This window comes from Ursus maritimus, unplaced genomic scaffold, assembly GCF_017311325.1.
Source record: "Ursus maritimus isolate PB19 unplaced genomic scaffold, ASM1731132v1 scaffold_24, whole genome shotgun sequence".
NCBI lineage: Eukaryota > Metazoa > Chordata > Mammalia > Carnivora > Ursidae > Ursus > Ursus maritimus.
The window spans coordinates 30,428,328-30,569,800 of record NW_024424897.1 but is presented as its reverse complement, the minus strand read 5'-3'; the positions used below and the strand labels follow the sequence as shown (position 1 = coordinate 30,569,800).

Here is a 141,473-nt window from a genome sequence, read left to right as displayed (position 1 = left end):
TCAGAAGACTAACAATTATTGTATTAATAGGGGCGCCTGGGTGGCATAGCGGTTAAGCGTCTGCCTTCGGCTCAGGGTGTGATCCCATGTTATGGGATTGAGCCCCACGTCAGGCTCCTCCGCTATGAGCCCGCTTCTTCCTCTCCCACTTCCCCTGCTTGTGTTCCCTCTCTTGCTGGCTGTCTCTATCTCTGTCGAATAAATAAATAAAATCTTTAAAAAAAACAAACAATTATTGTATTAATAAAAATTAGAGTTAATATTTGGATAGTACTTGCTTGGAGCCTGGCACTGCTCTAAACATAGATGATAGCTCATCTGAGTATTACAATAATTGTCACTGTCCCCATTTTTGCAAATGAGAAAGGTGAGGTAATATTTAAAAATTTTACTTAAAGTGGCAGAGGAAGGATTTGAATCCACTCACTTTGGCCTTGGCAGGCAGTGGGTTTGGGGTCTCAGGCTGTGCAGCTGGGTGTGGCTGTATTTCTGTATGATAGAATCCTAGAAGTGAAGTTGCACATTTAAAGGGAGTGCCTTGCATTTTGGGGCACCTGGGTGACTCAGTTGGTTGAGCATCGGACTCTTGGTTTCTGCTTAGGTCGTTATTTCATGGTCCTGAGACTGAGCGCGCAGTTGGGCTCGGTGCTCAGTGGGGAGTCTGCTTGACGTCTCTCTCCCTCTGCCCCTCCCCCCAGTTGCTCAGGCACGTGCTCTCTGTCTCTCAAATAAATAAATCTTAAAATAAATTAATTAATTAATAAAGGGAGTGCCTCGTAATTTGATACCACCCAGCCTGGCCTACAAAGAGTTTGCATGAACAGTGAAGGTCTGTTCTAAAAATTTCTTGGAATTAAATCTCTTTTATTGCTAATTTCATAGGTAATTCACTTCTCTTCGTACAAGGACAGCTACATTTGTTTCTGTGATCCAAGTAGAGAAATGAAGGACATTCCCAGGGCAAGCGTACATTCTTAAAGGAATGGTAGCTCAACAGACCCTGATGAACCATTTCATACTCTCTGATGGCAGCTTTTACTGTGTTCCAAACGGAAGTGACTCTCCTCTGGAATATAGCAGATAGTGAGCGAGGCTGTAGCCATCACGGGTCGCACCTTTTTGCCCATATCCACAGATCCGATGCCTTCAGAATAGGTGAGGGGATGCCAAGGGCTGCTCTTGAACGTGTGGTGGTCGCACAGGCTCCTCTGAAAGGCAGCGGGTGCTGTGTTCCGGTGGGTTAGTAAACCACGATGACTGAACTGAGAGTCTTGCAACCACTTCCAAAGTTTGATGGGAAATTTGGTCCTCACTGGTTGCCTCAGGATTGAAGCATGAATCGTAACATTGCTACAGGTAAAACAAATTGATCAAGAATGTCAAGGGACAGTCCCAACACTCTGTAAGCTCCTCAGTAGTTCTTAGATTCACAGGATGCCAGCCTAGGTTTTGCCCATTTGAGAATTGCTTCTTTGCTGCTGGATGCTGAGGTCCATCCTGGCAGTAGAGGCTTTTATAAATTAAATCCCTGATGTTTCACACTTTTATTTCTCTCTTTATCCTGGTATCAGTAGCTTTGATTTTACTTTGATTTGTATGTGTTTGTGTTTTTGTGTATTCTGAAGAGTATCTGTGGGTGTTTTTTTCAGCTACCACATTGTGCTAAATCACAGGATTACTGTCCCATAAAAAAATTGTTTTAAATGCTTGTGTCTTCTTATTCCCCAATTATACTCTATTTTCAAATATGATTATCTAATCTTTCTGTGGTCACTAAAAAACTTGATGAACTGTATAGCTTGATACAAACTGTATAGCTTGATACAAATACTTGATATTAAAAGTATAATGTCTGTTTTTAGCAGGCAATTTGAAGCACCCACTATGTACGTGACATTGGGGACACTCTTAGCTTTCCATCATTGGACCATACATCCTAGAATTAGCTGTTGCCAGTTCATGGAACAACAGAGTTTCTTTACTATAAAAGTAATTTTGGATGGAGTGTGTGTTAGGGTTCTCCAGAGAAACAGAAACAGTAGGAGATGATAGGTAGGTAGGTAGGTAGGTAGTTAGAAATAGAAACAATAGGAGATAATAGATAGATAGATGATAGATAGATAGATAGATAGATAGATATGAACTTCTTATAAGGAATTGGTTCATGAGATTATGAAGGCTGAGAGGTCCCAAGATCCACAGCTGGCAAGCTGGAGACCTAGGAGAACTGATGATCCAAGTCCGAAGGCTTGAGATCCAGGGGAGTTGATAGTGTAAGTTCCAGTCCTAGTCTGAGTCTGAAGGCGGGAGAAGGCTAAAGTCTCAGGTCAGACAGTTGGGCAGAGAGAAGGAATTCCGTTCAGGCCTTCAGTGGATTGGGTGAGGCCCACTCACAATGGGGCAGGCAATCTGTTTGACCTAGTCTACCAATTCCAATGTTAATCTCATCTAGAAACACCCTCACAGACAAACCCAGAACAGTGTTTAACCAAATCTCTGGGCACCCATGGCCCAGTCAAGTTGACACATAAAACTGAGGATCACGGAATATCATGGAATTTTATGATGGCTTGTCACTATCCCAGAGAAAAGAATTGTTAGAAAAATTTTTCCTACATTTCAACAGAATAAAAGTAAAATCTGATTTTAAGAAAAAGCAGCCCACATTTAAAAACAAAAATGGATGCTCTGCATTATCACCGTTTGGGACAGGCAACGTAATAGAGTGGAAAGATCGTGAACTTTGAAGTTAGACAAACTGTCGTTTGAATCCCATTTCTGCTGCTTATTAGCTGTGGATCTTGGGTTGGTTACGTGTGTGAACTGTCATTTTGTGATCTGTTTTAAAATGAAGGCTACCTCCTTCATGGTGCCATTTAGATTAGAGGAAAGGTCTAGAAAATATTTGGGATGCAGTAGATACTCAATAAATAAAACCAGTCATTTGAAAGTTGACCATAAGTGATACCGTATAGGCCATTTTGTCAAAAAGAGTCTTTTATCCTTAAGTGATTTGACATTTTTTCATTGCCTGGCATTAGGGACAGTGTGCAGTCATCTCAGTATATAACTGTGTCCTGGAGACGCGCTTACGAGTTCCTCACGGCGGCTTTCTCTCGTTGTTTTGATAGAGTTAAGCTAGAAGAGAGAGCAGCTGCGGAGAATACCGTGACAGCCAAGAATGGTGAGGATAGCCATTTATTACCTAGAAAAGCAAAGAAGAGGGCATTTAGGTTGGAAGAGGATGAAGAAACTGAACTAGATTACAAAAACTCAAAGAAGCATTGGAAGAGGCAAGAGAACAATAATGATGAGAAGACCTTGGATCTAGAACCAGAAGTTGTCACGGTTCTGAGTGTGAGGAAAAAAAGCAAGAGGAAAAACAAAGCCACGTGTAGTGTAGTGGATGGTGATGACGAAGAAACCAAAAGAAAATCACCAAAGAGAAAGGAGAAATGTGAATATAAAAAACAGACAAAGAACTCCAGGTCTTCCAAAGCCCAGACATTGAAGGACTGGGCCACCCCGAACTGTGGTCCTCCGAAAGGCTCGGCTGCTAGGAACAGCCTTGTCAAAGCCAAAAGGAAAGGGGGCGTGGGCATTCGTACAAAAGATAGTCCCATTTCCTCCTCCGAGTCCGAGTCTTATCATGAATCGACCAGCGACGGCCTCAGCCACGTCGTCTTGGAGGTCAGAAATTCCTCAGAGAAAGTATCAATGGAGTCGTCAAAGGAAGGCCCTCCTACCAAAAACACAGCCGCCACCAAAGTGGCCGCCAAAACTGGCTTTCACTCCGCCGCTGTCAAGGGCAAGACAAGCAGAGCATCGTCTTCGAGTTCGGACTCTAGCTCAGAGTCCGATGACCAGTGCACGGTGTCCAAGAGCGCCCCGGAGCGCACCGCAGGCTTCCTAAAGCCAGTAGGCCTCTTTGCAGGCCGGGGCTGTCCGGGCCCGGGGCCCTGCTCTCAGGCTCCCGGTGCTGCCGCCTGGAAGCCTTCCGATGCCGACGGTGCCAGGCCCGCCCCTCCTGCTGCTCCTCCCAACGTGACTCTCCTCGCCAGTTTGGGAAGAGGCTGGGGGAGAGGAGAGGACCTTCTTTCTTGGAAGGGGGCGAGGGGTCGGGGGATGCGGGGAAGAGGCCGAGGCCGAGGGCAGGCCGTTTCCTTTGTGTTAAATAGAAACGCTGAGTATCAGAAGCACCAGCAATTAAATGAAATGGTCACAAATTCATCTACTATCATCCAGGCAAGTATTCTTTCTCCTGAGCCTACCTCTTCCCCTTCTCCCATGGGCTGTGTCCGGAGTGGATGTCACGGGTGCGCTCTTTCCCGCCAGTAAGAGCCCCATGACCGATGCTGTTTTTCAGAACCCAGTAGAGACACAGAAGAAGGACTACAGCTTGTTACCGCTGTTAGCGGCTGCTCCGCAGGTTGGAGAAAAGATTGCGTTCAAGGTATATTTTACAAGCACAGCAATTACCACAGGAAAGATTATCCTCCTTCCAAATAAACTTACCCATTAGCAGCTCAGGATTATATATGTTTATGTCCATAGACCCTTTCCAGATCGTGTCTGTCCTGTTCTTGGGCCTAGCATGTAGGAGGTGCCTACTTATTGTTTAGTGAGTGAATAAACATGGCTTAGCCTGGTGTCTGGAACATAGTAAGTGCTCAATAAAAAAGGCTCTACGGATCACCAACCCTCCCAACATCCTCCCCCAAACCAAAGAAACCTTTCCCGCTGGACCCCCTGTTTTGCCGCAGGTTCGCAGTAGGGCCCCCAGGGTGGCGGGGTGGGTTCCCCCACCCGGCACATTTTCTCGGGCGGCAGAGGGGAGAAACCGAAGAGTTTGTTTATTTGTGGGCTCTTTCTTCTTTTGTAGCTTTTGGAACTAACGTCCGATTATTCTCCTGATGTCTCTGACTACAAGGTAAGGCTTTTTATTTAAAAATAACTGTTGGTATATTAAAGAAGCCAAAGTCATATTTCGTACTGCTGATACGGATAATTTTGATTTTTTGGAGTAAATAATGTTGTAAACTAGAAAACGGGAGCATTATCAAAATGTAAACTTTTTAATAGTATCACTGTGCAGCGCCCAGTGTTGTTTTTCTTGCGCTTGGGGATGAATGTTGTAGGACAATGATGAGTTTTAACTTTTTTAAGTCATTTTTTTTCTAACCAGCTTAGACATTCACAAACTTATTTGAATGCCACTCCCCCAGGATCCTAAAGGAAATAATAAATAGCTCTCAGCCAGAAAATTTGATTATTTTCATCATAGGAATCTCTTCTATATAATTGTGAATCACTGCAGATTCTTATGGTCTAACATGGCCCCTTTTGCATTATCCGTTAACCACAGGTAATTCACAAATATTATCCTTGGAACTTATTCACGACACATCTGTGTGGGACTTCACATTGGCGTGAGCTTTATCATAGTTCAGTAAGAGCTTAACTCCAGTGAGATTACAGAATTACGTATTTCCTTCCCTTTTTCACCCATTCAAAATTTTGTTAAAATGCGTAAATTTCTTATTTTGATGTAATATATGGAATAGAAGTCCATTTAAAAAATAATAAGTGGTAATGTTAACATAGTAATACAGAGAAAGTACAAGGAGATTCGATTTAATCTGAGTTGATACCTTGGGAGACTTTTTTTTTTTTTAAACCTTGGAAGACTTTTAAAATCCTGGTAAGAACCTTTCTTCAAAAGCAGACTAGAAGAATCAGTTCATGAAGGGGTTTGGTAGGTCAGTTCTGGGTAATTGGTGTTTTATCATGTTTTTCATCTTAGCCCCTTAATATAGGTGACACATAAGTTATCATCTAAAGCAGGATATGGAGTGCCCGGGTGGCTCAGTCGTTAAGTGTCTGCCTTTGGCTCAGGGCGTGATCCCAGGGTCCTGGGATCGAGCCCCACATCAGGCTTCTCTGCGGGAGCCTGCTTCTTCCTCTCCCACTCCCCCTGCTTGTGTTCCCTCTCTTGCTGGCTGTCTCTCTGTCAAATAAATAAATAAAATCTTAAAAAAAAAAAACAACAGGATACTTGTGAGTGAAAAGGATTAATATTATATTAACTATCCTGGAAGGAAATGTAAATGGACCTGTCTTGGGCAAACCGGGATGTTTTGTCACCTTACGGTAGGTAAGGACTTTACTTCTGTGATATATGGGGAGATAGCTAAATATGGAATTAATACATACTACTGCCTCTACGAAGTATGAGTCTAGATGATACTGATTTTTAAAAATGCATATTAAATCGATGTTGGTCACCATAGTTATTACCTTGGAAAGCTACTTGCTTACTTTCCCGGTATTTTTAGAACTTTCTGGATATTATTTTCAAAACCATTTGCAGAGTGAAAATCAGTCCCAATTTCTGCTTTGACCTCAAGTGCTGTTATCTAGCTTGATCACTGGCTTTATTCCCGAAGCTTGTCTTCAGAAGTCAAATCTGTCTTCAAAGAATGTAGTCTCCTCCGCCCTTGACCCTGTGTCACGTGTACATACCTACCTGCAGGATTATAATCGCTGCAGGTGACTGGGTGACACTACAGAAGTCAGTGCAATGAAAGAAGAATTTATTGCTTACATTTCCCGAGAGAGCGGGGAATGCCATGTCATGCAGGCCGCCGGGGGAAAGCGCCTAGACGTCATTTGGTGGCGGAAACAGGAGTGAGGAGAAAGCCTGTGCCAGGGCCTTTATTGGGCTTTCCTTGGGATAGGCAAGCCAGGATGGGGGAAACAGTTTAGGATTGGCTAGTTTGAATATTTAGTAGGCTTTGGGCTATAGGGGCTGGCCCTAGTTGTGTGGTGCTTGCCTCTGGGATGATTTAAACCAGGGAAAATACTGCCTTGGGAGTTTTATTTCTCCTACAGGTTGATTTATTTAAAATTTTTTCTTTTAAGATTTTATTTATTTATTTGAGAGAGATAGAGCATAAGTGGGGAGTGAGGAGGGGCAGAGGGAGAAGGAGAAGCAGACTCCCTGCTGAAGAGGCAGCCCAGTGTGGGGCGCCACCCCAGGACCCTGGGATCGTGACCTGAGCCGAAGGCAGACGCTTAACTGACTGAGCCACCCAGGCATCCCCTAAAGAAAAAGTTTTAATATTGAGATAAAATTTATATAACGTAAAATTCACCATTTTAACCATTTCGAAGTGTATAATTTGGTGGTTTTAGTATATTCTCAATGTTTCACATATTGGTTTTTGACTTGGACTTTTATTTTTGAAAGGAAGGAAAAATACTAAGCCACAATCCAGAGACCCAGCAAGTAGATATAGAAATTCTTTCATCCTTACCAGGTGAGTCTTCTAGAAAAGAATTTGAAAATTTAGGCTCTTCATATCAACGTTGGTTTCTAAATAGCTTTTATACCCAGGAGCTGCTCTCTGCCTTCGCCTCAGTGACTAACTCTCCACTACCCCTTGTCCGCACAGAGCAGCCCTGGGGACCAGTGCTCCCCCTAGTGGAGGTGTGTGTCTGCTAAGGGTTTTTGGATTTGTTTCCAAAACTGTTAGGCAAGCTGTTCTTACTCCTATAATTATGTAATTTCATAAAAATTATGTAAACTGATGAGCACTGATTGCAAAAATAATTATTTCTATGAAACCCAAATTGAATGCTGACCCAAGAGCGTAACTAAGAAATTTATTGAATTACGTGTGGGGTGGATGTGCCAAAAGAGATTGGGGGAATCTGGTAAAAATCTAGGAAGGTTCTGAGCTCAGACTGCCTTGCTAGTATTTGCATTCTTGCATCCCTTTAAAAAAACTCAGAACTGGAAATTGTAGAAATTGCAGACAAATATTAAGTATAGGGTTTATAAAAGAAAGATAACTCTAGTCAGCAGGCTCCTAAGACCTACTGTATTTCAAAAGAATTGGTAAATGAGCATACTTTTGTGTGTTAAGTCAAAATAAAATGTCTGAAGTTTATGTGCATGCACACTCGCACACGTCGTTTCAGATGCTTCCCTGCTTTATCCCTGATTCACCTCACCCATCATCGGTTCTAAAGTCTGAGACTAAGAGAGCTTTTGCTGTATATGTGGCTTCACTTGGGTTGCGTTGTAGGGGTTCCTGGCCAGAGAGCAGACCCTAAGGCAATTAAAATCTTAATAAATGATTAGCTATAACTTAAATTGGTTTTCCAGCTTTCTTCTGATTAGGTTTTATTTGAAGAAGTCCCCCTTCCTAGGAATGGCGGTCAGAGGCGTTTGTCCATGGTCAGACTCCATGGACGCAGCCTGAGCACTGCTTGTCCGGTGATTGGCAGTGAGAACATCCAATTAGAACTGGTCTTCTCTGGAGCTTCTAGAAGTGGCTTTATGTGTTCACTAATAGAAATACAGGTAGTCCTCGCTTTGCATGGTTCTGATATATATATAGGAACTTTAGTTACCATGGTTTGGTTAAGTAACACCAGTTCCCAGCGATATTCGGTCTGCTGTTAGCTGTGAGTACTGCATCAAGTTCTGCTAGCTTTTCGGTCCACAGACCACTGCGTCAATAACAGGTGGCCATCATGAGCAGTGACCAGTCACGTCACTTCGTGTCTTCTGGCTCCTGGTGATTGGTCCCCGTGCATCTGTTACCCTGTCCCCAGACACACTGCAGTACGTATGGTTGTGCTGCCTCCTTGTCTCCCTGGGATAAACCCACATGGCACTGGCATTTTACAGCAATGGATGTTGAGGTAGGGAATTGGTCAACAAAGCTGAAAGTACAACAAAGAAACAAAGTGATGATTCTGGAGGTGACATCCAGGTGGGGTTCAAGTGAAGTGGGGTCAGAAGAAACAGCTGGCTGTAGGCACGTTGGCACTACAGTCCCTGTGAACTTCTTGACATAAATGAGGAAGGGTGGTGGTGACAAAAGGGATGAAGAGGTCCCCAAAGTGACATCAGCAAAGACATCAGAGAGTTGCAGAAAAGAAGCGAAGAAGCTCTAAGAGCTATTTCATGATGATAAGAGCTCAAAGGATGAACTACTGAGAGCTGATGCACACTTAGAAGGGGTCTGCTGCTTCTGCCAAGTGTAGAAAGGGTTCTCACTCTGTGTCGTTATGCGACAGGAAGGCAAGCACTGTTCAGACCACCTTGATAATAGCATGTTCTTTTCTTTTTTTTTTTAAGACTTTTATTTTTAAGTCATCTCTACACCCAAAGCAGGGCTCAAACTCATGACCCCAAGATCTAGAGTCGCATGCTGTACTGACTGGTGCCTGGATAAGTTTCTTAACAAAGAAATAGAACACTAATTCTGTCTTTCTGGTGGTTTAGATTACAGTGTACTACATAAATATTAGTTTTGCTCTTTTTCATCTCCCAATACAGTAGAGGTTTAATGTTTTGACAATTTTTAAAAATGTCATGAGACCATCATAATTTTCCCCACTGATTATTCAGATTGTTGTACATAATTTCAGCCTGCGTGGTCATTTTTATGACCCCGCACTACCGTACAAAGCGAGGACTGCTGTATTACCAAGTAGTAAGTATGTTTAATTTCTGACGACAGAGCAAGATAGACAAATTTTGCAGAATTCAGTTTACCTTTCCCACCTGGAACATATCAGTTATCTTTTGGATTATCTAATGGTTACACATATTCTTTTCTGAGAGTACTAATAACAGTGTATCAAGCTCATTTCTTTTTTTGATGAAGGAAAGATTGCTTCTGATAAATGGCCACGAAGCTCCTGTCTGCTGTTACAGGGTTTTCTAAGGGTCTCCTGTCACTGAGCACTCCATACTTTCATGTGCGTCCCAGCCTCCACATCAGCGGACAATTTGTTTGTGGTTGTTTTTCTAATGATATAAATTCCCTGTAGAGGAACATTTTCACTACTGGGAAATGACTTATTGTCTCTCCTTCCTACCGTCTGGTTTCAGCCATGAAAGAACCTGGGAAATTTGATTTGGTTTATCACAACGAAAATGGAACTGAGGTAGTGGAGTACGCTGTGACGCAGGAGAAGAGGGTAGGCGTGCTTCTCTTCTTGGGATTGCTTGGTCGTCCGTTCTCTCGACTGGCTACTGGTGGTCTGGAAGGTGACATCGCAGCTTCCTGAACTGCCTATATTAAAGTCATAAAAGATCTAGGCCCTAGGATCCCTGGCCTGCCTACAGGGTGGCAGTTTCGGTGCCCAGTGCCAAGTTAGGGTGCCATCTTGGATCTCAAAGAGCCTACATGACAAGTGCACAAAGAACAAAGTCTTATTGAAGACTAGAGAGCTGCATAAAAGCATAGTTATGTAAGCGTTTCAGTAGAGAACGGTAGCGTATTTAAAAAACTTTTGAGAAAAGTATATATAGTATATAGCTTGAAGGATTGTTGTAAATGAATATACCCATGTCACCAGCACCTAGGTCAAGAAGCAGAACATTAACAGCCCCCCCGGAAATCATCATCATGTCTCCTTGCAGTCATTACTATCTCCCAAATACTACCATGATTCTGACTTAGAACAGCATAGATGGTTTTGAAGAATGACATAAAATGATGATTCTGTCTTTTGACTTCTGTTTAAATCCTTAAATTGCCATTTTAGGAAATATCTGGTTTAGGGCTTTTAGGCAGCCAGACTTCCAGAGTTGCTGGCAATGCCTGGCTCATTAGGCTATGCTAGCATTAAACTAAATAGAATTTATATTTAAATGCTGCCTCTTACGGTGCTTATATTTGAAATGTTATGGATATTATTCTGTAACTTTTAGCATTGCAAGCTCACATTTTAGAAATGTAAACTTGTAGAAACCCTAACCAGACTATGTTTTGCTTTGTCTTTAGGATAGATGACACTCTTAGAGATTTATTCCAAAACACATTTTTAGGGTCTGTGGTAGGATCAGCAGATTTGGCCAAGTCTCCTGTACTTCTTTATTTGCAATGTATGCCTCTTCACTTTTTTGTTGAAATGTATTCTTGGAAACTACATTGGAAAATTAAACCTTGGAAGCTTTCCTCTCTATGCCTTACTAAATAGGGGCTTGAAGCAGAGCTTGTCATTACCATTCTCTGGCCCTAGATGGCCCTCTTGATTCGTCCACGTGGCTGAGTTCGCATTTGTTCGCTCTTGGTAAACCGTGAACCACCTAGTTTTACGCAGCGCAGGATAGAGCTGTGCAATGGAGCGTAAGGAGTCCACTGATAACCCTTAAGGGCCACAGCTGCCTGTGAAGAGTCTGTGGGCCGCTGAGCCACAGTGTCCTGTTGGGCAAGTCCTCTTGACCCTGGGTAACCGGCTGCCTCACACCCCGGCCCGTCCCACCCGTAGCCCCACTTGAAATGAAGGAAAGGTGAAATGTGTTTAGTGTAAAGTGTAGCTGCATTCTAGGTAAACAGTTCTTCTACCCTAATTGAACTCAGCTTACTGGGACTCAGATCATTCCAGGTCTTCAGCCATTCTGCACAAATGGAAATTTACTTGACTGAAGTTTTTAAACCGATTGAAACGTGTATGATCTCAAAATGAAGCCTCTAAACCAAATATTTTGTGTTTTTCCTCAGATCACTGTTTTTTGGAGAGAGTTAATTGATCCAAGATTGATTGTTGAATCTCCGAGTACCATACCAAGTACAGAGCCTGCTTGAGGATGACCTCTCCACCTCATAGTTTATAAATGTCTTGTTTGTGAGAGTGGCTATAACCTGAACTTTAAAAAAAAAAAAAAAGATTCGAAAGTTGTATGCATTTTTTGTTCACTTTACTGCATAGGAAAAAAAATCTACCTCATCATTTAAAATAACATGGGTGTTGCTTTTTGTAGATCTTTTTTTTTTCTTCTTCCAAGGCTTAAATTCAGTAACAAAATTTAAAACATGACATTCCCTGCAGGCATTGTTATATATCAGTATATATGGTTTCTTCTCTTTTTTAATTTATTTTTTGACCATCAAGTAGCCATCGTCAGTAGGAGTTTATAACACCAAGTACAAGAAAATGCTGCATATCTTGTCTCAGTAGGTTTTATTAAGTAACGTTTTAAAACATGAAAGCATGTTACTTGACCTAATTTTTTAACATTCAAGTTGTTCCATTAAATATGGAACATCTTATAAAATGCAAGTATTTTATACTTGTAACTGTCAAGAATTAAAAAGTAGCTGGGTTTGTTGCAGGCGATGAGTTAAGGAATCCTTTCACATTTTTCTCAACTTTAAAATTGAGGATTTTCAGAGCCCTGTGTAGAGCAGTGAAAATAAGACCTCGTGTGTTTGCCTGGGACGAACTGGTGTTCCACCTAGGTGAGAGGGTTTGCTGTGAGTTCAGACCAGGGAATGTGTTATCTTGCTACAAGATCCCAAGCACCTGGCTGAGTGCGCTGGAGTGAGGACCAAACAGAAACTTCGGTTTCTGTTATTATTCAACACAAAGCTAAAGTGGCTAAATCTATACTGTGAAAATTGCTTCCTTTTAACAAAAGACCAGGTTCCTCCTTCAGCTTTGCAGATTTTTAAATAAAGTCATATTGAACTAAACTTCCATGCTGAGTCATCATGTTTAGTGGACTATTGCAAATCGCTGTCTTGTTTCACAATAACGTGAGAGATACAGAGGTTCTGGAACAGGAGGCCGTGCTTTGACTGAAGAGTCTGGTGTTGCAAAGTTCAGTCCAGTGAGACTCAGATCTAGGAGCTGTTGGGCCGGTGATGCAGTCTACTTTTAACCTGCACAACATTGATGTGTATCAAGTGTCGATTTATTGATTTGTAATGAGAAGTAATCCTCCAGAAAGTGTGAGATCAGTGTGAATGATGGGAGGTTGGCACTGGGGTTCTTGCATAGCGTGCTTTCTTTCCAGGGCCTGAAAAACAAATGAAGGTGACCTAGTAAGCGCCAATAGGCATATGAACAAATGCTCAACGTCATTCATCATCCGGGAAATGCAAATCAAAACCACAACGAGATATCACCTCACACCTGTTAGAATGGATATTATCAAAAAGACAGGAAATCAGGAGTGTTGGTGAGCATGTGGCAGAAAGGGAATCCACTGTGCAGCCACTTGGGAAAACAGTATGCAGCCCTATGTTCGTTGCAGGGTTATTTACGATAGGCAAGCTACGGAAACAAGTGTCCATTGATGGACGAACGGATACAGAAAATGTGGTATATTTATATGTCTGTACTTTTTATTCAACCATAAGAAGGAATGAAATCTTGCCATTTGCGACAACAAGGATGGACCTCGAGGGTAGTATGTTCAGTGAAATAAGTCAGACAGGGAAAGACAGATACTGTATGATCTCACTTATATATGCAATCTAACCCCCCCCCCCAAAAGGAACTCAGATACAGAGAACAGATTGGTAGTTGCCAGTGGTAGGGGGTGAGGCCAAATGGGCAATGGGGGTAAAAGGTACTAGCTTCCAGTTATAAAATAAGTCACAGGCACATAACGTACAGCGTGGTGACTCTAGTTAATAATGCTGTATTCCATATTTGAAAGTTGCTAGGAGAGTAGATCTTAACAGGTCTCATCACAAAAAGTTTTCTGTAACTGTGTATGGTGGTAGATGTTAACCTAGGTTTATCGTGGGTTTTGTTTTGCAACGGGTGTATACAAATACCGAGTCATACTGTGCACCTGAAACTAATGTTGTATGTCGATTATACTTCAGTTGAAAAAGATAATTAGTAAACATTGACTAGATCAAAGAGAAGTGTTGACCTCAGGGTGTTTTCCTCAGATTATAATCAATTTCTCGGTTTCCTTTTCCCTCCGTAGTGGTGTTTTTCAAACGACAGATAGCAGCCTCCTAGAAGGGTCATGATGTCAAGTGAGGGGTCGTGACCTCTTTGAAAGATGCATTACGATAGGAAAACACTATCCAGTAAATTTCAGTTTTCTTTATAAAACAATTTACAGGGGCGTCTGGGTGGCTCAGTCAGTTTAGGCATGGCCTTCGGCTCAGGTCATGATCCCAGGGGCCTGGGATCAAGCCGCTTGGGGCTCCCTGCTCAGTGGGGAGTCTGCTTCTCCCTCCCCCTCTACCCCTCCCCCCCGCTTGTGTGTGCAAGCTCGCTCTCTCTCTCAAATAAATAAAATCTTAAACCCCAGAATTTATATATAGTTGTGTGTGTACTGGATCATTATGTAAAATGTAGCTGTATTTATTCATTTATTTTTTTTTTAAGATTATTTCTTAGTGAGAGCGAGAACACAAGCAGGGGGAGCAGAGAGGCCAAGGGAGAAGTAGACTCCCCACGAGCAGGGAGCCCGATGTGGGGCTCGATCCCAGGACCCTGAGATCATGACCTGAGCCGAAGGCAGACGCTTAACCCACTGAGTCACCCAGGTGCCCCTGTAGCTGTATTTATTCTTGCTTGAAATCAGATCATTGTCCCACATGGAAACACTATAAACTATACAGTTTATTCCAGGAGTGAGACAGAAGAGGGGAGATGAGGGAAGGTGCTGGGCTAAAAGTACATGCCAGAGACGAAGTCTTTGCCTCACTTGCCCTGGGTTGGTGGTCCTGTTCTAGATGCGGAAACAGCAAGTACTCAGACGCCAGCTCTGAATATTACAGGACTCAAGTGGTGACGCATCTAACTTCTCTCAACGTCATATTGAGTCACTCGCCAAAGACCACACAGCTAGAGGAGAGCGTCTAGTGTAATTTCAGAGTAGTGTTTTTCCCCAAGGTGTTTCAGTGGCTGTCCCTAAAGCTGCCGTGTCCTGGCCTGACCATAAGCAGTAGGGCGCTCTCCACACCCTCCCCCCACTGCCGCCTGTGTTGTTGGGAGCAGGAAACTTCCAGCTCATGACCTTTCTGCCCCCGAGACTTGCTTCGGTCTATCTTCAGGTTGTCTGTGCACCATTACATTCTTTTTTGTTTTTTAATTGAGTGTCTGTTTTTATGATTTTTGTTTAGATTTTTAAAATTATTTTAAAAGAAAAACTGCACATATTACGTGTGTTCCATTTGATGAGTTTGAACATACGGATACATTCACGAAACTGTCACCACGATCAAACTAATAAAGCATCACCTCCAAAAGTTTCCTTGCACCTTGTTTTGTTCCTGTGCTTGTTTTTTGCGTGTATATGCATGTTAACAAGGCTTAACACGAGACCTACCCTCCTAAGTTTTGATAAAAGTGGAATCATGTAGTATTTGTCCCTTATGCCTGGCTTATTCACTTAGCATCGGGCCCTTTGGTTGATCCGTGTGGTTGCAGATGACAGGATTGCCTTTTTTCAGGCTGATAATACCCTGCTGTTTGTGGGTACCACACTCTTTATCCATTCATGCGTGGGTGGACATTTAGGTTTCTACATCTTGGCTGTTGTAAATGACGCTGCCATGACCATGGTCACCGTTAAATTCTAAACCGCTTTAGCTCTTAAGACATTCAACTCTGTATACAAAGACTGTGACCCTTACTCAATCAGTGCAATATCCCACTGGATCTTTTTTCCCTTCTTGTGAAAACTGCAGGCTCTCCAACTCCATTCACGTCCCTGATACGATTGATCTCTTCTTTGCTGTCCTCATCAGGGGCGCGGTGGTGGTAACTTCTTACCTGCTAAGTTTTTTTTTTTTTTTTTTTTAGCTACGTCCAAACCTGGATTCGTTGGAACATTCATTCCCAACCCTTTTTCACTTTTCTGAAGGGATGACATCACAAAAACCCTTCCCAGGTGAGAGAACTATGTACTCTCAAAATGTAGGTACTTTTTGGTTTTAACTTCTTTTTTAAAGATTTTATTTATTTATTTGACAGAGAGACAGCCAGCGAGAGAGGGAACACAAGCAGGGGGAGTGGGAGAGGAAGAAGCAGGCTCCCAGCGGAGAAGCCCGATGTGGGGCTCGATCCCATAATGCCGGGATCATGCCCTGAGCCGAAGGCAGACGCTTAACCACTGTGCCACCCAGGTGCTCCAGGTTCTAACTTTTAACTTCCTTATTTATACCTAGAAGAGCTGTTCCAGACTTTCTCCTTCCACCCAGACCCTCCTTCCCCCATGAGCTCTTGCCGCTCGCAAAGAGGGGGAGGACCGGCAGGAATCCCCTTCCCTTCACAGTAATGACTGTACTGGTTGGTTTTTTCTTCCGGGGCCTCTGTTCTCAGCACTGGCTTGCAAAGCCTCCTGGGTCAGCCTACATCCGATTAGGAGAGAGAAACCACCCAGATATTCAAACAGGAAAAGTTTAGTATCAGGAATTACTAACTCCAACAGGGACTGGAGTAATGAGGGACCGGCCAGTAGGAAACGAAGAGGGCGCTAAGGGAATAGCAGACAGGAGAAGCGGCCACTCCTGGGGCTGAGATAGAGCCCCCAGGGAAGAGTCCCCAGGACTCCCCGCCCGCCGGCCCCACCCCCCAGCCTCTCATGATGAGGCGCTGGTGAGGGTCATGGCCATCCAAGTCTCTGTGATGCTGTCCCGGCAGAACTTGCTGGAAATCTGCCCTCTCCCACACATTTCATTATGTGGTATTTTAAAGTTACATTTATTCATATTGCCAAATATCCGATCTCGTCACACCAGTCTCTAAGTATTAGGAAACTCACTATAGCAGGTACATGTCCAAAATTCTAATTTTTGCTGGAAAGCTCACATCTTTTCATTGGCAACCAGCACAGTCAGCGGCTCCTGGAGTGAGGGGCTCGCTTCGCGCGCTGCAGGAACCTGCCTGCCAGGCCCGTGTCTGAGCCACCAGGGGCTCCGTGCGCCGGTGTCTCGCGTCACCGTGGCGCTCGCGCAAAGCGCGGCTGTGGGGCTCCGCACGCAACGCGCCTCTCCGTGAGGAAACCGCCGTTCTCCGGCTTGCGGCAGCAGACGTGCCTTCGAAGGTCGCGACCGCGTAACAGGCGCTGTCCCCGCTCTCTCAGGGGCCTCGTTTTCCGTCCCAGCGGACGTGTGAGGCCACGCGGTTCCACGGCTCCGCTGGCTCTGGGGTGCGGCGGTGCCCTGCTTTCGCACATCGCTGCAGGCGTCACGCAGAGAACAGACGACACCTTCGTGGTGTTGACCTCGTGCGCCCCCTGAAAGCGTCTGGAGGACGCGCAGGAGGCCACAGACGACGCTTAGAGACCTGCTGGCCTCGAGGAAGGAGACAGGTTTTGAAGTCAGGGTTGGGGGCCCCATCTGAGCCCCGAGACAAAGCGAGTGTCTTCATGACTACAATGGGCCTGCCCCGCCCTCGGCTGACAATGAAAAGTCAAAATAATGTTTGCAAAATGTGACGCTATTCAGGGAGGGTTGGTCTACTCTTAAGCCCCTCATCAGACTCAAGAGAGGCTAACTGATAAACTCCAACTCATTTACATTCAGAAAGAAAAGTCACAACTGAGTGGGGGGGGAGATCCTGGGGGGGGAGATCGGGGGAGGGGGGTGATCCATGCGATCACCTTGACGGCGGACTCACTTCACCGCAAAGTGACGTCAATTCAGTCAGAAGGATCTGCTAAACATGCCCCCAAATCCTGCATCCCGCTGGAAAATGTTCTTGCAGAAACAAGAGTGTAGTTACAGTGAGCGCCCAGTTGCTCGAACAATCCATGGGAGTGTGACAGCTATGACCAAGGACTCAAGGGGAACTAAAGCTCTGGTCAAAGCCATGAGTCAAAGCCGTGGGTGCTTACTTGGGGCACTGGAGGTCATGCGATGTTCAAGGCAGAAGCCACCCTCAGAATAATGAAGCCCAATCCTCCCCCTACACCCGCCCCCCCCTTTTTTTTTAGAGATCGATTGATTGATTGATTGATTGATTTTAGGGGGCTGGGCAACAGGAGACGGAGAATCTCAGGCAGGCTGTGCGCCGGGCTGGGCATGGAGCCTGACACGGGGCTCGATCTCACACCCTGAGATCATGGCCTGAGCCACAGCCAAGAGTCGGTTGGGTCACTTAACTGACTGAACCAGCCAGGCGTCCTCTGAATCCCCTTTTCACACTGACAACAGAGCCAGAGAAGTGACACGGCAGAGGCAGGATGGGGTTAGCGTGTGCGCTCTACCATGGGATGGGCCGGTACAACTTCTGTCTCTCTCTCTCTCTGTGTGGTCACTGCCTTCGACCAGCCCGGCAGCCTCCGGCAGCCTCAGCTTCCTCAGCCCGGTGCCCACCCGCAGGAGTGGCCAGGACTGCGGGAGAGAAGAGCGCACGAGAAGGATTTAGAGCAGGGCCTGGCACACAGTAGGTGCTTGTTGAGACATGAGTTGTCATTTATTCATGTTCCTGTTATGTGGCTTGCCCAAGGTCCGGCTCTGAATTTTGGGCAGAATTTGAATTCCCTTCTTTTGAATTTATCTTAAATTTTTTTTGAATTTATCTTAATTTTTATTTTATTTTATTTTTCTTTTTTTAAGATTTTATTTATTTATTTGACAGAGATAGAGACAGCCACTGAGAGAGAGAACACAAGCAGGGGGAGTGGGAGAGGAAGAAGCAGGCTCATAGCAGAAGAGCCTGATGTGGGGCTCGATCCCAGATCGCCGGGATCATGCCCTGAGCTGAAGGCAGACGCTTAACCGCTGTGCCACCCAGGTGCCCCTGAATTTATCTTAATTTTTAAATTGTATTTTCATCTGTCAGAAACACCTCACGCCATAGTTCATGTTACAGTGGCTATGTTTACATGTTCCTTAATTACATCTTTGTTTTATTTTATGTTTGAAGGATTTTATTTATTTTTGAGAGAGAGAGAGAGCACGCACGCGAGCAGGGGGTGGGGCAGAGGGGGAGGGAGAGGGACAAGCAGACTCCCAGCTGAGCGCGGAGCCCCTGTCTCAGGGGGGAGCTCGATCCCATGACCCTGGGATCATGACCTGAGCTGAAGCCAAGAGTCTGAAGCTCAACCGACTGAGCCACCCTGGCACCCCCTTAATTACATCTTTAGGTAGGAGCAAGTCACCTAATACTGATCAGTGATGCGTTTATTCCAGAAGGCTTGGGAGATTTCTGCTCTGACTCCATCCGTCCATTATCTCCAAACCGTTGTGCTTATCCTCATTCCTGAATGGTGTAGTTTGCCCCTGTGGCTTTAGCTTCTTAAACACATGATCCCCACTTTCAAAGACGGTATACTAAGAACACAACTCAGGGTTTTTTTATTTGTTTGTGTCTGTTTCTTTTCCTCCCCCAGCGAACAGGAGAGAAACGTCATTTGGAGATGAATAGTGGGGGCTTACAGGAAAACACGGACAATGAAACCCCAGAAAAATGCTCTGGGGGCTCTGATGGGATTGGTGATTAGCTCCTATCCCCGGTCATCTTGTTAACCTTGCAGCAATGCAACCCCTTGTGTTGAACAACTGGATTTGGGCGACACCATGATAGGGTTTTACTATAAACAAATGTGGCTACAAGGTAATGTATGTGGTTTTTTGTTTTTGTTTTAACCAACCAACCATGTGCGAGTCCAGAGGCTGGACCACAGGCTGTACGGGTTACCTATCTCGGCCAGCGCGTGTCTGCTGAAACCGGTCAGCCTCACGGAGCTCCACCGTCAGGGCCAATGGCACGTGCCAGCGCCTTTGCTCCTGGGCGGAGTCTGCCGAAGAAGCCTGGTTGAGCCGTAAGGGGAGGCGCCGCGTGGGCTAAGCCAGGACCGTGCTGCATCCGTGGGTCTGCCGATCAGCAGCCTCCACTTCCTGGGAGCTGATTAGCAAAACAGGGTCTCAGCCCCACCAGACGGGTTGGATCGGAGGATGTATTAGCAGAACCCCATGTGCCACGTGCGTGTGAAGCTCTGGGACGCTCTGAGTCAGGGGAGGACACAGTTGGGACTTCGGCGCTGTTTCCCGCTCATCAGACTAATAAAAGTTACTCCTGCTTGACTAAACCTGGTGTCGGTGAGGTGTTTCTTAGGGGCTAACCTGGCAAACCTGAGATTCTCTTTCTCTGTAGAGGGAAAAGGAAGTGACACAGGCTGCCCCAACAAAGAGCTGGCTCAGGGCTCTCAGAAGGATCAAGGTTTTATCTTTTTATTATTTAAAAATTTTGTTTAAATTTATTTATTTATTTGAGAGAGAGAGAGAGCAGGGGGAGGAGCAGAGGGAAGGAGACAAGTGGACCCCCACTGAGCACAGAGCCTGATGTGGGGCTCGATCTCACCACCCTGAGAGCATGACCTGAGTCGAAACCAAGAGTCAGATGCTTAATCAACTGAGCCACCCAGGTGCCCCTAAAGGTTTTATTTTGATCAGGACTGACATTCAGTTAAGTGCTGTAAGTAGTGCTTCCCGACACTTTTCACATCAGAGCACGCGTGGAAAATATTTGCACATTGGGATAAGCAAATAATGCTGTTCGCTGCCCGAGGCAGCCAACCACCCAGCTTCTGGCTGCATCAGAGCCGTAGGGATCAAAGTCTTGGAACATAAGTAACGCGAGCCGCACACCAGCATTTCTGGGCACAGCAGCTAGTCCAGGGTAGGAGCAGGGAACGGATCCAGCAAGCCCTGAGCAGTCCTGAGCGGCCCCAGTACCATGTTGGACTGGTCACCATCCTAACGTGGAGAAGCACAGCCCCAGACTGAGACCCACCCGTGGAGCTGAGGTGATCATCACAAGGAAGCTTTGGAGAATAGAAATGGTAACAATAGCTACATGCCAGCTGCTTTACTAAGCAGTATACGTGTATTAGCTCATTTACATAATAAGCGGATGAGTTAGGTACTGTTTTTAGTTCCCTTTTACAGAAGAGGAAACTGAGGCACAGAGGTGCGGCTCTTGCCCACGGTCGCATGGCTAGGGAACGAAGGAGGTCTAAGTCCAGGTTGTCTGCTCCAGAGTCTGTCCTCTCGCTGGACCACCTGTCTAGCAGTAGAAGATTCCAGGGAAGAAAGAGATGGAGTACGAAGTGAAAAGGACACCCAGACCTGTTGGCATCCCGCCAGCCGGCTGAGGCTTCATCTGCAACCCGGGCTGCTGGGTCCCCATCACCCAGTGAGGAACGAACAAGAAGAAACAAATAGCAAATTCCACATTAGGAACTGAGCAAAATGTTTGGAGCTGAATCTGAACATGTTCTTGCAAACACTGTTAAAGGGAAAAAGTGAAATACAAATGAGTGCAAGAGTGTGCTTTCAAGCCCCTGACAGATAATTAGAACCAGCTACTCTGTCTGCACATGATGAATAAGGGGCTCGGTGGGTTTGTTTTTTTAACTTCTTTGTAATAGTGACCAATGCAATATTTTAAGTTTCATTTTCCTTCAATATAAGTTCAAATGCATGTTGTTTCATGTCTGACCATATTAAGATTTTTAACAACGACATATACAATAATCTCCCCCTCATCCCATTTTTATAAAACAAGTGCTGTCTTGAGGCGCCTGACTGGCTCAGTCGGGTTAAGCATCTGCCTTCGGCTCAGGTCATGATCCCAGGGTCCTGGGATCGAGCCCCACATTGGGCTCCCTGCTCGGCGGGAAGCCTGCTTCTCCCTCTCCCTCTGCTGCTCCCCCTGCTTGTGCTCTCTCTCTGTCAAATAAATAAATAAAACCTTAAAAAAAAAAAAAAGAAACAGGAGAGGAAATTATCAAAGAACTAATACAGGAAAATTTCTCCAAGGTGATGGACACAAGATCAGAACAGAGTGACAAAACATGAAGAAAAAAATAAATAGGAGACAGGGTGGTGCTAGGTTATCCAAATAGTGGACTAAAGCCCAAGTTCAGGGCACCAGGAAAAGGATCAGCAAAAACATGAGAAACAAACTATTTTGAACGAATTTGGTGTTAGATAACATCCATTTAGCTATAACAGAGTCATTAGTACAAGAACTGCCCTCCCACCAAACAACTACAAAACTGAACAAAATATGTTATGCAACTTTTTTCAAGCATTGGGCAAAAAAGTAGGGTAGGCCTTTGATCCTTCAGAGAAGGGGAACATGTGAAGTAAGCCTCATAATCACCCCACACTTCTGCTGTGTGACAGGAGGCAGATCGCAAGTGGAAAAGTGTCTTGAAGAGCTGAGGGGACAGATATTGGATGAATAGGATACTGAAAAATTAAAAATTTAGAGGCAGGTTACCGAAGAAAAGGAAGCTGTCGGGGAGTGGGGGAGGATTCCAGAGGACCCTTTGTCCAAGAAAACAAACAAATTAAAAAATCAATAGAACAGATTCCAAAATAACCCAAATGTTGGAACTAACAGGCAAGGATGTTCAAATAGCTATTGTGAATATTTTTAAGGACTTAAAGGAAAATATAGTCAAAATGAGTAGATAGATGGGAAATCTCAGCAAAGCAATGGAAACCATAAAAAAAGAACCCCGGTGGAAATTCAAGAATGGAAAAGTAAAATATCTGAAATTAAAATTTAACTGTAGGCTATTAACAGCAAGTTGGAGACTTCAGAAGAAAGACTGAATAAACTGAAATCAGATCAGTAGGAATTATCTTATTTGAAGAATAGAAAGAAAAAAAAATTAACAAAGCTACAGCAACCTATGGGGTAGTATCAAGCAAGCTGACATATATTTAACTGGAAAGAGAGAATGGGGCCAAAAACATTGAAGAAACAAAGTCCAAAAAATTGCCCAAATTTGGAGAAAAACTTCAAGTTACAGATCCAAGAATGCTAGCAAACTCCAAGTGGGATTTAAAAAAAAAAAAAGACACCTAAGGACATCATAGTTAAAATGTTGAAAATTATAAGGAGGTAATCTCAAAACTCACGAGAGGAGATAAAATACCTGCAGAGAAACACCAGACAAATGACGGTGGACATCTCATCAGAAAAATGGAATCCAGAAGACAATAGAATGACAGCTTTAAAAAAAAAAAAAAGATTTATTTTAGAGAGAGAGAGTGCTCGCAGGGGGGAGAGGCAGAGGGAGAGAGAGACTTCTCCAGCAGATTGCCCACTGAGTGGGGAGCCCAACGCAGGGCTCCATCCCAGGACCCTGAGATCATGACCTGAGCCGAAATCAAGAGTCAGCTGCGTAAGCGACTGAGCCAGCCAGGCGCCCCTAGAATGACATCTTTATAAAGAGTTGAAAGGAAAGAAAGTCAACTTAGAATTATATTTCCTGTGAAATTATCCATTAGGAATTAAGATGAAATACAGGCATTTTCAGATAAACAAAAGCTGCAAGACGTCGTTGCCAGATGGCCCTCACTACAGGATATGCCGATGTAAACTGCTATCCACGAGAAGGAATGAAGAGTACTGGGAATGGTAAATGTGTGGGGAATATAGCTATCTTTTTACGTGTAATCATATTTTCTTGTTCTTTAATTTTTTTTTATTTTTTGGAAGCTGACTGTTTAAAGGAAATGCGATAATAGAATACTGTTAAAAGAGAAACTGAGGCACATTACATTTTTGAAGAGTTTATGTGAACAAACGAACGTTTGTATCAGGCAGTGCCAGGCTGGGAGTGCTCTACTGGCAGGAACTGGGAGAAAGCTTTGTGTTATTTAATTACAGCTTAAGCAGCTGCCTTATTTGGGAAAGCCTAGTTCACCATTTGCGAGTGATTGTTCTTAAGTTTTGCATTCCTAACCTCAAGGCAGTTACAGGAACGGACTCCGGCTTGGGTTTTGGCTTGCTCACGTTGGATGCCAAAACATCAGCGCCATCCCAGTCTAATGACTTCCTCGTTCAATGACTTTTACAATAGTTGTGGGGTTTATTACGCAAGTGTGTGTGACATATATGGCAACAAAAGCAAGAGAACAACAATAGCCAAAGGGGTGGTAATGAAATTTTAATGTAATAAGCTTCTCATATTTTATATGAATTATTAATGCAATAGTAATTCTAAATAGACTGTGATAAGGTAAAGATGCATATTATAACTCGTAGAAAACTGCTAGAAACATAATAAAAAGTAAAGGTAAAAGGTCATTAAGAAGAAACAAAAATGAAATGTATAGTGTGTATATATTTAAGATTTTATTTAGTTATTTGACAGAGAGAGAGCACAAGTGGGGAGGGAAGGGCAGAGGGAGAGGGAGAAGCAGGCTCCCCCCTGAGCAAGGAGCTTCATGCAGGGCTCAGTTCCAGGACCCCGAGATCATGACCTGAGCTGCAGGCAGGCACTTAACTGATTGAGCCACCCAGGCGCCCCTGAAATCGATCGTATATTTGATTAATGTGAAGGAAGACTGGAAAAGAGGAAAAGAGGAACAAAAACCAAAGAGATAACTAAAAAACAAGTAGCAATTTGACAAACTTAAAAATCAATCTGTACATTAATTACAGATGGACTAAATACTCTAAAAGACTGAGATGATCAGGGTGGACAAAAAAACCCAAGTATATTCAGTCTACAAGAGACACACTTTATGGGGCACCTGGGTGGCTTAGCCGTTAAGTGTCTGCGTTTGGCTCAGATCATGATCCTAGGGTCCTGGGATCGAGCCCCACATCAGGCTCCCTGCTCGGCAGGAAGCCTGCTTTTCCCTCTCACACTCCCCTTGCTTGTGTTCCCTCTCTCGCTGGCTGTCTCTCTCTCTCTGTCAAATAAATAAATAGAATCTTTTTTAAAAAAAGGGACACACTTTACACATAAATACACAGAGAAGTTGAAGGTACCAAGATAGAAAGATACACCATACAAAGAGTAAGGTAATAAAGCTGGTGTGACTGTTGCTGTCAGACAGAATAGATCTTAAGAGAAAGATTATTTTGAGAGATAAAGACCTTTTCTTTTTTAAAGACTTCATTTTTAAGTAATCTCTACACCTAACATGGGGCTTGAACCCACAAGCCCGAGATCAAGAATCACATGTTTCACTGACTGAACCAGCCAGGTGACCCACAGGGGGATTTCTTATGATTATAAAGGGGTTAAGTAGTAAGAAATATGTAAAATCCTTAATGGCATGTACCTGTATTAGTTTCCTAGGTTTGCCGTTATAAAGTACCACACACTAGGTGATACGAAACAACAAAATCTCATTCTCTCATGGTTCTAATTTAAGGTGTCATGCTCCCTCTGGGACTTGTAGGAGGGACTCTTCTTGCCTCTTCCTAGAAGCAAGTTCATTATCATATCGTTATCAATTCACCTGTCAGAAATTGGTAAAACCACTAGACAAAAGAAAAATTGGGAAGGATACAGAAGATCTGAGCCTTGATATAACTGACATTTACACATTCAATAATTGGAAAACACACTTGTTTTCTCAAGTACACTAGGAATGTTCACGAAGATAGACCAAACGCTGAGCCATAAAAAAAGCCTTAACATATTTCAAAAGACAAGCATCTTAGATTATAGAGCTAAGATTGAATTAAATTAGAAATCAATAACAATAAGATATCCAGGAAGGCTCCAGATATTTGGAAATGAAGCCATATCCTTATAAGTAGCTAATGTATCAAAGAAGAAACTACAAAAGAAATCAGACAATATTTTGAACGGAATGATAATGAAAACACATATCAAAACTTGTGGAATATAACTAAAGCAGTGCTTGAAGAGAAATGTACAGTTTTAAATGCTTTTATTAGAAAGGGAAAAAAAGTTTAGCAATAATGATCTAATGTTACAACTTCATAAGCTTGAAAAAGAAGAGCAAATTAAACCAAAAGTAAATAGAAAATAACAGATAAGAGAAGAAATCAATGCAAAAAAAAAAAAAGAGAACATAAATACAGAGAAAATTAAAGCCAAAAGTTGATTCTTCAAAAAAATCATTAAAATTCATAACATATTAGACGGATTTATCAAGAGAAAAAGAAAGAAAACAAAAATTGCTTATCTCAGGAATGAAAGAGGAGTTATTACCGCAGATGCTACTGACATGGTGACATCAGCAAAAATGGCAGAATAAGAATCTTCTAGGGTTCCTACACCTAATTCGGATATGGTTGAGGGGTTCCCCCAACAGCACCAAGCAATTCTTGGACACCAGCAGGGTGTCTGAGAATTCAACTCAGTTCTGACGCTTTCTACCTGGAGATAGCACCGGATTCTATAGGTTAAGGGCTCAGTCCTACAAGAGTGCTCCCTGTCTCCAACGTCAGATGCCGGTCGCAAGCCCCAGACTGCTTCCCACACTTTTTTTTTTAAAGATTTTATTTATTTATCTGACATAGAGAGACGGTGAGAGAGGGAACACAAGCAAGGGGAGTGTGAGAGGGAGAAGCAGGCTTCCCGCCGAGTAGGGAGCCCGATGCGGGGCTCAATCCTAGGACTCTGGGATCATGACCTGAGCCGAAGGCAGAAGCTTAATGGCTGAGCCACCAGTGCGCCCCTGTTTCCTACACTTTTGACCAACCAGCTACAGACTGGAGGTTCCAACAACCTCCTCAAGTTTGATTAATTTGGTAGTGCAGCTCCCAGAACTCAGGGAAATTACTTACTTAAGTCTACCGTTTTACAAAAAGATATGATAAAGGATATGAATCAATAGCCAGATGAAAAGATACGTAGGGCAAGATCCCAAACAGATGAACTTCTGTCCTCTTGGAGCTTGGGGCCTGGCTTGGTGATACGTGAAAGCGTTCTGGTTCCCCAAGCATGGAGGCTCTCTGGAAAGGACCCAAAAGCTGTTCTCTTGGATTTCTATGGGGGCTTCATTACACAGTCATGAGTGACTAGGTCATTGGCCATTGGCTGATTCAACCTCTCTCTGGAGATGGGGACAGGGGGGATTAGAATTTCCAACCTTCTGGGGCGCCTGGGTGGCACAGCGGTTAAGCGTCTGCCTTCGGCTCAGGGCGTGATCCCGGCGTTCTGGGATCGAGCCCCACATCAGGCTCTTCCACTATGAGCCTGCTTCTTCCTCTCCCACTCCCCCTGCTTGTGTTCCCTCTCTCGCTGGCTGTCTCTATCTCTGTCGAATAAATAAATAAAATGTTTAAAAAAAAAAAAAAGAATTTCCAACCCTCTAATCACTTGGTCCTCTTGGCAACCATCCCCCATCCTTGGGTGGGGTCCAAAAGTCCCTTTCATTAATAACAAGCCACCCATTTCACCTTTATGGATCTGAGGTGTTTTCAGGAACTGTGGGTGAAGAGCAAATGTATCTGAGAAATATATTTTGGTCATTTGAATGGCCAAATAGGTATTTCTTATAAATCATTATGTTGTGAAGGACCTCTGAAAATTCTGTTTCCATAAAACAGAACTAACAAAAATTGTCAGGATCAACCTTTTCAGAACTCTGGAAATTAGTGAAGAGCTTGCAATAATTCCAGGAATGCTTATTTAAGAAAAGTGGCTTAGGGGTGCCTGGGTGGCTCGGTCGGTGAAGCATCTGTGTTTGGCTCAGGTTATGATCCCAGGGTCCTGGGACTGAGCCCTGCATCAGGCTCCCTGCTCAGCAGAGAACCTGCTTCTCCCTCTCCCTCTACCTGCCACTCTGTCTACTTGTGCTTTCTATCTCTCTGTCAAATTAATAAATAAAATCTTTTTTAAAAAAAGTGGCTTAATCCTGGTGAGGACAGCAAGCTTTGGGTGTTTTAAATTGCTCTGTTCCCATTACCCCTATCCCCCAGTTCCATGGTAGTTTTAAAAACCAAGGGGCTGCAAACAAGTCTGAGCCCTTGGAAAATACTGGAAAACTTATTGGTTCTAGGGATTTAAGGAAATGTCCGTCCAGTTGTTAGGTGATCACTAAGCCAACTGAGCAGAGACTCAGTATATGGACTTTATGGAATTAATTCAGGAAAGTCACTAAACAAAAACAGCAACACGGTTAGAACAACAAATCCTGGGAAGGAGGGAATCCAGTGTCCACAGTGCCACCCTGCATTATTTTAAATGTCCAGTTCTGGGAAAAAAAATCATGATACAAAGAAATAAGAAAAATCAATAGATATTGCCTCTGAGGAAGGGCGGATGTTGGACTTTACTGGACAAAAACTTTAAATCAGCTATTTTAAATATGTTCAAAGAACATCAGGAAAACGTGTCTAAAGAAATACAGAAAAGTATGAAAATGATGTCTCTCTCAATAGAATTTCAGTAAGGAGATAGAAAAAAATTATTTTTTAAAAAGATTTATTTATTTGAGAGAGAGAGAGAGAGAGCGCTCAGTGGGGAGGGGCAGAGGGAGAGGGAGAGACAGTCTTAAGCAGGCTCTGCTCTGAGCGTGGAGCACCATGGGGGGCTCAATCTCACCACCCTGAGATCACGACCTGAGCCAAAACCATGAGTTGGATACTTCCCAGCTGTAATAGGTGCCTGCCCCCTACCCAATTTTTTTTTTTTAAGAGCCAAATGGAAATTCTGGAATTGAAAAGTAAAAGAAGTGAAATGAAAAATTCACCGGAGGAGTTCAATAGCAGATTTGAGCAGGCGGAAGAAAGAATTTGTGAAGTTGGACGTACAGATCAATTGAGATGATCCGGTCTGCAAAACAGAAAGGGAAAAGAATCAAGGAGAACGAACAGAGCCTCAGAGACCTGTGGGACACCAACAAGCACACCAACGTACACAGAATGGGAGTTCCTGGAGGAGAGGGGAGAGAGGGAGGGCAGGAAGAATATTTGAAGAAATAACAAAGGAATAAAAATAGTACACTAGAAAATATTTAGCACAAAGGAAAGCAGTAATGGAGAAACAGAAGATCAAAAAAGATGTAAGACATAAAAAGAAATAGCAAATGGCAAATCTAAGTCCTACCTTATCATTAATTTAATGTAAATGAGTTAAACACGCCAATGAAAAGGCAGAGGTTGGCAGGATGCATAAAAAAACACGATCTGACTATATGCTGGCTACAAAAGCCACACTTTAGATTCAAAGACACAAGTAGGTTGAAAGTACAAAGACGGAAGAAGAGATACCATGCAAACAGTAACCCACAATAAGATAGACCACATTCGGGAAATAAAACGAGTCTCAGTAAATTTTAAAAGACTGAAATAATCCTGGGGCACCTGTGTGGCTCAGTTGTTAAGCGTCTGCCTTCGGCTCAGGGCGTGATCCTGGCGTTATGGGATCGAGTCCCACATCGGGCTCCCCCACTGGGAGCCTGCTTCTTCCTCTCCCACTCCCCCTGCTTGTGTTCCCTCTCTTGCTGGCTGTCTCGCTCTGTCAAATATATAAATAAAATCTTAAAAAAAAAATAAAAATAAAGATTGAAAGAATCCAAAGCCTATTCTCTAACCACAGTGGGATGAATCTAGCATAGTAGTGATGTTGGCAGGCCTGGTCTGAGGACCCACAGGGGGTCCTCACAGGACCAGTCAGGAGGGCCTTTGGCTTCGGGCAGGATAGGAATCAGGTGCCAGCCAGGAGGAAGTGAACACAGGGTTTCCCGAGTAGTGATAGGGTGTAGCGGACGGAGTGTCTGGGAGACTCGGAAAAGGAAAAGTGAGTGTGCCCGTCACTTGGGACTAGGGGTTTATACAGGAAAGGGGTCCAGGGTATGTGTTCCTTCAGGAATCCAGGGTACGGTCCAAAGAAAGGGAGCGTCAGGTGAACAATAGGTGTTCTTGCATAAATCACCGAAGGTAGGGGAATCGATGCCAGCGTGGGCCGAGGTTTGTTCGAAGCTAATGTCCTGGAACATGTTTGGGACCCGGATCTTCTTAGATGTTATCAGGTGTTTAGGGGCCAGGATGAAACTCAGAGAACAATTCACTTCCTTGCTTCCCCCTTGGAGTGGGCAAGTAGCTTCTTTGGTTTACCCAGATGCAAGGTGAACTATAGAGCGTGAGTAAATGGGGCCTTTCTTCAGCTTCCCTGGCTCAGTAGGTCTTAGTATCTACTGCACGGAATTTGATAAACATAAACTATGTGCCCCTGAGTCCTCTTCACTCACTAGTCCTTCTAAACGCTCAGAAAATTCTACAGACATTCTGGCTGAGTCACCAGGCCACCTCACCCACAAGAGCTAAGTCACTGGGTGTTTCACTGAGTTTATTTCCTAGAAACGGCTCCATCCTTCCCCTGAGGGGGTGACATCTATTAGGAAACATTTGGCTTCTAGAATGGGATAGTCTGCATGCCGGTATCTGTTGTCTTTGGCAAGTTATTTCGTTTCTCTAAGCCTTGGCTTTCTCATCTGTAACATGAGATAATAATACTTACCTCAAAGATTTAGTGTGAGGATTAAATGAGATACTATGCACGAATCTGATTTCCTAACCCCTCGTTGCTTTCCGCCTTCCTCCTCCCCAAGCAGAGAACAGCAACGCAATACAAAAGAGAAAAAATGGGGTTAAGAGTCTTGGATGAATAAAATAGGAAAACCAGGAATTAGAATTTTAACCAAAGCAATCCTGAGTTAGAATCTCAGTTCTGTTTTGTATAAAATATGTGACCCTAGTCTGGCCCCACCTTGGGCGGAGAGATTACTTAAAAAAAAAAAAAAATGGTTTGGGGAGGGTGCCTGGCTGGCTCAATCCTTGAGCAGCAGACTCTTGGTCCCGAGTTTGAGCCCCACCTTGGGCGGGGAGATTACTTAAAAAAACAAAATCCGGGATCCTTCTCTGTAAAATGGACATAGTAAGTTGTCTTCTAGTGGCGATAGGATTGTAAGAGATAAGGCACGTGACTTGTCTGCACGGAGTAGGTGCCCTATCAACGGCAGCTTTTACTTTTAGCAGTTTAAGACATTCACCTTTTCCTTATTTTTGAGGCTCACCCTGTCCTTAAGGCAAACTCCAGCTAACTCTTCCCAAAACCCTACCTCTCTCTTCTGTCCCCCATCCGGTCTCTTGAATACTTCTCTCCTCCTGTACACCCACTTTTCCTGCACCCAGGCCAGGGGAACAGAGCTGAACGAATGAAAGGAAATAAATCTAAAGAAACTATTTTGAGAAAAACATCTGTTTCAAAATTATTGTGTGTGTGCGCGCGCCCGTGGGTCAATGAGAGAGAGAAAACCTTTGTTAAAACTGGGATATCTGCAAACCCCAGTAAAGTAGGACTGGAAATTAAAATGAAACAAAACTGCATATTCTCCTGGTTGGTATGGAAAGAACTCGCCAGCTCTTTGAGTGTGTGCCCCGGGGCTCCGGCCTTCAGGGGCTGGACGCCGATGGGCCAGAGCCCAACCAGGGGGGAGGAAGGAAGGGTTTAAAAAGGGGGCGGGGAGGGGCAGCTTCACCGTTCTACACTTAGGTCTTGAAGGCCAGTGCGGACTGACAGTCTCGCCCGCACCCAGTGCCTTCCTGCGGGGAACTCCCCCAGCCCCGCGCTGCCTGCTCTGTTCTCCACCTGCCCCGCGGCTTTCCTCCTCCGCCGGGGGTGGGGGCGGGCGGGCAGAAACCGCCGCGGCTCATCGGGACAAACTGAGACCCCGAGCCGGCGCCCGCGCCCACCGGGCGGAGCCGTCGGGGCTCCCCGCGCGGCTGAGGGGCTCGGCGCGCGCCACGACCCCCGGCGCCCCGGGACCCCCCTCGCGGCCCGCCCCAAGCCGCCCCACCCCACGCCCATGTGACTTCCTGAAGGGCCGCGGGGCCCGCCCCTCCGCTGCTCAGTTTCATTTCCTCGCGGGCCTGGGGCGGTCGCGGGGCAGTGGCTGCCGCCGTTCCAGCGCGTCCCGTCGCGTCCCCAGGAGCGCCATGGCGGAGCTGGTCCCCCTGGCCGAGGAGCTGTCGTGCTCCATCTGCCTGGAGCCCTTCAAGGTGCCGGTCACCACCCCGTGTGGCCACAACTTCTGCAGCTCGTGCCTGGACGGGACGTGGGCCACCCAGGGCCCGCCGTATCTGTGCCCGCACTGCCGCGCCGTCTACCACGCGCGGCCGCAGCTGCGCAAGAACACGGTGCTGTGCGCGGTGGTGGAGCAGTTCCTGCAGGCGGAGCAGGCCCGGGCGGCGCCCCCGGCCCCCGACGGCTGGAAGCTGCCCGCCCGCACCCCCGCGTCCAGCCCGGCGGGCCAGGTGGCCTGTGACCACTGCCTGAAGGAGCCCGCCGTCAAGACGTGCCTGGTGTGCATGGCCTCCTTCTGCCAGGAGCACCTGCAGCCGCACTTCGACAGTCCCGCCTTCCGGGACCACCAGCTGCAGCCACCCGTCCAGGACCTGATGCGCCGCAAGTGCCCCCAGCACAACCGGCTGCGGGACTTCTTCTGCCCCCAGCACGACGAGTGCATCTGCCACATCTGCCTGGTGGAGCACAAGGCCTGCTCGCCCGCGTCCCTGAGCCAGGCCAGCGCCGACCTGGAGGTAGGGGTGGTGGGCGAGGGCACAGGGAGGCAGCCTGGGCCTGCTGGGTGGTGGAGAGGGAGCCACCGTGGGCATCCTGGCCCACTGCGGATGACCTGGGATAGGAGGATGGGCCTTGCTGGGTCTTGCTGGGCCTGAGAACCGGGGCAGGGGTGTCCCGGATGTCAGAATAGAAAGGGGCAAGGAGAACATATAGCCCTCCTCTGTCATCTGTGGTCCGCCCTCTTCCCCCTACTTCCTGTCTTACAGAGGGGACTGCTGAAGGCAGGTGAAGTCGCTTGCCTGAAGCCTAGTACTTGTCTGGTGGTGTTTAGTAGAGGGTTTCCAACATCAGATAGGAGCCCAGGAGGTTACCTGTGTTCCCTCATTAAATCTTGGCAGCACCCAAGACGTGGGTAGAATTAGGTCCATTTTACAGTTGAGGAAATGGTGGTGCCAAGAAGTTAATTTAGCCTGAGCTGACCTGGTAAGTGGCTAAGCAGGCATTGGGACCCCGGCTGGTTTGACTCTACAGATGGCTGCTTTTCCCCATGACCAGCCTGATATCCAAGTTCCTGGAACATGGGACATTCCTGGAGGCTTGAGGTCATGTGAACAAAAGCTTTTCGTGAGCCAGAGAGTTCTAATGAGCAGGGAGGATCGTTACGAGCAGAAGGGTGGGCAGAGTGCCAGCTATCTCTGGCTATGACCCACAGGCAGAGCCAAACTCTTGCACCATAGTGCCCTCTGCCCTGGCTGAGTGACTTTGAGCACAGCGTTTGGCCCCTGGGCCTGAGTCTTCATCAGTAAAGCGAGGAGCTGGGACCCTAAGGGGCCTTCCAGGTCTGTGATGATTTTAGTGGTGTGGGGGAAATCGTATCTTCCCTCGTGGACTCAAGGCAGAGGCTGAAAAGGTGTAATCGGACCACCTTTTTTGTATCAGCCTGAGCTCCAGCGCATGGCCTGATGGCCTGTAATTCTCGAGGCCCTGTCGTGGAGAACAAGGGCTGTCCTGTTGTCGAAGGAGATGGGAGGCCTGGCCAAGGTTTGCGGTGGCACCTGGACCAGCGTGCAGGCCTTGCTCCTGAACAGCCATAGCCCTTCCCGGGCCTGGCCTGCTTCTCCGTCGGAGCTGGGTCCCTCAGGACTTCCTCCCTGAGTCTCAGAGGCCAGACCTCAAAGCAGTGTCTGAGAGTTGACCTCTGAGGCACAACCATGTCAGGAGCGGCCACCTGCGTCTTCACCTGCCGTCCTAAAGAACCTGCCAAGCCTTTCGAGCCAGAAGCCCGGCGCTGCCCTGTATCAGCTGTGGTTTAGGGCAAGCCCCTGCAATTCCCTGAGCCTCCGCTTCCTCATCTGTAAAATGGGATTAACAGCATTCCCTCCCGATCTGCAAGGTGGTCAGGAGGCTCCAGGGCGATGAGCTTGGGAGGGCGTGGGAAGTGCTTCATAGGCGGGTCCCTGCGTCGGATGGCTGGTTGGCCCCGACCTGGGCTGGGTGTTGAGACCTGGGTTTGAATTCTGAGTCTGCTTACTCGCTGGGCGAGCGCTAAGCACTGCAGGGGTAATTTCTGGGCACCTGGAGTGGAAGAGCGCTTGCTGGGGTGGGGGCGTCAGGCTGCCCATATCTTCTTTGCCTCGGGGTACACGGGCCTGTCCCTGAGGACCAGGGCGGCCGGCTCCTGCCAAAAGGCTCTTCTGGAAGTTCTTATCCATGAAGGCAGAAGGCAAGTAGAGGCCGGAGGGTTCTTCTCAGCCTGGCCTGGAGCTGGAGTCTGCACCCAGCGTCCTCGTTTATCATGCACGCTTGGCTTTGTAATCCTTGTAACAGGCCTGACCTTGCCACCTCCCCGCTCCCCACCATTGTCCTGGCTTGCCAAGTCCTTTGATCAGCCTCCCCCTCTAACCCTGCTGCTGCTCCCTACTGGGACAGAGCCAGCCCCATCTGGGCAGTGCCCCAGCTGTGGGTGGCTGTCTTGGACAGTGGTGCGGGGTGGACTCGGGACTCTGTGCCTCCCACGTCCTCAGGGAGGACTCAAGTCCCGGAGCTGTGAACACATCCTCAGAACTTCAAAAAGTTCTCTACCCTCAGTGAGGGGATTGTTGCCCCTCAAAGTCCTTGGGCCACTTTCCTTTGTCTGGAGCCAGTAGTCTCCTCTCTCTGCCATCAGGAGACTGTCATATATGCATTTCATTAATGGTGGATAAAATTTTCCAAAACATAGCATTTTGGGGTGCACTGCTGGGAGCGGCTGTTGGAGGTGGAACCGTTGGCAGCCCCCGGGTGTTCTGAGTTCTCTTCCAGCTCTGGGACCTGTGAGTCCGGATCTGCCTTGGCTTGGACTTCTGTCCTTGGCCCACAGTTTGTCTTGGCCACTGTGAGGGCCCAGGTCAAAGGGCATTGTCACAGAGGTTGAATCTGAAACATCATCATAACTTGGGGTTTCAGGGTCAAGTTAGTATGGCCTTGGCTGCTTCCAGCCCTTATAGGTGACTGTCTTTGGGTTGTTCAAATCCAGATTCAAGGTCAGGTTTAGGACCTGAATATCTCTGGTGAAGTGGGAGAGGCAGGAAAGCGGAGGGGGCAGGCTGGAGGGTGTTGAGCCAGCTCGTTAGGGGAGGTAAATGTTGTTTCCTAGACATTTCTTGTGTACTCAGTGCTTTAATTATAACACGGAGACCTTGTAACACCAGTTAGCAGTGATGTGACTCTGTTCTTCGATGTCCTTGTTTATAAAGGACGGGTAACTCCCACCTCATAGCGTTGTTCTTAGCTTTCAGTAAGTTAGCACCTGCGAAGCGCCAGAGCGGTGCCTGGCTTGCAGTGCATGTAGGAGAAACCCTGGCTGGTATTATTCTGGTGCTGGGGTTTTTTTCCCTCCCCATGTCTATGCCCTGAGCAGGGAGGGAGGACACTCCCCATATTGATTCTGGAAATTTATAGAAATACTAGGAGGCCTCAGATGATATTATCTTCCTTCATGCGTAATCGGCCTTGGTTCCTGGAGGTGGCTAGGGACTTAGCAATTCTGAGTCACCTTAATTCAGTTTCAGGGATTGAGCTGTTGGGGGGCAGGGCTGCTGCTTGTTCATCCTTATTCCTAGTGTGTAGCCTGTGGAGGTCCCCACCCGTGGGGCCAAACAAATGAGCCTTGGACTTTGACTCTTGTCCCCATGCTTCCCCAAGGTTAACAGTGACTCTTCCAGCTGCCTTCCGGAATTGGCAGATGGTTCTGGGAGAGGACCCCCAGATTCCAGGCTTATCTCTCTGGATTGCCTTCTCCCAGTTCTTGGCTCTGTCAGCCTTCCCGGCTTGGTTAGCTCTCCATTGCTGGTGAAGCAGATTTTTCTTCCCAGCAGTTTGCTTTTCTGGTTGTTTGTGGTAGCTCGAATGACCTCATCTGCCATCACTGAAGCAACCATTCCAGCTTGTTCTTGGCTCTGTGTGCGCTCAGCCCCCTTGCTGACTTTCCTGCCTCTGTTTCATCGTCTGTAAAATGGGTGCGACTGAAGAAGCCGCTAATCATACAAGCTGACCGTTTAGTTTGCCCTTACTAAAATCCAGGCACTGTGCTGCGTTCTCACGTTGTTTCAGTCATTCTGCTACTGGCTCGGGAGGTGGAAACATTTGTATCTCTTTCTTGGCCGAGGACACAGGTGAGAGATGCTTGGACAGCTGGGAGCAGGGGCTGGCACCCTGGTCCATCTGTCTTCAAGTCCTATGCTCCTAACTTGTTTCTTGTACTGTTGCTCAAGCAGTTTGAAGGGAGGCGATAAAAATGAGAATGCTTCAAAAAGCTATGGGCAGGCAAGACGTGGGGTGGCAGAACCACCTGTGGGACAGATTCCAGGGGCAGTCCCTGGTGTGGGGGTGGGGGGAGGTGATTTCTCATGCTGGTTGTTTTCTCTGCAGACCAAGCTGAAGCATAAACTGACCATCATATACAGTCAGATCAACGGTGCGTCGAGGGCGCTCGAGGACGTGAGAGCCAGGCAGCGGGATGTCCGGGTGAGCAGCAGGGCTCCCACCGCCAGCCTCGGCCCGGGCTTGGGTTGGTTTCACGCCCGGTGTCGGGAATAGACATCCATCTTGCAAGACATCCAGAAAGCTATGTCCCCAGGAAAGATCCTTCGTAGGCCTAAACTGAAGACTGTCCACAAGCCCTGACCATGGTGCGGGAAGGACGGGGGCGATCACTAAAAATCAGGGCTGTAAAGTAGTAATAGAGGGGCGCCTGGCTGGCTCAGTTGGTAGAGCATGTGACTCTTGATCTCGGGGTTGTGAGTTCGAGCCCCACATTGGGCATAGAGCTTACTTAGATCGTGAGAAAAAAGTACTGATATAAAAAGCGGTCACGATTTAATGGAGAAAAAAAGCAGGAAGCAGAGTGTATACCCACTAGGTTACATCTGCTTATAAAAAGCAAGCGTGTTCGTTTTCTAGGGCTATCGTAACACATTACCACCAACTCAGCGTACAAGGACAGAAGCGCGTTCGCTCCCAGTACTGGAGGCCAGAAGTTCAGAATCAAAGGCAGGGCCGCCCTTCCAGGTTCTAGGGCAGAATCCTTCCTTGCCTCTTCCAGCTTCCGGTGGCTCAGGCGTTCCTAGGCTTGTGGCTGGTGTCATTCCAGCCCTGGCCTCTGTCTTCACATGGCCTCCTCCTCCGTGTCTTTTCTTCTGTCACTAATAAGGACATTTGTCATTGGATTTAGGGCCCACTTGGGTAATCCAGGATAATTTACTCTCCAGATTCCTACCTTAATTACATCTGCAAAGACTTTTGCTAAGTAACGTCACCTTTGCAGGTTCTGGAATCTGGACCTATCTTTGGGGGGAGAAGGGGGGTCGTTCAACCCATTACAGAAAGTGTAGGAGAAAAAGACTGGAAGGAAGTATAGTAACAGAATTATAGTACAAGCATTGGAGTGGTAGAATTAGAGATTTTGGGGGGTCTAGTTTTTATAAGTTTTATAAGGTTTTTTTTTTTTTAAAGATTTTATTTATTTATTCGACAGAGATAGAGACAGCCAGCGAGAAAGGGAACACAAGCAGGGGGAGTGGGAGAGGAAGAAGCAGGCTCATAGCAGAAGAGCCTGATGTGGGGCTCGATCCCAGAACGCCGGGATCACGCCCTGAGCCGAAGGCAGACGCCCAACCGCTGTGCCACCCAGGCGCCCCAAGTTTTATAAGGTTTTCAATATTATATATTGAAAGAATACATATATATAATATATATTTAAATATGTATTTTTATATTTTATATTTGATATATATTTAAATATATATATTTTTTAAGTTTATTTATTTAAGTAATCTCTACACCCCAAGATCAAGAGTTGCATGCTCGTCTGACTGAGCCAGCCAGGCGCCCCTAAAGGAATATATTGAAAGAAGATTTGAGCTTATACCCTCCTCTAGAGCGGCAGTGTCTGGTTTTATTGTGGCAGCTGCGGTGTGATTAGATGAAGTTCTGAGTTAGAATACCAGCTCTGTTACATGGTAGCCTGGGCTACTTGCCTCCTGCGGGCAGATCTCCGAGCCTCGGTTTTCCCAGCGGCACAACGGAGTCCCAACTTTTTCGTGACGGCTTAGGTGAGGGCATGTGCGGAAAGTGCATGTGCTGCTTGGAGGGGGCGGGCCAAACTGCTAACAGAGATTAGCCCCAACTCCCACACCAAATTCAGAGGCTTAAATAAAATAGAAGTTTCTTTTGCTCCCTTTGGCAGTTCAGTGCCAGACGCGAGCCGCCCAGACAAGCTCTGCTAGTCTCGGCTCCACGTGATCGTTGAGGATTCAGTCTGTCTTACTCCCCGACTACTGCAGGGGGTTTCTCACCCCTGGTTGAAGCTGGGCCGCCGTGACGTCTCTGCTCTCGCCTGCGGAGGGGACAGGGAAGAAGAGTATTGCTCATACCGCTTCTGCTCACGCTGCACCCCGTGGCCGAGTCTGGCTGCAGGGGAGGCTGGGGACGTCGTGTGTGGTGGGGCAGCCATGTGCCCTGGGAAACTCCAGGGTGTTCTCTTAACCGAGAGGAAGCCATTCTCTTTGTTCCTAAGCTTTATACAAAGGGCACCACGCCCTATGTCTTCTTCTGCACGTTGTTTTTTCCCCTCGTGGACATTTGTCCGTGCGTTGCCGCAGTTCATTAACTTTCATTACTATTTAATATTCTATCCTATGAATGATTTGCAGATTTGTATCTTATCGATACACATTTGGTTGTTCCCGGGGTTCTGCTAATTCAGCAGAGCATTCAGCAGAGCATTCTTGTGTCTGTCTCTGGGGCGGGCGTCTGAGTGTTTTTCCAGAGGATATTCCTGGGATCAGATTCACTAGACTTTGCCACATTCCCGTCCAGAGCAGTTGTGCCCATTTGTCCTCCCGCGGGGTACCGGTAAGAGTCTGGCGCTGCACATCTCACCAGCACTTGGTACCCAGGCTTCACTTTCTTGCCTGTCTGATGGGTGCCCCTGTGTCTTGGCCCTGTCAGGAGACAGCACATCAGAAGACAGAGCAGCTTCGACAGGAATACATGGAAATCAAGGCGCTCATCGACGCCGCAGAGGCCACCTCCACACGAAAGATAAAGGAAGAGGAGAAGAGGGTCAATACCAAGTTCGACAACATTTACCAGATCCTTCTCAAGAAGAAGAGTGAGATCCAGGCTCTGAAGGAGGAAGTTGAGCTTGCCCTGACCAAGGGGGACGAGTATGAGTTTCTGGAGGTAGGTCTCAACGAAGATGGTGGAACGCGCTTCCCGCCCGCCATTATGCTGTTGACGGCGGGGGCCGTGGGCCCGCCAGGAGTCGGGGCTGGAAGACGTGCCTGGAAGCAGCTCCGAGACACACGCCGGGTCCGTCCTCTGCGCTCCGTGACAGCTTACCACAAACTAGTGGTTTGGAAGAGCATTTGTGTGTTGTCTCACACTCCCCGCGGCTCGGGGGTCAGGACACGGCTAGGGGCTTTCCGTCTGAGGGCTGGCTGGGCCGCATTCCTTCTGGAACTGCGGCTCGTGGCAGAATTCAGTGCCCGTGGTGCAGGCCCGAGGGCCCCGCTCTCTCGCGGGCTGTCGGCTGAGGGCTGCTCTCGGTTCCCAGCGGCTGCTGCCGTTCCTTGGCACGTGGCCCTCTCTCGGCTTGCCAGCTACTTCTTCAAAGCCAGCAGAGAATTTCTCCCTCCAGGAAAGCCTGGTCCCTTTTTGTTTCTGCTTAGATTACTTAGATTATTGGTCTTCTCTCTCTCCTTTTTAAAAATTTTAATTAAGTAGGCTCCGCGCCCAACATGGGGCTTGAACTCACGGCCCCGAGATCAGAAGTCACATGCTCTACCAACCGAGCCAGCCAGGTGCCCCTCTTGTTTCTTTTTTTTTTTTTTTAACATTTTAATTCCAGTATCTAGTTAACATACAGTGTTATATTAGTTTTAGAATTCAGCAATTCCATATTATCACTCAGTGCTTGCCATGATAAGTGTGCTTTTAATCCCCATCACCTAGTTCCCCCATCCCACCACACCCCTCCTCTCTGGTAACCACCACTTTGTTCTCTAGAGTTAAGAGTCTGTTTGACTTTGTCTCTCTCTTTTTTCCCATTGCTTGTTTGTTTGGTTTGTTAAATTGCCACAAATGAGTGAAATCATGTGGTATTTGTCTTTCTCTGACTTATTTTGCTTAGCATGATACTCTCCAGATCCTTCCATGTTGTTGCAAATGGCAAGATTTCATTCTTTCTTGTAAGCCTGGTTCCTTTTAACGGCTCTTACCTAGTTAAGTCAGGCCCACCAGGATACTTACCTTTCTGATGAACTCAAAACCATCAGATTTGGGATCTTCATTATGTCTGCAGTATTTCCATACAAGGGAGCCGAATCACAGGAGTGCTATCCTACCATATTCACTGTCCTGCCCATACTCAGGGGGAGGATACTATACAGGGTGCGTACCCCAGGGCAGGTGGGCCTCTTGGGGGCCATCTTAGAATGTTGCCTACTGCATACGTTTCCACCCCCTTCCCTCCATGCCTCTTCCCCGTGGACCCTGGAAGTGTCTTTCTAAAGGCCCTGGGTGACCGGCCCTGTCTTTGCTAGCAGCCTCCTCTCTTGCTACCCACCCCCGGCCCATGCCCCGTGCTGTAAGCACGGCAGAGCACTCACCATTCCCCAGACACCCTGGGCATCGGATGGGACTGCCGTGGCTGACCTGCTCTGCCTAGGGAATCCTGTCCTTTCTCTGGGGCCGCTCCAGCTTCCCGCCATCTTCCTTGGGTCCCGTTATTCTGGCATTACTGGTGACCGAGCAGGTCACACTGCCTCTGCTGTAGCACTCAGAGGCGTGGATTTAGATGTGCTTGTTGTTGTACGTGTTCAGGCCGTCCACTGCTTCGGGAAGGCCTGCCCGTATTACCGCCCCCTTCTCCTGGCATGCAGCGGGTGTTCCGGTGAGCCCCATGGATGGGGCGGCGACACCTCAGAGGACCAGAGTCCTTGTTTAGGTCCTGGGGAGAGTACAGGAGTGACTGGGAACCTTCTCTTCTCCCTGCATGGACTTCTTTCCATGCCTGGGCTGGGCGCCAGTGACTTTCACCTCCGTGTTCCCTCCTGTTTGTTGGAGTAGCTGCCTAGAGCTTTCTGAGAAGGATTCTGAGTCCCTACCTGGGGCCTCTTGATGCCGTATAACCCGATTTTATCTCAAAGTGTGGGAGCCTCTGTCAGTGCCTTCCTTTTCACTGGCTGTGCCCTGGCTGAACCCTTTGCCCCCAGAGGCATCCCTGTCCAGTTTTAGAACGAGTGTTCAGAGGTCCTGGAGGGCCGGAGATGGTCCTGCATCTCCTGTACTTGGCCAGCCACAGGGGGAGGAGCGGGAGAGCCACGGGGGTCAGGAGATTCGTGTCCCAACTTTGTCCTGGCCACTAACTGGCAGAGTTCCTGGCAGGATGCCTGTTGTTTCTTTTTTCTTTCTTCTCTTCTCTTCTCTTCTCTTCTCTTCTCTTCTCTTCTCTTCTCCTCTCTTCTCTTCTTTCTTGTCTTGTTTTTTTTTGACACGTGTTATTTCTTGACTTCAGTTTCTCCATTGGTAGGTGAGTGGCCTCTGAGGGCCCTTCTAGATCCAGGCAGCTGTGACCAACAGTGGCATGTTAGCTCCCAGCAATCTCTGGCCTGTAATTTGAGAAGGCCGATCAGACACAGGGAAGCTCCTCCTGGGGTTCCTGAGGCCTGAGCCGGGGCCCTGGCTTCCCTGGAGCTGCTGAACTAACGCCCTGCCTTGTTTCAGAAAGGGATAAAAGTGCAGGGCATCTCCACAAAGCCAGTCTACGTCCCCAAGGTGGAGCTGAACCAGGAGCTGATAAAGGGTGTCTGCCAGGGCACCTCAGACCTCAAAGCCGAGCTGAAGCGGTTTATCAAGCAGTCCCAGGACAAGAAGCCCGAGGAACCCACCGGCTCAGGTGACCATTAGCAACCCCCATGCTCCCCAACTGGGACCTCTGGAATGGGAGGGGATGGGGGAGAGGGTCTTGATCCAGAGCACTGGGGCTTGAGTCGCAGGGGTCCGGACACATCAGCCCTCCACCTGGGAGGTAGCAGGGAATCCTCCTCAGTTGTAGCCACCCTTCCGAAAACGTTTCTGGGCGCCTCGATGTTAGCGACGGGACTTTCTGGACGGGCTGTTCTTGTGTGTGATCTTGAGGCTGGCTCTGATGGCTTTTGAATGGACTCTGGGTTCTCAGTGTATTTGGTGGGGAATGGCTAGTTTTGGGTCAGAGAAACCTGGCATTCCTCTCTGACACCCTCTTTCTTGCCCCCCCTGTATCCAAGCCACACAGATTTTCCTAAATTTCTCCTGACTCAGTCGGCCGGCCCCCCTGCCAGCTGCCACCTGCCTGCTTTCTGTTGCCCCCAGCTGCATGGCTTTCTAGATAGCCCTTTCACATCCACTCCTGCTGCAGCCAGAGAGAGCTTTTCAGGGTGCAAATCTGATCTCCTGGGACCATCTCCCCTCACTCTGTTCAGAGAATTTCCATTGCTTTTTGATTTCAGACCACACTCTTGACACTGTTCTACAAACCCTTGCCTGGTCAGGCCTTGTCCGTGTCACCAGCCCTGAAGTGCCCCCTCCTCCCACACATCTCTCTGCATGCAGTCCCTCGCATATGCTCAGCTTCCTGCCACAGGGCCTTTGTACGTGCCCTTCCCAATGCCCAGAAGGCTTAGACTCCACCATCCTCACTAGTTCACTCCTCTCACCCTTCAGAGATCAGTTGAAACATTGTATTTCTCAGCAAACCTCCTGTCACCACCACTCCCACTCCTCAGACTGGGTCCCAGGATCCTTATCATCCCTTGGGAGCCTTTGCACATCTGTCATATTGTTCTTCCCCCACTAGATTGCAGTCTCTGTGAGGGCAGGGGCTCTCCCCAGTGCCTAGCACAGAGCCTGGCACATAGTGACTCTTACTTACGGTGTAACCCTGGGGGAGGGGCTTGAGTTTCAGCGTGTTGAGCTGAGAGTCCTTGCAGAAGGGCCTCGGAAACAGGCATGGCATGCTGTATGTAGAAGGTACAGCTGTTGATGAATTGACCATGCATATTTGTTTTCCTGCTACATCAGTGATTGCTGGTCTGGGGAAGGGTGATGGAAAAACCAGAGAGAGAGGAACGAGGCCTCTTGGCCTCATCGCCACAAGCAAAGGGCTCATCCCCGTTGACACAGGAAGAACTGGAACCTCAGAGAGGCTTCAGAGGTCAGGGCGCTGGGGAGAAAACATTGACCCCAGCTACATTTTAAGCCTAAGAAAAGAGGGACACACGAAACTCATCTTTTTGTCACCTTGTTTCTCGCTCTTGTAAAGGACTGGAGAAGGAAAGTCAGTGGAAATCAGCTTTGTAAACCCTCTCTGCCCTGCCCCTGGCAAAGCCGGCCCTAGGGCTGCTTCGGAAGTGCGGCATGAACTAACCCCTTCTTCTTTGGCACAGGGAACCCCGGAGAGCATGGCCCAGCATCCACGCACAAACCCGTACAGTTCGTGAAAAAGGTCCTGAGTAAGTAACCCTGCTGCTGTTCCTGGGGCTCCCGCCAGCCCGTCCCACATGGCCGCAGGGGCCCGAGTGCTTCTGTAGATGAGTCTGGCCATGGCCCTAACCGAGTGGAGATGGACGGGCTGTCGCAGGGGCTCCCCTGGGGTGCTTAGGAGAACTGGCCCGTCGGCACTGGCTATGCGGCCGGCCTGGGCCGGCAAGGTTACCAACACCTGTGCGTCTTGAGAAATGTTTGCTGACACCCAAGTTTTGGCACTCGGGCAGAGCGCCCCCTGGAGGAGCCTGGCGATGGTCCAGGAGGAGCAGTGGCTCCCCATTGCCGGGAGCTCAGAGGGGGCCTGTGCCCTACACCTGCCGCACAGCCTGGGGTCCTCCCAGGATGCTGGTCCTGTGGGAGTGGGCGGGAGAGGAGGAGATGGGGCCAGAGGGAAGACAGCGTCTGGAAATACGACTCGAAAGTGGGATCTAGAGGGTCCTGTGGGGCTGAGTGGGGGCGGGCGGGGAAGCAGAGGTTGATAGGAGAGAGCAGGGTTTGTTTACTGGCAGGGATAAGATCCACAACACCCTGTTTCATTCCAGTGGTGGGGAAGGTGGCGGAGGGAACCCGAAATCTTTTAGGTCACTTAAACTTGAGTATGTTTCAGACTCACCAGGGATGTATAAAACCCAGGTTGCTGGGCCCCACATCCAGCCTGTCAGAGTCCGCAGGCTCTTGGGTGGGACCCAAGTTTGCATTGCCTCCAGATTCCCTGGCAGTGCTGATGCTGCTGGCTTGGGAGTCATTGCTTTAGCTAAACTCAGTTTTCATAGGCATACACTCCGGACAGTGTTTAAAAACTATTGTGATATTTGGCAAGCACATTTCTTTGCTGACTCCCTTTTTGTTCTTGTGGGGGTTTTTTTGTTTGTTTTTTTTTTTTTTTTTTAAGATTTTATTTATTTATTTGACAGAGACAGCCAGCGAGAGAGGGAACCCAAGCAGGGGGAGTGGGAGAGGAAGAAGCAGGCTCCTAGCGAAAGAGCCTGATGTGGGGCTCGATCCCAGAACGCCAGGATCACGCCCTGAGCTGAAGGCAGACGCTTAACCGCTGTGCCACCCAGGCGCCCCTGTTTTTTTTTTTTTTATAGAGATACACACTACACTAAAACGTGCAGATCTTAAATGTGCAGTAATATGAATTTTGGTAAGCGTGTATGTGTGTTACCATTACCCAAATCCAGTTAAAGAATTACCCCAGAAAATTCCTTCATGCTCCTCATTTTCCGTCCCAGCCCCCAAAACTGCTGATGCAGGTTTCTGTCACCATAGATTCATTTGCTTGTTTTCAGGGAAACATCCTGGCTTTATTTGTATGGGTCACATTCATGCAAATGATTATTATTACGGTGGTTTTTTTAAAAAAGATTTTATTTATTTATTTGAGAGAGCGAGAGAGTGTAAGAGCATGAGCGGGGGAGGGACAGAGGCAGAGGGAGAGGGAGAAGCAGACTCTGCGATGAGCAGTGAGCCCGACTTGGGGCTCGATCCCAGGACCCTGAGATCAGGACCTGAGCCGAAGGCAGAGAGTTAACTGACTGAGCCACCCCGGCGCCCCTATTATGGTGTTTTCAAAGTGTCATTGTGCTGTGCTTGACAATATCTTAATTCAGAAAATTTTCTCTTTCAGAGGAAGAAAAGAAATCCAAGAAACCTCGTAAGTTATGCATTTGTGCCTCTTGTTTCTTGAGATTGCCCAAGTGTGGAACTAAATGCCGGCCGCAAAGGCTGACCTCTCTGGTCGGGGTTCTGTGATGGGGCCCGAGTTCTGTGATTCTGATCTATCATGGCAGGCGGGCCTGGGGTCGGGGGTGAGCCCAAGGGCACGTGAGTGAGACGAACAATGAGCGCAGCCCTGTCTGGACGCGGCTGTCTTGCTCCGACGGCCCAGGTGTGTGTTTGCGGAAACACCTCTGAAAGATCAGTGTGGAGGGGAGGACAGACCATCTGGTCACTATGTCATGTGTCCAGTTCATGTTTCTCCTCCTCATCCCCAGCCTCTGCCTCTGCCACCAAGATGCCCACCTTCGGAGCCCCGGAGCAGTCACCGGGTCTAAAACAACCCGGCGTGGAGAGTGAGTTATTGTGGGCAGGGGGCAGTGTGGGATGTCCACGCTGAGTTTGTTCTGAAAACCGCTCTCTGTGTCCTCACCCAGATGTAGGCAAAGCCACCACCACGCAGCCGGATGCGGTGGCCGTCAAAGCCAAGGTGCTGGAGACCTTCTTAGCCAAGTCCAGGCCCGAGCTCCTGGAGTGTGAGTAGCGGGCACTCTGAGGAGCGATCCCGTTTGCTCTCGGGCCCTCCTGTGTAGCTCTGCTCACATCTTTGCCCTCGCCTCTGTCTGGCGGTCCAGCTTGGTTCCCCCTTCCCCTTCTTAGCCACTGGCCTGTCCCCCTCCACGTTGCCGCAGCCTCACTCGCTTCCCCCACACCCCGCCTCGCCAGCGCAGACTCCATAGGTGGTACTTTGAACACCCAGCCCTGTGTGAGCCCAGCTTGCCCCTTTCTCTGGGCTCGCACCTGCAGCCCACCGCTGTGCCTCGGGCATCACTGGGGGCCCACTGCCAGCACTCCGGCTCCAGTTTTCTCCTCGGCTCCGCAGCCATTCCAGAACTTTCCCACTTGCCATAACCAGTCTCCTCCCTGTCCCACCCAACCTCCTCCGCTTCACAGAGAAGAGGGGCCCCTCGTCCTCTTGTTACTGCCATCTCTCCTGCATCTCCACCTGCCCTCTCCTGCCCCCTCCCCAGCATCAGTCCCGCTCCTCCTGCTCTGTCTGCACTCATGCTCTCATTTAGGCCTTCCACCCGCACCTCTTCACCCTCACCGGCTCTCCTGGAGCCTGCCCCTGCACAGCATGTTTAAATTCCCCTCATCGTGAAAGCAAAAGCAAAAGCAAAGCAAACAAAGGAACACAAAAGCGGCCAATGCAAAAAGCCTCCCTTTCACCTGAATACTGGTGAAAAATACAAATTTCTGGGCCCCGGGCCAGGGCTGCAAGATCTGGCTACAGTGGACCAGCGCAGAAAGCCGTGTGGTAATCTCATTTCCCCCGTGATCCTTTTGAGGGAAGTCAGAAAAATACAGCCACCTTCCTGTGGCTGCGTGTCAGAACCCCCGGGGAGCTTGACCCCCTTCCCGCTGCTAGCTGCACGTCTCTGTGTTGCCGAAAGCCCCCTGGGCTTGTGGAGGGGCGGGAGCCGCGAGTCTGGCCTCTGTCCCTGCCCTCCAGTGGGCCAGCTCTGGCTGAGGCTGGCGGCAGCCTCCGTGCAGCTACACGTCGAGGACACCTTTCAGCCTTCAGTTGGCTGGACCTCTCAGCGGCATTCATCCCTCTAGAAGGGAACACTCCCTCTGTCCGCAGTCTTTGTGCTCCCCCTGGGCACCACCTGCTCCTCTGGGCTTCCTTCTTCTTCTTCTTCTTCTTCTTCTTCTTCTTCTTTTTTTTTTTTAGATTTTATTTATTTGTTTGACACAGAGACAGCCAGCGGGAGAGGGAGCACAAGCAGGGGGAGTGGGAGAGGAAGAAGCAGGCTCCCAGCGGAGGAGCCTGATGTGGGGCTCGATCCCATAACGCCGGGATCACGCCCTGAGCCGAAGGCAGACGCTTAACCGCTGTGCCACCCAGGCGCCCCGTGGGTGCTCCTTCTTAAGCACCTTTGTGAGCCTGTCCTCCCTTGACCGCCTGGAAGTGGTTGGCGTTCCTTCGTCAGCACCGGCTCTAGGCTCTTCCAGCTCTGGCTCTTCCTGTTTCCCATCGGCACCCTCGAGCTCACGCAGGCATCCGCACGCCCTTGGATGCGGTAGCCGAGACCTCCCGCTGCAGCGCACGCCCCCGGCCCTCCTTCCTCTGCAGCTGCGGTGGCCCGGGCTGTCTCAGGGCCTGCCTCCGCGGAGCTTCGGGCTGTTCCCGCCCCCGTGCAAGAGCCAGGCCTGGTGCTGGCCAGAGCTGAGTGCCGCAGGGCGGCTGGTGGCACGCTGAGCCATGTGTTTCTGGAGCCCTAGGCTCCGTGAGAGCAGCCACGTGAGCAAAGAGAGGGAATTCTAGCAATGCAGGACCTTAGAGAACGTTTTCCGTCCTCCGTTCATTTTGCCCTGGAGGGAGGGGGAACCTCAGGCCTCCGTGAAAAGCATCCTGCCCTGAGCCACCTAGCAAGGGAGTGGCAGGCAGTGGTGAAAACCCCAGTCTCTTGGTTCCACGTTCTCAAGCTAGGGATTTCCCTTCTGTCGGGCTGCCTGGAGACCTGTCTCTCACAGGGCAGGGTCTCCTGGGACGGGAGGGGAGAGATGGGTGTGTCCGGGGAAGGAGGCTGAGCATAAAGACAACACCCAGCTGAGCCCAGTCTTCAGATCTCCTGGAGCTGGTTGAAGTGTGGCAGGAAGGGTAGGGAGGCCATGAGAGTGTCCCAACCAGGAATAATATTTAGGTAATTGCTGTGTTTGGCTCCCTTCTGCCCACCAAGTAGTCTAGACCCTTTAGCTCTCTGCTCTGTGGCCCTGACCTGTCTCCCTTCTCCTGCTAGGGCCTCTCTCCCAGCTGCCCTACCTTCCCTGGTCACAGCACATGCCCACCATCCTTGTGACTCCAAGCTTTGCTCTCGCTGTCCCCTCTGCCCAGAATAGACTTGCCCCACTCTGCTTGCTTTTTAATTTTTCTAAGCTTCCTGTTGCTTGGATCAGATTCCAGCCTACCTGCTAAATGTTCCCCTGTGCTCTCCGCACCCTTCAAGTAGAGCCACTAGTCCCTAGAGCAGTGTGCCCACCGTTTAGCAGAGTGCGGCCTCACAGTGTTGTCACTGATGGGCTTGCCTTGCCATGAGGTCAGGTACCATGTCTGGTCAGAGTTGTGTGTCTTGCCCAGAATCAGGTGCTTGGTAAATGGGTTTGAGTGGACGAATAGACAGATGGGTGACTGATAGATGGACAGTTGGCTGGGTTGCTGGATAGACAGATGGACACATGTCTAGCTGGCTGAACAGAAGGGATGGATGGACGTGTGTATGGATGACGGATGGATGGAGATATGGATGGAGATACGGATCTGTGGGTGGGTAGATAGATGGTTAGGTGGAAGGATGGACGGATGGATAAAATGAAGAAGGACTATTGGTTGGGGAAAGGCTTAGACATGAGAGCGCTTCGGGCTCCTTGTAATCGATCCCTTGGGTGATGCTTGCTTAGATGCCGTTAAATTCAGCCTGGACTACAACACCGCGCACAACAAGGTGGCCCTGTCGGAGAACTACACTGTCGCTTCTGTGGCCGACGCACCGCTGACCTACCAGCCGCATCCCAAGAGGTTCACGTACTGCTCCCAGGTGCTGGGCCTGCACTGCTACAAGAAGGGCATCCACTACTGGGAGGTGGAGCTGCAGAGGAACAACTTCTGCGGGGTGGGCGTCTGCTACGGCAGCATGCCGCGCCAGGGCCCCGAGAGCCGCCTCGGCCGCAACAGTGCCTCGTGGTGCGTGGAGTGGTTCAACACCAAGATCTCTGCGTGGCACAGCAACGTGGAGAAGACGCTGCCCCCCACCAAGGCCACGCGGGTCGGCGTGCTTCTCAACTGCGACCATGGCTTTGTCCTCTTCTTCGCCGTCGCCGACAAGGTCCACCTGATGTACAAGTTCAAGGTGGACTTCACAGAAGCGCTGTACCCCGCCTTCTGGGTGTTCTCCGCCGGAGCCATGCTGTCCATCTGCTCCTACGAGTAGGTGGGCCCAGGCCGCGGCCACGGAGCCGCCGGCCGACCGCTCCGCGAGCCTCCTGAGACTCCCAAGCGTTGAGAGTGTGGGAAGGGACCTGGTGGAAGGCGGAGGGCCGGGGGATGGGGTACAAGGAGAGATCTGGCCGGGGGAAGGGGTGGGGGTGATGGCGTGGTGGACCAGGAAGCACGTCCACCTCCTGGTGCCCGTCAGGGCAGGGTGACCGCCTCCTCCTTGCTCTGGTAGGTGTCCAGGTGCTGGCACCGGACGGGGCTTTGGGGTACCCTTTCCTCCGGGAGGGAGTCTGTAGCCGCAACACGCTCTTTCTCAGGCGACGTGGTATAAGTGCCTTTGCTCTCTGGAGCTTTTGATGATTCTCTATAGGGCTATTCAACTCAATAGATTTAAAAAAAATTCCAAAGTAATTGAATTTCAATATTATTCACCCAACACCCTCCCCCCCCCAACATGTGGGGATTTGGGTGTGTGCTCAGACTCCTGGTTATTTTCTGTCCTTAAGAGAAACTACCCATGGCAGGTCTCCACCCAGATCAGAGTTTCTGGAAGAAGTGTGTCCTCTCCCTCCATTGGAAAATAGCCCTGCTCCCCTTCCTCTCCTCGTACCTGACACCCCGCCGATGGTTTTCCAAATGTTTAATGCAACAGGAAGCTTTTCAGGCTAAGGTTCTGAACCATGATCTGAGTCAGCCTTTGTGGAATTTGTGATTCAAGGTCAAGGTGACCCAGGTCCCACAGATGCAAACCCCTCCCATTCCCACTCTCGGCAGACATTCTTTGGCTGTACCCACAGAGCCTCGTGGGAGGCCTGCTTCCCATAGCGTAGGCTTTGGGGCAAGGAACTCCACAGGGCAAGAGCGACCCTGCTCTGGCTTGACGGCGTGATGTTTTGCTCTTAGTAGAGTGTCGTCTTGCCTTCTTACTGATAGCCGGGCTCAGTGATCGCCTCTGCTCCCCAGGACTGTGAGATCCTGGGCTGGCTGGTGGAGCTACCTCGGTGGCCAGCACAGTCCGAGTGGACAGCTGGGCTTGATCTCTGTAGCCTGTAATCACGCGAACAGGTCATGCGGGGCTGCCTCGGGGACCATGCTAGCTCACCTGCTAGGGTGACTACCTATGGCCCAAAGCGTCTTCTAGCAGATCCCTGGGAAGCGGCAGCATTCCTGTTTACCCCTGGCCGCCGGCTGCACGCCCCGTGCTGGCCCGCATGGGTGTCAGATACCTGTCACTGGCTCTAGCCCCTTCTCTTTTCCTCCTTTGAACCAATTCCAGATGTGGGGATTGACCAGGCCACGGGGGCACAGAGACTTTAATTAAGGGCCAGGGAGAGAACGCGACACAGGGCTCGAGCACAAGGGGCTAACTTTCCTGCAGTGCTTCTGTGCAGTGAAAATAACCCCAGTCTGCGAAAGGGGAGGAGGGAATGGATTGCCAGAATTTCCTGAGCTCCTTGTCTCCTGATGTTGTCAGGATGTAAATTCCCAATCCAGAAGTGGGAGGAATTTAGCCTCCTGTTGGTGAAACGAATCCTGCTCTGGACTTTCCTAAGAGGGGGAGCTCGGATCAGGCTCTTTGTGGTATAAAAAAGGGGTCACCATTGGGGGCATGGGGACCCCAGACCTCTCCTATGAATATTTGAGAATGTAACACATCTTTGGCCTTGCTCTGGAATTCCGGGGCACTCCAATCAGGCCCGGAGCACCGGAAATTCCTGACAGAGGTGTTCTGTGTCCTCTCCCGGCAAGGACTTTCACTTCCTTGGGAGGGAGATGATCTTTGTAGGGAGGAGATCCCTGCAGTAGCCAAGATGTGGTTTTTTAAAAAGTCTTCTTCCTTTGATCCTGGGAAGAAGAGTTCTTTGGTGATTCTTCTCTGCTGTTGGCCCAGGTCAAAGCATCTTCATTGATCTTCTGAAACAAAAGCCTTGTCTGAAGCCAATTCCTCCTTGGAAACAGCTGGGCTGAGAGGAGGAGAATGCCGAAGACGAATCTGGGGGTCCCGCCGTGGCTGTCTTCTGCCGAGCTGAGGGCAACAGAGCGCTCTTCGCCCGGGGTCAGACAGCTCAGGACAGGGAAGCACGGATCCCCCCGTGCATGAGAGAGGCAAGTAGGTAGCCCAAGCTGAGCTCCGTGCAAGGTGCTCTGGAGATGGAAGCCCTTGCTGTCTCGAGCCATTCTGTTTGCAGTGGTGAGACGGTAGCATTCCCTCGCCCCTGCCCCACACAGAGTCCTCGAGGTTGGGGCAACTTTGTATTCATCTGACTTCTCCTTTCGCAAGTAAGTCAGATGAGGAGGTCTTGGGTTCCTCCGCTTGCTACTCTTTCCATCCCATCATGGAGGAGACGCCCCCTGGTGCCCTGGGGAAGAGTCAGAAATCCCCAGAAACAAACATAAAACTACTACCCCAGACGCAGGTATCAGGGACTGACTCGGCCACTCTGGCATGAGCAGGTCAGGGTCAGGGATTTGTATTATTCAAGACCGGCCGGTGCCTCTGTTTTCATTACTCTGAAATGGATCTGTGATCTGTAACTAATAATGCGATGTCATCACTTTATCCCCCCCATATTGATTTTAGTTAATTCGGAATATTCGAGCTATTATTTCATGGGCTGATTTTTTAAAGGAGTCGATTTTTCAGGACACAATTAGGGCTGTAGGCACGGATCTTTTGAAAACCCACGAGAACGACTAGGGCTGAGGCTGGTTGACAAGCCTTAGACTCTGTGAATGTAACAAAGCAGCATCTGGTACTTCTCCCATCCCGGACATTGTATGCAGTGTCTACACACGCTGAAAAGTATTGCATTTTCTAAGTTCTCTGAGTTCTTGTTAATTTTTTAAAAGAAGTTCTCATGAATTCTTGAGCCCGAGGGTGGTCATATGCCACAGATGGGATGTTTGTGTTGCTTCAAAAATCATACGTTGAAACCTAACACCCAATAAGGGGTGGAGAGATTAGGTCATGAAAGCGGAGCCCTCGGGAATGAGATGAGTGCCCCTGTAAAGAGACCCCCCCCCCAGAGCTCCCTCACCCCTTCTGCCATGTGGGGCCCTAGCAAGAAGACGGGTGTCTGAATCAGGAAGCAGTTCCTCACCACACTTCGAATCAACGAGCACTGGATGTTGGCTGGATCCTCCAGCCTTCAGAACTGTGAGAAATAAATGTGTGTGATTTAAGCCACCCCATTTCTGGTGTTTTTTGCCATAGCACTTCAGACTAAGACACCTCAGGAGCTGCAAAACTGAATAAAGGAAACCTTCCTTAAAATGGGGGGGGGGCACCTGGATGGCTCAGTCCAACTCTTGGTTTCAGCTCAGGTCATGATCTCAGGGTCGTGAGTTTGAACCCTGCCTCGGGCTCCACACTCAGCGTGGAGTCTGCTTCTCCCTCTCCTTCTGCTGCTTCCCGAACCGCTCATACATGCTCTCTCTCTCTCTCATAAATAAATAAAATCTTAAAAAAAAAATGGAGTTGGGAGGCTGGCAGGGGGAGCTCTCAGGCTATACCACTCCTTGCAGCCCTTTGCAGACCCAATGGGAAGAGAGTACCTTGCATCCCCAGCAGGAAGAAGCCTACACTTCACCACCCCAGCAGGAGGGGTGGTAACTTTACTGCCCTCCCCCGGCAACAGCCCAGCCAACGAGAGGCTGTTACAACTCAGCCAGTGAAAAGCCACTACACCTGGAACTCCCAGTTTACTCCAACAGACTTTTCGTTCATAACAGCCCTCCCAGCTACCCCCGTTTCCTCTATAAAAGTGTTCCTCCCCTTTGTTCTCAGGACTTGGGTGTGGTTTTGCCATGACTTGCATGTCCCTAATTGCAATTCTCTGCTATTCCTGAATAAATCTATTTTTGCTGGTGATATAACTCTCATTTTCAAGGTTAGCATTACCTTCTGGATTGGCCAGTCAGAAGTGTCGGTGGCCTGGGGACCCCCGAAGTGTGGCTGCTGTCTGAAGCAAAGGCGGTCCCATTGGGACAGCATCCTCCAGCCTGTAGAATCCAAACTCTAGGCTGTCAGCAGAATTCTGTTATGCGCCAGGTGTTGTCAGCATAGAGGTGGTGGGATCACAAACTTTGTGTGTTTTTGGAAGATTTTATTTATTTATTTATTTGACATGGAGGGGGTGGGGCAGGGAGAGCAAGCACAAGCTTCGGGAGTAGCAGGCAGAGGGAGAAGCAGGCTCCCTCCTGTGCAAGGAGCCCGAGGTGGGACTCGATCCCACGACCCTGGGATCATGACCTGAGCCAAAGGCAGACGTTTAACCGACGGGGGCCACCCAGGTGCCCCATCTTTTTGGTTCTTTATAAGGAATTCCATCTCTCTGCTTACAGTGCCCGCTGTTCCTGTCTGCCGTCTACTTTATCTATTAAAGCCCTTAGCTCATTAATTATAGTTGTCTTAAATTCCCGGTTTGACCATTGCAACATCCCTGCCATGTCTGCCCTCTCTCTTCAGATTGTGTTTGCCCTTGGTATGCTGGGCAGCTTTTCCCGGCGTGGCGTGCTGGGTGGAGGCGCTGCTGCGGGAGCCCGTGCCTCGGCGGGAGCCCGTGCCTCGACGGGAGCCCGTGCCTCGACGGTGCGCTTCGCCAGGATTTCACAGTTGTGTTCTCCTCCCCCGAAGGCGGTCAGGGTGGCTGGAGGGGGCCGGAGGGGGGTATGGCTCTGCCCCCAGATCCGTTAGGCTCTGCTAAAACCCCAGCAGGGCCGGCTGTGGTTCAGTAGCTTCTCCTGAGGACAGGCCTTGTTAAGGAGAGCAGAGAGCTCGGCTGTGTTTCAAAACGGCTCCTCCTCCCTACCCGCCTGGAAGCTCGGGAGGACTTTTCTCCCATGTTCACTGTGGGAACCTGACTGAGCTCTTGGAAGTAAATCTCAGCATGGTGGGAGTCCCCGTGCGACGGGGTCCCCTTGGAGTTTTGAACCTTCAGAGTCGTCCACACAGAGCCCCCAGCCATTCATCACTTCGTCTCCAGCTGTCTACTCCAGCACGGGTTCCACTGGGTGAGTCTGCTTTCAGAACTCATGATTCCTGGTGTTTGCCTGTGTCTCCAATCTTGGGGACAGCAGTTTGCCCTGTGTCCCCCCCCCTCCTGTATGGGTCCAAGGAGAGTGGTGGATCGTTCAGTCTGTCAGCTTTTTACTTTATAGGAGGGAATTGCAACTTCCAAGCTTCCTGTGTGTGGAACTGGAAACTGGGTATCCATGCTTTCATTTTTATTCATTCCAATTACTTCTAGTTTCCCTTATTTCTTCTTTGACCCATCAGTTATTTAGAAGTGGGTTTTTTTAGTTCTCACATATTTGGGGGTTTTCCAGGTATCTTTCTGCTATTGGTTTGTAATTTAATTCCGTTTTGGTTGGAGAATATACTTTCCATTGGTTGAATTGTTTGAAATTTATCAAGTTTTGATTTATGACTCAGAATATGATCTAGCTTGGAAAATGTTCACGTGCACTTGAAAAGATTGTGTATACTGCTTTCGCTGGGTGGAGTGGTCTGTAAATGTCAGTCAAGTTAGTTGATAGTGTTGTTCAAGTCTTTTATTTATATCTTTACTGATTTATGTCTGGTTGTATCAATTATTGGGAAAAGGGTGTTACAATCTTTGACTAAAACTGTGGGTGTATCTACTTTCCTTTTTACCAGTCTTCGGTTTATGAAATGTGAAGCTCTCTTATTAAGCGCCTGAATATTTAGGATTTTTATGTCCTTTTGTTGAAGTGACCCTTTTATCCTTAGGAAGCAATCTTTTATGTCCCTGCTAAAATTCTTTGCCCTGAAAACTGCTTGTCTGATATTAATACAGATGCTCCAGCTTTCTTTTGATTCATATTAGCATGGCATAACTTTTTTCCATCCTTTTGCTTTTAACCTGTGTCATTATATTTGAAGTGTATTTCTTATAGATGGCATATATTTAGTTCTTGCTTCTTTTTGCAATCTGACAACCTTTGTTTTTAACTGTGTGTTTAGACCATTTATACTTAATGTAACAAAGCATGTAGAATGGGAAATAATGCTGTGGTCATCTTTGGGGGGGAAAAACTGCCATACTGCTTTCCTTTTTTTTTTTTCTCTTTGAACACTTATATACCGGTTTCAGGTTTGCCGGCATGTATGCTAATTTATTTTCTGTTCTGTGCAATTACTGTTATTCTACTCTTGAGGCTAGGGAAATGTTCATATGAAAAATTTTACATTCATCTTCTCTATGTAAAAGAATCACACACACACACACACACACACACACACACACACACACTAGCATTTGAGCCTCACTACCAATGTCCATTAATAATATTGGATTATCCTGATGCTTCTGGAACTACCAAATGCAGTAACTCTTGAAGTGACACAAAGAGTAGCATCACCTGTTTAGTTGCACAGAAACTTAATTCTTTTTTTTAATTTATTTTATTTTCAAGTCATCCCTACACCCAACATGGGGCTCCAACTCACAACCCTGAGATCAAGAGTCACACACTCCACCCACTGAGCCAGCCCGGCGCCCCCAGAAACTAAATTCTTAAAAAACCAAACCAGATCAATGCTTTGTTAACAGGGATTGCTTCTTTAAAAAAAGAAATGGCTCAGAAATGCATTCCCACTTCACAAAACACTCATTTATGAAGGAATGACGCCTCTTTAGGCAACACCTAATGCAGTCTGTGCTCTGCTGCTTTTTTGGAAAGTTATTTTTTAAAAATATAAATTGAAATTTCCTGATGATAGAGGAAGTGCCAACTATCTTTAGTCAGAAATAGATGCCAATGATGTCATCTTAAAGAAGTCAATGAAATGTAAACAAAAAAGCGTCTGCGTGTATTTCCCTGTTGTGGGACGGCTGCACTGTCTTGTACTAGTCTATGAGCAGACCTCTGCTCTCTTCCAGGAGTCCTGCCTTTTGGGTGGGGTGGTTTCTGTTTCGCTTTTGTATAATGACTCATAATGAAACATTGCTCTTGATGTCCGACAGTGGATGTTTATTTAGCACCTTCAAACAGGGACACACAAGTGACCTTTCATTTGTTGCCTCTCTGGTAGGTGGCCAACAACCAGAAACTAAGTACAACATTATTAGGTTGTACTTAGGACACAGCGGGCTTTGCTATGGGAAAGAGGAGAGAATCCTGGAAGTGCTAACCCCACCTTATGGCAAGGTGGGGACTAGCAGAAGGTGAAAAGTACGTGCTGGAATTGTACTCCACAGTTGTCTCTTCTCTGTTGCAGTTTTGATGGTTCCCTTTCCACGAGGTAGGCTGCCGAGTAGGTCCTGTGTTCCTTAACAAAGCAGCAATAGTTAGTGAAAGCCAGCTTGCCAGATCGGGTGTAGCGCAAGGGCGTGCCTGGCCAGGCCACAGGTCATCTTCTGTTGCTCTGTTTAGGACTCTTGTCCCGCCCCTGCCCTGGATACGCCTCTGTGGGTCCTTAGTGGCTCCTTGCGTGGAACTCTGACTCCACATCCCTCCCTACAGTGCTACTCTTGCCACACTGGCCTCCTGGAGGGGTGACTTATTCATTCAGTGAATACTTTTGGGGTCCTTACTCTATGCCAGGTATTCTCATGCCGGGGATACAGCAGTGAAAAAAAACCAAACAAACCCAAATCCCTGCCTTCATGGAATAAACATTCTAGTAGAGGGAACAGACAACACAGATAAATATTAGTTAGGGAAAACGTGCTATAAAGAAAATAAAGCAAGGTTAGGACATGGCGTGATAGATTTATGTGCGTATGTGGTGGTCTTGATAAGATGTTCAGGGAAGACCCCCTTGATGGGGCGACATTTGATCAACATCCAGAATGAAGTGATGTAGAGGGTTCGACCACGTGAAGCTAAGCTCGGGGGAAAGAGCAAAGGCCCTGTGGCAGGAATGTGTCTGTCGTCTGGAGGACATTGTGGCAGAGTTTTGGATTTTATTCCAAGTGTGAGGTAATGCGAGGAAGGCCACACTTTCCTTTAGTCCCCCTCTCTCATTTCCCTCCAGAAAGTAAGCTCCCCGAGAGCTGGAGTTTTGTCTCTCTCATTCATGGCTATTTCATAAACACGCAGAAAAGTGGGACATAGTAGATGCACAAGAAATGTTTGTCAGATTTGTGAATGAACATCGTGAATACAAGCTCCAACGTGCATAAAAGACTGTTTTATGTTTGGGGTCAGCCAGAGGAATTTATAACAGAGCAAACAAGTAATATTTAACACCTGATGCTAAGCATGACTATTCCCAGAGTCCTAGGAAAAAAGCAAAAGCAAATGTTAAATCCTTACAGGCATTCTCTTGAAGCACTCTGGAGCTTAGCCTATCTTTTCTCTTCTGGGTCCATCTGATTTTATTGGGAGGAGAGAGCCCTTTCTTCAACCTCACACAGAGAAAACCTCCATCCCTCTCGTCAGCCCCTCAAAGGGACTGATTTTGGCCTGGGATTTAGTTCTCTCCATCCCCCTGCTTCATAGGACACAACATCATTAGGAGCAAATTCCCAGCACCTAGGTATTTAGCCTGGGTGATTCTCAGACATGAGAAACATTTGAATCACCTGGAGGACTTGTTAAAACAGATTTCTGGGCTTTATCTGCAGAGTTTCGGATTCAGTAGGTCTTGGGACTTTACATTTCTAGCAAGTTCTCAGGCTGTGGATCTGGGGACCACAGTTTGAGAATCACTGGTCTAGAAAAACACCTCAGGGGGGATCAATAAATACATCCATCTGGGCTTTTGTGTGTCCAGTTTGGGCCCCTTTGAGGTCCACTAAGACGAGAGGAAGAACATTCACTCTGTAGCATTCTGTACGGTGGAGACTTCCCATGCGTACAGATATTTCTTATCTCCTCAGCTTGCATCATACTTCACTTCCCCTTTCCTTTCCTGGTTATATGTCATTTCATCCTCTGTTGATTCTACTTGTCCACTCCCCCTTAAAGTTAAGTGTCCAGGGTTCCTGCTATACCCACCTTAGCATTCTGCCCTCCAGGAACCCATCCACTATCACCATCACCACCATCATCACCATCATCACCATCATCACCATCATCATCATCCCCATCATCATCATCACCATCATCACCATCATCATCATCACCATCATCACCATCACCATCATCACCATCATCACCATCATCATCATCATCATCACCATCATCACCATCATCACCATCACCATCATCACCATCATCACCATCATCATCACCATCATCACCATCATCACCATCATCACCATCACCATCATCACCATCATCACCATCATCATCATCACCATCATCACCATCACCATCATCACCATCACCATCATCACCATCATCATCATCATCATCATCACCATCATCACCATCATCACCATCACCATCATCACCATCATCATCACCATCATCATCATCATCATCACCATCATCATCATCATCATCACCATCATCATCATCATCACCATAGCTAACACTGATTTCCAGCTAAGGTGTTCCTGGTAACGTACCAGACTCTACACACATATTAGTGAGAATACTGCTTTTGATGCCGATGAACGGAAAACCCAACTTTAAAACACTGGAAAACTTTTCATCTCACATACTAGGTAGTCCCAAGGTAGGACAGTTCCAGCGTTGGCTGACTCAGTGCCTCAACACTGTCATCAGTGGGTCTTTCCCTCCTTCCACACTGCCGTTCTTGGCCTATTGGCTTTGTCTACAGGTTTGCTGACCTCGTGGTCAGAGAGGGACTGCAAAGGTTGTAGGCATTTCCACGTGGTCACGACACTGCGGACCATAACACATCTTACCTTATTACGTCTTCCAAGCAACCCTGAGAAGTGGGTTCCATTTTGTTTTGTTTTGTTTGTTCTTTGTAGATGAGGAACACGGGCGCAAGAGATCATGTTAGAACCCTGGAAGCTTATGCCATGTGAAGTAAGCCAGAGGCAAAAGGACAAGTAGTGTTCAATGCTCCTTGTATGAGGTATGCAGAACAGGTGCACTCGTGAAGCTGGGGGCAGCACAGTGGCTCGCAGGGGCTGGCGGAAGCAGGGAATAGGGAGGCCATGTGTCACAGGTGGGCGGTCTTGGTTGGGGAAGATGAGAAAGTTCTGGAAAGGGATGGTGGCAGTGGTGATGCAACAGTGGGAATGCACGTATGCCACTGGACTGCACACTTAAAAATGGTTGAAACGATATATTTTATGTTATGTGTATTCTACCAGTAGAGAGAGAGAGAGAGAGAGAGAGAGATTCCCAAAATGGCTACAGCCCTCTTTCCATTCCCACATGCTCTTCTAGAACCTTCTCATTCCCTCACTCAGATGCAGAGCCTATTTCTCATTTTGTTGAGACTCGGCAGTTTTGTCACCACCTTGGTGATGCAAAGTGATAAGAGTGACACCGTGTGACTTCTCAGGCGAGGTCACAGAAGGAGCTAGGGCTTTTGCCTGGCTCTCGCTCTCCGAACGCTTTCCTGGGAACTCAGTCCCTACCCACGGGGTGTGTGACAGATCGAGCTCTCCGCCAGCTCAGCCCACAGCAGACCCCGGGGCGGACAAACAGGCTCATGGGAAAGGCTCCGAGCCCCGCCCAAGCTGCAGATTCGGGAGCAGCATAAACATCGTTACTCAAGCCACTAGGTATTCAGGTAACTGGTCGCACGGCCATGGTGACTGGAACACACATGTAGTGAGTGACAGAGCCTGAACCCAAGACCCGGAGCTGAAACGCACTCAGCACCCCCACTTCTCCGCCAATGACACACACATCTGCACGTGTGCTCCTGGCCGGGCCCAACCAGTCCTACGTGAATGTCCTACTGTAACTTCACAGTCCGTATCCAGAGCGTTGAGAACCACGCTTATCTTCTGTTGCTCAAAACCGCCGGGTATCGTGGTGTCCTTGGGCTAACCCACTTAGGCCAAGTCCTGAACCACGCTTCCGCTGAATCTTGGCAGGAGGCCTTGTGATCCTCCCAGACACGAGAGGATGGGCGGTCTGCGAGGTGTGGGTGCAAGGCCATCTTCTGCTGGCCTCCTTATTTCTCCTGGGAGGCTGTCATGAGAAAGTTGCTCATTTCTCTGAGGTTCTGGCGAGGCGTGGGTTTCAGAGTTTCAAACCACTTCCCTGCAGGATGGGAGTCACTGCTCAGTGTGGGCTGCTCCACGCTCACACTGCAGTCACCTGGCCCCTTTGGTTTTTACTGGTGTGCTTTTTGGTGTGTGAGGCAAAACTCACAGGGAGCTTGCACCTTTGGTTTATTCTTTTTGCTGTCTTTAAGTAACAAATTCTTCAAATCTTGAAGTGTTTCCTTGAACTTCACTGGTTGAATCAGTCAGGCCTTGGCCTTGGCCCTGTATGTGGGAGCTCGAAATCCTGCACCTCCCCCATTCCTGTCATTTACGTATTCACAATCTTTGTTGAACAAATGCGTTCTGCCAAGGCTGGAAATCTCAACAACGATTTCCTTGAGGTATCCTCCGTCCAGACCTGTCAATCCTTCCTCTCTAAATGTTCTCATTTCTGCCTCTATTCCCATCTCTTGTCTCTACCTGAATTCAAACCCTCGTCCACTCACTCCTCCATGGTAGTAAAATTTCTGAACTAGGCTTCCTGTTTCTAATCCTTCTCCTTGTAACTCATCTTCCACAGTAGTGCCTGGGTAATGTCAAGATGCCATTTCATACGTGACACCCCAAGGTTTACAGGCTTAACGCTGACATGTTTTAGCTTCTTGTTCAAGGCTCTCCAGTTTTTGCTGTATCTCCAAATTCATCTTCCACGCATCCTCCACGCTAACCTTTTCTTTTCACCAGCTTGGTCACCACAATGTTCTTGGAATAAACCGGATGGCATCTCCCGTGAAGTTCAAGCTAAGTGCCCCTTTCTTCCTTCCTGAAGCCTTTCTTTACCCCTCGTTCTCCTGCACCTGCACACCACTGAGTTCTCTGTAGTATCCCGTGGCTTCATGGATGAGTCTGAAAAGAAAATGACTAGAGACGGCAGAGGATAACTAGACAGAGTAAGCAAGTTCGCTGCCAGCTGGTACTGACTGTCCGAGGCGTGCCGGCTGGGACTGACGTTCTGGGCTCAGGAGTTCTTACGTGGGGTCGGGAGGCCCCTGAAGCTGGTTGTAAAATTCTGCTGTGTGTGCAGCAACACTGTTAACACCGTGTGTGTGTGTGTGTGTGTGTGTGTGTGTGTGTGTCCATAATGACAACCAGCTTCTTACAGAGGGCTGCCTGTGACCCAGGAAGGGGTGAGAACCCCAGACCTGGAAAGAACCTGGCATAACTTAGGGCCAAAGCAGCAGCAAGCCCCGTGAGAGTTTGGAGTCACGAGACTCCAGCTGCGTGAGACACTGGCATGTCACGAACCTTCCTGAATCACGGTGCACTCGTTTGGAAAGCAAATGATTCCTCCTCTCCCTCCCTACTCAGTTGGGTTTTTGTGAGGAATAAATAAAATATATGAAATTGCTTCATAAAAGATCAAATGCTCTATGAACCTAAGTTATTATGCTGGTTAGTTCCAAACCATATCATTCTGGGTATAGGTTCCAGTTCACACAATTCCTTAACCTAAAGATTTTATTTATTTATTCGACAGATAGAGAGACAGCCAGAGAGAGAGGGAACACAAGCAGGGGGAGTGGGAGAGGAAGAAGCAGGCTCACAGCAGAGGAGCCTGATGTGGGGCTTGATCCCAGAGCGCTGGGATCATGCCCTGTGCTGAAGGCAGACGCTTAACCACCGTGCCACCCAGGCGCCCCTGTCTTTTTGATTTGAAATAGAGCTGACAAGTCCTCATTGGTCCTCTCTCCCTGCTCCCTCCTGTGATCTGAGTGCTTCCTTGGCTCAGAGTCCATTGTCATTACCTGAGTCATGGTCACAAGCTTTGGTAGGACACTAAAGGTCACCGCTTCTATCACCAAATTAAAGCAAGCCTCCTGCAATATTTCAGTCAGAGCTTATTTACAAGGAAACTCACGGCAACTGGCCTCCCTCCTGTACAGAAGGAAGTGAGGATTTCAGGCAGGGTTTCTCAAAACTAACTGTGGAGGACCAGGGTGTTTTTTTGTTGTTCTTGTTTTTTAAAATTTCCAATATGTCATGTATTGGTATTTTTAGGAAACAGAGAAAAATGACATGAAAAAGACATATAAAATACAAACCACATTTTATTATCATTAGATTCAATAATCAACTGTCAAAATAAGCCATAAAAATTTCTCAACTCTTACTCAATTTCTGCACGTACTTCCTGATGGAAGCAATTTGTGGGCCACGCTTTGAGTTGTATGGATTTAGAGGGTACATGAAAACCAGGCCCTGCAGAGAATCTGGTTACGGGTCAGCCGATGGGCTCCCCGGGTCCAATCAGCCACAAGGGAAGAACGATCGCACGGCCCTTTGGCAGAGTCTTTGGTTGGGGGCCCTTCCCAGGGAGTGGGGCGTGAGACACACGCAGGTATGTGGTTGGCCTGGGCCCCCCCAGGACGGTGCCCTAGCGACTTCGTTTGGAGGCTGAGAGTGATTCCTGCAGAGTAAGTGTTCTAGAATGCATAGAACAGAATCTTCACAGAAGACGCGCACACGCTCTTGAGTCTGAATGCAGAGATGAACAAGGGGAGCTCCCTGCGCTCAGGAGCTCAGACTGTCTACAGCTTTCTCACAGGCTAACTAATGCTGTTTCTATCTCCTGGTTCCCAAACTTGCCGAAAACATTCAGTTTTACGGCCACCGCGGAAGGCTTCCGGCTCCTCCAAACCTCTGGACCCCCTTCCACAAGCAATTCATCTTTAGTATGTATGTGGCCCCTCTCCTTGTGTGGGGGTCCCTGGAGGGCTTACCACAAACCCCGGCCATCCCAGTGCCCGGCAGCGCGGTGCGTCTGCCCACACCTGTTGTGTCTGTTGGCGCGCTGCTGGGGGGTGAGAGAGCAGCGGGGACGGGGTCGGGCAGCTTCGAGCTCCGAGCTCCCCATCTGTCATACGGACTCGGTAAGGTCTACTCGCAGCACCGCGGATTGGAATGAGATGAAAGTAAGGAAAAGCACCTAGCAGGGAAGTCAAAACACGGACCTGTCCGGGGTTCCTCGGTTCGTGGGGTCTCCCCTGTGACCGCGGTGGGCGTTGCCGAGCGGGGTAATTCCTGTCGAAGCTGGCTGAGCAGGGAAAGGTACGCCGGGCTTGGCGGTGTCTGTTGGGTAAGAGGTAGGCAAGTGAACAGTGAATTTTTATTTCAAAGAATTTGTTAAAAACCGACTTCTGGGTAAAGATATCAAGGATGAACGTGCATTCAAGTTTGTATACTCTGCCCCAGGCTACAAAAACCACGCGGTAGGAATCTTCTGTTCTGCTTTCTGTCCACAAGCACCGGACCCAGAGCCTGCCACGGTTGGTCCTGCTGTAGACCAAGGACCATCAGCTGCGAAACTAATTCAAAGCTGCTTATTTTATCTCCCTGTTATGTCAAAAAAACAACACAGGATCATACTTTCTGGAGTGCTGCACTTTGAATTTTATTAAAAAACAAGCAAACGTTTCCAACATATCAAATGCTTTAATTCACATTTCTCTGTCTGTAGGCGTTGACCACGACAATACAGAGCAAACACAACACAGTGAGTAACGCAGGGTACTTAAGTGGTAGGTATGTGGCACAGTGGCCAGGGGAGGGGGACAAAGTGCAAAGGCCGGCTGGCTGCCATCCAGGTTGACCCTGTGGGCTCAGAGCCAGTTCAGCCGGCTCACTGCGAGTGATCAGGGCCAAGGATCCAGGCTGCTCTGAAGGCGCTTAAAATAGAATTAGAAATCAGAATGCCCATCGTCTGGGGGGCTCATTCAAGCAGATCAAATTCCAGAGAAAGACTGCTGCCAGAGCCCGAACCAGAGGAATGAGATCAAATGTTCTGATGAGCCACTGGCCTCGACTACAGCGTGGCCACCCTTCCAGCAGGAATGTTCTCACATGTCGCACAGTCTGCGCCTGTGACGGGTGCCCTGTTGCCTGGACAGCGTGAGTGGAACAAGGGCAGCGACCTAACTTCCCAGCTCTCCTTTTCAACTTTCCACACCGGTCACCAGAAAGCACCGCACAGTGGAAATTTCCTACGGTTCATCTTGCTCAGTGTGTTCTGTGTGGACGCTTCCCTTGAGTGGCGAGGCAGCCCAGAAGTGAGCCGCACAGACTGAGGAAGTATCTAGTATCAGCAATACACTTCTATCTACAGCTTCTAGGTGACTCACTTTCTTCAGACGTTTCTGCAGGTGACTAAGGTCAATCATTTAAGTTTTACGAACTTCTGTACGAGAGAGGGACATTTTTGGATTCTTTCTTTGGATCCCATCAAAAAGGGATGTACCTTTTTGATAACCGCAAGCCTCATGCACGGATGACAGGGCCATGGGGGGGTCAATGTATGTGTGTGTGCATTTAGAGAACTAAAATTAACTAAATACTCAGACCATTTCTACACTAAAATTAGAAATGGGAGGAACAAAGGTTAAGCCAGTGCTTCACTACTCAACAAAATGCCTTTAAAACTTGAGAAATAGCCAAACGGTCATATTCTAAGCAGCAACCAAGACCTTCTAATTATTTTTCACCAAAAAACATGACGTTTCTGAATATGTACAAATCAGCAGAAAATGAACCAGGTGACAAAAATCATTAGAGTAGTGGCTTCCAAACCCTTAAAAAACAAGTGGAATCCTTTTTTTTTTTCAAAAAGAGGAAGAATTTTATCTACTGGCATCTGACCTGAAGCAGCGTCCAGCAGGGGGCTGCACTGAGTGAAGTGAGAGAGCAGGAGCCCCTGGGGGTCCACCGCACGGGCCCCCAGCCTGCTTGTTCTCTGGGACAACATGGATCACAGTCCAAAATCTGCTTCCACGGAAGGATCTGAGGCTACCCATTTTTATGTAATCGAGTCTAGACGGATACATGAATTTGGAGAGGATATCAACAAACTATTCATAGAATTCCTCTAGAAGAATGATTCGGGGGGAAGAACACAGTGGAGTGAAGGCAAAACAATTTTAAGAAAATCCAACTAATTCCATTTTTCCGCCAGGTATCCATCCAGCAAAAGCCCCGGGTGAGCACAAGAGGTACGGACTGTCAGCGCGCATCACGGGCACACAGGCGCCTGTGCATAAAACCAGAGATCTGCGTCCCATCTCCAGAGACACTCAAGTCAGGGCCTGGGCTTCGGCATCAGAGGCCGTCAGCAGCCCAGGGGCTTCCGCCACTGCGGACAATGTGCGGATCACATTTTGAGAAACAGGAGACGGGCCTTAAAGGGAAAATCTGAGAAAGGCAGGGGCATACTTTAAAAGCAAAACCCAAACCACTTCTTCCATCTTGTCGCAGAGAACACACCTTCATTATTGGGACAGAGAACAACACTCTTTTTTTCTTTTTAAATTCCTACGTATTTTTGAAAATAAATCTACCTACATTCTATGGTCCAAAATTAGGTAGAATTAAAAAAATTCCGATTATAAAGTGCTGGTTCTTGCTTCAATATTGTCATTTCAAGGAAAAACCACACAAAACTATCACCTATTCAATTGACCTTTTTGGCCGAACAAGTAAAAATTATGTATTCGGATCCACATGAATCTGTAAATTAATATAACCTTTAAAGTTTTCTAGTTAGTGAAAATTTAAAATTCCATAATATACAGTAAATACAATTGTACTTTATATTACAAATGCAAACTATTTTTCTTTTGACATGCTGGTAGTATTCATTTTTACAACGCAAAAAGGACTTTACAATTTCTGAGTCACAGAATATTTTACAACTCTAAGTAGGCAAACATACTTCAAAAAGCAAATACTACAGGTTTGACACACCCTACAAAAATAAAAATAAATAATTTTGACTATAAAATTTTTATAAACGTTGGCTACATTAAGGGTTCACAGCGAATTGTTGCAGAAAACCTAAAACTCATTTAAGGTCGTGTAATCTCACTATCAGACAACCTGTATTTTAAAACATAAGTCAGTTTGACTTGTACTGAACCTAACAAAGCACTGAAATGATCACCATCTACTTATGGGATCCGTAAGAGCTGCCAGGTAGTCAGTGTTCGAGCCGCTAAGCTGAAAGAGTTAGGAATGCACCAGGACAGCAAAGGACGAGAGGAATCTGAGAACAGACATGGAGATATGCTCTACTTCATATATTCCTTCCTGAGAATGTAGAATTTGTTATTACGTCAAGACGATTTAAAATGAAACAGGAAAATATTATGGCAAATTATTTTTGCAAAGTACAGAATCCCCGCTGACGTCGACGTCTGCTACTCTAACGTGTAACTTGCAAACATGAGCCTTGTAAACGGACCTTATTTAAAACAAGACCTATGCCTACCCATTTATTTGAAATGCTGGGTACATGTGCCTAAAAAGTAAATGGACTTTGCTAAAATGGTATTTTATGCTATGGTATTCAGAAATAACTTTCCTAAATGAAAGTAAGTCTCAATGACTGAATAAGGCAACAGAGAAACTTCACAAAGGGTCAGCAGGGAAAAAACCTCACTGGATTATGAAAATTGAAAAAACAATTTGTTTAAATACACGAGGGAGTTACATATAGACCTGTTCTAAATGCAATGTAACATCATGGTTAGAGTATAGTTTTAACAAAAAAACCCTAGTTATTTTGGTTATTTTAATTCTGATATCCCAAACTATCTACTTTGATTCTACAATTAGTACTATGGAATTATATTATACATACATTGCAGCCTAAAGCAAAGTGAATTTAACAGTGTATTTATAAAACATGACATCTGTAACAATGGTGACCATGAGTTAAGGAATAAAATTCATTCATTATACTCAAAACATGATCAGCCCATAAAAGAAAATCTATAAAACTCTCCCATCAACCTTGATGAAGGTGTATGAAAAAGGTGAAAACAGATCTGCTCAAAAAATCTTTCAATACTAGAATTTAACATCTCTTACTGAGATCTGGAAGAGGTTAATTTAAGCAGAAAAGAAGTATTTTGTATATAAAATGCACTGACTACTGTATCACTACTAAGTTTTTCCTTCAAAACATGGCCTCAGCCTGAGGGTGAATGAAATTTATGACAATTCATGGATGACAGATCCATAACAGATCCTTAAAGGAAGCTAATGGTGTTTTGGGGGATACATTCTAGTCTTTCAGGGATTAACGTCATGAAAGACCACCAAGCCCACAAAACGGGCCATTTGTTAGAAAAACACCAGGCTGGAGGCCCAATGGGTCTGCCTCACTGGCCTGAGGGAGCAGGTCGGTTCACACCAGCAGAGCGCCCTCTAATGGGAAACCATAAGACTAGCCCTTCAGTAAGTTTCTGGCAAACGAGGGTCAGATAAAAGAATGAAATGAAACTTTCAGTTACGCAAAAGTTGTTTGCCAGTGCTTTCATTCCCCTTTTTAAAAAACATATTAATATTTCTGAAGAATGAGACTATCTGGGTAATATATATGTCAGGAGAATTAAATTATGGGTTTTAATTACTTAGTCCATAGGCTACATTTCTGATTGTGACTAGCTGAATTTATGTGATAAATTTAACTTATTAAATAAAGCCATGTATTGTAAACACTAAACACAAGTATACCACAATGAAGAAAATAAATAAATAAAAAAATATCTCTCTCATTTTAAAATAAATATGATATACACATTTTAGCACAGGATTCTGTCTGCTTCCCCAAGGGGATTTCTGGTAAGTACTTTGGATATAAAAGACTACTGTTCTTCAAAATACTACAAGACCACTGAACTTTTAGAAGTTACCAATCATTACTGAACTTTTTTTGAGCAACTACTATGGCTAATAAATTTTCCGCAGTACTTTTTCTGAATTGTTGATACTGTCTTTTACTCAGGAGAAACTGGTCAACAGTCTAGACTGGAAACCCTCACTTCCAATCCAAAGTGCTCTGAATGTTAATCTTTACCAATTCACCTACGTGGTTTTCTTCCGGCTACACAGGGCTGAATTCCAGCTCAACGTGGTCATTAACAGGGTTAAGCAAGCAACATTTGGGGGTCTGAAAATGCTCTCAAGATAAGAATTATAACAAAACTTTAAGTACTGTCTTTCTTTAACACTTCTCCTTGTAGGTTTCCTGGAAATAGATCCTTCCGGATCCACTCGGGGCTGGGCTGTAGGAGGTCTTCAGAGACAAGCCGCAGGAGAAGAGCCTGCATTACACGGGCTGGTTTGACACGAATCATCTTTCAAAAAAGCAGGTTCATTTTTAAAATGTTAAGAATTAAGATGGCAATGATTTTTCCACCTACTTCTTGCCGGACGTGTAACGTGTCCATCAAATGTGTACTCAAGAATAAGGAATGAGGGCGCATGGCTCAGAGTGAGTCCCACCCTCAAACAAAAAGCCACGAGAAACACCTCACCTTCGAGTAATTAACGTTCTGTGACTTTTTAAAGTTAGTCCAATACGACTGGGGTGTTTTGCTGAAAAAGGAACAGGCGTCTGTAAACAACTGGAATTTGGCTGTTTTTGGAATGCTATTTACATAAATGTATCCCCATTATACTACCGGTGAAGGTGAAGTTCAGACTGAACAGCTGACAGGCAACTTCTCACTTCTGGACGACCACGTTATCTACTTGTGTGCGAGGTCCCCTCTAACCCTGCGTCTCCTCGTCCGTCAGCTCCGTCTCCTTTACGTCCTCTTGATCTGAAGTACTGGAGATGTCGTCATCTGTCTGCTCTCCAGAGAAATACAACATCAGTGCGTGTGTCTTGTGAGTAATGGTGACGGTGCAGGGCCCCTGGGCCCACGGCTCCCCATCCACCTGCATTGGCATCATGGAGCTCTTCAAAATCAACTGGTGTTAGGGAACAAAAAATTAGAAAAAAGTCAGTCCCGTGAAGTTCAGAAAGGTCTTCCTTAGTGCTATCGTCCACAGTCCCTTAACCCTTCTTAGGGACAATTCTTAGCATTTTGTTCTTAGAAAATTAATCTGAATATCTCTTTACTCATCGTTTATGGGATTCTGTTCCACTGAAAGCTTTGTTTCTTCCACACCCCGTTTCCTCCCCATCACACCCAAGCCTTTGGTGGAGGCCGAGCAATAGTGCGGCTGAAAAGCAGTGTTCAAGGGAAGCTGGAGAGGGCGGATCTTCTACAGATTAGTGGCTTGGAAATGGACTGGGACAAGCAGTCACGGCACGTAGGAACCGCAGAGCAACAGCTCACCTACCCGCACGGTGTGCGCCTGGCCTATTCGGAAAGGGTTTGCCAGTTTCACTTGGATCTGAGCACAGTGGAAAGAGCCGTACACCCCAACGACCTCCAGCAAACCGTCATCATGCCTACGGGTGCAGAAGGGAAACACGGACTGTGTGAGGCAAAGAAGGAAAATCAGCCACGTGAGGACAACTACGTTCTCGCAGAGGCGGACACTCAGCTGGTTAAACATTCATATTAATGAGGTATGCAAACAACAAAATCAGAAGAGAAAATATGAACAGTGTACCGAGAACAAGGGACAAGCTGCTTTAAAGGCAAGATGACATACCAAATGCGACCACCAATGTACCCACCTGGCCAGAGGGTAAGTCTCGTCTCCCATCCCTTCCCACAGTCTGCAGCCACCGCCCCAGTATCCGATGTTCAGAACTATGATACCTTCCAGGTTGGGCAGTTCGACTCGCTCGCCATCCAGTTCTAGCTTTAAAGAAATCCGAGCAGTTCGTTACCACGGGGCGTGCTATTTCCAGACACAGCCACTCAAGATTCACATCCATTTCCATCCACGCAGGACGTCAGAGTCGCACGTGTAAGAGACTACTGCCTACCTACTGCCCCCCAAGGAATCTGCCTTCCTGTTCAGTGCTTATTATAATACATTAATTAGAGCATTTTAAAAATTTTTTACCAAGGTAGAATAGCACAATTTTTGTTGAGTCTCAGTATCTTTTCCCAGCCTTCTCTCATGTGCTGTTCCAGGAGCACCCGACACTCTTCCCGAACTACTCCCTTCCTTCGCTGCCAGGGGCCGGACTCTCCTTCCCTGGGTTCCCTCCTCAGTCACTACCGAGAGCCCTGCCTCCTGCCACCTGCTGGCTACGTGCTAGGCTCCTCGCTCTTCTCAGGCTGCAGACCGGAGGAAAAGCTCAGCCCCTGACATGTCGTGAACTGCTCCCTCATGCTGACAGCGCTAGCCTGCTGGTCCAGAAGAGGACTGGGCCAGATCTGCGTGACCTACTGCCCATAATACACTTCCAGCCAACTGCGGCCCCTGAAACTCCCATGCACGGCACTGAGCTCACGTGAGGCATCCTCTCTGTGGCCGAGACAATCGACTGCCCAGGAGAGAGCACCCCAGCCCCAGGTGCCTAAGCCAGAAAGCTGGGGTCAGCTTTGGCTTCTTCACCTTTACCCTCCACTTCTAAGTACCTACCGTCTCCATCACTCCCAGTCCCGCACACCCTCCCCGCTCTTCCCTAACNTGTTCCTACGGGCTCTGTCCTCCTCCTCATCCCTCTCCGAGCAGTGTGATGGGTGCTGCCATTCCCTGATGACAGCCCTTCAGTGCTTGACTTATGCTCGGGATGAAATCCAAGTTCTTTAACAGGCCAATACGGACCCTCTGAGATTTGGCCTCAGCTCTCGCCACTTTCCCTCCCGCAAGCCGTCCTCCAGCTTGAACTCACGCAAACACACCAGGTTCTTCTTCTGGGTCTCTGCACATGCTCTTCTTAGCCGAGAACAATTTTCTTTTTTGGGGATGGGGCAGCAAAGCAAGGTTTACTGAGCGATAAAGTTTATTGAATGATAGAGTAAAAAGCTCCCGGAGAGGGAGTGGACCCAAAAGGGTTGCCCAGCCTCAAACAACTTTCCCCTCCTTTTGCACTTAGCTATTTCTTACTGAATTTTTAGATTCCACCTTGTCACTTCTTCCAGACACTGCTTTCAGTCACTTTCCCTAGACAGTTTCTCCAGCCCCTGGGCTGTGCATTGCTCTTATTTATTCTCCTAAGACCGAATACCTTCCATATCATGTCACCCCTCATGCTGTACTGCAACGTGGTTTAAATGTCCTCCCTTCTCTCCACACCGTAAACTTAGTGAGTGCCAGGGATTATCAACGTATCCCCAGCACCTAACACAGTGCCTGGCATTTGGTAGGTGGCTTCACAAATAAATTTTGCATAAATACAATATCAGACATACACAAAAGTAAAGTGTTACCATGTTTGCTTCACTCTACCAATGCTATAAGAGCCCAGGATAAAAGAAATACGATAAAGCGGAAGGGAACTGTTTTTATGGCAAATCTTGCCGTTCGTCCTGTCCCGCGGCTGCAGTCTGTGAACTCAGTGTGAGTCTGACGGCCATGGCCTTCCCTGGCCTATGTATCATCAGGCTCCTCGTGTTCCCTGCTCCTTGTTCTCTCTCTTCCCAAGCTGTCTGCCTGGCTCTTTCCCTCTGACTTATTTTACTAGTTCTAGGTTTCTCTGTATTCATGTCTTTGTTGGCACACGCACCCATTACGGATTCTTTCTGGAAGCAAGCAAGGACTACAGACAAGGCTTTGCCATATCGTGATGTTAGGGATACAGCAGCAATAAGCACTTGTTAATACCCTACTTTTACTGCTCATGCATCTTTACTCTGCTTTAGTATGCGAGAAAGATCGATACATCACAACCATGATATAAATCGCATCCTGCGTTTAAACTTCACTGAGTCCCTGACGAGTCAGGCACAGTGTGAGACTGCTTCACATTTGTCATCAAGTACGAATGGAAGCTGTCCAGCATCAGCTAAACAGACTGGACTTGGATAAACCTGGGTTCAAATCCTGGTTTATGTGTGTATTTGGACACTGCGTGAATTTAGGCAAATTACTTAATTTCACACAATTTTCTCCTCTGCATAATGGGAATGTAATAGTACCTGCCTTACAGGATAATGGTGACAATTTAGGAGGATAATATGTATAAAGCACTTAATAACATGCCTGGCACACAATGAATACACCATGTACGTTAGCAAAATATGTTAACAGAAAATTCAGTACTTCTGTTAAAAAAATGTTTATAATTCAGAGATCACCTAAAACTTTAAAAGCTTACCTCAACTTTTTTATTCAAATCTTTACATTCTTGCACTAAACAGTCTTTGGTTCCATAGAATAAATAAACAGCCTATGAGAAATGGACAGAAAAGGGGATATTAAAGCAACGTAACAAGCTCTGTAAGCAAGACAAAGACACTGTTGCACAGTTTCCTGACATGCCCTTCCAGCCGTGTTTCCTTAGTGGACCGGATTCTAGTGGGAAGAATGGGCACCATTACTTTTGAGCTGAATTAGCCCATTTCTCAGGGGGAATGTGAGACAGGAGTGGTTCGTGCCTAAATGGTGTTTTCTGCCAGTTTATCCAAAAAGCTGCATTTTATAAAGAAATACTATATTCAAATAAGAAAATTCTACCTTTTTCTAGTACTTCAGATTACTTACTGAAAGGAATACAGATCGATCTAATGAACATTTTATAATCACTTTTGAATACAGAAAGGTTGATGGAAGCACAGATGTTAATTACTAATCATACAAACAGCAACACTTACTGCCTTAGGAACTGTATGAATAAAAGGGACTCCTAATTTAAAATATCTGTGAAAAAACCAGGAGAAAAACTGTTTTGCATTTAATTTTCACATCCTGCTGCTCAATCACCAAAAGTCCTTGGAAAAAAAAAAATGAGAGGGGGCGCCTGGGTGGCTCAGATGGTTAAACGTCTGCCTTCGGCTCAGGTCATGATCTCCAGGTCCTGGGATGGAGCCCCGCATCGGGCTCCCTGCTCAGTGGGGAGTCTGCTTCTCCCTCTCCCTCTGCTTGTGCTCTCTGTCTCTCTCAAATGAGTCAATAAAATCTTTAAAAAAGAAATTCCAAAACCAAACTTCCACCAAAGGAAATCACTTGTACTAGAAATCAGAGTGACGACTGTAGTTAAAAGCCATGGTAAACAAATTGTTCCTTCTCTTACGTCATCCGCCATTCTGGAGTTTTTTTGAAGCTAACGGAATCTCTTTTTCCTCTAACGGCTTCACCCAAACTTTCTCCTGCCTAAAATTTCTTTCCAGTTTTAGCTGCCATTTAAATAAGATAAGCGATCACGTATCTTTCCATTTAGTTGCCACCTAAACAAAATGTGCTGTAAAACGTTCTCTGAATTATAAAAAGTTGGTCAGAGTTATAAAACACTGTGATAAAATTACATTTAAGGATCTAATTTGACAGTCTTACACAAAACAGAGCAGGTAAATGCTTCCATAAGTAAGTGCTATCTGAATCTACTTGAAAGAATGCTAGATAGAATTAAACTATTGATTTTTACTGTACCTTCGGTGATAAGCAGGAAATGTTATTTTATCCAACACACCTTATTAAGAATTCTGCTAGAAAACAGAGATGGTGCCTTCTCACGATGAGCATGAAAATTGAGAGCCATGAGAGCATCAGGTCCAACGGAAAAATAGTTGTTCATTGTGAATTCCTGTGGAAAGGGGTAAGAGGGAGGAACCGATTAGGCTTCAGTCTAAGCCTGCGACATATGTTAAATATGTAACTCTTAGTCTTTATGTTCTCTGTGAAGATTTAATACTTTCTGCATTGACTTTTCACTTAAAGCTGATACTATCCAGTGAAGTTTCCAGAAATAAAGCTTCAGTTCAAAGGCTGGTAGCAATCCATATGCATTTCACTTTGCTGTTCTGGTCAGTATGCTATGCCTCAGATCTTACCGTCCAGCCCGGCTCTGCTTTGCTTCCGGGCTTTCCACGCCTGTGTTCCCATCACTTGTGCTTTTTATTTTCACTGCAGCTCGCAGGGTCCCCGCTTCATCTATTTCCCACCCTGCACGGACCCCTCGTGTCCACCTCCAGCTGTCTCGCTCCTGAGCACTAAGCCTGCATTTCCAAGTCCTGTCCAACGTGCCACAGCCTCGACACTGATGTGCCCCAAATCTAACTCGTCTTCCTCTTACTCAAACCTGAAACTTTTTCTTATCTTAGTTAATGTCATTTCCATACATGCAGCTGCAACAACCAAAACTGTGGTATGATGTGTATCTTCTCTCCTCCCCTAATACTGACCAGCTGCCAGGTCTCCCTCAATTCCACCTCTAGAACGTCTTCTGACTGTCTTCCTGCTGAGAGGCCCCTTGTTCTGCCCTCATGCAGGTTTCCAGGCTATTTTCGCTCCATCCCCAGCTCCATCTGCTAGAAAATACGGAGCTGCCGTCTCTGCAGTAGTTGCTACCCAGGATCTGCATCCTCCGGGATCTCTTTCGTCTGCCTGGAGAGTCTTTTGCTCCTTTCTCTGTTGATCTAAATTGTGTTTACCTTGTAAGGACCACCTCACATGTCACTTCCCCTGAAATCTCTCCTGCCCGATCTGCCGGGGAGGCACGGAGCGCCCTTGCTGTCTGTTCCCCCCACAGCTGACGTGGGGGCTGAGCGTGTGGGTTTCTCTTCTGCTCTGCGAGCGGCCCCGGAGGCAGTAAGCACCGCGTCTCTGTACCCCAGCACCGTGCCACCCACGTACAGGGGCCACTCCCTCACGGCTGCCGAAACCGCGTGCAACGGAGGCCCTAGACACATACCTTGGGTTTTCTTAAATTGTAGTACCCTTTGTTTGTTACTTGAACCTTCCACCTAAAAAACAGAAATTTAAAAACAAAGGTGATTATCACCAAATTAACCGTCAGTCAACTATAATTATTACCAGTCAACTCCGGACGCCTGGAGATGAGGTTCTTCTATGAAAACAGCATTCGAAAAAATAAGCACGTTTCGAAGTGACAACACAAATTCTGCGGTAAGTCCTCAGCCCGGTGTGACTCCAGTCCCTCAATGACACCGCAAGAGACAACAACAAAATAAAAGCCCAGCACCTGCGGATGGGCGCAGCTGACACAGTCTTACGTTCAGACTACGCAGGCCAGCTACCCGAGTCTTCACTTTTAAACCAACCGACATTCCCGAGGCTCCAGAAGTCCACCGGTGGGGGAAGTGCCACTCACCTGTCTAGTTTAATAGCGTCCGCTTCCATCACGTTTCTCAAGACCTGCGCGACCGGGACCTCCCCTGCGTACCCCGTGCCCCAGCCCAGGGTGTTGGACAGATCGTTGCCTGTTCCCAGAGGCAAGACCGCAACCTGGGGAATGTACTTTTCTTGTCCCTAGAAAACGGGAGGTACATGTTAGCTTTGTCTCTTCAGACCGCTTGTTGGCTCCCAGTATTTGGTAAAACTCACAGACCCAAGAAAGAAAAGACACCAACGCAACGACTGTATGGCCTCCCGAAGGTTATAGGAACCGCTTCACCACGGAACTCAAAATTGGCAATGTCTCCTAACACTCCTCGGCGGAGTACGGAACAGCCCGAAGGCCGCATCACGGCCTCGGAGCCGCTGCTGTGAAAGGCTCGTGGGTCTCAAAGACCGATACCTTAATCTTCATCTCATCCACCGCGTCCAGGACCCAGCCCACGGTGCCGTCCCCGCCACAGACAAGCACTCGGGCTGCGTGATAGGGAAGAAGCGTACAAAGCTGCAAGGCCTTGATGGGGGGAGTTCTCGTTACATCAAAAACCTAGAAATGAAAGAAAAGGAAAAATTATTTTTATCCAGTGCCGTCCCTCCAGATGAGTGCGGACACGGCTGAAGAGCAGTCCCGGCTACGATGCGTTGAACGGTATGCGGACTCCTGACGCTCCTCACGGAGCAGCCCGACACCGACCCTGCTCACAACGAGTGAGCCTCACTCTGTTGCCCGGGAAGCTGAGGCGCAGGGCAGTTAAGGAACTTGGCCGCGATTCCCCAATAATTACGTGCTGACATACAAATTCGATCCTGTGGTGTGTCCGTGATACAACACTGCCTCCTTCCTGTTCTCAAGAAACCGGGATGTGCTAAGTTCATCTTTGCCCAGTATTTCATGCTTTATACTGGATTTTTCAAATTCATTACTAGTGCAATTTAGTGCACGTTTCTGGGAAACAGTTTCGCAGTATGTGTAAAGTGACACAGAGATGCAGGGATCCTTGATACCTATAATTCTGTAAGGGATCTAGGAAAATACTTCAAAAACCAAAAATGCCTGTTTATAAAAGTATTCAGTGTGGCATTATTTGCAGTTGTAGAATCTCAGAGACAAACTCAACCTCCAGCAGCAGGAGACTGGATAAACATGCTATATCCGTTCAGTTAATTATCCTCATCATTACATGTGTAATTATGAAGACTCTATCACACCATAGATATTCTTTGAGTAATGAAAACAATACAAATTTTTAATCTAGTTTATTGTTACTGTAGTGTTAATATGGAGATGCACAGATAATTCATGGAAAGAACACGGACAAATGAAAACAACAGATGTGTTCGTGTGGGGAAACTGCAGGTGATTTTCTTTCCTTATGATTTTTGTAGTCTCCTTAAGTTGTACGATGTCGAAGGGGAAAAATACAAATCGGAAGGAAAAACGTTACCGCATTTCTGATCATTACATGGGTGGTTTATAAACGTTTTTCGAAGTAGAAACTACTACCATGTAAACTCAATGCTGTGAGCCTTATATTCTTGTTTTTTTAAATTGAGGTATAATGCGCATGTAACAAAATGCTTACTTAAAGTGAACCCATTTAAAGTGAACAATTAAATGATTTTTAGTAAGTTTACTGAGTTGTGCAACCACCACCACAATCCGGGTTAGAACACCTGCACTGCTCCAAGAAGACCCCTCAGGGCTTGGGTGCAGCCACTCCCCTCCGCTATCCCTGCACCTGCCTTTTCGGGACAGGCCTGGTAAGCAGAGCCTCCCTGGGTCCGTGCGCCGGACCACCCTCACTCAGCATGTTTCTAAGGCTCAGCCCTGGTAGCATGGATGCATCAGTACGTCTCTGTTTATCACGGAGTTACATTCCCTTGTGTGGGGACAAATCTGGTTTTATCAATTTGCCGGCCGATGGACACCTGGGTTGTTTCCACTTTTTGGCTATTATGAATATCGCTGCTATGAACGTTTGCATAAAAGTTTTTGCGGAACATGCTTTCATTTCCCTTGGGTCAGTTGCTAGAAATGGCATTGGCAGGTGGTAGGGTGAATTTATGTCTAACTTTTCAAGAAATTGCTGCACTGTTTTCTAAAGTTGCCACATCATTTTATACCCCACCACAAAAGCACCTCTTTCTCCGTATATCTGAATGGCTTGATACTTTTTAAATTCTTTCTATAATTGAGTGATGACTATTTTAAACATTAACCACAACTTAGGGAAAAAGAAAGGCTAAACACTACAAGATTAATACAGAAGGAAACTTTTCTCTTTAGTTACCTGGACTGGGTTTAGGAGGATCCTAAATTCTCCCAGCAGCCCTTCTCCCATGTTAGTTCCACTACGAGAGTTCGCCAGGATTATTAACGGGGTCCACTGCTTTCCAAGCTTGGAGGCTAGCTAAAAAAATTAATGCGAGTGAAAAGGGTTTAATATCTCAAAGATGGTGAACAATAACATTTTCATTTCTTGGTAACAACAGTGCTGTAAATTTGCTGGGAGAAGCACAACTATCCCAGTACAATGAATACAATATATAAGACAAAGAATTCTAGGAATGGAAAGTGAACACAAGAGATGAATAATTTAACTTGCACCTACTGTATTCATTCTCTTCTCCATTATTCTAGATAAATCACCTGGCGATGCCTGGATACTCATGTAGGAAGGAACTAACAAGGTGGCCCATTCCAGTACTAACTCAAATTGTTAGCAAGTTTTGACTGGAACAGAGTTAAAAATCTGTCTTTCAATAAGGCTCCTTCATTGTTCTAATTTTGCCTCCTAAAGCTACTAGAAGTAATTTTATTTGTTCTTCCACAGAACTTGTGCTCAAACACCTGAGGCATTAGATCTTTTATCAGTCTTGTCTCCGAGGTGATCCACTCTAAGTTCTTTCAACTGTTCACAGAGTCTCTCTGCTCTCTTACCTTGACTGTCCTTCTCTGGATGTATTCTAATGTATTTTAGTTTGCAAGTTGTTGTTGTTGTTTAATTAAAAAAAAAAATTAAAAATGGCGTAGCTCAGAATTAGATTCAAGAATCCATATTTACACAAAGGCCAAAGTCAAATGAAATTCTTGTTGCTCTAATCTGTCCATTTCCTTCTTCTCCCCTTCTCCTTGTGGATGTAAACATGAATGGAGATGTTCCACAGTCTTACCCGGTGATCCTCACCCCACAGTGTCTCAGATTGAATTCAGATACATTAGGGAACTGAATGTCTAAAAAATATGTATCATTAACATTAAACATAATGCTTTAAACTTTTTTTTAAAGATTTTAATTTATTTATTTTAGAGAGAGAGTGAGCATGCATGAGCTGGGGCAGGGCAGAGGGTGAGGGACAAGCAGACTCCACACTGAGCGAGGAGCCCGGGCTCGATCTCAGGACCCTGAGATCACAACCTAAGCCAAAACCAAGACTCAGGCACTCAACTGACTAAGTCACTCAGGTGCCCCAATGCTTTTAAATTTTAAAATGCCTTTTTCTTTGGCAGGAATACTGACAAAGATGACATTTAAGATATAAAATCCTAATTTGGAAAAAGACACAAAATTTAATTTCAAAATAAAATAGTTCAATTGGGGCGCCTGGGTGGTTCAGTCAGTTAAGCGTCTGCCTTCAGCTCAGGTCACGATCCCAGGGTCCTGGGATTGAACCCTGAGTCAGGTTCCCCGCTCAGCAGGGGAGTCTGCTTCTTCCTCTCCCTCGGCCTCTGCCCCTCCGTCTGCTTGTGTGTTCTCTCTCTCAAATAAATAAATAAATAAATAAATAAATAAATAAATAAAATCTTTAAAAAAATAATTGAATTATTTTGGCATATTCAAGTCGGAAATAAATGCAAATTTTTATAGTTACCCCTTAAGAACTACATAAAGACTGAGAGATACATTCGTATCAGTTCCCAAACACATATACACTGCAAAGTGTCACTGACTTATTATTCAAATTATGGGTAAGGAGCACCTCATGTGCAAGGAAAACTTATCTCTAGGCACCCTACATAAAGTTCCAAGTAGAAAAATTCTGTTAGAACAATGTGTAAGGAAAATCCATGTCTTCTTTTCGTGGATAGTAATAATGAATTTCAAAGCTGCCTGCTCTCTGAGTCATCCGAGGACCTGCCCTAGGCCCAGTGCATCGGAGCTGGTGAGGGAGGTGCACTCAGGAACTGCAGGCAGTGGCTGAGAAACCAGTAAGAGAACATTTCCAATTTCCCTTTAGACATGAAAGGACTCCAGAGCCAGACTCTGCGGCACAGCCCTGAGCGCCGGGCAGGCTCTCCAGGCTGCTCTAAGGGTTCTCCCCTCAGCGCCCTGTACCTGTCGCACAGACTCAAACGGCTTTATGAAAATCAATTACAGCAGGAAAAATGAACTGATTACCACGCCATAATCCGTTTTTTTGTCTTTACGCATCTGATTAATAGAAGTCAAATAACTTGGGGGGATGATGAGGTTTCTGAATTCTCCAAAATCACATTTTTCATTCTTCAAGCTATTTTTCATGCACTCGTCATGCACTGTTTTCTGACACCAAATGCACCTGAGGGAAGGAAGGAACAAAGACAATAATTAATTTTAAACCATGATTTTAATGATGTGTAAACCGATCATTCCTGTCAAAAAAATTAATAGTAATCTCATCATTATTAGACATAAAATCTAGCAAATAAAAGATTTATAAGTCTCTGAATAGTGAAAATGAGCTATCAAGTTTAACATACTTGGCAGTGTAATCTAATAGTGGTTTTTAAAGTGTGATCTGGGGCCCCCCAAAATCATTTCAGGATGATTCTGAGGTTAAAATCACTTTAATAATAAGGGGTGCCTGGGTGGCTCAGTCAGTTTAGTGTTCAACTTTCTTTTTTTTAAAGATTTTATTTATTTATTTATTTGTGAGAGAGAGCGAGGGAGCGCGCACGCGCATACAAGCAGGGGGAGCGACAGAGGCAGAGGGAGAAGCAGACTCCCTGTTGAGCAGGGAGCCCAATGCGGAGCTTGATCCCAGGACCCTGGGATCATGACCTGAGCCAAAAGCAGACGCTTAACTGATTGAGTCACTCAAGCATCCCAAGGTGTCCGACTCTTGATCTTAGCTCAGGTCTTGACCTTGGGGTCATGAGTTCAAGCCCTACATTCGGCACACACACAAAAAATCACTTTAATAATAATACCAAGATGCTGTTCCATCTTCCTTCTCTCAGGAGTGTGCAGACCCAATGCAGAAGCAGACATGAGAATCTAGGTGGCCTCTAAACCAAAAAGTGTACCAAAAAAGTAAAACAGTGTAGCTCTTCTCACTAAATTTTCATTAAAATATTTTGTTACATTACTTAAAAAATGAATAAACAACTCGGTTTTTATGTGTAACATGGTGAATGCCAGTGGACATAACGCACATAAATAAAAGTGGGTCTAGAACAGTGGCTCTGAATCTTAATTTAATGCCCCCCTGGCCTGGGTCTTTGAAGTGTTCCTCAGGGTCCAGTTTGTCCAGTTTGAAAACCTCCTAACTTATGACCATGGGTGAACACTCTAGTAAATATAGCATAATAGTCAATTCCTTGTTGGCAGTTAATACAAAACTAGTCTATATGTTTGCATTTGAAATACAGACAGAAGACATTTACATTCAGATTTGCCTCTCTGGCTGGCTGGGTGTGTGTGTGGAACGAGCAGAGAATAGCCCTGGAAAAGGCCCTGGGTTTCCATTATTAATCTGCTAAGAATTTAGTCCACTCACAGACAAGGCAGAGCTGACCGTATGGACAAAAGCAGGCCGACAGAAAATAATGGTTATAATTAAATGAATTAAAAAAAAAAAAGAGGATAAAAGTCTTTCGCCCAAGGTCAACCCTTTCAGACTTCTATTTTAAGGTTGTTTTTTCCGGTGGATGTTCAGATTTGCCAAGGATCACTGCTATTTGCTCAGGAGTCCTACTTACTGCTGAGAGAAGTGTTATCTGCAGGATCTGTTAGAGAGAGAACTGTGAGATAACTTGCGTGTGTTCTGTTAGTACTCGCTTTCAAACTAAGCCTGAGAAACCACAAGGGACTGCTTCCTGCAGCCCGAGTACACCACCCCCACCCACTGCGTGCGCTCGCTGCTCTCAAACAGGGTACTGTTACTGAGAACAACCCGAAAGGTCCCCCTCGATTATTGCACACTGCTGTCCTCTGGGAAGCAAAGTGGGACTGAGGGATGAGAACACTCCCCTTTCGCTCTATATTCTTCCGTATTGCTGTACTGCTTGAGTTTCGAAAAACGAGAATATATTCATTAAGTCCCAGTATAAACTTTTAAAATTATATTTTAAATAATATCAGTGTATCAGAAAGACAGAAAATAAAAATCATGCAGTGACAGTTCCTCTTAACTTTCTGAGGTACTTAGTTTTACTGTGCACATATGCTTATTTTTTAGGAGGGATATGATGTGTATATATATCTGGATAGTACTTTTCTTTCCACGTTATCATGAACGTTGTCCTGTGCCACTGAATATTTGAAAAAAATATGGTTTGTAAAGAATGTATATAGTACCACATCATATGGATATACCATGATTTATTTAACCTTAAAAAAAAATAAGACCTTTAGACAGTTTATTTTTCTAAGTATAAACAACATGAAGAACAACCATAAACATAAATGAGATCATTTCTCTGGAATCCTAGAAGTCAAGTTACTGACTCAAAAGGCATGCATTTTCCTAAGATTCTTTTCTTTAATAATTCTTTAATAATTTTTTCGAGTATAGCTGACACATAATCTGTGCATTAGTTTCAAATACACAATACAGTGACCGATATGTCTGGCCAGCGTGCTTGTCAGTGGAGATGTCCATCATATCTAACACTTGCTAATCATGCACATTAGTATTTTTAATTTTTTCTTTGATAATTTGACAGAAAAAAATTTTTTTTGTTTTAATTTGGAAGTCTTTGGTTTTTTTTTTTTAAAGAGTTTATTTATTTATTTGACAGAGAGAGAGACAACCAGTGAGAGAGGTTCAGAACAGAAACAGGGGGGGCGCCTGGGTGGCGCAGTCGTTAAGCGTCTGCCTTCGGCTCAGGGCGTGATCCCAGCGTTCTGGGATCGAGCCCCACATCAGGCTCCTCCGCTATGAGCCTGCTTCTTCCTCTCCCACTCCCCCTGCTTGTGTTCCCTCTCTCGCTGGCTGTCTCGCTCTGTCAAATAAATAAATAAAAATCTTAAAAAAAAAAAAAGAAGAACAGAAACAGGGGGAGTGGGAGAGGAAGAAGCAGGCTTCCTAGTGGAGCAGGGAGCCCGATGCGGGGCTCGACCCGAGAACTCTGGGATCACGCCCTGAGCTGAAGGCAGACGCTTAACGACTGAGCCACTCAGGCGCCCCATAATTTGGCGGTCTTTGATCACTAGGTGAAGCTGAGTATTTTTCTGTCTGCCTCTGTGAATTGATTCACGTCCTATATTCGTCTGTACTCGCTGTTAATAACTGCATGCACTTCTTACTTATGTAGGATATTAACCTCTTTCTGTCACATTTAGTGCAAACTTGTTTCAGCTTCCTTTTAAATTTACTTTTGAATGTACTTCAGTTTATTTTTTGATAGATCTCTATTTCCCTTTGTGGTTTACTTAAATGCTGTTATGCTCTGAAATCCTTCACCATTTCCAAACCCGACACTCGCCTATTGTTCCCCCGTTCCCCCCATTCAGTTGTCATCTCTCTGTCTTTAACTCAGTACTTCTGGGGCTACAGGTTCCGCTGAGGATCTCATGAAAGTGTCTGGGTTTCTTGGAATCTTATCCACCTGTGAATGAAGAGCCCCTGATTTAATCCATCAGGAGTGTATTTTGGTATATAGTGTGATATGAAGATCTCACTTTTTCCCCCCAAAGAGTACCTGTCCCAGCACGATTCACAGTCTTTTCTATCCCCAGTGATTCGGGACACCTTTATCATTTACTACATTCTCATAAATTTCACAAAAGATTCTTTCACCTAAAATGATGGCTATTGTCAGACTTGGCTCTGTAAAGGCAGAGCCAAAACGCCTGCTAGCTATGCAACATTTTACTTTTCCTTACAAATACCATACTCAGAAGTGAGACTGGTCTCTTCGTGCCTTTTGTGATTAGTGTTTACCATGATCTAGATTTCAAACCTGATGGGAAACTGAGACATTACTAATAATGCCTTGACATTTTAGTTTCAGCAATCATGTCATTGACTCATTGCTTATCTTTTTACTTTGAAAAATTTTAAACCTACGCAGAAGTCAAAAGTATAGCAAAAATGACCTTAAGCCAACCCTTCACTCTGATTCTTAATTTTTCCCCCACAGTTGCTTTATCTCTTTCCTCGTGACTCATATATTGCTGAATCATTTGAAAGCATTACAGACATTAAGAGATTTTACCTTTCAATACTTCAACAAGCATTGCAGAAAACAAGGATGATGTCCTTTTTAAAATGTTTTGCACTAGAATTTTTCCCCACAGTAAACATAAGTAAGCTCACCACCTATACTCCAGCATTAATGCCTTACCGTAATTGCTTTGTTACATTGCTATCCATCTATAAATCCATCTAAGTTTTGGTGTATTTCAAGTAAACTGTAGGTGTCAGGATACTTCCTAAATACCTCACCAATCAGGCATATCATTACCTAGATTTCATCATTTATTTATAGGTTTTTTTTTTCTTTTGATGTAAAATTTACACGTGATGAAATGTACAAATTGGTACATTTGCTGAGTTTTGACAAATGAACATTTTCATGTAATTAAAACCTTTGCCAAGACAATAGAGCATCACCCTATGTGCCATTCTTGTGCAGGAGTATGTTTTTTTTTTAAAAGAAGCCTTTTTTTTTTTTTTTTTTTTAAGAAGCTTCATAAGGGGAAAGAAGAAACTACTGGCAGCGCCGCTTCTTATTTTCTGTAAAGCTATCTGTTGGTGACGGCTCTCTTCTTTAGTTTGCTGGAGGCGGTGGCAGGACTACACGTGAGGTTGTGATGTTCGTGTATGATGTTCCCATGACAGCAGGGGTTGGCCAGCTACAAATACATGTGCCACCTGATTTTGTGGATAAAGTTTTACTGGCGCACAGCTACCCCCTTTCATTTATGTAACATCTGGGGCTGGTTTTGTACTATGACGGACAGTGAGTTAAGTAAGTGTCTGCAAAGCCTGAAATATTTAGTTTTGGCTCTTTACAGAAGCCCACCTCTGCTCTAGAAGATGATCTGGTATCTTTCAGTGTTTCAGATAAAGAATGAAATGAATAAATATATACAAGCGAACACAGAAACATAAAGTTTAAGATCAGAGCCTAGACTAAAGTGGCCAATGTAATTACCTGCTCAAAGTCAGAAACTTTGTTTCATTTATCAGTGTGTGTGTGGGGGGAATAGGATGTAATGAAGTAAAGGTCTTATCAGCAAAAAGGCACCTTAAGTTTTCCTAACAAGACATGGCAATACTATGAGGAACAAAGGTTTATTTAAAAAATGTCATGAATACTTATAACACAATTCCCTATTTTAGTCAGAAGAGAGGTGGGAAGAAGAAAAGGAAGACCAGGGAATGGGTGTAAGATACTAGGTGCAGAAACACATTGTAGTGGTTGGAGGCAGATGCAGGAATATACACACAAGAGAAAAAATCTACAGGGAAAGTAGAATGTGGCACAGCGCTGGCACAAAATAGATGCTCATATGTGAAAAGTAAATAATGGCTGAATGAGTATAAATTAAAGGGCCTTTGTCACTTGTTCTGCAGAGCTTAACTGGGCTGCAGGCTTTAAAATCCGTGATTACCTGAGTCTTTATAGTTCCCTTAAGTCTCATACTTAGATCGTGATACAGACATGGCGGGAGCCCTTGCCAGGGCTGGATAAAATCCAGAGAGGGACAGTCTGGCTTGTGTTTAAAGGTTCTAAATAGATATTTATTTTGTTTATTTTTCTGAAATATCTCATTCCTACAAAAGGTCATAGCAGACAGTAATCCTGCATAACATTATTGGCTAAATCAGAACACTGCAGAACATTCAGGACACTATGCTCTTTTCTCCTGGGAATAATAAACACTTCCTAAATCATACAGAGATGGTTTCTACCATGGGTGAGGGGTTCAAGCATGCTGGGAACAGACTGCTCAGTAACTGGTAAGAATAAGCTCGCAAGGAAAAGATCATCGCATTTACTGTGCACAACATTAAGGACAGAGGCTGATGTTGTAAAAGGTACATAAATAGAGCAGTGGTCCTGCAACTTCAGAATTACCTGCAGGGCCTGCTAGGGCAAAGATTGCTGGTGTCTAGGCCAAGTTTCTGACTCAGTGGGTCTGGGGTGGAAGGAGGGTTGCCAGGAAAATAAAAGATGTTTGGTTAAATTTCAATTTCAGATAAATAAACAATTTTTTTGGTATAAGTCTGACCCAAATATTGCAAGTGTCTTATTTGGTTCGCTAAATCTGGCAACACTAGAATTTGCATTTCTAACAAGTTTCCAAATGATGCTAATGCCACTGGTCTGGGGAACCTACTTTGAGAGCCACTGAAATATAGGATGTTATGTCATCATTGAGAAGGAAAAACTGGAGCCTGGGGGTGAGTAGATCAGGTAAGGGATGCTGGAGGAAAGGGCACGAGACGAGTCTCTAAGGATGCCTAGCAGCGAGCCAGGAGAGGAAAGCCTTGAGAAAGAGAAGGGCAGAACGAAAAAACGTGATATTTTAGGGAAGGCATAGCCAGCTCGGTGTTGCTGGCACAGCAAGTTCAATGCAGGTGGTGGTGGGTAAACCTAGAAGGGCAGGTGGGGTCCAGAGAGCACATAAGACCCTGGGTACCATGGTAAGTACTGGAAGTTTACACTGAAAGACCATCAGGGTAAGTGATGGGAGCAAATGAAAGGGTTCACGCAGAGTAGGGACTGGATCAGATACACGTTTCTAAGATTATTTGGACGGAGGATCAGAGCACTAGGATTATTCGTTAGGGAGTACGTGAAGCACAATAAAGATATTTATGGAAGCCATTTTTATCTAAGTCTAAACAGACACAAAGAAGGGAAAGGAATAAGATGCAAGTCATGTCTTCTTTCCAACCAATCCCAGCTTCTGAAGACTACAGCTTACCTATAGAGAGAATTATGAAATTTACTTAAAGATGCTGGTAACCTAGCTCTCACTGATGCCAAAAGGACAACATCTAAATTCGAAAGATACCAAATAAAAATCAACGGTTATAAAACTCTGTAGTTGTTTAAAATATGTTTTTGAAAATTTTTCTTAAGTCTAAAGCTGATGCGTAAAATTGTTAAAAATAAGATTTAAAAATAGGTGTTGACCTAACAGTGCTCATGGTAAGTTTAAAAAAAAAAAAGGGATGAAGTAAAATAAAAAATAAAGATAAAAAATTAGCTTGCCATCCACTGTCAGCTTTTTATTTTAGTTCCTAAATACATTTAGGGCCCTTTCTACTTGTCAGAAATAAAACTCACGACGATGAAGATGTCCAGACCTAAGGCTGAGCCAAGGCTAGGATGTCGGTATCCCTAACCCTATCCCAGGGGTTAGAAATCCCAGACACGTCTGTTTTACCACCACGTAAAATTCTCTCAACTGTAAAATGAGAGCAGATGATTTGCAAAGCAGCCTCCCTTCTTAGTACCAATATCTAACAACAGCAAAGGACGTCTTCCCATATTTTCAGATAGTATTTAAGAACATTAATGTGCGGTCAGGTGTGTGTATATTTAGAAGCCGCTAAAATATTCTTGGCTTAACCAAGGACCCTTGTCTGAGATGCTACATGTCCTGGAAGGCCATCTGGCAAAAGCAGAGTCCCTCTAAGTGCTCTCTTTCACTACAGCAGCGATATCTATATTTGAAAAAGATGCTTCCAAATCTGCCACGGAATGACACTCGTTTTCACTGCCCATTCATAATACCACACGGAGGAAGGTCAGTTTCTTGAGTCTAGGGAAAAGCTCATTTGTCCATACTTCGATTCTCCTTAAGTAAAATGGAGATAATCAATAGGAACAAAAGCTAAAATATAATACACAGCGGCTATGAAGTCTGCAGCACTTTGAGACCTCTGGATCCAAGTTCAGTGCCAACTTTCATTACCCAAAAGGGCATGCTGGCTGAGGAGTGGGGGATGGAGGTATCATCTGGGCAAATGACTACCGCAAAGCTGCCCTGCTTGTCCAACACCAGGCACGTTTATGAGCTTGTTTCCTTGAAGTGGGCAGTTTAGGACATTTGAGGAGATCAAGGCAGGCCTCTCCGCCCACTCCATGAAATCCTGACTCCGACGCCGCACTCTGGGGCAGCGAAGCTCCACAAAGGCCTTACCTGTAATCGCAGAGCTTGGGTTGGCTGCCGCACTGCTGCTTGCAGACCACACAGTAGCTGCACAGGGGCACGTTGCCCCGGATCCAGTGGTGGGGCATGGCGTCCAGGGCCCTGCCGTCACTCTTGAGCATGATCTCCTTGCACGGGAAGCGCTTGTCGGCCTTCTTGAGGCAGCCCTCGTCCACGCGCAGCCCGCAGCAGTCGCAGAAGGCGCCCAGCAGAATGTGCTGCGCGCACACGCAGCAGTAGGTGGGCTGGCTGAACAGGTCCGTGTCGCGCCAGCCGTGCTTGCTCTTGCGGAAGATGTCCCTGCGGTGCAGCTGGCGGCGCGACCGCTGGAGGCTGCACCAGAAGGTGATGAACACCGGCAGCAGCACGGAGCACAGCGTCCACAGGACCAGGTGCCCGTCGGCAAAGAGGCCCTCGTAGGGCGCCGGCCGCTTCTCCCCTTCCATCTTGTCCAAGGCCGATTTCTAACTGAGAGAGAAACAGGCGGGGTCCACCCGGGGCTCGCGGTCCCCGCCCGCCCTCCGCCTTTCAGGGGACCCCGAGGGCACCGTCTGCCCAGGTGGCCCCGCTATCTCCAAGGAGGCGCACGCGCCGCGTCTGCCCTGCCGCCCGACCCCGGAGCCTCCTGCTGAGCCGCGCCGACCGGGCGGCGCCCAGCGCGGTCACGCTCCTCCCTGCGTCGGGCACCGGAGAAACGGAGAGGCTGCCCTCGGCGGGGAGGCGGCCGCGGAGCTGGGCGCCCGGAGCTCTTGGCGCGGTGGCGCACGTGAGCCGTACGGCGCCGCCAGCGTCCGTGACCGTTAGCCCCGGGGCCCGCACTCCGCTCCCGGGCGCAGCCGTGCGGGCCGGGCGCGGCCTCCCGCAGGCCCCCGAGGCCTCCCGACCGGTTCCCGCCCGCCTCTCCGGCCCTACCTCGCGTGGGCGGGGGCGCGGCTCCGGGACCCAGGGCTGGAACCGCCCTCGCGCCGCCCCGCGCACGAGCCCGCCTCCGGAGCCTGCCGGGGCGCCGACGCCAGCGAGGGGCCCAGGCAGCCGCACGCACGCCGAGGCCCACGGCGCGGCCGCGGGCGTGGGTGGAGGCGGGGCCTACGGCGCGAGCCCTGGGGCGGGACGGGGCGGGGCGGAGGTGTTTGGTGGGACGCGGAGGCCGACGGGCCTGGTGGGGCGGGACTTGGGAGAGGGTGGAGCCGGGTGGAAGGGGCGGGGCCGTGGGCGTGGCTTAGAGAGGAACGGTGGGCGGAGTAACAGTAAGGTAGGGGCGGTAGAGAGGATACGAGGTTGAGCCGTGCGGGTCTGTAGCCATAGGAAGTTCTAGTGTGAATGATTTACAGTAAGCTTATCTATGACCTTCAACTTCCCCCACCTCCCTCACTGTCTGGCCTAGGGGGGAGCTGGCACAATTTTGAATGATGGAAGGGAGAAAACTGACAGTTTTGAGAGTGTTACATACTAAAAGAATGGGACAATCCAAGTAAAAAATTGATAGATGTCACCTGAGTGTTAAACACACGCTGGCTTACTGTGGTCCAAGCACTCCGAGCTCTCGCAGAATGCCGGGCCTGTTGTAACAGACCTGACAAGTATTTATTTAGACCTATTAATAATGGCTTACTGCATCTCAGCTACCATCTCTGCACTTGCTAGGCACCAGGCTGAGTCTATCATTCCCATTTTCCAGATGAGGAAAACCAAGGTATAAACCAGTAGAGAAACCTGCTTGATGCCCCAAAGCCAATTGGGACTGAGATCCCTTTAAGTTGGTTATCCAAGTTAGCTTCAATCCAAATTAAACCATCGGTATGTCTCTTATTTAGTTACTTCTCGAAGATCATTGCTCCTGGGGGTCTTGTTAAAACGCAGATTCTAATTCCCTTTCTTGGGGAAGAGGCCTGAGAGTCTGCATTTCTAACACACGCGTGTGTCAGATGTTGAAGGTTCCCAGGACGCACTCTGAGTAGTCAGCTAAAGTATTTAACCATTTGGGTAGTGAAGACTGGGGGCTAGCTGTGGTGGAGGTGGGACCAGTGCAAGGCATCGTGAGGCTTGGGGAAGATTGATCCTGGCCGTACACATTTGTGGATTCTAGTTGAGGCAGAGCCCTTAATTTAGTTTCGATTTGAAAACAAAACAAAGAATACACTTTTAAAAATTGAGGATTTTTTGGGGTGCCTGGGTAGCTCAGTCGATTAACTGTTGGCCTTGGGCTCAGGTCATGATCCCAGGGTTTTGGGATCGAGTCCCATGTCCGGCTCTCTGCTCAGCGGGGAGTCTGTTTCTCCCTCCCCCCTCTCTCACGCTCTCTCTCTTTCAAATAAATAAATGAATATCTTTAAAAAAATAAAAATTGAAGGTTTTAAAAAAATTCCTATTATAGAACATTTGGAAAATATAGAAAAGAAAAAAGGAAGAAGAATCATCCATCTCTCACCTCCAAGACAACCTGTGTTTGCACATCGTGGCACATTTTCTTCATTAATTTCTATGGAAACTGTGGTTTACTTTTTTTTATATGTAATTTTGATTACATGGTAGATATATTCTCTGTCCGGCTATTTTTTTCATTCACAAAATAACTTTTACACGTTTTTATGAATTTGTATTTAATAGTTGCATAATATTCCTTTCTGTGAAGACAGTTCACTGTTGTGAACTTACCTCTGTTTTTGGCTCTTTGTCCCTAATATTTTGCTATGATATATAAATTCCCCTATTTAGGTTTATCTCTGCAGATTCTCACATTTAGGTAAAGAATATGAAAAGTTTAAGGCTTATGGAAGTTTTTTTTTAAACAATTATAGTCTCTCTTTCCTAAGTGAAAATCATCTGGGAAATTATCTGTGTAAGGGCAGACTAATAGGAATTACCACGTCTGAGGAAGACACTTTTTTAAAAAAGATTTTATGTCTGTGTTTGAAAAAGAGAGACAGAGAGAGTGCCCATGAGTGGGGGGAGGAGGGGCAGAGAGAGAGGGAGGGGGAAAAGTCTCAAGCAGACTCCCGCTGGTCGCAGAGCCCAACATGGGGCTCCACCTCAGGACCCCGAGATCACACCCTGAGCCTAAACCAAGAGTTGGATGTTTAACCGACGGAGCCACCCAGACGCCCCAATAGCTCATTTCTTCTTAGTGCTGAATACTGTTCCGGTGTCTGAAATAGTGTTCATCACGGTTTATCGATCTATTCGTGTGCCGATGAACAACTTGTTTGCTTCCGTGATTTGGCGATGATGAATGAAGCGACCACAGACATCTGTGTGCGGGTTTTTGTGTGGACCTAAGTTTCCAACTCACTTGGAGAAACGTCCTCTCTTTAAAAATATTTTTTTCTCTCTTGCTTTTTTTTTTTAACCCTCTCCCCTCCAACCTTTCTCTCTCTCATTTGCTCTCTCTCAATTTTGCTTTTTTTTTCCCTAAAATATTTCCATAGCTCTATCTTTGGGTCTTTTTATTGATTATTTAATTTCTTTTTTTTTTTTTAAGATTTTATTTATTTATTTGACAGAGAGAGAGAGACAGCCAGCGAGAGAGGGAACACAAGCAGGGGGAGTGGGAGAGGAAGAAGCAGGCTCATAGCAGAGGAGCCTGACGTGGGGCTCGATCCCAGAACGCCGGGATCACGCCCTGAGCCGAAGGCAGACGCTTAACAACTGCGCCACCCAGGCGCCCCAATTGATTATTTAATTTCTAAGAACTTTCGTTGATTTGATTTTGGAATATTCCTTTTTTTTTTAACGGCACCCTGTTCACGTTTCATGGGCGCAGACACGTTCTCTTGCCTCTCAGAGGATAGCATGGGATGCTGTTGTCCCCCTTCCCTCCTCACACGGCCGTTTGGCTTCCTTTGTCTTCATCTTCCAGGCTTTCACAGATGTCTCCTGAACCTCCGGGTGATTCTAATGCAGCTGAAGTTTAGAGAACCCCTGCCAGAGGGTCTCTTCAGCTCTCCAAAGCTGACGGTCCCAACTGAGATCCCACAGAGAAAAACAACCCAGGTTTCAGTGTCTTTTCCCCAGAAGAACTGAGCTTTTCTCTCCCGGTTGAAGGCTTAGCCCTTTTCCCGAACGAAGCGCAGCATGACGGCAGCCTCAGAAGTGGTTTCACACGTGATTCGGTCCATGCTCCACTCCCGCAGTGTGTTATTTGTACCACCGTACGTTCCTACACCTTGCCAGCGCCCCTGTCATTCCTGTTTAGGTTGGAAGGCAGCCTGGCACTGGCCATCGGGAATCCGACACCGACCTCGGCTGTCCCTACCTGTTGGGCAGACGTAAGTCGGGGCCAACGTGCAGGACCCAGGGCAGAAATTACAGCCCACTTGTGGCAGCGAGCAGCAGGCCAGCAAGGCTCCTGTCCAAGGCCAAACCGTCTTACCATTGTGTTACTGCTCAAAACAGGAAGGTGTGTGTTTGTGCAGAAGTACCGAGGATATGAAGAGGGAAGCTGAGGGCACGGGGTGTGGAGACAGAGCAGGGAAATCTGCTGTCGAAAAGGGGCCATCTTTTCTTTTCTAATAAAGATGGATTTTTATTTCAACAGTATGCAGAATTATGTATCTTAATATGTGTTTGATTAATCTTGATATCCTTTGCTCACTGAAAACAGTTTTATAGACTTTCTGTCACGTGTCCTAGAATGGGATGGGTGTGCAAGTAGAAGCAAAGGTGATTTCACAAGAAGAAGGAGGAATAATCATCATCATGCTGCTAATAACAATAATAACAGGGGTTTCCAAATATTGGATCCTTCCTGTATCTGTCAAAGACTTTACATAGCCTTTCTCTTTTTTTATTAATGTATTTTTAAAATTCACTTTTCTATTATTCTATTATGTCTATTATTATTTCTATTATATTATATCTATTATATCTATTATATCTATTATATATAATATTTCTATTATTATTTCTATTATATCTATTATTCTATTATTTCTATTATTCTATTATTATTTTTAATTTTCTTTAAGTTCTCAAAACACCGTGAGAGGTAAGTCATATTACAATTATTATTCTTATAATTGAGAACGCAGTAATTTGGATAGTTAAGAAATCTGCCCAGGTACAGCCTCACTATAACCCAGGTACTAAGTTTCAGAGCCAGGATTCATTGATGACTCTGTGCTCCGCAATCTTGGCCATGATTCCACATGGCCTACACAGTAGATACTCATTCACTTTTGTTTGTTTTTTTTTGTTTGTTTGGGGTTTTGTTTGGAGATTTTTTAAAAAAAGATTTTATTTATTTATTTGAGAGAGAGAGAAAGAGAGACCATGAGAGGGGGGGCGGGCCTGAGGGAGAAGCAGACACCCTGCTGAGCAGGGAGCCTGACACGGGACTCGATCCTGAGACTCCAAGATTGTGACCTGAGCCGAAGGCAGACACTTAACCAACACAGCCACCCAGGTGCCCTATTCACTCACTTTTGAGTGAAGCTTCTGTCAGGACCCTATAATTAACTCAGACCCTAGAGCACCCAGGCTTGGACACACTACCCAGCTCACAAGAACACCCGTATGGGTTAGCTGTTGTCAGAGTGAGGCTATGTAACAAGCCACTCCCAGACTCCGTGGCTTAAAGTAACAATCATGTAATCCTAAGGGTCTGCAGATTATGGGTGGCTGCGCTCTGTGCCGTGGCGGCTGGAGGCTGGGCGAGCTGAGTGGGGCTGGGGTGAGTGGGTCCACCTCTCAAGAGGCTGAGCTCCTTGCTCAGATCCTTTCCATCTGAGTTAATTCTGAGACTCAGCTTGAAGGTGGGGGGCAGCTGTCTGGGGGAAGCTCTTTTTGTAGCAATGGCAGAAACACAAGAGGGCGCACCTAGGTGCAGAAACACACTGCATGTACCCTTGTTTGTGCTGTGTCCGATACCACCCCATCGTCTGAAGCAAGCCCCGTGGTTGAGCCCCAGGTCAAAGGGCAGGACTGCAAAGTCACATGGCAAAGGGCATATGTGGTGACGAATCGATGCGGACAATCTCACCCACCACACCTGCCCACACCTAACACCACCTGTGGGCACGGCGTGCCTGTCAAGGAACGTGTGTACTTTCTCGTGCAGCTTATGGACTATGATAAAAATTATAAGAGAATTATATGTATACTGTAAAAATACAGAGTTTGTAGTCTAGTGGGGAAGGTAGATAGTAAAAAAAAAAATGAAAACAACTACAAAAAGAAATATTAGAAGTTATTTAATTGACTCTGGGCCTGAAGAATGTGGACACATTATAATAATTCTCTTGGGACAGATTCAGCATCTTTCTATGGTTTTTCTGTTTCTGTTTTTGTTTTCAAAGATGTTTCCCTTGTCTCTGAAGTTTCTTTAGCCAACAGAATTAGAAACCACTGTCTTGGGGCACCTGGGTGGCTCAATTGGTTGGGCATCTGACTCTTGGTTTTGGCTTGGGTCCTGATCTCATGGCTCATAGGATTGAGCCCCTCGTTGGTGGGAGTCTGCTTGAATATTCTCTCCCTCTGCCCCTTCCCCTGCTCACACACACTCTCTCTTATATAAATAAATAAATCTTAAAGAAATCATTATCTTTTCCTTTTTTTAAAAAAGATTTTATTTATTTATTTGAGAGACAAAGAGAGCATGGGGGGAGGGGAAGAAGGAGAGGGAGAAGCAGACTCCCCACTGAGCAGGGAGCCTGACTCGGGGCTCAATCCTAGGACCCTGGGATCATGAGATCCTAGGACCCTGGGGATTGTATGACAGGAGCTGAAAGCAGACACTTAACTGGCTGAGCCACCCAGGCGTCCCCTCACTGTCTTATCCTTTTAAGAAAGTACCTGGTGTGATGGTGTCAGGAGCTTGATGATGTTGGGTTTATCGTCGATCCTTAAACATTAGTGTAATTTGAGAATTCCCTTTATTTATTTTTTATTTTTAAAAAATTTGATTTTTAAATAACCTCTACACCCAATGTGGGGCTCAAACTCACAACCCCGAGATCAAGAGTTGCATGCTCTACCGACTGAGCCAGCTAGGCACCCCAAGAACTCCTTTTGCAAAGAGATGGGAACCCAAACAAATGGAAATATCAGTTATGTAAGGATGCCAAGAACACGGTGGTACCATTCTTTCTGTTGGTAATTGGTAATGCAGCTTTCCTAGGCCTTAGCATCTAATGAAGACCTTGAGACTAATTAAAATCCTAGGACAACAGTCTGAGGCACAGCAGTGCCATCTCTCCATCTCCAGTGGATTCCCTGGTACTCTTGGCAATTTTTAGAATAGTTAACCTTGGTGGCCTTGAGTTTCTTTCCCCTGACCTTGGTTGTCCCCGGTTGTGTTCTCTAGGCTGCCACCTTGTGGAATTTTTGGGAATTGCATCATCAACTGAGAGCCCTGGGGATTCATCTAATGGATCTGTCTGATGCTTTCCCTGAGAATCAGGGGTAGGGGGTAGAAAAGAATTCTCCTCATTCGAGTGACGCTCATTACAAAGTGACCTTGCTCGTTCAGTTTTCTTACAGTTACCCCTTTAGGACAATATTGGCAGAGGGACATTCGAATGGCCCAGCCATCACACCTGAAGAGCCCTCTGCCCCTTTCCCTGAGACCCAGGGTGGGTCTCTAGTAGCCCCTCTCCAGTCCACCAGAGTTTCCTTTTTTCTTTTTTTTTAAATTACAAAAGTAATAGATGGTTCCTTAGTGTTTATAGTCCAGTGGAAGAGGCAGATTTTAAAAAGTAAACAAAACCAATATTTACACATTATGGGGAGTGCTATGAAATGGAGTGGAATGGTGGGGCGGGTGGGGGCGGGCAGGGAACCTTTATTAGGTTGGTAAAGGTAGGCTCACCTGAGCAATAGAACTTTCAAATCAAAACCTGAAGGGTGAGAAGGACCCAGTCATTAAAAGAGCGAGGAAGAGCATATGGAAAGGTTCTGAGGTGGGAAAGAGTTTGTTAAGTTGAAAAGAACTGAGTGTGGCTAGTTTGCAGTGAGCTAGAGGGGAGTGGTCGGAGTGGGGCTGGAAAGGGCAGCAGGTGGGGATACCACAGGGTCCTGTGGTGCTTGGTAAGGATTCTGATTTTATTCTGAGTCCAGTGAGAAGATGAGAAAGGATTTTTTTTTTTAAGATTGTACTTATATATTAGAAAGGGAGAGAGGGAGAAAGAGAGAGAGCACAAGTAGGGGGAGGGGCAGAGGGAGAGGAGAAGTAGGCTCCCCACTGAGCAGGGACCCCCCCCCCGCCGACAATGAAGTGGGGCTCGATCCCAGCACCCTGGGATCACAACCTGAGCCAAAGGCAGATGCTTAACTTACTGTGCCACCCAGGCACCCAGAGAAAGGATTCTTTTTTTTTTTTTTAAAGATTTTATTTATTTATTGGACAGAGATACAGCCAGCGAGAGAGGGAACACAAGCAGGGGGAGTGGGAGAGGAAGAAGCAGGCTCCCAGCGGAGAAGCCTGATGTGGGGCTCGATTCCAGAACACTGGGATCAGGCCCTGAGCCGAAGGCAGACGCTTAATGACTGTACCACCCAGGCGCCCCAAGAAAGGATTCTTTTTTTTTTTTTTTTAAAGATTTTATTTATTTATGTGACAGAGAGACAGCCAGCGAGAGAGGGAACACAGCAGGGGAGTGGCAGAGGAAGAAGCAGGCTCCCAGCGGAGGAGCCCGATGTGGGACTCGATCCCGGAACTCTGGGATCACGCCCTGAGCCGAAGGCAGACGTTTAACGACTGCGCTACACAGGCACCCCAAGAAAGGATTCTTAATCAGGGAAGTGATGAGGTCCATTTTCTATTTTAAGTAGGTTATCATTGCTGCTGCGTGCAAAATGGATCAAAGTGAACAGGGAGGGAAGTTGGGAGACCAGTTGGGAGCCTGGTGCTGGAAGCTGAGTGAGGAATAACAGTAGCCTAGACTCAGGTGGTGGCCATAGAGACGGAAGAATCTAGATCCATGCTGTCCAATATGGCAGCCACCAGCCATATATGGCTACTGAGCACTTGAAATGCATGAGTGTAAAAATACCTACCAGATTTTGAAGACTTGGTACAAAACAACTCACGAAATATCTCATTAATAATTTGCTTAGCTTCCTTGCATATTGACATAATAATATTTTGGACATTTCATGATACATAAAATAGAATATAAAAAAATTTCATCTGTGTTTTACTTAAAAAATGTGGCTACTCGAGAAATTTAAATTATGTATGTGGCTTGTATCTGTAGCTCACATCATGGTTTTTTTGAACACTGCTGATAGGGACGAAAGTTACTGAATTTAAAAAATACGTTTCTAGCAAATTTACATTGGACGCATTAGAAATTTCTAGCTAGGTATACGTTTTCTTTTTCTGGTCCCCAGAAGGTATTTATTTGATATAACAAAACAATACAGTTAGTGTTTGATTCCAACCACAAAGAGCAAAAGCAACGAAAAATTTGACAATGCACATAAAAAACCCCAAAACGTTTAATATGACAAATATCTATTTCTAAAACAATGCTCCTGAAATTCTTCAGTTATTGAAAACTATATAAAAACAGAAGGGTGGTTAACAGTGACAGATCTAACTCTGAGCGACTTTGCTGACAATGCACGATTTCCCCCCTTGTTTATAATCTGTTCAAGCTGTCTTTATACCAACAGAGTGGGCAGAGCGCTTAGGTTCAATATCAGTTACGCAACATTAGCATGAATTGGGGCAGCTACAGAGAGGGCATTGTTTTCCATCGAGCTGGCCGAGCGACCGCAGAAACAGCTGATCAGTTCTCTGAATTGGGGATTTTATCCCCATAAATGCCACATATTTTTAGAATATATTTAATCACTTCTTTATGTAATATTTACAGATGTCTTGAACTTAAAAGGACATCGGCTTGCGGAATTTTATTGTCTTTACAAAAATAACCTTAAGTCTGGAGTGGGGGCTGCTTACCCCCCTTACTGACAGCATATTGCGGGAGGCCCTTTTGGGCATAACGGGAAGAGCAGTGGCCTTTAAAGACTGAAGAGTTTGGCTGGACGTCAGCATCCATAATGTGTGACCTTGACCATGGTTCCGTCTCTCTGAACCTCACGTATTTACTCTTCCAACGGAGATGGTGCTTGCTGCCACTTCCCTCATCTTTAATCACACCCACCAGATAGGGAGGAAACCGAGTTTCAGGAAGGGTAAGGATTTACCGAAGGTTACGTTGGTAGAAAGCGGTGAAGCCAGGACACCTACCCTGGTCTTTCTGGCACCACAGCTGAAAAAAAACATGTTCCCCTTTACTATGCCCCTTGCCAACTCCCCTGCCTCCTCTGAAACTCTCGGGAAGGTCGAATCGAATTGGTGAACGGGCTTTGGAGAAATGCCGTAGGATGGGCAAATGTAAGAGATGGTCAACGAAAGAGCTGTAAGCAGTAGGAACATCCTCCGAAGCTACAGACACAAACTCCCGTGTGACGTAGCCGTGTCTGCGTCAGTGAAGCGAATGTCAGTGCTGCTTTCTCAGATTCACACTCTGAAAGTCACATCACAGAGCGGTAATTGCTTTGCTCCAGATGAAAATTGACAGGGATTCAGAGGAAAATAGTTCAGTGGTCATACTAAAAACTCAGAGTCACATGCACTTAGCATCATACCGTAAGTGTGGTTAGTCACAGCGTAAACAAGCCTGGGGCCGGACGTGGTTTCCTGCAAGTAGGCTGGCCCCCTCGGGGGGCAATCATTCTGCAAGAGGCTGAGACAGGAACCGAGGCAGGATGCAGAAGCTATTCGTGCTCGTTCTCTCCCTTACCCTACTGACTCGCTTCACAGGTGAGCATTCACTCTGAAAACGGCCTATTTCTCTGCTGACATGATAAACTGGAATGTCTGTTTTATATTTAAAAACATTTTTTCATGTCAAAGAATATGCAATATATGATAATTCAATGCTCGCCCCACCAAGAGCAGGCTCCCAGAATTGCTATCATTAGAGATAAATTATTTTTTTAATCTTTAAATGTATTTGAATATTAATTCTCAGAAATGCTGATAAATCTTTAACTATACCATCTTTTATTTTTTTAAAAGATTTTATTTATTTATTTATTTATTTATTTATTTATTTATTTGAGAGAGGGACGAAGAGAGCCAGACAGAAAGCACGAGCAGGGTGGGGGGTAGAAGGAGAAGCAGGGAGTCTCAGCAGGGAGCCTGATGCAGGACTCGATCCCAGGACCCTGACATCATGACCTGAGCTGAAGGCAGAAGCTTGACCGACTGAGCCACCTGGGCACCCCAACTATACCATCATTCAGAGTTCATATGAGGCCATCAAGACTTGATAGACTTTTACATGATGATATCATTTGGCATTTATCGTGATTATTAAAACAATATGATTTTATTATCATAATATTTTCTTCGAGGGATCAAGTGTGATCATGAAATCTAACACAACCTTGTTCTCACGGAGAATCTTCCAACAACTTTTAGTTGATTTAGTGTTTTGGGTATTTAAAGAAAAAAAAAATCAAAGCAAACCTAAGGGACAAGAAGCACATTGACCGGAGGACTGAGGACATATGTTTCAAAAAACTTATCCAGGGGCACCTGGCTGGCTTAGTTGGTGGAGCGTGCAACTCTGGGTCTTGGAGTCATGAGTTCGAGCCCCACGTTGGGTACACAGATGATTTAAAAAAGAAAGAAAAAGAAAAACCCCATATTCATTCAACTAGTTCCCACTTTTAAAGAAATGCACCGTTGCTATAGGTAAGTCTGTTCAAGGTGCCGTTGCTCCGGGTTTCCCGTGTTAGAAACAATTCAGAGCTCTTGCCGGAGCCCTCTGGAATGCTGCGTCCTTTGGGACAGGTCCCTGTGAAAGAACTTCTGTGTGTGGCCGAAATTGAACTTGCAAATCCTTGGTCTCGGACTGCGAGCCAGAGCATGCGCTGATGGCAGAGACCCCCTCAGGCCCCTTCCTGACTTTTGCAGGGTCCTCCCCAATTCTGACGGAAAAGCAGGCCAAGCAGCTCCTCAGGTCCCGGCGCCAGGACAGGCCCAGCAAAGCTGGCTTCCCTGACGAGCCCATGCGGGTGAATGCCGGCCTTGGCGACCTGAAGGGCAGGTGCTGTCCTTTCCAGGCTCCTGCATTCTGAAACCAGGCGGGGGGGCTGGGGCCAGCGCCGCTCGCCTGCTCTGTGCACGGTATTTACATGCGTACAGTGGGGTTGACGGGCGGGCTCCCAGAATCTGCCGCGGGCCGCGGGCTGCCACCCTGATTGGGGTGCTAGCGAGCTGTGTCTGGTTGCTGGTGCCAGCTGCATCCTCCCCGCTTCACCCCCGGCGTCGAGCACGCGGGACCGGTGTCCTCAGCCGACGACCGTGCTCGGTGGGGCTGGGCAGACTCCCTGCCCTGCTGCCTGCGGGCTTCTCCCCCCGCCTCGCGCCTCTGATTTTGGTCTGCAGCCTCAGACCTGCCCTGTGGGTTTGTGGCGCCCACCTGCCTTGTCTTTCTGAACCAGGACACCGTGCCTGCCGTCATTTTGTGACCTTGGTGGGAGCTCTCAGACCCTGCTGGCCCCGGCCTGGCTTGTCTCCCTATCCTGTGGCAGGAGCACCTACACTCCTGGGATTTTTACCAGGATTCGTTCATTTAAAAGTCTCTTGTTCAGATGCAGTATTAAAAAGAAAAAAAAAAAAAGATTCAGTGTTGCACATTACAGGGGAGCGCTGGCCCAGGGTCAGGCTGCGTGGGGGGTGCTCCCCATCTTCCCCCCGCGTAGACTTGGGCGCCTCTCCTCATGTTCCTGTATCTCTGTACTCTCGTCCGTAAAGTGGGGGTAACAACACATATTACTTACATTCCTACAATATTATTATTGTAAATAATAGCATAAAATAACTACTTTGTAAGGATAAAATAAAGACTAAGACACTTATAAGACCTACTAAGACACTTATAATAATGCTCAGCAAACAGTAGCTACTCCTTTGAGTATTAAGTACCAGGCAAGGTGCAGACTGTAGGCAGTAGTTGCCCGAAATTCTGCTCAGAGTTGGTAGCAGACAGAGAACTCAGTGAATGGCTGTTACACAGAGTGGCTTAGAAATGAATCAGGGACTTCAGGCTGTCAAGAGTGGACATGGTCTTTCTTTCTTTACTTTTTTTCTTCTTCCTTCCTTCCTTCCTTCCTTCCTTCCTTCCTTCCTTCCTTCCTTCCCTTCTTTCTTGAAGTCGGGTGTGGCTTGGGCTATCTAGGTGCAGGGTGGACAGGGACTGGGAGGGAACAGGTGCAAGATCAGGAAGGGTTGGAGTACTTTGAACTTTACCTTGTGTTCGGTGGAACACAATGGGAGTTTTCAAATGGGGGAGTGCAGACCGGAGCTTTAGACAGACAGTCGGAGAAGTGGTTAGAAGAGAAGAGGCCCAGGATTGAAGTCTGGGGACGCCAACGCTCAGAGGTGAGCAGAAGAGGAGGAACTCGAAGGGGCTGAGAAGGAATGTGGGGTGATACTGGGGAAACTGAGAGAGTGTGGGGAGCAGGATGCCTGGCAGGGTCCCTGGGGGTTCTAACTGGCTCCTTAGCTTTTGGCATGATGTCTGGAGGCGCCGTACCAGAGGTTATCCCTCAGGGGCCCTAGGGGGCTGGGGGAAGCTAAGAAGCTGCTCCCCTCCAGGGCCTAGGAGCCAGGCTCTAACCTGCGGTGGAGTTGGCCACCGGGCATCGTCTCTGCCGGCATCTGCCCTTGGCTCCTCTGAGCTCTGGCTGGCAAACGGCAGGCTTCACAGGGGCTGAAGGCACCTTAGGCATGGGGCAACAGGTGAGTTTGGACTGTGGTAGCAGGTGGGAGTCGAACCATTGCACATCAGCTTCCTGCTTCTGGCGCCCCTCCTGTGTCAGCCTCCACGCCATTCTAGACTTCCGTCCCCAAACACTGCTTGGCGTGGTCCTTCCCAGCCCAGAACTTCCGAGAGCCCCTTCTCTGACCATTTCCCTCCTCCTGGCCTCTGGTCACCACTGGCCTTCACCTGTGACCACCTTCGGCTTGCTTCCAACTTTGCGATTTTATGGAATGTCTGGCTTTTTTGGTTTTGTTCTGTTTTTGATCATCCATTATAGGCCGGTCACCAATGACTTCTCTTGACTGCCTTGAACCTACCTTATCTAGTTTCTGTGTGATTCTCTCTTGCTCAGGACTCCCCACTGACCCCACCAACCATTTCCCATCCATCCTGTGTCCAGCCCAGCCCTGTATGTCCCTCACCGAGACACTGACCCAGTGTCCAGAACCGTCTGCCACTCAGCCAGATTTGGAAAAGGGCTCACATGACCTACAGTGGAAATGGGAAATAAAGATACAATAAATTATTTGGTGGCCAGCCCACCTCAGTAGTTCTCATCCAGGGGTGATTTTTCTCCCCCCTCTCCGGGGACATCTGGCAGTGTCTGGAGACATTTTGATTGTCACAACCGTGGGGGTGGGTGGAGGGAGGGTTTGCTATTGGCGTCTGATGGGTTAAGGCCAGGAATGCTGCTAGACATCTTTCAAAGCACAGGGCAGCTCCCAGAACAAAGAATGATCTTGCCTGAAATATCCACAGTGCTAAGGGTGAGAAACCCTGGCTACACAATGCTAAGCAACCTCTTTCTCTTTTATTCTGCGTGTCTTTTGCACGATCATTCACTGCTGTATTCTGTTCAACCCACACTCAGAACCAGCTGATTCAACAAGCAATTTCTGGTATCACGTTTTTCTAGGAATGTGTTTCTTAACCTTGGCTGCGTCCTGGAACCAACTGGGGAAGTTAAAAATCTGAAGCCAGGGTCCCGCTCCCTGGGGGGTGGCCTGGGGCATTGAGTGGGTGTCACAGCTCTCCAGGTGGTAACATCGTGTAGCCGAAACTGAGAACCACTATGCCAGGCCTTCTGGGAGAGACCTGCCGTGTGTCATACCAGCTCCCGTGGTCCAGTCGTGACCATGAAAGCTAAGAGCACGAAACATTTAGGAAAGAGTTAAAGGTTGAACTGAGTGGTGTGGAGAGTAAATGATCCCAGTTTGGATTCAGTTCAGACAGAAAGCGTGAGAAGGTCACGTGGTAGAGGCAGATTGCTCCTTGATGACCCAGATGTGCACTTCATTGTACTTTCCATTGGCTGGGCCTTACCAAGGGCCGGGTACCGGGTTCGGAAAATGAACCAGATATTCTTCCTCTGTTCCGGGCGCTCATGTCCACGGTCTGGACACATGAAGAGTCAGTGTTCCACCTGGATTCCGGTTCTCTATGAGGTTGAGGGGAGAGGGTCTCTAGCTCTAACTGGAAGGAGGGAGGCGGTAGGAAGGCTTCCCAGAGGAGGTGGCCACCCGACTGAGGCTTGGATGAGGAGTTTTCAGGCCAAGCAAGGGGTGGAGGCGAGGTGGGGAAGATTCGTCAGCCCACGGTGATTTTCTTCCGCATTCTGCCTCTAACTAGGCATGGACTCTGGACTTTGGGCTTTGGGCTCAGGCTGAGTCCATTTCCTTACTCTGGAGCTCAGTTTTCTCTGTCAAGTGCAGAGAATTTGCAGAGAATCTGGCGAAGAGGTCTGTTCCAGGTCTTGTATTTTAGGGCTCTGGATAGAACTTCGGGGGGCGACCCAGGTTTCCTGGTAGCCAGGCTGCAGCTCGAGGAAAAGCCTTGGGCAGCAGGACACGGCCCCAGGCGAGGAGCCAGGCGGGTTTGCTTAGAGGCCCCTGGAGGGTTTCTCTAGAGCACCAGAGGCTCCTCCCCTCCTAGGGCCCTGCTGCCACGGGGATCCAACGTCCTGCACTTACATTTGACCTCTTCCCCCACCTGGGGTCTCATTGTTGACTTTTCCTTCTTAAGGATTCGCTGAGGGCAAAATACCAGTCACCTGTCATGTGAAAGAAGCCATTTACTCATTTTAGGCGAGCGGCTGACATCACTCACGATGATCCTGGTCCTATGTCACTGTTGCAGTGAGGGTTGGACACGGTGACCCCACGTCTGTCTGGTCATGAGTCGGCCACAAGGTGGGACCTCTGGCCGCAGGCAGGTCAGGGCGGTGGGTGGAACTGCCACACAGGCTTGCAGCCTACAGCACAGCGACCAGGGGGTTAAGTCCCTTTGATCTGTGGGGAACACACTTCCCTGCTCTTGACCTTTTGCCAAGATCACCTGCTACCCTCCTTGTTTCTCTGTGCAAACCATCTGCTAGGGCAAAGGGCGGAGTGGGCACACTGTCCTGTGTGTTCAGTGCACGCATACCATGCATGTTGTGTGTGAGGGTGTGTGTGTGTGTGTATGTGAGGGTGTGTGTGTGTATGTGAGGGTGTGTTGTGTATGTGAGGGTGTGTGTGTATGTGTGTGTGTTGTATATGTGAGGGTGTGTCTGTGTGAGGATGTGTGTTGTGTATGTGAGTGTGTGTGTGTATGTGAGGGTGTATGTTGTGTGTGTGAGGGTGTGTGTTGTGTATGTAACGGTGTGTGTATGTGAGGGTGTGTGTGTATGTGTGTGTTGTATATGTGAGGGTGTGTCTGTGTGAGGGTGTATGTTGTGTATGTGAGGGTGTGTGTGTATGTGAGGATGTATGTTGTGTGTGTGAGGGTGTGTGTTGTGTATGCGAGGGTGTGTGTTGTGTATGTGAGGGTGTGTGTTATGTATGTAACAGTGTGTGTATGTGAGGGTGTGTATGTATGTGAGGGTGTGTGTGTATGTGAGGGTGTGTGTTGTGTATGCGAGGGTGTGTGTTGTATATGTGAGGGTGTGTGTTGTGTATGTAACGGTGTGTGTATGTGAGGGTGTGTGTGTATGTGAGGGTGTGTGTGTGTATGTGAGGGTGTATGTTGTGTGTGTGAGGGTGTGTGTTGTGTATGTAACGGTGTGTGTATGTGAGGGTGTGTGTTGTGTATGTGAGGATGTATGTTGTGTGTGTGAGGGTGTGTGTTGTGTATGTGAGGGTGTGTGTGTATGTGAGGGTGTGTGTTGTGTATGTAACGGTGTGTGTATGTGAGGGTGTGTGTGTATGTGAGGGTGTGTGTGTGTATGTGAGGATGTATGTTGTGTGTGTGAGGGTGTGTGTTGTATATGTGAGGGTGTGTGTTGTGTATGTAACGGTGTGTGTATGTGAGGGTGTGTGTGTATGTGAGGATGTATGTTGTGTGTGTGAGGGTGTGTGTTGTGTATGCGAGGGTGTGTGTTGTATATGTGAGGGTGTGTGTTGTGTATGTAACGGTGTGTGTATGTGAGGGTGTGTGTGTATGTGAGGATGTATGTTGTGTGTGTGAGGGTGTGTGTTGTGTATGCGAGGGTGTGTGTTGTATATGTGAGGGTGTGTGTTGTGTATGTAACAGTGTGTGTATGTGAGGGTGTGTGTTGTGTATGTGAGGGTGTGTGTTGTGTGTGTGAGGGTGTGTGTTGTGTATGTGAGGGTGTGTGTTGTGTATGTGAGGGTGTGTGTTGTGTATGTGAGGGTGTGTGTTGTGTATGTGAGGGTGTGTGTTGTGTATGTGAGGGTGTATATTGTGTGTGAGGGTGTGTGTTGTGTATGCGAGGGTGTGTGTTATATATGTGAGGGTGTGTGTTGTGTATGTAACAGTGTGTGTATGTGAGGGTGTGTGTTGTGTATGTGAGGGTGTATATTGTGTGTGAGGGTGTGTGTTGTGTATGTGAGGGTGTGTGTGTGTATATGTGAGGGTGTGTGTAGGGTTTGTGTATGACTGTGTGTGTCTGTGTACATGTGAGGGTGTGTGCATGTATGTTTTGGAGAAGACCTTGCAGAATAATTTTTCAGAAGGTCTGGATTCCAATTCTCTCTCCTCCACTTTTGACCTTGACTCGAGTCCCTGGAATATATGAAAGGACAGGCGATGGCAACGGAAGGTCCTGTGGGGCCAGGCTGGAAGGCCGCGGCTGTCACAGCAGAGGTGACTTTCGTTCTGCGCTCAGGGGGAGCCACCAGGGGTTTTGGCGGGGGAGCAGGAGGCTGGGGCCGGTGGACAGGAGCCGGAGGCTGGGACACGCCCCTTCAAAGCCGCGCTCGGCCGCACTACACGTGGGTAACGGGAAATGACGCTTTTGGACACGTTATCGCTCCCCTTTGCCATGGGACCCAGGAGACAGGCGGACGGGACAAACGAACAGAGGGAGTGATCTCTGGGGAACGCGTGCACCCTCGGGAGCTGAGCCTTGGGACTCGCGCTCACCCCGAGTGGAAATCCCTGAGATGCCCGGCTGGGTTATTTTACCTCGCTTCTCCTGTCTGAGGGGCTGTGCAAAAGAAAACCTGTTCAGAGAGAGGAGAGGCCAGTGATGGGGGTGAACAAATGGAGCTTTGGGGAAGTATAAGAATTCCAAATGCAAATGGGTCTGACGATTTGCAGCAGCCCCTCTACATGAGTATTTACTAAGCCATGATCTTGACGTGCGGCTTGAATATTGGCGGACGTTGGCTTCGGCGGACTTACCGGCTTTTTGGAGACAGGTTCAGACCGGCTGTGCCCGCACATCCAAGGGGCTGGATTGTTCTGACCGCGTGAATTCTGCTGATTCACTGCAAGGACTGTTCTTTCCTGACCATGTGGCGGGAAGGACACCGGTTCTTGGACAGGTGTGGCCCTGCGTTGCGGGGAGGGCTGGTTTCCGCCCCAGAGGAGTGTAAGCAAGCATCACGCTGGCATCCTTGACAGAGCAGGTAGAACGCCGGGGGTGGGTGGGGACAGAGACCAAGAGGAGACATGGCTCCGGGGAAGAAAACAGGAGGCATGTTGACCGTAGGGAGACAGCTGGGCAGGAAGGGGTGGGGGAATGGGAAGAGGGGTAGAAGAGAGAGAGAAGCAGGTGAGTTGGGGCCTCAGAAAAAAATTCCTCCCCGAGAAATAGCAAATAGTGGACACTTTTATGGACAGCAGCGCCTGGTGTGAAATTTCAGCTGGTTTGTGCTCTGTGCTGTCATTAGCCTTTGCAGCCCCCAGACCTTAGGAGAAGTCCGCTAACACGGCAATGTTGTGTTAGTGGTTCTTTGTGGGGAGTGGCAGGTAGTGGGCGGTGTGCTGTGTGGTTGACAAAAGAGGACGGTCATCTCTCAAATCTGGAAGCCACAGTGGTGGCGAAACAGGCCACGAGACTGACTCAGGAGAAATGTGGCCCCCAAATGTTTAAGGATTTGGGGGAGTGCGTTCTGGACCTCATAGGAATGCAACGGGCACCCCCAGAAGGCTGGGGTTCGCTGGTGGAGGGGGGACGGCCCATCTGGATTAGGTGTCAGCCGAATCACTTTGGGGTCAACATTAGGACCCCAAGGACAGTTCACAAAGACACTGTGTTAGAGGAACTCTGGTGTCACAAAGCCTCAAGATCCTCAGGGAGGAAAAAAAAAATCTGCCTGGGGAGAAACTGATGCGTGGAAAGAAGGACCGGGTTTATGTTTAGAGGGAAGAAAGTGGAAAAAATATTCTTGAGATTTCCCTGAATATTTCCTTAGCCATGATTGTGCCTATGTTGATTTTCAGGGTTTGGGTCTAAACTCTTGCTACTCAAAAGGTGGTCCCCAGCCCTGGCTGGTGGGCTTCTTGGAGCCTCAGGCTCCTCCTCGCACCTCCGCCAGGGCCCAGAGGCCCCAGGCATGCTTCGGTCTGAGAAAACGAAGTTCAGTCCTGCAGAGCTGACTGCGAGGGGGGCTCTTAGCCTCTGTTCCCGGCGCCCCAGGGCTCGGAGCCAGCCCGTGTTTGTTTTGAATGACACAACTGATCTCTCCGCCTTCTGGGTGTCCTTCTGGGCACTCTGCTCATTTGGATTCCAGTCTTCCGGGACGCCTCGCCCCCCACTTTTCTTCCTGCTTGGCAGTTTCTGCTGTTTCGTCTGCTTTGCAGGATCCTTAGTCCTTGAAATGTCAGAGAGTCCCAGGGCCTGCTTTCCCATCTTGTCCAGTCCTGTGAGTGTAAAGATCATGTCTGTGGTGACGGCTGCGCACTCCCTGTCCCGGGAGCTCCGGACTCTTTTACATGACTGTCTGCTCACCTGGCACCATTTCCCAGACAGTCAGACGCAACAGCCCCAAGCTGGGTCTGACACCAGCTCCTGCTCTCACCTTCCACATCGGGGTAAAGGGTGCCATCTCCTCCCAGTTTCGTGCGCCCCAGATCCAGACTCTGACCACTGCTCGCCCTCCACTGCCACCATCGGAGACCCTAGAGGAGACCGCCTCCTCCGTTACCCGCCTCCCTGCCTCCTCTCCGGATCCTTCTGTGTCTGTTCTCAATACGGCCCCCAGAGTCAGATGTTAAAAATGTAAAACAGATTTTGTCCCTCCCTGGCTCAAAACCTTCCAATGACTTCCTGCCTTATGCCCAATAGAATCCATAGTCCTACAGCGGCCTACTGGGCCCTAGAGGCCTGTCAACACCGCCCCCCACCCCCACCTCGGCCTCCCCTCTGCACTCTGGCCTCCTCACTGTGCTCCGAATGCATCAGGCTTACCTATCCCTTCCCTGCTGAAGCAAGGCTGTGTGGTTAGCGGGGTTGGGTTTGTTCTGCAGATTGCTTTTTTTTTTTTTTCCATTCCACCATATGTCTTGTTCTGGCTCGTTTTTAATTGAAGCATAGTCTAAATGTATCATGCTGGGTCTTGAATGTTTGTGTGTCCCCCCCCCCCAATTCATATGTCGACCTCCTAACCCCCAGTGTGATTAGCCTCCAGAGAGCTCCCCAGTCCTCTCTGCCAAGTGAAGCGACAGCCAGAAGTCCGTGACCCGAAAGGGGGCTCTCACCTGGCCACGCTGGGCTCCTAACCGCGGACTTCCAGCCTCCAAACGGTGAGAAAAAATTGCTGTTTTTTTATAAGCGACCCAGTCTGCCGTGTTTTGTTAAAGTGGCCCAAATGGGCTACGACATATTTCAACTTCACTTACTTAGCCCTTCCCAGAATGATGGACATTTTTAGTTATTTCCAGGGTGTGGGGAAGATCTTTGTCCACGCGTGTTTGGCTGAGTTCAATGGTAACAAACGGAATTGCTGAGACAGAGGGTTTCTGCACTTTGAACTGAACGAAATCCGGCCAAATTACCTGATCAACGGCACCAACCCCACCACCTCGAGCAGCATAGAATCCCCGGGTCCCTGCACTCTCACCAGGACTTCCAACACGGAAAGAAACAAAGTTTTAAAAGATAACCTCACCTATGTACTCTCCTTTCCATACGTATGTATGGAGACACGTTGCTAAACGATAGTGACACTATTCTCTCGGTGATGAGATTTGGGGCAAATTTTTTACTTTCCTCTTTATACCCTTTTTGGTATTCCTCAGTGGATTCATTTCCTCTGGCTGCCACAGCAAGTGCCCCCCGTGGGGTGACTTCTGACAGCAGACATTGATTCCTCCTCTCATTGGTCCTCTAGTCTAGATGTAGAGACCAGAAGTTCAAAATAAAATGGTGGCAGGCTTGGTCCTTCTGGGGGGCTCTGAGGGAGAACCTGTTCTGGTTTTCTCTCCCAGCTTCTGATGGTTGCTGTAGTCTTTGGTGTGTTTTGGCGGGTCTCTGTGTCCATCACCACACGGCCTCATGTGCTCTGCATCCCTGCTCCCAAATTGCACTCATTTCATGAGGACACCGGTAGCTGGATTGAGGGCCCACCTTAATCCAATATGACCTCATTTTAGCTTAGTTAAGACCCTATTTCCTAAGAAATAGCTTAGTTAAGACTTTATTTGCAAAGAAATTCACATGTGCACGTTCCGGGTGAACATAAATTTTGGGAGGAATCCATTCAATCCAGTACACTCAGTTTTCTAGTTTTAAGACACGTATGTATACATCTTCCAAAAACAACACAGGAGAGTGGTAAGAGGCGGCCACAGGTGGCTGGGTCTGAAGCCCAGATTGCAGGGGTCTGTATGCATACCTTGGTGCCATTCATTGGCATTAGAAACCAATGAGGAGAAGCAGGTGCCTGCAGTAATGCTGTTTGAATTCGAAGCTCTCCGATAGCACTTGCCTTCTTCTGCTCTTGTCCACCTGGTTAACTCTTATTCATAGAGATTCACTGTAAATGATGTCTTTTTCGGGAGGCCTCCCTGATGCCCCTAGCCTCCCCACCATGAATTAGAGCATTGCTCTGGCATAACACAAGATAGCTCTTCCTTCCTTCCTTCCTTCCTTCCTTCCTTCCTTCCTTCCTTCCTTCCTCCCTCCCTCCCCCCCTCCCTCTCTCTCCCTCCTTTCCTCTCTTTCTTTCTTTCTTTCTTTCAAGATTTTTATTTATTTATTTGACAGAGAGAGAGAGTGCACAAGCAGGGACAGGTGCAGAGGGTGAAGGAGAAGCAGACTCCCTGCTGAGCAGAGAGCCTGATGGGGGGCTCGATTCCTGGACCTTGGGATCACAACTCAAGCCAAAGGCAGACGCTTAACTGACTGAGCCACCCAGGCACCCCAAGATAGCTATTTCTGACTTTTTAAAAAAATGTGTCTCTCCTACCAGACTGTTCTAAACGGCTGGAGCAGATGGACTTTTTGTTGGACTTCTGGGTCCCCAACATCAAGCACAGTATTTGACATTTACTAGACGCTCATTATGTGTATTTCCATTACTTTTTTTTTTTTCCCGCTTCTCTGCAGGGGAGAAATTTTGTAGGACATAATTCTACCCTATAACCGGGAGGTTATTTCAAAGAAATCTTTTCTATGGCCTCCCTTAAATTCATTAAATTTCTCCTAATCATCCCAGAATTTAGGGAAGAATTTATCTGCCAATGGCTGGGGTGAGCCATGGAAATTCTTTAGAAAGATGACATCGCAGCTAAAATTATGTCTTTTGTGAATGTGTTTGTAAGTGCTCATGTGCCCTGGGAATATGCTTTCCATTTTGGTCTGTGTTCCTTTAAGGAATGTTCTTGTTGGGCAAATATAAATCATATTAGCTTTATTGTAAGTAGTCTTCCTAAAATATGCTTTCATGTTTAGCCCCTTGACAAATATATGTAGTAACTCTACTACCCTTTTGTTCCCCATGATCTCAAAGGCCAGTTTGGAGTGACCGTGATGTAAATTGCACACATCACGGATCTACCTTCGTTCAGGGCTAAGCCTTCCGGCGTCCCCGTGTAGTTAAGTTCCCAGCCACCTTCCTGCCTAGAGGATTACCTTGCTTGCACTAATGAGCAAAAGAATTAATTCACATGTTGACGGACTTTTAATTTCATGCAAATGTCAGAGGAATGATTTTGCCTTCTTGGAAAAAGTTCCTGCCTTGATAGATTAATTGTCCACTCTATGATTCTCAGCTTAGATCAGGGTCCAGCGGGTATTTAATTTCATTATCACACCAATGCCATCACAAAGGACCACTTCCAATTTCCTCTCTAATTACTGAGAGATTATTTACTTAAATCATTACAGCTGGGATGGGACATGGAATGCAGATATTGGTTTTTGTTTTGTTTTAATTTTTTCCCCCTTAAAAGAAAGGAATCTAAAAAAAAAAAATTAAAACTTATTTTCCATCTATCCCTTCTTTCTTGATCCAGGAACATTTGAGTTTATCATTAATGCTGGGTCATTTCTAACTCAGCCAATGCAATTGTTGAATTTGTGGTTTTCAACAGATTTGCAGTTGGCCTTTTCATCTTTGACTAATGATTGCTTCTAGGCCTTCGTGGCATATCCGTTTTCCTAACATTTTAAATAAATAGGGAAATGTCATGGAAACCAGGGCTCGTTTCTTTTTCTCTCTATGTGTGTGTCTGTTTTGGTTGTTTTCCTTCAACGCTGATTTCAGCTGCTGTTCAGGAGTGTGAAATACATGTTACTCCTTGATGCTTTCACGTACGTCTGGCCTGGGCCATTATAATGAGCAGATTGACACAGAGGTCGAAGAAACTTCCAAGGGGGATTTAGAAGGATTACAGAAGAGGAACAGTCATTTCATCTATTCATTCACTTGTTTGTACCTTTCTCCAGTGATTTTTATTGAAGTCCTACTCTGTGCCAGGCGCTAATCCATATACGAGGTATACCTTGGTCACTGCCATTGAAAAGCGGGTTTGGAGGTTTGGCTGAGTGGGACAGGGATTAAATGAGTAAAGATGCAAATGAGCATGTAATTATAAGAGGCATGCAAACGCGGGGCGCCTGGGTGGCTCAGTCACTTAAATGTCTGCCTTCGGCTCAGGTCATGATTTCAGGGTCCTGGGATCAGTCCCCGAGGTGGTCTCCCTGCTCAGCAGGAGTCTGCTTCTCCCTCTCCCTCTGCCTGCTGCTCTTACTCTCTCTCACGTCTACGCTCTCTCTCAAATGAATAAATAAAATCTTTTTTAAAAAAAAGAGACATACACATGCTGTATACCAGTGGCGACATTGGTTAATCTCCCCACTGATCTCATCCGAAAAGTCTGTAAGTATTGGGAAGCTGTCAGGCTCATGGGAATAAATACAAGTTTTCCAAAATTCTAATTTCCCTTCAAAAGCTTGAGGTTTCTTGTTCAGGAGCTGGTACTGTCCGTTGTTTTCCTTGAAGTGACAGGCTCACTTCATTTATTTTTGAAAAGATGCCTGCGACACATAGCTGTGCTGTCCTTGACGCCAACAATCACTCGAGGACTCTTCTTAGGGAAGACCACTGTACCTGGTCATGCAGCGGAGATGCTGCCTGCAGGCTTCCCATCGGCTCACTTTCCTCTGCTTCACAGGGTGTTCTTCAGTGAAATGGGCATTTTCGAAATGTTGTATATTTATTTATGTATTTGCACTGTGAATGTATGATGGAGAAAGATACAAGGACAGGGGCGCCTGGGTGGCTCAGACAGTGAAGCATCTGCCTTCAGCTCAGGTCATGATCCCAGGTCTGGGGATCGAGCCCCGCATCCGGCTCCCTGCTCAGCGGGGAGCCTGTTTCTTCCTCTCCCTCTGCCGCTTCCCTGCTTGTGCTCTCTCTCTGTGTCAAATGAATAAATAAAATCTTAAAAAAAATACAAGGACAGTGATAGTCGTTGTCACTGCCTTGACTCTGGTTAAGGCACCAGTTTTGTCCACCAAGGCACACAGTGAAAAGGCAAATAATGTCTTAGGATGATTCTGAAATGAATTTTGACCTTGTGGAGCCCCAGGGGGAGCACAGAGCCCACTTTGAGGACCACTGCTTTTGTCTTTCCTTCCACAAGCATTATTGGCAGCTTCCTCTGGCTCAGTTCTTGGGAGAGAGGCTCCACCCACAAACTCAAGACAGCTCAGATCTTTCTTATCTAATAGTAACCCCAAGGAATTGAGCAGAGCTTAAAGGAGAGAGTTCTTGCAAAGGCGAGGCAGGATTCAGGGTCGACCAGCAAGAGATGACAAAGGATCTGGGACAAACAGCCTCTGGGCATGAAGGGGAAAGGCAGGCTCCCGGAACAGGAGAGGACAACCCCTGAGGAGCTGTGGCCCTTAGGAGAGGATGCAGCCTGCTGACCCTTTGGGACTCCTCCGGAAGCCTCCCTCTCCCCTCCCGAAACCCCTGCTGGTGCCTCTACGTCAGACCCATCTGGAAGCCCTAGGTCAAGGGAGTCTGGGCTGCACTTCTAAGCCAGCTTCTCATTGCCCAGGGCCAAGCGAAGGAGGAGAGGAATGGATTTAGCCGGGTAGGTGGAGACTAAAGGTGTGGCACAGAATTCGTATTGTTTCATTTAATCCTGATAACCCAGTGGAATAAGTGCCTGAGCCATCGCTGTCTTGCAGGCAGACACAGGGAAGCCGGAGAGGTGAAGTTCTATTGGCAGGGTCTGGATTTAAAGAGACCCCGACCCGGGCTCGCACCCGGACCTCTACGCCTCTCCACCGTGTACTGTCTGGCACACAGGCGGGCAAGAAGACGGCCATGTGGGCTTCCTTCAGGGAGCTGCTTGCCTGGAACAGTAGAATAAGGAAGGCTGTGTGCTGGAAAGTCTTTGTTCTTTATTTACAAGAACCCACACTGCTTTCTTGTCTCTCCCCCAGTTCTTCTTCTGCCCAAACACTCCCCAGACGGGCCAGGACAGTGTAGGATTCAGCCCAAAACTTACAAACGGGTCCTGCAAGCCGCTGGGGAGTCATCGTCCCACAGTAGGATCCCACAGGAGCCTCTCACCATCCGCTCCCTCCCTGGCTGCCCCAGAGGCTCCCTGCCAGGGACAAGGAGTGCCTTTTGACAAGTCAGATGAAAACAACGACGATAAACAAAACAGATTGAAACTGCGTGGGTCCTGTGGGAAAGGGGAAAAAAATGCAGGGAACTTGGACACTTTAGAATTCATTCGTTTGCACCATCATTAAAAATGTTTTTTTTTCCTTTTAAACTATGTTTAATACAGGATGCAGACTTCCTAGAGGGTTTCAGAGAAACTTAAAAACTTAAAGTTCTAAACCGCATTCCTCTTTTAAAGCTTCACCAAAGCCATAGGAGGGAGTTGGGGATTTAGGATTTTTATGATATTTATACACACCAAAATCATTTAATCTTGTACAGACAGTACTGAATATGATTACTCTCTCCCAAAGTGAGATGCCACGTCTCTGATGATTGGCTTGCTGTCTTGGGTTTATATGGATCTGTTTTATACTTTGCGATGGTTCACATCCCATAATTACCACACCCAGACTTCATTCAGGGCAATGTCAACAGCGTACCTTCAAGTTAAAAATCATTCCCATCTCCACCTACTTTCTTTTAGGGAGACAATACCTGCTGGCTACGGTGACATTATCCAGAGCCGCAGAACAACACCGAGAGCAGAGTGACTTGTCACCTGCTCCCCCTTCCAGGTGGGCGGTGCTGGTGAAGGCCTGAGGGCAGCTGTGACCCCTTTTGGGCAGATTTTGGATAGGTCACTGTCAGGGTGGAGCGGAGATGCTGGGGGCAGGTGTGGCGTGGGGGGGAGTGATGGGGGCACTAATGGAGGGGTGGAGGGGTGAGGAGGCTGTCGTAGCCTGGGTGGGGAGCTCTGAGGACTCGACCTATAGACGGGGCAGTGATGGAGGGGGTGCCTCTGGGACTCTCAGGACCTGACTCTCAGTCCTTCTCCTCGGCCTCATGGCGAGTTTGGGGGTGAGGGAGACGATGACAGTCTATGTTCTGGCTTTGCATTCCCGAGTAGATTGTTTCTGGGGCGGGCGGCCCGCACAGCGAGCTGCTTTCCATCGAGAACACGTCACTCTATAGGGCGGGCTCCGTTGCCTGGAAAAGGAATCCTATAGTATGTTCTTAGCAACTGGCTCCTTCCACGTAGCAGAATGTTTTCAAGGTTTGTCCACGTTGGAGCACGGGTCAGTCCTTTGTTCCTTTCTATGGCCAAATAATATTCTACCGTATGCATCTGCCACATTGTATCTCTCCATCCATCAGTTGATGGATATTCGAGCTGTTTCCATTTTTTGGCTACGACGACTGATGCTGCCCTGAACATCGGTGCCCATGGTCTGTGTGGGCTCGCGGTTGCGTTTCTCCTGGGCATGTACCTCGGAGCACAACCTCCAGGTCACACGGGCACTCTATGTTTAACATTTCAAGGAATGGCTAGCCTGTTTTTTGCCCCCCCCAGTAACATTTTGTTGCTTTTATTTTATTATTTTTTTAAAACATCATACTTATTTATTTGCAGAGAGAGCCAGAGAGCTCAAGCAGGGAGACAGTAGAGGGAGAAGAAGAAGCAGGCTCCCCGCTGAGCAGGGAGCCCGATGTGGGGTCCAATCCCAGGACCCTGGGATCATGACTTGAGCCGAAGGCAGAAGACGCTTAGCCATCCGAGCCACCCAGGCGCCCCACATTTTGTTGGTTTTAAAGTTTCTTTTGATTGATAATAACTGAGCAACTTCAGCTTTCTTATCGTTATCCCTTGCCTTTTAAAAAGGATGATTTTGGGGCACCTGGGTGGCACAGCGGTTAAGCGTCTGCCTTTGGCTCAGGGCATGATCCCGGCGTTATCGGATCGAGCCCCACATGAGGCTCCTCCGCTATGAGCCTGCTTCTTCCTCTCCCACTCCCCCTGCTTGTGTTCCCTCTCTCGCTGGCTGTCTCTATCTCTGTCAAATAAATAAATAAAATCTTTAAAAATAAATAAATAAATAAAATAAAAAGGATGATTTTTATCAGAAATGCATGCAGCCATAAATAATATTGTATTTAGCGATTCATGTGTTGAGACGACACAGGGAGCTGGAACTCATTCGTCTTCACCGCGGTGTGATAGTCCACGGTGTGACCCGACCACAGTCTACGTATCCATCCTGCTTTACGCACCCATACCTCCACGGCTCTTTGGCCCAGTGCTAGTGTTTTGTTACTACAAGGGTTTGGCGGCTGTGAGCATTCTCACACAGCGCCTATATACGTTTCTCTGGCTCTCAAAGTGACCTGCCACATCGCCCGGGCTGGGACTGCGTCAGAAACTCTGGGGGTGGGGCCCAGCCATCTGTGGTTTGACAAACCCTCCAGGTGATTCTGAGGCCTGATGACATTTGAGGGCTACTGCTTAGGGTATAATTGGGGAGTGGGATTTCCGGATTGCAGATAACCGATTGTTTTTCAAAGTGGTGGTTCCGCGATACCCGCCATGAACTGTGTGTGTGGGTTCCCACAGGTACACACCCTCTCGGCACTTAGGGTTGTTCATTTTGCCCCTTGCCCGGGTCTGTCTGACTGCGAGTCCCTGCCCAGAGGCGCGGGCATGGCGGGCTCCCCTCTGGTCCTACCTCCCAGCCTCGCTCGGCCTGGCTGCGCCCTGTCTCGGAAGCACAGCCTTGTCATGCCCGATGGCAGCTCAGCTGTCCCTGTGGATAAAGCCTGTCTGCTGTGTGGGTTTGCTGGGACAGGAATACATGCACCATCTGCTTCGCCTGGAGCACCGCGCCGAGGAGCAGTTCCTGGAGCACTGGCTGAACCCTCACTGCAAGCCCCACTGTGACAGGAACGTGGTCCATCCCGTGTGAGGGGCTCCGGACCAGCCTTCGGTATGTTCCTCTCCCACCCAGGCCTTCTGGTTAGGGAGCTGGCGGAGGACAGCCCGTGCATGCGCTCGGAGGCCTTCAAGGCCGTGGCTTAGGGGAGCCAGCTAACCGGCGGGCTGAGGGCTAGGGGGTGGCAAGAGCCATGCAGGGGGGAGAGGCGGCAGCCAGGTCGAGGGGGTGCTGGGGACACACAGGGAGCCTGACCCCTACTGACGCACCAAGAGGTCCCAAAGAGGGGAGGGATGTGACCCTATTTGCTGTCCAGAAAATGTTCACTCTGGAGTACAAAGCTGGAGTAGTGTGGCTTGTGGGGATTCGGGTTTTTACGGGTGGGGTCGGTAACCGCGGCCTTGACCAGTGACATCCATCATCACCATCACCACTGTCACCAGGATCCGCAACTTCGTGCCTGCCTTCCCCTAGTCTTCCGACCCGGGCATGTGCCCGGCCCCTCTAGCTCTGGCTTTGCTCTTTCAGGCCACCGGAGCCGGGCTGTCGCGCTCCCAGGCTCCGCGCACCCTGCCCGCCCCACGCCAGGCGGCTGGCTTCTTCCCTCCCTGGCTCCTCCTTTCCAGATGCTATTAGATAAAGTAGCAAATCCCTTCAGAGGGCAAGCCTAGCGGATGTCGGTCCTCCTCCGTCATTTTTAGGAACTAAGCAGGACAGGCTATAATTGGGTCGTTGATCATCTGTGGTCAGGAGAAACCTTACATCTTCTGCTGTTGGTTTCGTGCTGCTGTGAGTCAACAGAGGGACACTCTGTCCAGGGTGGACTCTAGAATTTCCAGAGTGCTCACTCTCACACAAATTCGCCTATTTGACCCTCTTCCCACCTGGTGCCGGTGCCGGTTGAGGGCACGTTTAACACCCCCCGCCCCCCCACCGTGGTGGAGGAGCTAACTGGGCGTGGTTAAGCCACTAAGTCCCGCCAGGCAGTGGTCGGGACGTCCGTCAGTCTTCTGCCCACACCAAAGCCTGCAGGCCGGCGCTGCCCGGTCCTGTGTGTGTGTGTGTGGGGGGGGGGGAGTGGCGTCCCTCTGAGGGGCGTTAGCAAACCGAGAGGAGCATCTGCTGGCAGTGGGACAGTAATCCCGCTTTTGAAGGCCGGGGGTTGGACTGACATCCTCCATAAAGGGAGATACTTGGTGCCCCTGTGTGGGCCTGGCGAGAGGGGTGGTTTCTGAGTTGAGGGAGCCCCATGCAGGTGGCACCCTCCAGGGGCTGCGGGGGGGAAAGGCCTCTGCCTCTCGGTGGATGGGCCCTGCTGGTGAGCCCGGGGTGGGGACCGCTGGCTCCTGCAAAACCCAGATCCCACGGAGGCCTCCCAGCAGCAGTTCGCACTCACACGGAAAGGAGGACGCAGCCGCCGGAGGGGTGCACACCAACTTGGAATGTGGATTCAGAGAGCGATCAGATGGTGAAAAACGATCACGGGCAAAAATGCCCAACTTCTCTCTGTTTCCTCATCAGCAGAAGGAGGCTAGTAAGGGCTCCTCCCTCACATGGTCGGTTGGGAGCATTAGAACAGTCAGTGGCTGGAGCACAGGGCTGCCTCGTGCATCCGGGGAAGTGCTGGGAGCTGACCGCTTGGCGGCTCTCCCCTCCCACTCCTCCTCCTTCCCCTCCTCCCCTCCCCTTTTTATCGACAGGATCATCCCATGATCATTCTTTTCTTGTTCTTTTCCAGCAAGCCCTTGGAGAAGCAATGACCTGGCTACTGTCAAAACGGGATGAGGCTCCCTCTTGAATTTGTTTTTCAGCTGTGCGAATGGATGGGTTCAGGCGTGCTGAGCTGCGGGCCTGGCGAAGGCTGCCTTGGGGATTGACGGCAAACATATACATATATACTGCTTCGTTTTACTAACCTGCGTCCCTCGTTAACGCCGCTAGCTTAAAGTATAACCCTCTTCCCCGCGTGGCCTTCCTCCAGGTTTGATGGGGGAGGGGAAGCTCAGCTGGGAAGGGTGTGCGGGCACCTCGGGCTCAGCCTACAGGCAGGCTGGACCCCCAGGACTCTGGGAAGTCTTGCAAGGCCTGCACTGGGGGCTGCGGAGCTGTCTGGTCATCTATTTCCCCCTCTCCTTGTCTGCTCTAATAAACGTTGTGTTCAATCTGCTTTCTGTGGTGTCTCCTTTCTTTTCCCTCCAAGAAGAAAAGCTGAGATTTCCCTTCCCGTTTATCTTTGTGACTCGATCCAGCATCAGAAAGCGTAGGGTTCTTTGACTAAAGAGATGGGTGACAAACACCCAGCAAGTTTTCACAAGGCCATCTTTTTCGGCAAAGAGATGACTTGCCCAAGGCCTGCTCTGGAAATAGAGCCCTCACTGAACACCAGGGGCACACCCTGGTCTTCTAGCCAAGGGTACTTTTTTTTTTTTTTTTTTTTTTGGTGGAAAGTGGGTTGTCGCTTCTCTATCCCTCACGTGCCCACGACTCCCTGGATCAGAGATTGCGTTGTCGAAGACTGACAGGAGCAGAATTTGGGAGGGCAAGGGAAAGTGGCTGAATGGTCCTAGGGAGAATCGGGCACCCTCAAAAAGAGATTGGGAGCGATGCCCATGTGCCTGGGCTACGGGTGGGGAAGTGTTGTTCTCTGTCCCAAGGGATCCTGGGCGGGCTTGTCTAGGGAGCCGTCACAGAGCGTCTCAGGGCCAAACCCTGCACTAGGATTTTTACACGCTACGCTTTTCACTGAATCATCACACCTACTTTATGGGGTAGATGTGGTTATTATTCCCACTTTATAAGTTCACAGAATTTTGATCGTGTATTTGTTTTCGGTCTTGGCTGTAACAAATTACCAGAAACTTCATGGCTTAAAACAACGTGAATTTATTGCCTTAAATTCGGAGGTCAGAATATCACTCTGCAGGGCAGCGTTGCTCTCTCGAGGATCTAAGGGTGAATCCGGTTCCTCACCTTCTCCAGCTTCTCGAGGCTGCCTGCATGTCTCATCCCCCTCCTCCACCATCAAAGCCAGCAGTGACAAGTTTCATCTTTCTCACACTATCTCATTCTGTCTCTCCTGTGTCTCTTCCTTAAGGACCCTCATGATGACATTGGGCCCTTTCAGAGAAACCAGGACAACCTCACTATTTTCAGGTCAGTTGATTAGCACCTTTAATTACATCTGGGCCTTCCCTCCCCGTTGTCATGTAAGGTAATGTATTTATAGGGTCCAGGGATTAGGATGGGTATATCTTGCAGGGGTGGGGGTGGGTGGGCATTATTCTGCCTCCCACAGGTAATGTGTTCACGTTCACACAACTGACAGGTGGGGCAGCTGGGATTTGAAGCTAGGAAGGTCCTCACTGCCCTGGCCCTCCCAAACACTCTGTACCTTTGCCCTAAACCTGAAATCCTTCTGCCTTGGATTAAGTGGTTTTCTCAACTGAGCTCCCTGAGGGCTCAGGATGTGTCTTTACTGGGACACCATTGCACCCCTCACCTGGTAGGGGGACATCCATTAAGTGCCAGACCCATTTCATGGACTCTGACATTGGCTTGCCCAGGGCATGCGGAACGGCAGCGGACAGAACGCTCCTGCTCCGTGCCCCATGCCACCTGCCGCTCAGGGTGCTAAGAAGTAGGGCCTGAGTATGTGTGTGTGGTACAGAATGCAAGGGGCTGAGACTGATAGGTCAGCATCGAGAGAAGGACTGGAGCAGAATTAAAAATACAGTGGACCCACAGGGAGCCAAGGTCTTATGTCTGAGCAGAGGCGGGATCTCCTTGAGCTTCTAGAAACCCCGGACATGGTTCATGTCTCAGGGGCAAACGCTCTGCTTATGAACAGAGGGGATTCTTCATCTGTCATGTAGAGCCTGGCTTTCAACCTCCTCCCTTTGACACAGGGATGTGCTTATGCAGAACCCCCCCCCCCCCCGCCCCCGAGCCCACAGACACAGGGGCTAGAGCACTGTAGTTTGCCATGAGCTTGCAGCAAGCTAGGGGGAGCTTGCTCACCTTCCCCCTGCTCACAACAGGGTTTCAGACGGCCGGTGAGTGAGAGCAACAGCATGGCAGGACCATCTTGACAACAGCAGACATCAGGGGTTCAGAGTATGGGCTTAGAGACAGACTGCCTACATTCCACTCCTGGCTCCACCACGGACTAACTCTGTGCCCTCGGGCAAGTGGATTGACCTCTCTGGGCCTCAGCTCCCTTAGCTGTAAAATGGGAATAATAATAGTACTTCTTTCAAAATGTTACTGTGATAATTCTTTTATTGAGTGAACACTTCATAAAAGTGGCTATTACTGCTTAAAAAGATGAAAAGATTATTGTCATTACTTCATTAACCAAGATAAAGTCTCTCTCCCTCTCTCTCTTTCTCTCTCTCTCCCTTTATTTATTTATTTTTAGCTTTCTATTTAGGGAAAAGGTGGAGAGTGTTTGGGAAGCTCAGAGTAGAGAAGGGCTGCCTCTCCACTTAGAGTTGCTCTGTTTACGTTATTCAATCTTCTTACCTGTACTCATGGTCTATCTCTCCATTTAGGCTATTTTTAAATGTCCACTATTAAAATTTTATAATTTTCTTTGCAAAGACTGTGCATATCTTTTGTCAGCATTGTCTCTAGATACCGTGCAGGACTTTTAAAATTATAACCAGAATTTTCTTACAATTACATTTTCTAGTTGGTTATTCTGGTGTGTATAGGAATAAAATTGATTTTTATACATTGATTGTATCTAGCCACGTCTCCAATATCTCTAACCAATGCTTACAGTGTTGAGAGAATTACTATCTATGACCTTCACTTCTCTTCCAAGTTGAGAACAAATTGAGAAGTAGATGCAGGAGTCATTAGAATAGGAATGATCACCTTTATTACCAATAAGGTTCTTTGGAAAATATGAATTAGATCTATAGCTACAAGAAGCTCTTTAATACTCCATTCCATAATTAAATGTATCCAGTCACAGACAGGGCTGGAAAGCTGCAGGCGTTTCCTGTGGGCCCTGCCCTGCCCTTGTAAAAATTCTGGGAGGCGGGAGCAGAGAATGAGTACTTCCTAGGGGTGGGCTTGTTCCCCAAGATAGTGGAGAGGAAGGTACTGAGCTATGCAGGTCTAGCTTCTTCTCAAACTCAAGAAATGACTCTTTTGGGGCTGAATGAGAGAGCAAAGAGAGGCCAGCAGCATTATTCTAATGCAGTTGCCACCATGAACAGACATGAAGTAAATGTCCCTCACACATCATAGGTTTCATCACAGTCTCTGTATAAAAAAGCATTGTCCATGACAATACTATTTCTTCTTGTACAATCCTTATACCTCTTGTTTTTCCTGTCTTATTGCTATAGCTAGGACTTCTAGAACAGAGTTGAACAGATGTCATTATAATGTGTCTTTTTCCTCATCCCTGTCTTTATTTATTTTTTTAAAGAAATTTTTAGTTGAAACTTTTTTTTTTTAAAGATTTTATCCATTTATTTGTCAGAGAGAGACAGCACAAGCAGGGAGAGTGGCAGGCAGAGCAGGCAGAGGGAGAAGTAGGCTCCCTGCGGAGCAAGGACCTCCTGAGGTGGGACTCGATCCCAGGACCCTGGGACCGTGACCTGAGCCGAAGGCAGATGCCTAGCTGACTGAGCCACCCAGTGTCCCTCATTTCTGTCTTTAAAGGGAATATACATGATTGCTGTACCCTTTTGGTAGAAAGCTATTATCAGGTTAGGGAAGTTCACTTCCGTTCCTGGTTTGAAAAAAAATTATAATTGGGTATTTAACATTCAAATTCTCCTTTGCTTTAATTGAAATGAAAATATTAATTGTAATAACATTAATGTGATTTCCCTAATGTTAAACCATCCTTAAATTCCTGCACTAGTGTGGCTCGTCAGGGAAGGCTTCTTGGGGGGGGGGTGCCATCATTGATTGTGAAGGAATTAGCTGGATAAAAAAGATGGAGTGGGGGTAGGGCAAGGTGAGGGTGCAGGTGGGGAGTATTGTTGCTGCAGGCAGAAGCAGTAGCAAGTGCAAAGGTCCTGAGGTGGGGAAGGAGCTAGTTTGTCTGAGGAGCTTCCACAAAGCCAGGATGGCTTCATCTCTGAAGAGAGAGGGAGAGCGTTAGCCCCAAGGAAGTAGCCAGTAAATCTCCTACAGCCCAGTTAACCTTCTCCTCAAACCTGTAAACTCAGCTATCTGATAGAAAACAAGTCTCTGCTTCAGAGATTTTTCAATGGATTAAAATGGACTACTTATTTTTTGTGTGGCTCAGGTTTCAGGTGGTTCAAATCTCTCTCTCTTTTAATTAAATGTGAGCCCTGCCTTTCCTCTACCCAGGTTGTGTCAAGGTTCTTCTTCTCTTGCAGTTTAATGGTAGCCGAGAGCAGTTGTTCTTAAAGTGTGGTCCCCAAGGGCCAGCAGGAAATTATCAGACATGCACATTCTCAGGCTCCACTTCTGAATCAGAAACTTGGGGGCTGAGGCCCAGTGAGCGATCTGGGTTTTAGTGAGCCCTCCAGGTGATTCTGATGTACTCAGGACCTTGTGAATTGTTGGATTAGAGCTTCCCGGAGCTTCCTGAAGCTTCCCGATGCTGTGGAAAGAAGCTGAGACCGAGAGCTGGTATGCCTGGAGTCTGGTCCACTTTACTCATTTCTCCAACAAACACGTATGAGTGCCTACTGTGTGCCTCACACTATTTTAGGTCCTGCAGACCCAGAGATGAACAAGACAGAGAAAGGCTAATTCTTTTTTTTTTTTTTTAAAGATTTTATTTATTTATTTGACAGAAAGAGACAGCCAGAGAGAGAGGGAACACAAGCAGGGGGAGTGGGAGAGGAAGAAGCAGGCTCATAGCGGAGGAGCCTGATGTGGGGCTCCATCCCGGAACACCGGGATCACGCCCTGAGCCGAATGCAGACGCTTAACGACTGAGCCACCCAGGCGCCCTGAGAAAGGCTAATTCTTAAAAAAAAAAAATTATGGAATTCACATAACACAAAATTCACCGTCTTAACCAATTTAAAGCATACAATTTAGTGGTAGTTAGTACATTCACAATATTGTGCAACCATCACCGCAGTCTAATTCCAGAACATCCAAAATACCTGGGGTCTGTACTGCGACCCTGTACCCACGAAGGAGTCACTTTTATTTGCCTCTCTCTCCAGCCTCTGGCAACCACCAGTCTGCTTTCTGTCTCTCTGAATTTACCTACTCTGGACTTTGCATGTAAGTTGAATGATACAATATAGGGCCTTGGTGTCTGGCTTCTTTCACTTAGCATGTTTTTCAGTGTCACCCATGCTGTAGCATGCTTCATTCCTTGACATGGCTGAGTCATATCCATGGAACAGATAGACTACACTTTGTTCGCCCATTCGTCAGTTGATGGACTTTGGGGTGGCTTCCCTATTTTAACTATTGTTAATAGTGCTGCTATGGACATTCATGTGCAAGATTTTTAAAAAAAGGTTTGTTTATTTATTTATTTTAGAGAGAGAGGGAGAGCAAGCAGGGGGAGGGGTGAGGGAGAGGGAGACAAGCAGACTCCTTGCTGAGCAGGGAGTCCGATGCGGGGCTTGATCCCAGGACCTCGAGATCATGAGTCAGATGTTTTAACTGACTGAACCACCCAGGTGCCCCCGTGTGCAAATTTTGGTTTGTTTTCCCTTCTTTAGGGTATATTCCTATGTGAAGAGTCGTAGCGTCATACAGTAATACCATCTTGAACTTTTGAGAAACCACCTGACTTTTATGTAGGGGCTGAGCCGTTTTACATTCTCACCAGCAGTGCACGAAGGTTCCAATGTTTCCACATCCTTGCCAACACTTGTTTTCCTTTTTTTTTTCTTTTGATGCTAGCCGCCCTTCTGGTGTGAAGCAGCATCGTGTTGTGGTTCTGATCTGCATTTCCCTAACGACTGATAATGTTGAGCCTCCGTTCATGTGCCTATTGGCCATTTGTAGGTCTTCTTTGGAGAAATGTCCAAGTCTTTTGCCCATTTAAAAACTTGGTTGCTGAAGGGCTGATGTTTTTGATGTGCTGGGAGCAGAGCTTACGAAGGGTAGATAGAATCTGGGACACGTTTCTGCACCTCTCCTGCCTCAGTTTCCTCTTCTGTAAAACGGGGATTACGACAGAACCTGGGGTAAAGGATGGCCGCAAAGACTACGGAGCCTGCTGTGTACGCCTCTGGGAACTTTGCGTGGCACGTGGTAGCTCTGTGCCGTGTAACCGATAGCCCTTACTATACACCTGAGATGGGACTAACAATAGTAACGGAGCGAGAAGTGACCAGAGATTAATGACTGCTGGGAAGAAAATAAAACAGTGATGCAACAGAGAGTGACTGGAAGGCTATTTTAGGTTGGATGGACAAGGAAGGCTTTTTGGAGGAGGTGACACTTGAGCTGACACCGGAATGACAGGAAGGAGCCAACTGCATGAGGATTCGCGTACCGGAAGAGCCGAGGGAATGGCCAGGGCAGAGGTCTTAAGACAGGAACACGCCGGCCAGTTCAAGGAGCCGCTTGTGGGAAGGACAGGGCTGCTAGGGTGGGGGCCAGGCGCCTGGGCTTTCCTGGCATGGGGTCCTGGGGGGCAGCGCCAGCACGAGAGGACGAGAGCTTCGGAGTCAGGAAACCTGGGTGTCTAATCTCCACGTGTTCGTTAGGAAATGGACGAGTGACTTAGCCCATTTGGAAAAGGCCTTGTGTTCTCGTGGTAAAAGTGGGGCTGGTTATTCCTGCCTCATGGGTCTGCTGAGAAGCTCAAATGACATAAAACACAGAGGGACACACACATTTGAGATGGTATTAATCACAAGACGATGACATCGCGAAGCCCCGAGCCCTGGCCAGCAAAGAGTGTGGGTGCGTCTGAAAATACTTTATCATGGGAATGGTCGTCGTTCATGCAGCCCTCCCCACCTCCCTCCTGCCTGCCCATCTTCCCCGAACCTTCCTTCAAGGTGCAAGCAGTTGGGCTTTTGCTGAGCACCCCCTCCCCTGGCCAGCAAAAGAGTGTGGGTGCGTCTGAAAATACTTTATCATGGGGATGGTCGTCGTTCATGCAGCCCTCCCCACCTCCCTCCTGCCTGCCCATCTTCCCCGAACCTTCCTTCAAGGTGCAAGCAGTTGGGCTTTTGCTGAGCACCCCCTCCCCCTGCCCCCGTGCCAGGCACGAGGCCGTGGAGGTGAGCGACCAGGGCTGTGACTTCAAGGAGCCTCAACCCCCTTCTCCACGAGGCTTCCTCCTTCGGAGGCAGTTAGAATGAGCGCCCGTGCTCCTGTCTGACAGCATTGCTTCGTCCTTAGGGGATGAAGGAAGAATGGGGAAGGGTTGGGGTTTGGAATCCTGGTCTCCTTCTTACCAGACAGCATCTTGGCAGCAGGCAGCCCAGTGTCGGGGCTGAGGGCAGTCGGAGGCCAGACTGCCTGCGCCTCATGCTGGAGCCCGCACTTGCTGGTTCCTTCACCTCTCTGTGCCTCAGTTTCCTCATCTGTGAAAAGGAGGTAGTAGTAGTACTTACCTCACAGGGCTGTGATGAGGATTCCAAATGGATAATTCGAAAGCAGGTAGAGCCTTGGAAGAATGCCTGGCAGGAAAGGGCTGTATAAATATCTGCTCGTTAAAGCAAATAACATCACATTAGCTTTGTGGCCTGGGCAAGCCATCAGACGACCTGAGCCTCATGTTCCAAATCTGCACATGGGAGCTCGTGTGAGGCTCCGGTGGGATGAGGTGTGCATAGCGCCCAGCACCAGGGGGTCTCCACCAGCACCTCCCTTCCTCCCTCTCAGCCCAGTGTCCTGCTGGGACCCTGTCTGGCTTTCCCTCCTCAAAGCCAGAGACACAGGCCTTCTCTGTAGCCCAGGGCCAGTACTCTGAAGGTTCTCCGGAAATCTCTGCTCTGTGGGATTGGAAAAGAGGAAATTGGACATGCGGGGGCGTATGTCTGCGTGTGGGTTTGTAGGTCCATGTGTCTCTGTGTGTCTGTGTGCATGTGTGTGTGTACGTGTATATGTTTGTGTGTGTATGCGTGTATGTCTCTACGTGCATGTCTGTGTCTGTGTGCATGTCTGCGTGCATGTGTGTGTATATGTCTGTGTCTGAGTGTCTGGTGTCTGTGTCTGCCTTTGTGTATGTCTGCACGTGTATGTCTGTGTATGTGTGTGTGTTGGGGCACCGGCCAACCCCAAACCCGCACTGAGCTGCCTGGAGGACTGAGCGATCTGACCCAGCGGCGAGCTGCGGGCGGGGCGCCGGGGCTGCGAGGGCCGGGCCGGCCACTAGGGGTCAGTGTGTCTCCGCCGCAGGCGCCGCGGGCTGCGTACCTGATTGGGGCGGGCGCCCACTGACAGTTCCTGACAGTTTTGCAACATCCCCTGCCTAAGGTTAAAAAAAAATTAATTAATGTATCTTTCTCCGTAGCAGAGAAGGGAGCCCAGACAACCGAAATAACAAGCCGACTCTCTTTGCAGGAAAATGCAGAAGGTGGTTAACCCGCCCCGTCCTTTGCATTCCTGGGCTGAAGGACTCAGAATCCAGTTGCGGTTTCTGCTCTGGCTATCTTGGTGCCGCCGAGGGTGCCACGGGGGAAAATCTGCTGAATTCTTCCTTTTCTATTTTCTGCCTGGGCGAGGAGGAGGGCGTTAATGCCGGCTGGCAGTTACATGAAACTGAGATGGATGGTAGTGGGGTGTGTTAACACACAAGGGCAGGAAATAAAGTGTCATATTTTCTGGAGCGCGAACCGCTCCCCGGAGACAGAGCGGCAGGATTCTACAGAGGAGACACTTTGAAGGGGAAAAAAAAAAAACAACAAACCACCCTGCATAATCTCCCCCTCCCCCCGTCTCTCCTCTTCCCTTTCTGGTGCCTCTGGTGAGACATAAATTCAGGCTCATCCTGGGGCTGGCTAACAGGCAAATAATTGGGCACCAAAAAGAAAAAAAAAACCAAACCCTCACGTAGATTCCTGCTTAGATGTTTAGTTATTCCTTTGTCTCAGGCTGAACCTGGAGAAACAGAAGACTTCGGGACTTGGAGGCTCGGAGACTGTAACATCAGAGCTACCTGCCTGGAACCCAGTGCCTGCCTGGCAGTGGTAGCTCTCCATCCCCAAGCCCCCTGACTTGCAGATGGGGGACCCTGAAGGGCCCCTGACTGGGGCTTTTGCACATGCAGGAAACAGCCTCACCCCGTTTCCTGCGTCCTTGCCACCTTCCTCCATGGCACCTTCTCTTACTTCTGCAAGGACCCAGGCCTCCCACCCTCCCTGCCTCCTCCTTGCTGTCCCCGCATTGCACAGCCTCTCTGAACAAAGCCTGGCTGCTCTCTCATCCTTGGTGTGCCCAGCACCTGGCGCCTTGCCGGGTACATTGTTCGTAGGTGCCTGATGTATGTGGGGGAATAAGTAGTGGTGTCCCAAAGCCTTCTGCTCGAAATAATAATGGTCTATGTCGATGGAACATATTCTCGGACCTAAATGCTTTGTGTGCTTTTTCTCACTTTATCCTTACACTGTGCTTGTGAGACAGGAGCGAGGGTGCCGTCATCAGCACCGTCATCATCTCATTTTATAGATTTGGGAGTTGAGCCTCAGAAGGAGAAACTGACCTGGCACAGCCATAGAGCTTGGCGACCAGAACAGGGACGCAGACCTGACGACTGGGGGGCTCGGAGGATCCCCCTGCTGCCTGGGAGGCCCCCGCCTGGGACCCTCGCGTGGCACTGCGCACTTGCTAGTTTGTGCTGTTGTCAAGTGGTGCGCTCCTTGAGGCCCGGGCTGTGCTTCCAGCTTTTCTGTGGCCTTCAAGACAGGAAAGACCAAAGCAGGGCGGGGTCTGAGTCCTCTGGAAGGGCCCCCCGGGCTCGGCCTTTCTTTGTACCGAATGCATCTCCAGGGGGCCCCACTACTTCTGGACTCTGGAGCCAGGTTCCCTGGGCTCCAATCCCACTTCTACTGCTTACTAACTGGGCCAGTCACTCAACCACCCTGAACCTTGGTGTCCTCATTTGCAAAATGGGGATAGGAGTAGCACCCACATCACGGAGCTGTGGCGAGGGTTATGTGAGTTCGTATAACCGTGTTTGGTACCAATACTGACTCCTGTTTGAGACACTGCGTGCAGAACCTGCATTCTTTGCTGCCACTTCTGGAGAGTACATTTGTCCCTATAGTGTCCATCCAATGTCTCTGGGCCTCCCAACTCCCTCTTTTTCACTTAAAAAGTAGTCATTCTATTAAAAACAAACAATATGCCAAACCAACAGCCAACTTGCGCCTTTGAGATGACAGGGGAGAGGCAAACATTTGGCATCCTGCCTCAGCCGTCCTCTTCACGTCACTTCTTAACAACATAGAAAGCAACACGGGACGCCCGTATAAGGCCTGGTATGCAATACAGTCAGCATATGGCTGCTTTGGGTGGACAGACGCTTACAATTCATGAAGCCAGCCGCTTCTCCGGACGCTATAAATACTCTCGGAAGAGAAACCCAAGACCAGAGGCTCGGGACACCCCGCGCCGTCGAAACCAGCTCAGGCCCTTCCTGTGTATGATGCAGCATGACTCGGTACTGGCTCCTTCCTGAGAGCTGCATGAACCCACGACGGCCACATTTTTGTCACGGTTCCCAGTGGTGTCACCAGATACCATGTTCTCTAAGAGCAGAATGCGTGCCATTGAGTTTTCTTCAAAAGGTGCACCAAGAGGAGTGTGGGTCGGGGTGCTCAGCCTGCTTGGGGGTGATTCTCATTGTTATCACTCAGTCTCCCAATATTTACGGGGCAGCTGCTCTACCATTGGGCAGTGTACCAGGTGTGGGGATATTGATGGGTCCCTGTCTCCATGGAGGGGCTGCCTGGGTGGGGGCAGCTGATAGACAAGGAGTACTGTGACACTGAGCACGGTGCAGGAGAAGGCCTGGCTGCTGTGGCATTTATGTGGGGGTGCGGGAGATCCTGGTAGGCTTCCCACGGTGGTGCTGTCCCAGCAGAGGGGGGAGGCAGGCGCAGGAGAAAACTAGGCAGAGAGGGAAGACGGCCTGTGTCAAGCTCGTGCAAGCCCCCGAAGGGGAGGAGAAGAGAAGGAAGCCCCGTAGGGCTGGAAAGAGACCAGGGCAGGGTCAGTGAGTGGGGGCAAACCTACAGAGGAAGGGCGGATGGGTCACCCAGAGCCCTGAGAGCCACATTAAGGATTTGAGGATTCGTTACAAGGTACTAGGTATAGTTAAAGGAAAATAAGGTAATAAGATTTATATATTTTTTAAAAAGTTGCTTGGACTGCAACATGGGTTGGAGAAGATGAGAGAGAAACAAAGATGACCCTGGAAGCCTGGTTAGGAGCCTCTGTCATAGGCCTGGGGAGAGCTGGGGGCCGTCTGCAGGAGGGTGGGGGGGGGCGGTGGAGAAGGTGGGCCGATTCTACAGACATTTAGGTGATGAAATTGATGGGATTGGACATGGGAGGCAAGGGCAAGGGGGAGAGAGGAATCATGGATGACTCCCAGGCTGTGAGTTTGAGTAAAGGAGTGGATGGGAGGGGAAGTAGGTTTGGGGCAGAGCAGACTGTATGTTCGATTTTGGACATGTTGAATTTGAGATCCCGGTGAGATATCCAAGTGGGGGTCTGGGTAGGGTCTGCAGTGTGATGATAGGCTGAGCTGGTGTTAGAGATTGGGAGCCATTGGCCGTGGTTGGCATTTAAAGGCCCGGAGTGGATGAAGTGGCCCAGCTGGGTAAGCAGCTCAGTCCTGGAATGGAGAAAGTGAATGGACCTCGGGGAATTGGAGAGGTGGTTAAGGTGAGAGTCGATAGTGGGGTTGGGCTCCCCTGCAGCCAGTGTGCCATTTGTCTGGGTAACCCAGCTTAGGTGATGAGCCAGTGTTTACATTCTTTGGCTTTGGAAGAAATAGCAGTGACATGGACCCTTGGAAATTCAGCCACAGGATGAGAATTTACGGTCATTTCTCAGTCTGTTTGGGGGAGCTGCCTAAACCTTGTTGGGATCTAAAAGTCACCGGTCCTTTGCTGCTGCTTTTCTTTGCTGTGCTGAAATTCCTGCCACCTGCTCTTGCTAAAACAAGGACCTCTCTTGGGCACTCTTTCTGTTTCTTGGTCAATTCTAGTACTCCCTAGGTGGCCGCTGGGGCAAGGGAGGGATTCCTGATAAAGGGAAGGCTTGTGTGTGTGGGGGGGTCCACTCCCAGCTGGTGGGCTGCCTGATTCTGTGTTAATTAGGAGTCCGAGCTGTTCTGGAGGGAAGGGTGCATGCCACTCACAGATCTGAGCATTCAGATGCACGACCCGACCTTTGTCCTCTTACCTTTACACTCTGATAGTCTTTCCCAGGGGAGGTGATGTCCTCTGCTAGTGGCGTGGGGGATGACTTTAACTGGTAGAGGGACATGACATTAAGTACCATCACATCACAGAGTGAGAAACTTACTTCATTTTCAATCCTGTTTATGGAAAGGAGAAAAATCCCAGGATGTTTTTAACTTTTACTCATCTTTCCTTCGAACAAAGAATGAGCAGGTTCCTGGGGCCAGAAAGAGACTTTAGCCAGACCCACTCTCTAGTGGGTTTTATTTGCATTGATTGGAATGTTTCCTTCTCTTCTGGCACGAGCTGCTGGTTTGCTTTCACAGCCGGAGGCTGTCCGCTGCATGGTCCCAGCTCTGCTGTATGGAGTTCTTTGTTGTCTCAGCGAACCTGGCCTATCCTGACTGCTGCAGCAATGATGCAACCTGTCCTTTCGAAATAAATGTATTTGAGTAATTTTACACAGTTTTACACAGTTATGGCAAAATATATATGGGTGAGCGCATGAGGGGCAAAGTTTGGAGAATGATGAATGAGATCATAGAATTGAAAAAAAAAGTGTGTGTGTGTGACCTCATTAGGGTGATCAGCCAACCCAGTTTTCCTGGGATTGTGTTTCTGGGGTATGGGGCTTTTAGCTTTAGGACCGGGAAAGCCCCAGGCAAACCAGGATGCGTTGGTCAGCCTGGTCCTACGTGAGACGAGCAGATCCTCTTCACCCATCTGGGTGACTGGTTAGACTTGCTCAACAGAGTCTCCAGGGGCGCTGGGTCAGATGAGGGAGTCACTGGGTCTTGTCAAGCCCTCCGTACCCAATGTGGTTTCACTCTGTCACCAGATGGATGAAGAAACTGAAGATAGTAAAGTGACTGATTGGTGGCAGGTGGCACAGAGAGTAAGTGGCCAAATGGAGAATCGAATCATATCTCCTGACGGTTAGTTCCTGTTAACTTTCTTCCTCTGGATCCCCAGCTAGAGCTCTTGTTCTCCTCTGTCCTTCCCTCCGTCACCTCTGTCGGCTTTCAGATGCCTCTATAATCACGTCAACACAATGAACCATTAGATGGCATTTATTAAGTGTGAGACACTGTGGTAAGAGCTTTCCATGTAGTGATCATTGATCTTCACCACAATCCTACGAAGTCAGTACTGCTGTGACCCCCTTATTACCCATGAAGAAACGAGGCATCACAGAGGTGAAGCCATCTGCCCAAGGGCAGCAGCTAGTAAGTGGCAGAAGCAAGACTTAGAACCAGGCTGTTTGACTCAGGAGTCCATGCACTTAACCAGCAGGCTACCCTGCCCCTGGGCTGGTGGGCTTGACCAACCTTGCCTATTTTTTATTTTTAAAGATTTTATTTATTTATTTGAGAGAGAGAGCATGTGCGAGCGGTGGGGGGTGGGTGCAGAGAGAGGGAGAGAACCTCAAGCCGACTCAAGGCTGAGCGGGGCTGCATCTCACCACCCTGAGATCATCACCTGAGCTGAAATCAAGGGTCAGACGCTTAACTGACTGAACCACCCAGGCGCCCCCCACCCCCCAACCTTGTCTATTTTAGATGGTGAGCTCCCAGAGGGCAATGTCCCCGCTTCCGTGGTGTGCTGTAGTGGAAACTGTCCGGTGTAGCCATCAGGAGATCTGACTTTGAATCCTGGCTCCAGCATTCATTTAAAATGCCTGGGCCTCACTTTAATTGTGTGTAAAATGGGGGGGAAATGACAATATCCTACCTGTTTTTTTCTGCTAGGTTGGCATAAGGGTCTCACACAAGTGAGTCTGTGTGGCATGGCTTTGAGAACAGCAGAGCCCAGAACACGTGTGCTTAGTTTCTAGGATAGGCAGACAGTAGCCCAGTGAGATGCTTGTTAAAGGCGCGATAATGGTGGGCAAGCCCACTGTGGAAAGGCAGAGGCTGGGCTCACAAGAAAGGCCCTGGGTGAAAGTCTGTATGGCAGGGACATAAACAGTAGGTGCTCAGCAACACTGATGAAGGGACAAAGGAAAAGTGAGAGCTGGAAAGCAAAGTGTGGGGGAGACGGTGGTGGACGGCGAACAGACCCGGCGGGGACTCGGAGTCCCGCGGCTCGCATGCGCCCCGCTTCACGGGCGAGGAAACCCCCGCGCACGCAGAGCGCCCCAGACACCTGCACGGGCTCAGCCCGCCTTTCCTCCCAGCCCGGCCCTTACCTGGGGGCCCCGGGGTGGGCCGGGGCGTCTCGGAGCCTCATGTGTGTCCTCTCGCATTCAGAGTGGCGAGGATTAGATGAAATAACACCCCCGAGCGCTCCGCACGGCGCCCTGGGAATCCCTCAGTCAACAGGAGCGCTTACGATGAGTGGTGGAAGGACCTGTTTTCGAGGAACCGACGGCCGCCACGGGGAAGATGCTGATGTGCACGGCTCCATCTCCACCCGCACGCTGGGAAGAGTTGGTAAGGAGGTCGTGAGATCTCCCCTCTGATTGCAGAAACCCTGGCATCCTTCCTGGAGGCAGAGGGTTGCCTTTCAAGACCCCTCGCAGCCGGGGTTGGATTTCAGCCCACCCTCCGGGTCTGAGTATCGCTTTCAGTTAATCCTTTGACTCGTGGAGCTTTAGGGAGGGGTTACCAGATACAGGAATGAGCATTCCCGCAGATGCCTTGCTGCTTCCCTTCAAAACTGAAATGCTCGGGGCGCTCACAAAGTGTCTTTCAGACAGCAGAGGCTCAGGGCGCGCGGCGGCCTGGGGGAGCGCTGCTTTCCCGTTCCTGGGGGCAGTGGCCCGCCGGCTCACCCTCCGCCTCCCCCTGCACCCCCCAGCGTGTTATCTATGGGGATTGCAGAACAGTATCAGAACAGGCCCCATCTGTTCCTGCAGTTGTGGAAGAATACTCGTGAGATAAATTTACAGGGTCACTGGAAGACCCTCTAATTTTCTGGGAAATGACAAGGCGTCTGTGGCCACCTTGTGTAAAATTTCCTCTTTTATACCCTAGTTACATGCCATGGACTATTTACTCGGAGTCTGAGGGTATATTTACCATTCAGGCAACATCACAAGCCGTCAAAGAAATCTACTGAGAGTAGGATGTGTTGGGTGTCTCGCCTTTCTAAAAATGACACTCAGTTCTTTCTTCTTCTTTTTTTTTAAATACATCTTCTTAGGCACTATGTTCACAGTGCAAATAGCTCAGGAAAGACACTGGTAGGGAGTCAAAGTTTAAGTCAGGGCAGACCTCTTGCGTGGAAACAAGACCCAACCCAGCAGCTTTGTCAAGAAAGGAAGCTGGCTGTGTACTGGATTCCTCGGCAGGGCTCCTCCAAAGCCGATTATTGATATATTGATCTGCTGAGAAAGCACCTCGAGTGTTTCAAGCCTCAGTGTGTCATTCAGAGCAGACTTCGGATAACCACACGGTATAGAGAAGTTGCCTCCAAAGTCAATAGCTGAAGGAATGCTTTGGGGAGAGATTGAAGAACATGTTTTTCCAAATTTAGAACCCACTCACATTTCGTGGGTTCTGAGATTAATATTGAACTTGAACATAAAGTTCTGGCAAAATATAATTTCCTGATTCAAAACAAGGCGCTGTCCAAGGGAGCCTGCAGAGGTGTCTTGGAAGTCCTCAGTCTCTTGCGAAACAGCCTGTTTGAGGATTCAGACGTGAATGAACGGGGACCAGCCTAATTCCCCTCCTCTTGAGCTCCATGTGGCTTTTCGAATTAAGCGGTGGTAGTGGGGGGTGTGGAGTGTAGGAAAGAACTCTGGAAAAAGTGCTTTTGAGGTTTTGCTGACCCGAAGATGTTTGAAAATGAGTTTGAATCCTTCTGCCAGGTCCTCACAGTCCAAGAATCTTGCAGGCTCTGTTTTTGGTCTGATAACAAATCCCCAAGATGAGTTTTTGGAGAACAGAGGGGACATGAAGCCTCCCCCAAATAAGGACGACCACCCTGGGGCTCTGCCTGCCTGTCTTTATCACAATGCCTTGTCCCTGGGATTGACCCTGTGTGGTCCCTACTCCTAGGGAGGGGAAAGAACTGCTGCCTTGCAAGGGTTTTGGCCCTGAGCCTGAGGCTCCCACAATTGAGTGGCCCCATACACATTTTCCAGATTCTCTAATCGCGTCACTTCTAAGTTTAAGGTCTCTGCAAAGATAGCTTCAAGCCCACCATCCTTAGCATGGCCCATCTGGTCCTTTCTGGGCTTGCCCCTGTCCATCTGCCTCTCAGGTGTCTCTCTCAATGCCCTGAATCCTTGGTTCTCCAGCCCTGCTGACCCACCCCACCCCCCTCCCGCCCGCAGCACCAGGAGAGCCAGAGAGCTGGTTTCTTTGCCCTTGTCAGTTGTTCTGCTTGAAAGAGTCTCTTCCCATCTCCTTCTTTACCCAAGAGTGCTTTCCAGAACCCAGCCCTTTTCTGGGCCGCCTCACACGGGCCTCCTGAGCTTAGCCTGTGGTGCTCACCGCTGTCTCTATTCTGGTGTGCCAAGCTGGAGCACATTACAGTCACCAGATGCTGGGGACAGCCAACTGCCCTGGGTATGTCAGAGTAGGGAGTGAGGGCCAGATGACACTCCCAGGGCCCTGTGCGCTGAGGAGGGTCCCATATTCATAGCTTGGGCTTTTGGAAAGCGGAGGGTTATTGGTGGAGACTAGCAAGCTGGTGGGGGTGGGGCAGAATTCTTCCCCAGGACTCCTCGGGTGTTGAGTAAAGTCATTAAATCTACAAAATCACCACTGGAATTGTATTTCCTGTGGAAAATGGTAGAGGGGCCTAGGGACTCATCCCAACTGACTCAAGGCCACATTGGGATTAGGATGACACTTACTGACAGGAATGGAGACAGGGTCAGGAGGAAGAAAGAACTTGCGTGAATTGTAGGGAGGGGTCTGGATTCTCACAGATTATGAGACTGGGGATTGGAGCTATGGGTAACACTTGTTTGTCTTGCCATTGGACTCTGAGCTCCTCGGGGGCAGAAAGTATGGCTCATTCATTTCAGGATATCCGGTGTCTAGCATCGTACCCACCACATAGCGCATGGGGCTCGGGGCTCAGTGAAGAGTTTCTGGATGAATGGATAGATGGGTGGATGGATGGAAGGAAGGACGGAAAGAAGACAGGATGGAGGGATGGATGAGTGGATGGATGGGTGGATGGATGGAAGGAAGGACGGAAAGAAGACAGGATGGAGGGATGGATGAATGGATGGATGGGTGGACGGATGGAAGGAAGGACGGAAAGAAGACAGGATGGAGGGATGGCTGAGTGGATGGATGGGTAGACAGATGGAAGGATAGGTGTATGGGTGGCAGATGGATGAAAGAAGGGGGGATGAGTAGATGGATGGAGGGTGGGTGGGTGGATAGTCAAGCACGCAGACTAGTTGTGACTTTTCCTTTGCCTCGGATGCCTTTCCTCATCCTCCTCAATCCTCAGCAGGCTAGCTTGAAGTCACCGTTTAGAACAGGGACTTTGAAGCAGAAGGAGTAGTGTAAGGAAAGGTTTAGAGGCCCGAGGGAGCAAGGCCCCGCTGGGAAGCTGCAAGAAGGTGTGTGGATGTGTGTCGTTGGGAAGCACATTTAAGGGAGGAGGCAGGGGTGGGAGGTGCAGCTGGAGAATTTTAATCGGGGGTCAGACCACAAAAGGACTCCATCCCTCGTCGAAACCTTTGGACTCTGTCCTGAGAGGAAGGTTTCCTGCAGGGGGCGGCATCCTGCACATTTGTATTCCGCTTCTTTGTCTGTACCGCTTTTTAAATGGCTGCTTACGATGGCCCTGCTAGGAGCACCTTAACCCGTTAGAGCAGAAGCCAGGCCAACCCTACTTCAGCAGGAAGCGTCCTGCACCGGGGATCAGAAGGCCTGGGTTTATTCTGCGGCTTGCTCTTTCAGTTGCTAGCTGAGTGACATGGACAGAGCCCCTTACCTTGCTCCTGTAAAATGAGTCAGGTTGAGTTTACCCCGGGCTGGCTTCATGGCCGTGCAACTTGTGAGCGCCAGGACCCGTGCTCACAATGACCCTGCCCCTGGTTTAACGCTCTGCTGTCACTCTCTTGAAATTCTTACTAATTTTTGCATGAAGAGCTCCACATTCTCCTTTTGCACTGGGCCCCACAAATTATGTAGCTGACACTGAATCCATCTCACAGGGATGGTGTGAAAATAAAATCACATCCAGTATGTGGAAGGTCTCAAAGGTGATAAAGTACTAAAGAAATATAAGGCCTTATGGATATTATCCGAAGCGACGCGATGGTCCCAGGTTTGTGGATCCGTCTGTTGGCCAGGAGCTGGGGAACCAAAGGTGATTAAACCTGCTCACCATCCTTAAGGACCTCTGGGTTTTTCCATAAAGGGCAGAGCTGGGACTTGAACCCGTGCCAACAACACCCAGGTCCAGCTCTCTTTCTTCCACAATCAACTCTCCCTAACGCTGTTCTCTGAGAGCTTTTGAGCTCAGGGCACCTTTCTGATCCTCACACTGCCTGGAACGGTGTTTTGTACATATAGGTGCCCAGGAAATGTTTGTTGAATGAATTAATACATTTGAGAGAATGACAAGATTATGTTCCAAGCGTCCCTGTTTCAATCTCCTTTCAGGCTCCCTACCACTCATTTTGGGTTAAAACCCGAGACCGTCCATGGTCAGTCCTCTGCCTCTGTCCTCCTCCCCTACTGCGCCCCTACCCTCTGGCAGCCACTCAGGCTTCTTCCGGTCACTCCCATCCACCATACTCCTGCTTCCCCAGGGCCTTGGCACATGCTCTTCCCTTCTGTCTGGAACACTGTTCTTTGTGCTCATCCGTTGCCGGGTGACCCCTAGCTTGTCATTCACTTTGCATCCCAAACTTTACTTTTTCAGGGAGGCCAGTGCTCATCTTCCCGCCCAGCTCCCCCTCTTCCTGAAGCTCTCTCCAAGCCCTGCAAACCTCGCTGTCCTAGCACCTCTTGCGACTGCTACTTTGCACTTTGTGTGGTGACATTGACAGGCGCCCATCTCGCGCACTGGCAGGATCACACTCGTTTGTTCCCCGCGGCATTGCCGGGAGCAGCACAGTGCCCGCCACAGGAGAGGTGGTCAGTCACCATGCGGTGCGCGCAGGAAGCGTTGTGTTTGCAGTGTTTGAGCGTGGGTATTTTCTCCAGCACGATGGGGGGAGCGCCCCTAGGCCTGCAACTGTACAGTAATCCTGGAACAAGGAACACGGAGCACGGGCTCCTTTACGCACTGGGCAGTGCGCTAAGCCCTCCAAATGCGCCATCTCACGCTACCCCCACTGCCCAGCCACGAGATGGGATTGCCCCACTTGACAGATGGCAAGATTGAGGCTCAGGGAGGTTAAATGATGTAACGTCCCCAGGGTCGTAGGTCTCCTAAGGGACAATCTGAGCTTGAGGCCAGCTCTGGCTAACACAGAAGTCTGGGCTCTTCATTGCTCTCTTTTACCACTTTTTGTGGCCTTGTTTTTTTCCAATCCTGCCTTTCTCCACGATGTACTGTGTTTCCTTCGTGGGCAGTACACGTGCAGGGCCGGTGCTGCTCACATGGGAGCCGTGACGTATGTGACTCATGCCATGAACACGGGCCACAGGCTTGCAGGCACAAGGACCCGTCCTGGCTCTCCCCTTAACAGTTGTGTCATTCTGAGCAAGTCAGGTTTTCTATGGAGGCTTACGTGCTTTTACTGCAAAGCTGGAAATTGCACACAATGATGACTCTCTTTCTTTTCTTTCTTTCTTTCTTTTTTTTTAAAGATTATATGTATTTGACAGAGAGAGACAGCTAGTGAGAGAGGGAACACAAGCAGGGGGAGTGAGAGAGGAAGAAGCAGGCTCCCAGCGGAGGAGCCTGATGTGGGGCTCGATCCCAGAACGCTGGAATCACGCCCTGAGCCGAAGGCAGACGCTTAACGACTGCGCCATCCAGGTGCCCCTGATGACTACCTTTCTTCCCAGGGCGAATTCTGGGTGAGCTCCCCACTGGATCTATATGGTTCGTTCTAGATCCATCCTTCTCCCTGCCCCAGCCACGCTGTCCTTCTTCCTTCTTTTTGAACATGTGAAGCTCCTTCCTGCCCGTGGCTTTGGCACCTGCTAGGCGCTCTGCCTGGAGCATCTTCCTCTGATTTTCAGGGGGCCGGCTGCTTCCTTAGCATGCAGATTGCAGCTTCGGTGTCCCAGAGAGGACTTTCCCACCCACTTGTGCGAAAGTTGGGGCTCCACCCCAGTCACTCTGTTACCTGGGCCTCTTTGGTTTGCTGCAGAGACCGCATCACCATTTGAAATTCTATAGATATAGATAGATAGATAGATATAGTATATATGTATACAACTGTATACATGTATATATTTTGTATATATGTATATAATTGTATATATACATATAAATATATATAGTATATACCATATATATACTATAGATGTATACACAACTTATATATAAAATATAACTTATACTCTTTCTAAATACATATAAACATTTTATCTATCTATGGTTTTGTCTGTGAGTCTCCTGCCGCTAGACCCACGGAAACAAGGCATTGGGTGTCTCGTATATTGCCTCATTTTTAGCTCTTGGGAGCAGTGTCGTGAGTACTTACTGAACACATTGGAGGATCGGTTGAATGAATGAGTGGATGAATGAGTGAGGGCATAGTTCTGTGCTCTCTAAGGCACCGAGGATGGGGATGGAGTAGGAGGGAAGGTCAGGCAAGATCAGGGCCGCTTGGTTCCATAGTCAGAAGCCCAGCACCAATGCTGGAGCAATTTAAATGCCCCCAAAATAGTCATTAAATACATGAATTCATGTAACCCAATCGGCTGTGGCATCTGCCCCAGTATGGCAATTGTGCTCGCAAACCCAGGAAGATTTATCCTAAAGAAGGATCACAAATCCAGAACAGCTCAGAGGAAAGGGCACCTCCTACGCTCACCTTCTTGCCCTTCTCCCTCTTCAACTGGAGAGCGGCAGTGCCCAGCTGCCAGATGGCACAGCCTCTCTGAATCCAACCATGTCACCCAGAAATGTTGCCTTCAAATTTTGGGGGCATTTCCAAAGTTCTCAGATGTTCTGCTGATCTAGAGGTCTCCAGGGGCTCCAAGGGTTTACATGTGGTATTTGAGAAAATGCTCCCCACCATGGGAAGAAAGTGTGCTTTGCCCCACTCCCGCCTGCCACACCCCCTCCCCCACTCCCACCGCCCACCACCCACCATCCTGGTTTACCATTTGATACTTTCGGGTTGCCCAGGGACCAGAGAGAAACTGGAGAGATTTTATTTTACATCCTACAGCTGTTGCAAAGCTGGAGAAACCTCACATATTTAAAATAGTGAAAAGACTTCCAGGCTGAGAATATTTCTTCTTCAGCATTTGAAGATCTGGAGCCTGCTATTTGGTCCACCCATCTCTGAAAAATACAATAATAAAAAAAAAAAAAGTGAAGGTTTTCCTCCCATACCGGTTGCCCCCGAGTACTTGAGAGCAATTTAAGTACAGCATGGTGACTATGGTTAATAATGCCGCATTGCCTATTGGGAAATTGCTCAGACAGTAGATCTTAGAAGTCCTCATCACAAGAAAAATAATACTTTGTAGTGAGGTATGAAGACAGATGTGAAGTAGACTTACTAGGGTGATCATTTTGCAATATATAAAAATAACAAATCATTATGTTGCACACCTGAAACTAACACAATGTTCTATGTCAATTATACCTCAATTAAAAAGAAAAAACCAAAAATGAGGAAGCCAATGAGAAATAAAGAGCAATTTAGGCTGAATATAATATTTGCTGTTTTCACCTGCTTTCCAAAACTCTCCAACCAAAGAGGTGGGGAGGCTCGGTTCTTCAGCTGGGAAGTGCCTCGTGAGTGAGAAGAAGGGCCTGAGAGTTGGTCCAGTCTCTCCGAGCTGCCCCCGGGCTGGCCCTCAATCCACCGCCCAAAGAAACAAAACTCCAAATGCTTTGAGAGAAGGCGATTTCACAGTCTCTCTGGGAGTCCTCTTTCATGGTCCAATAAGCCCTTACAGTCAGGAAGTCGTTTCTTGGTCTGACCTACCGCTCTTATGCTGCATTAAACCGTGTTGATCTTAAAGACTCCGGGTTTCCTGGATGGCACCTATCTCGGGGCTTTCCTGGGGCCCATGAAGGTAAATGAGCCGCCTTTAAAGGAACATTTTAGAGGAAATCTGTCTTCCACTGTCGAATGGCTGGAGCGCTCCTGCTGCTGGAGCCTTTGATGATTTCCCTGTTCTCCAAACTGCCTGCCCCACAGCGGGGAGGCTGCCCCCGGCTTCCGCAGAGTGGAGTCGGGTCCCGGGGATGGTCTCTGAGGTGAGGTGCAGAGGGGGATTGATGCGCTGTATTCCAGTCCTCACCCCTCCTCGGGGGCCGGTGCTGAGAGTATTCTTAATTTCAGTTTGTAATGGCTCTAATCACCCACTGGCTCCGTCTCGTCCGTCACACCCCTCTTTGGGATACCCCACCGGAGAGGGGTGTCCATGGAGACCCTGCCTCCACGCTGTACCCAGCCGGATCCTTGTGGACTGAAAGCACTTTCCCGTATCCTAACCATTCCGACCACCATTGTTTCTCCCGTTCAGTTTTGAAGGAAACTTCTAGACCTGAAAGCCCTTGCATCGCAGCTGCGTGTGGTGGATGGGCAATAGGTATTTGTGAATGGAGGTGTTAATGAATGAATGGGATGGTGCCTTACCGTGTACCAGACTAGACATGTTGGCATTTTGGGTTTTCAGTTGCTTCCCTGTTTAGCAGTGGGTTTTTTTGCCTCCTACTAACTGAGATCACAAAGCACATTTAGTAAGTAGAGAATTTGCCAGTAACCCAGGACAGGGAAGACCCAGCCGGGAATCCGGGAAAGAGTTTGACCAAATTTTGGCTTCGGCACTCAGCCATGAACCAGACAGGACAGACACTGAGGAGACAAAACCGCTTCTTGTATTGGTGGCATCCGCTCCAAGGTGCTTTTATGACCCCACCTTCGGGATCCAGTAAACTCTTCTT

The 141,473-nt window shown here is 47.9% G+C and overlaps 4 protein-coding genes and 1 long non-coding RNA gene across 7 annotated transcripts in view; 4 read left to right on the top strand and 1 right to left on the bottom strand.

Moving 5' to 3' along the window:
• COIL (coilin) overlaps positions 1-15,815 on the top strand; it is a 19,968-nt gene extending 4,153 nt beyond the window's left edge. The window contains exons 2-7 of one of the 3 annotated variants that reach the window (XM_040640874.1): positions 3,132-4,245; positions 4,367-4,453; positions 4,883-4,930; positions 7,250-7,319; positions 15,583-15,670; positions 15,754-15,787. In XM_040640874.1, the coding sequence (XP_040496808.1) occupies positions 3,132-4,245; positions 4,367-4,453; positions 4,883-4,930; positions 7,250-7,319; positions 15,583-15,641 (1,378 nt within the window). In that variant the 3' untranslated portion in view covers positions 15,642-15,670; positions 15,754-15,787. Of the gene's footprint in view, positions 1-3,131; positions 4,246-4,366; positions 4,454-4,882; positions 4,931-7,249; positions 7,320-9,910; positions 10,000-11,528; positions 12,501-15,582 lie in introns of those variants that run through there. The other 2 variants (XM_040640872.1, XM_040640873.1) reach the window with 2 other exon arrangements.
• Positions 15,816-15,842: 27 nt separating this feature from the next.
• LOC121105024 lies at positions 15,843-19,816 on the top strand. Its single transcript, XR_005837454.1, has 2 exons — positions 15,843-15,905; positions 19,118-19,816. It is a non-coding gene; the product is annotated as an uncharacterized LOC121105024 (long non-coding RNA).
• An 11,562-nt stretch (positions 19,817-31,378) lies between these two features.
• On the top strand, positions 31,379-52,014 carry TRIM25 (tripartite motif containing 25). Its single transcript, XM_008695618.2, has 9 exons — positions 31,379-32,061; positions 35,954-36,049; positions 38,534-38,767; positions 41,312-41,483; positions 43,012-43,077; positions 44,742-44,768; positions 45,109-45,186; positions 45,268-45,366; positions 48,293-52,014. Exons 1-9 carry the CDS (start codon positions 31,459-31,461, stop codon positions 48,820-48,822), a joined length of 1,905 nt encoding a protein of 634 aa, XP_008693840.2. The 5' UTR covers positions 31,379-31,458; the 3' UTR covers positions 48,823-52,014.
• Positions 52,015-63,308: 11,294 nt separating this feature from the next.
• Positions 63,309-88,338, bottom strand: DGKE (diacylglycerol kinase epsilon). The gene is made up of 12 exons (XM_040640871.1): positions 88,207-88,338; positions 87,286-87,762; positions 79,318-79,477; positions 77,209-77,328; positions 75,321-75,464; positions 74,895-75,052; positions 74,475-74,526; positions 73,254-73,367; positions 71,943-72,014; positions 69,405-69,532; positions 69,062-69,173; positions 63,309-68,686 (listed from the first exon to the last, which is right to left on the bottom strand). Exons 2-12 carry the CDS (start codon positions 87,738-87,740, stop codon positions 68,483-68,485), a joined length of 1,719 nt encoding a protein of 572 aa, XP_040496805.1. The 5' UTR covers positions 87,741-87,762; positions 88,207-88,338; the 3' UTR covers positions 63,309-68,482.
• Positions 88,339-97,819: 9,481 nt separating this feature from the next.
• Positions 97,820-118,300, top strand: CUNH17orf67 (chromosome unknown C17orf67 homolog). The gene is made up of 4 exons (XM_008695524.2): positions 97,820-98,062; positions 99,224-99,324; positions 116,050-116,187; positions 117,872-118,300. Exons 1-3 carry the CDS (start codon positions 98,008-98,010, stop codon positions 116,164-116,166), a joined length of 273 nt encoding a protein of 90 aa, XP_008693746.1. The 5' UTR covers positions 97,820-98,007; the 3' UTR covers positions 116,167-116,187; positions 117,872-118,300.
• The last annotated feature ends 23,173 nt before the right edge of the window (positions 118,301-141,473 follow it).

What these genes read in the sequence shown, in the direction of transcription:
- CUNH17orf67 (XM_008695524.2), top strand. Translation starts at nt 98,008, where the DNA reads ATGCAGAAGCTATTCGTGCTCGTTCTCTCCCTTACCCTACTGACTCGC. An exon ending in CCTACTGACTCGCTTCACAG is followed by an intron (nt 98,063 to 99,223) that starts GTGAGCATTCAC and finishes TGACTTTTGCAG; the next exon opens with GGTCCTCCCCAATTCTGACG. An exon ending in TCCCTGACGAGCCCATGCGG is followed by an intron (nt 99,325 to 116,049) that starts GTGAATGCCGGC and finishes TTGCTGGGACAG; the next exon opens with GAATACATGCACCATCTGCT.
- TRIM25 (XM_008695618.2), top strand. Translation starts at nt 31,459, where the DNA reads ATGGCGGAGCTGGTCCCCCTGGCCGAGGAGCTGTCGTGCTCCATCTGC. An exon ending in CCAGGCAGCGGGATGTCCGG is followed by an intron (nt 36,050 to 38,533) that starts GTGAGCAGCAGG and finishes TGGCCCTGTCAG; the next exon opens with GAGACAGCACATCAGAAGAC. An exon ending in CGAGGAACCCACCGGCTCAG is followed by an intron (nt 41,484 to 43,011) that starts GTGACCATTAGC and finishes TCTTTGGCACAG; the next exon opens with GGAACCCCGGAGAGCATGGC.
- DGKE (XM_040640871.1), bottom strand. Translation starts at nt 87,740, where the DNA reads ATGGAAGGGGAGAAGCGGCCGGCGCCCTACGAGGGCCTCTTTGCCGAC. An exon ending in TCCTCCTAAACCCAGTCCAG is followed by an intron (nt 75,465 to 77,208) that starts GTAACTAAAGAG and finishes TTTCATTTCTAG; the next exon opens with GTTTTTGATGTAACGAGAAC. An exon ending in GAGACTTACCCTCTGGCCAG is followed by an intron (nt 69,174 to 69,404) that starts GTGGGTACATTG and finishes CTGCACCCGTAG; the next exon opens with GCATGATGACGGTTTGCTGG.